Source organism: Lissotriton helveticus, chromosome 5_1 (assembly GCF_964261635.1).
Source record: "Lissotriton helveticus chromosome 5_1, aLisHel1.1, whole genome shotgun sequence".
Lineage (NCBI taxonomy): Eukaryota > Metazoa > Chordata > Amphibia > Caudata > Salamandridae > Lissotriton > Lissotriton helveticus.
In genome coordinates, this window is record NC_136065.1 from 1,919,654,525 (window position 1) to 1,919,798,703 (window position 144,179).

Consider the following 144,179-nt stretch of genomic DNA (forward strand, 5'->3'; position numbering starts at 1 on the left):
AACAAGAGAACACTAACGCTCGCACTCAGGACTCTATGTCCCAGCATACACCTAAGACTTTTGCATTGAGTACACGCCCACTGGGGGCAAGCTGAATAAAGTTGCACAGTAAAGGAGTGCGAGGCTCAATGTGTTTTTCATTACTGGCAGCCCGAGAAGAAGGGGTTGTTCCCCGAAACGCGTTGGCAATTGAATTAATGAATGAGCAGGGAAGCAGACTGCATTAAGGAGCCGCTTGGCGAGGCTCCGTCGCGTGACCTTCTAAAGCTTCAGGGCACTTTTGGACTACAAAAATTAAAACGGCAGCCTGGCCGTTTGGAGGAGCACCATCACCGAGAAAGCTGGAGGAAAATTCCGGATACCGGCAGGGTGAGGCTGTGTTTTGCACTAACCAAAACAATATCAGCACGGAGTCCAAATATGCTTAATTTTCTGCCAAAATGCTCGCAACCTACTATAGGACTAAAATATGCCTGGATAATGTTTTGAAAACAATTGAATTGACAACAAGAGAACACTAACGCTCGCACTCAGGACTCTATGTCCCAGCATACACCTAAGACTTTTGCATTGAGTACACGCCCACTGGGGGCAAGCTGAATAAAGTTGCACAGTAAAGGAGTGCGAGGCTCAATGTGTTTTTCATTACTGGCAGCCCGAGAAGAAGGGGTTGTTCCCCGAAACGCGTTGGCAATTGAATTAATGAATGAGCAGGGAAGCAGACTGCATTAAGGAGCCGCTTGGCGAGGCTCCGTCGCGTGACCTTCTAAAGCTTCAGGGCACTTTTGGACTACAAAAATTAAAACGGCAGCCTGGCCGTTTGGAGGAGCACCATCACCGAGAAAGCTGGAGGAAAATTCCGGATACCGGCAGGGTGAGGCTGTGTTTTGCACTAACCAAAACAATATCAGCACGGAGTCCAAATATGCTTAATTTTCTGCCAAAATGCTCGCAACCTACTATAGGACTAAAATATGCCTGGATAATGTTTTGAAAACAATTGAATTGACAACAAGAGAACACTAACGCTCGCACTCAGGACTCTATGTCCCAGCATACACCTAAGACTTTTGCATTGAGTACACGCCCACTGGGGGCAAGCTGAATAAAGTTGCACAGTAAAGGAGTGCGAGGCTCAATGTGTTTTTCATTACTGGCAGCCCGAGAAGAAGGGGTTGTTCCCCGAAACGCGTTGGCAATTGAATTAATGAATGAGCAGGGAAGCAGACTGCATTAAGGAGCCGCTTGGCGAGGCTCCGTCGCGTGACCTTCTAAAGCTTCAGGGCACTTTTGGACTATATATATATATATATATATATATATATATATATATATATATATATATATATATATATATATATATATATATATATATATATATAGGTAGATATATATATATGAAATCCACAATCCTGAATCTGATCAATGCCTCGACCATCCCACAGGTACGGACCACAAACGTCGAGTTATTTTCAAATCTTCTTTATTTGATGCAGTTTTAAAAGTGCAAGTGTGATGTCATATTGTAGCAAGTGCCCAGCCTGATGCGTTTCGACTGCCCCAGCAACTGCGACCCAGAGTCTGGAGAACCGCAGCCCCTGGGTTCACCTGCCTTATCAAATACAGAGACACGGACTCTTCGTCTGGCGTAGAAGATGGTATTTATTAGCTGCAGCTAGTACAGTGGTCTTAGAAGTCGTCATTGCAACGAGGTTCAAAAGAGACTGCCACTTAACTCCGTAGCGCACAGGTTTATATACAGTACAACACAATGCAAAAAAGCTGTTTCACAAGAGCATGAGCTATAGGCAAACGTTAGAAACAATGTTTTAAGACTAAGGCAACTCAAATTCCCGGTCTCGTTTGTTACTCGACCTCTTAAGTAAATTACAAATAAATCCACATTATTCAGTTTACGAACAAAGAACACACACAAGTGTGTGTCGCAGGAGGACAGTCGTGAAACAGGAGAATGCAGGAGACATGTAGCGAACGACAGCAGATAAGATAAACCAAAGGAAACAATGGTGTGAACCAACATGTAGTCCGGACGGGGATTAATCAGCTCAGACAGGAATTAGTGTACTCGGCCAGACCCTGACACTCACTAGTAAACATTAGCAGAGAAGCCACCTGACACGCAAAGGCAGAAACGACAAAAACATCGCATTCGCCGTGCTGCCTGAGTGAGGGCAACAAAAATGGCGGTGACTACAAAATGGAGGCTGAGTACGAACAAATTCGTAATTTTCAGAACCTCAGACCCTCCTTTTGCCATTACTCAGGCAAAGACAAAACAACTCATGCTAATCTGAGTCAGAGTCAACACTGATGTTCATAAGGTCCTCAAGTTGTTGCTGCACCATCATTCGAATATTCTCTGTCTTCTGAGTAGCAGATTGTGGAACACATAAAGTAGCCAACAGGCCACAGACTGCAGGACCACATTGCATACACACACAACAAGAGAATATGACGGCTAAGATTGCTCCAAGGAACGTTAAGATCTTCCATCCCCAAGTTGACAATATTCCCCAAATCCATTCCATAAAAGACCAATCTACTTCGTCTTGATGAATCGACTCGGAGATCGTGTGCAATTTGAAAATGGCTTGGTATACTGCCGGAGCGTCGTCTGGAATATAAATGCAGCAACTAGATCCGATCAATCTACAGACACCACCTCGATCTGCTAGGATGACATCTAGAGCAATTCTATTCTGTAATGTCATAAGACGGTCAGCCAGAAGCTCTGCTGTAATGTTACCTATCGCACCTGCAGTAATATTAATAGTGGTCTGAACCACCCGAACCAGTTGCCTAATATGCCTACTGTTAATCATCAGACCCCAAAAGGGAAGGAATCCTTTAAGGAAGTCTCCTCCCTCTTGCTCTGCCGTGTCTTTAACATCAATTACACCTCTGGTATGTCTAGTTTTGTGATGGTCTGACGGAGCCGTATATGTAGGGGGAAGGAGAAAAGCTATGTAGCAAGTTCCAGAAAAATTGGAAAGAAGCCAAGTATGGGCTCGGTCATTGCAGACAAAATACGTTCCTTGTGACGGGACCAACGGAGGAAAATCAAGGGATGAAAAGAAATATGTATATGTACATTTCTGCTGTATGTCAGTTTTCTTGCTATTTATTTGGAGACAAAAATTACCTTGATGGGGCACAGTCCATACTGGGGAAGACTCACCCTTCTTAGTCTTGTCCCCAAGAATAGAGCCATTGGGCTCGATTCCGATCCGTCAAAAATCACCGTCCGTACGACTCGCATCCGGAGCCATTTCCGTACAACTCGTACGGACGCCGTACGACTGGACGATTCCGATCCCGATCGGGCGACCCGGACGCGATTCGTACGGTCCACGTCGATTCGTACCATCACCTACACACCGTACGGCGGGTACCCCCCATGATCGCAGGGGTACGCGCCGTACCCCTGCGATCATGGGAGTACGCGTCGTACACCCAGCGTACATGGGGGGTACGTGCCGTACACCCAGCATACATGGGGTACGGCACGTACCCCATGTACGCTGGGTGTATGGCACGTACCCCCATGATCGCAGGGGTACGCGCCGTACCCCTGCGATCATGGGGTGTACGCGCCGTACCCGGGGGGCCATTCCGTACCTGTTTCGGGGCGAACTCTGACTGTACGACAGTTTCCAGCTCCCGTAGAAAAAGGGTCGTACAGAGCGTACACAACACGGATCGTACATGCCGGGTCGTAAAAAGCAGCCGCGACCCGTATAAACGTCGTGTACAGCGGCTTCCGAGGGCGATTCGTACGGAAATTTCATTCGTACGGTCCCTGGTACGATTCGTACGGATAGCTGCATCAGGTGTGAATCATACTACGTCGTTCGTACGGGGACGGTTACGGGTACGATTCGTACGGAAAAAAATGCTCCGTACGACGATTCGGAGCGCTTTTTACGGGATCGGAATCAACCCCATAGTGTGTAACATTCCATTCTCATCTAATGGAATCTTACTCTTCTCTACGATTTTAGCCATTATTACTATGCCTTTTATCAGGGAACTAAGACTAAAATCTAGTCTAATCCCAGAAGTTCTTACAGGGCTTCTAAGTCTGTTGTGGTATGCGGCTGAAAACATTGTCAAATAAAACCTCTGGATTTGTAGTATCTATCCAACAATGCAAAGGCACAGCAGCTTGAAGAATGTCATCATCCGCTTTTTCTGACTGAGTCCCATAGATTTGAGCGTCACTGAAGGGAACGAAACGAGGAATAGCTGCAGTGTCCGATTCTCTCACACCACTACGAATCCACTGGTCAAAGGGCAACGGCAGTGGCACTTTTTTACAGTGCACGCCGTGAACCCAATTGCGCTTTCCCACCACTTTGACAGCTGTGCGGGTGACGAGCAGGACTTGCGTAGGCGTTGACCAGCGAGGCTCCAGATTCTTTGTCCGTTGAAAATTCTTCACACAGACCCAGTCTCCAGGTCAAATTGTATGACCTGGGTCTGTGGAGGCCTCCGGCAAAACACTTTGCACCTGTTGACGAATAACACTCAATTTAGTAGTCAAATCGTGCAGATAGTCAATTAACAAAGGATATGGTATGTCAGAATATCTTTTGGGATGAGGGACACCCCAAACATTTGCCGGTCGTCCGAATACCACATCATAGGGGCTAAGTCACATACGAGAGTGTACAGTAGTTCTGGTCGATAAAAGAGCTAGGGGCAAAGCATCAGGCCAAGCAAGACCAGTGCTAGCTTGAATCTTAGCCAACTTCAGTTTGAGTGTGCCATTGTAACACTCAACCAAACCTGCTGATTGTGGATGGTTTGCCGCATGGAATTTTTGCCATATACCGAGACCAGAACAGACTTTCTGCATAATCTGGCCCACAAATTCACTTCCATAGTCACTCCAGACAATGCGCGGCAAACCAAATCTAGGGAAGAATTCCTTTATTAGCACCTTAGCAGTCGACAAAGCAGTATTATCTTTCAAGGGGTAGGCCTCTATCCACCGGGAAAAGGCACATACCACCACCAGAACATACTTGAGGTTGTTGCAGCGATCCATATGAATGTAATCAATCTGCAACACCTCAAAAGGATATGACGGAGGAGCAAAATGACCTGCTGGAGTTGGGGTACCCTTTCCTGGATTATGCATTAGACAAACAATGCAATGTTTAACCACATTTTCTGCACATTTCGGAATTCCTTCATTCTGCCATACCGTGGCCAAAAGCTTACATATGCCCTTCGCACTAATATGAGCTGGACCTTAAGCCATAGTCACAACCGGTAACACATAAGCGTCCGGTAATAACCATCGCTGATGTTCTAACAATTCTGTCCAGCAGCCCATCTGGTCTAACATTCCGGTACTTTCTTTCCACGTACTCAATTCCTTCTCAGTAGCCTCTCCCTGAATCGTTTTCACACTCTCAATCGTGTCTTCACACATTCCAACTTCCCTAACCCAATTTGCAGGGCCTGCCACATACATTCGACTAGCAATGTTTCTAGCTGTTGCTTTTGCTACCTCATCTGCAAATGCATTTCCACGACCCACATCATCTGTAACTTTCTTATGTGCACTGCACTTTCGCTATTTGGGTAGGTAAGGTAAGTGACTCGAGAAGATCCGTCACTAACTGGCCATGTTGAATCTTTGTTCCATGGGAAGTGAAAAATCCTTTCTCCCTCCACAACTTGCCAAAACTATGTGCAACGCCAAACGCGTACTGACTATTTGTGTACACATTCACTCTCTTTCCCTTTGACAACACACATGCTCTAGTCAGGGCTATTAATTCAGCTGCTTGGGCTGAATTATGTTCAATACGTGCTGTCTCAACAATAGTGCATAAGGTAGTGACAGCATAGGCAGAAGTGGTTTCTCCATTCGGGAGCTTAAAACAAGAACCGTCCACCCAAAGGGTCCCATCCGGGTCCTTGAGCTGAGTGTCCTTTAAATCAATTCTACCCTTCGTTTCTTCTTCCGTTCGGAGAAAACAATCATGTTTCTCCCGATCATCTTTCTCATCTGGAAGAGGCAACAACGTAGCTGGATTTAATGTGTTACATCTTTTAATGTGTACATGACTCGCTAGAAGTGTCAGCTCGTAACCAGACAAACGAGCACTCGTAAGATGCTGCGTCTTAGTTCTGTTCAGCAAGGTGTCCACTGCATGTGGAACCATAACAATGAGTGTATTATCCAATACTAATCTAGCAGACTGTCTAATAGAGATTGCGGCAGCTGCTGTAGCTCTTAGACAACTGGGCAAAGCTTTAGCTACTGGGTCTAATGTAGCGGAGAAATAGGCGCACGGCCTTCGTTTATCTCCGAATTGCTGTGTCAAGACTGACAATGCGCAACCCTCTCTCTCGTGAACGTATAATGTGAAGGACTTGTTGTAATCTGGGGTCCCTAACACCGGAGCAGAACACAGGGCGGTACGTAAATCAACCAAACTTTGCTGACATTCATCCGTCCAAGGGAGCGGATGGGGCGTATCTTTCAACGTTAGTGCCAGCAATGGTTTCGCCAGGAGGGAAACATTAGGAAACCATTGTCTACAATAAGAAGTGATACCCAAAAAGGCACGCACTTCTCTCTGTGTGGTAGGTACAGACATCTGTGAAATAGCATGAATACGTTCTGGAGTCAATCGCCTTCCCTCCTTCGACAAGAGATGACCTAAATAGGTCACTTCTTGGCGGGCATATTGCAGCTTAGAGGGTAACACCTTATGATTCAAAGCAGACAAATGATGCAACAAAGCAACAGTCGCACTCTTACACACATCTTCCGTATCAGCAGCCACCAGTAAGTCATCCACATACTGAATAAGTGTAGCACCTGGAGGCAAAGAAAAAGCATCAAGCTAGGACTTAAGAGCTTTACTGTAAATAGAAGGACTTTCACAATAGCCTTGAGGAGCTCTCTTAAAGCAGAAGCTTCGGCCAACTAAAGAGAAACCAAAGATGTCCCTACTTTCCTCAGCTATAGGAATGCTAAAGAAAGCATTCTTAAGATCGATCACTGAAAACCAAGCCGCCGAAGCAGGGATCATCGTTAACAAGGCTGTAATGTCCGGAACAACAGGAAACTGCGGTACCACTATTTTATTGACCTCTCTCAGGTCAATAACAAATCGATAGACAGGAGGGTGTGAGGGATCTTTTAAGAATCGGAAGAACAGGACTGTTACAAACATTGCCTCTCGTTTCTTCAACCACGCCTTTCCGAATAAAATCATTGTGATGTGGCGCCATCCCGAGCCACCCTGGGACCGCGTTTCCTCAGACCTAGTCGCGGCAGGGAAAACGGAATCGGAGCGTCCTTAGCAACGACGTTGCCAAACGGACACCCACACCTTTGTCCTCTGTTCCAGGGGCCAATCAGGAGCGGACTTGGACAGGAAGCACTTGGAGACGACCCCGGAAAAACCTCCCCCTATCAGGATCCGGACGCCGGAAAAGCCGGAAGCGAGACACACACAGTTGTCGGATCAAGCTCGTGGCAGGAGACCCGGACCAGAGAGGCGACGGAGAAGGCGACCGAGGAAGAAGACGAGTGGAGCGAGGACTGGTGGTGTCCGCAGGAGGTGGCTGGGGAGCGGCCGCAACTCAACCTGGAGAGTTGCGGCAGAGCGCGTGAGTAACTGAGAACCGCCCCTGTTGCACCTTAAGTGCTGTGTTTATAGCCCCCTTGTTGTGTAGATATTCACCCGAAAGACACGGTACCTCTAGTCCACTGTAAAATATTGTATAGCACAATAGAGCCCTGTATAGCACCTGTGTGTTGCCCATACACGTCCCTCTCACCGGACACGGTCTGTTTCTCTGCCCCGTTCTGCTTCTATCCCGACCCGACCCTTCCTTCCCTTCCTCACGGTCACTTCCTTCCCTCTCACCGAAACCTAGGTGTTGGTAGCGGTTCAAACCTCAATAGTCCAGTGAGACTAACGGCTCCTTTTCTTTTTTGTTTATTTCTCCCGGAACCTCCGAGGACTAACCCAGACCGACCCCGGAAGAAACCACTCATCAGGCGACCCGGACCAGCCCCTCCATATCGTCGAAAGTGGAACTGTTTTCTTGTTTTCATTTTCTCCACCCTTTATGCACTTTATTCATCCAGTGGCAAGAATAAACGACCATTGCCCACTATCTCAGGCCTCCACGCTTGTTATTCCGGCCCGCCAGTCCCACACGTTTACAATCATCAACAATATCCAATAGTGCTCTTTCTCCATCACTTAAGATACGATATTGGGGAATACGTGGCATCCTAACATTCTCTCTAACTGTAACAACATACGGCGGGATCGCAAGACGGCCCACGTCATTTGGACCCGTGGCCCAAAGACTTTCCGGGAGAGAAAGCAACTCAGGTGGAAACTGATCTCGAGACAAACACATGGGAGACATCAGTTTCTTTCCCAATGTAAGATGCACACCAGAAGGAGAACAATACAGTGTTGCATGTAGTCTTTTTAACAAATCCAAACCCAGCAAATTCTCCCCACAACCAGTTGTCAAGATAAGGGAAGTTTCAAAATCATAAGGGCCAATCGAGACAGGCAAAGGGCAAGAAACCGGATTACAGACTGGGGCGCCAGAAAATCCCACGGATGTATTCACAAAGCCAGACAAAGGTGCCCCAGGGAGTTTAGAATGCATAATAGAACTTCTCATCGCACCAGTATCCAAAAGAAACTGTTCTAAAACGCCCATAGTATTGACAGTAACATATGGCCCATTTTGATCTACTGGAATCGATACAACTCCCTCACTTTGTCCATGGCTGTCCTATTCAATCTGAAAATCGTCGACTCCATTTTCAACATAATATTGTGTGGACGGAACTGCCTGTTGATCAAAATATTTCGAAGTAGATGAAGGAAAAGATCGCTGCTCCTTAGAGGACGCACCCCGTCCTCTACCTCTAGATCCTGTCTGAAAATTACCACGACCACGGGGAGCAGACATCCCATTATTACGCTGTAATAGAACCAGACAATTATTCTTAAAATGCCCTTCTTCCCTACAATATGCACATTGATTTGCGCCTAACGAAGGTCGCGGCGCATAATACTCAGGCTTTTGTAACAATCTCTGAAACTGTGGGGGCTGTTGGAACTGGGAAGACTGTTGATTCGGATTCGAGCGAGGCGGATACGCCTGCTGCAAGAGCACCTTTGTTTTCAGAGCTCTATTTTTCTTCTCTTGTTTCTCCTTTTCCTCTTTATCTCTGTTCTCATAATACTGTGCAGTAGCCAATATTTTGGCAGGGGAAGAGACAGCCCATGCACTTTCAGAACTCTTTAATTTGTTCAACAACTCAGGAAGCAAATTATATACAAACTTATCCATAAATAATCGCTGACCACCCTCTACACTCAAATCCTGACCACTGTGGTCTATAAACGTCTCTTCGAAACGAGTGAAGAAATCCGAGACACTTTCGTCTTTCTTTTGCGTGCACGCGGCCAGCTTTTCCCAATTTACTCGCACTGCAGGCATCATTGTCTTCATCAATATAATTATTCTACCTGGAAGAGCCGTAATCAAATCCTCAGGCTTTGCACTGCCTACCTGATTCGCATCTGCGGCTCTAATAGCAGCCCAATCGCCACCTAATTCAGCCAGGTGATTTTCCTTGCGAATCCTTGCCCATATACCCTGCTGAACCACATTTCCGAACAACATATCGATATCGGCCAAATTCATAATGCAAGCGTCGACTGTTTGGGACAATTCTTTATAGTATCCAGCAGGATTCTTATGAGGGTCCGGAAGAGTGCCCTTAAGCGCTAAGACTTCAGACCTCTTCCAAGGCTCATGGACCCATATACGCTGGAAATGAGCAGGGACAGGAGGTGGACCAACCACCGCTTCTCACCATACGGGAGGAACCTCACGCATCGGATAATTCTTACTACCTTGTTTGTTGGCGGTGTTAACCTCAGAAACAGACAAGGACAAGAACATAGCTCGAAATGCAATGAGTTTATTCACTGCCTCTTCAACCCCGTTTCCTACAATAACACCTTTATTGAAGTCTGCCTGTAACTTCAATAACTCCAAGGGAACTGTATCTGACTCCATATCATCCCAACCGCTAATAAGAGTTTGACACATAACATTAAAAACATATCTCTGCGTAGGTTCTGACCACTGATAGAAGTTACTCATAATATCTGCAGTACTGTATTCTAATCCCTGCTCAATCCACCTACGAGCGAGAGAACCCAAAACCTCTTTCTCGTTTGTAGGAGGAAGCTGACAACGAGATTTTCGTCTAGAAAAGGCTGGAGACAAATTGAAAGACCCGATAAGAGGAGAAAGGAAACTTGAAACAGCATCCGCTATCCTCCTCTGCGAGGTAGGAGAATCCTTCAAAAGAATAGGGGGCATAACAGATGTAGAAGGCAGCGTAGACTGCAACGTAGCAGGCTGAGGAGTAGGAGCAGAAGAAGGCGGAGTCTTAATCACAGACTGCAAGGATCGAGCAGAAGCAGGAAAAGAAATATTGACAGGCTGAGCCTGTTGCTGAACAATTGGCAACTGAGCAACCACTTGCTGAGCAACAGGAAGGGGTAACGGAGGTGCGGTAGCATTTTGCACATAGGGCGGAGGGGAACTCAGCAGACAAGACATTAAGGCATCTTCTTCTAATTCCTTATGTTTATCTGAAGAAGAAGTAGGCAACATTGGATAGCATCTATCTATCGCCATACGATGTTGTCTTTCTGACACCTCCTTCGCACCATCTTCTTCATTATCTTTAAGCTGTTGTGCAGCCTGTAAAATCGACATATCTTGTGCTTTCTTATCCTTTTTCGCTTTCTTAATTTCTTTCTGTTTGGCTTCTTTACGCCAAAGGCGAAAGGAGTCAAACATAGCCGGCCGGGCTTTTCTTTTGAACAAAATCGTTTCTAAATTATCTAGTATAGTGGGGTCAAAGCTACCATTTTGGGGCCATCTGAAAACTCCACTATTTTTCGTATATCGGACCCATGTCTCGTTAAAGGTAATGGGACCAATACCATGTTTCGAATAGAGCTCATAAGTGGGAGTTCCAACTGGAGGGATCGGGCATGATTCCTCCAACTGGGAATCCCTCGTACAACCTAAGCAACAAACTCTCTTAAACTTACTCAGCCCAGGCATCGTTACTTCTCTAGACTGATCACAAACAACAAGGGGTGAAAAAAACAGTAAGACAGTACAATCGTACTCCCCCCTTGGCTTCAAGGATTGCAATACCTGAATATACCAAAGAACAAAGCAAAACAAAGGTCTGTGGGAGCGACCCACCAAATACTTAACTAAGAATCGTTCCACACCAGCGAAGGTCCGTCTATCGTCTCGCTCTACCAAGCGTCATCAGAAGGGTCCAAGGCAGGGCGACAGTCAGGGCAGCAGTCGTCAGCAGCTGTCCGAGAGGAGTAGCCGCGCTGTTAAAGACCTTCGGTCCACTTCCGACATACAGGGGTCGATCAGGTGGTGCGCCTCCTCCGGAATTTTCTTGCGGGGCTCCTCACGACCCTCGGGCTCAACCGCTACCGCTGAAGTCGCCCCGCGTTGGGCGCCAGTTGGAGAACCGCAGCCTTAGGGCCCGGCGGCGCAGGGTACGCCTAAATCCCCTGGGTTCACCTGCCTTATCAAATACAGAGACACGGACTCTTCGTCTGGCGTAGAAGATGGTATTTATTAGCTGCAGCTAGTACAGTGGTCTTAGAAGTCGTCAATGCAACGAGGTTCAAAAGAGACTGCCACTTAACTCCGTGGCGCACAGGTTTATATACAGTACAACACAATGCAAAAAAGCAATTTCACAAGAGCATGAGCTATAGGCAAACGTTAGAAACAATGTTTTAAGACTAAGGCAACTCAAATTCCCGGTCTCGTTTGATACTCGACCTCTTAAGTAAATTACAAATGAATCCACATTATTCAGTTTACGAACAAAGAACACACACAAGTGTGTGTCGCAGGAGGACAGTCGTGAAACAGGAGAATGCAGGAGACATGTAGCGAAGGACAGCAGATAAGATAAACCAAAGGAAACAATGGTGTGAACCAACATATAGTCCGGACGGGGATTAATCAGCTCAGACAGGAATTAGTGTACTCGGCCAGACCCTGACACTCACTAGTAAACATTAGCAGAGAAGCCACCTGACACGCAAAGGCAGAAACGACAAAAACATCGCATTCGCCGTGCTGCCTGAGTGAGGGCAACAAAAATGGCGGCGACTACAAAATGGAGGCTGAGTACGAACGAATTCGTAATTTTCAGAACCTCAAGTCTTGCTGGGAAATACTTATGAGGGTTTGTATTAAAACTGGACTTAGGGGCAATGTTCAGCACCTTAACCCACATGCACAAACATGGATCATCATCATTGAAAATATTACTTACATACAGACCAGGGCCCTCACTTATGAGGCCCCTTGCAGCACCGGAATGTCACTTTTTTCGCGTTCTGGTGGCTCAATGCACCACAGCACATTTACAAGGCTATCTAAAGCCACTGTACGTGGTTTTTCATGGCCTTGTAAATATGTGCCCCTTTTATGCAGAGCACTGAGTGAAAGGGGAGTTCCAGGGGTGTTGCTGTGGGTGTTCCCAGGCAACACTCATGGAATCTGACACATTCTCAGATTTACAAGATATTGTAAACCTGGGAATGTGTCTGAATCTAACGCCACCCTTGAACCATGGTGCAAAAGTGCCTCCATTGGGGCATGGCAGCCCATTGTGTGCCGGCGCAGGGGAAAAGGACAGGAATGCACCTTATGACATAGATACAGCCAACCCAGCCCTTTTGTTTTGAAGTAGGACAGAGCAGCAAGATTCCTTGCAACGCTGCCCTACGCCAAAACCTCATAAATGAGGCACCAGGACTTTTGTAACTCACCATAAATCGACTCGCGGCCCACCAATGGGTTCCCACCCACAATTTAGGAAATGCTGAATAGGGAGATGGATGAGAGATGAGGAGAAAGACAAATGTGTGATTGGAAGTGGGAGAGATGGCAAGATGAGGGTAGATGAGAGAAGAAGGATTAGTAGTAAAATAGGAAGGAGACAGGCACAAGAGTGTTGAAGGAAAAAGGGAGGAGGGGTGCAATATGAGAAGAGAGAAGGAAGTCTGGGGAGATTAGAGCAAGGGAGTGTTAGAAGAAGGGAGTGAAAATAGAAAGGATGAGAAAGATGACATGATAGACCTTAAAAGGAGAAACTGTCTTGTTCGCAGCCATTATGGTTGTGGATCCAAGGAGGGGGAATACATGTTTTCTGGCTACTCCCCTGAGTACAGGGCTTCTGACCTAAATGCTTGTAGTGTGGTATTTTAAACAGACATATATCCAGGAAGGAACAAGTTATGCACAAGGGTGGATAAATTATGCAGCACGAAAAGGCAAATTGTGTGGTGTAATGCAGCACATTCTCTTGCAGTAATATTTGACTGTGTTGTAATTTGATTTGATTTTCTTATGTTTATTATTTGGTATACCTTTATAGCACATGAGCACACATGGACATTTAAGTTCATTACAAAAAATAGAGGCGATACATTGAACATGTTATAAAGAAACACATTAATATTGGCTGTGCAAACCTTTCACTCCATTTGTACTAGTTGACTCCTGAATATAGCAAGGAGTCACTGAAAGGAGACCAGGTAACTTTTGAAATGATTCAGCCAGTGCGTGGCATTATATGTGGTGTTTAGTAACCTTTGATCCATTTGGGCTAGAAATAAATCATTTGTTGAAATCTGCACATTAAACAGTGTATGGTGTATATACGCTAGATCCATAATTATGTGGAAAATCCTGCAACATTGCATAATTCCTGTGGCCCTGGCTATGTGGAATGGATAAAACAGACTCTCTATACAGACATACAGCTGTATTGAGAACCCCTCCCCAAAAGGTTACAGAAAAATTAGTGCTTCCAGTCATCGTTGGTAAGTCATGAACATCACGACTCGCCTTCTTCAACATTGTGTGCTTCCAGAACTCTTCAGTGAGCTAAAAGGGTGTGTGTTGATACTTGCTGGCACCAGTGGGGTTATTTTTTTGTGTCACTATTACTTTTCATTTGTTTAGCTTGTTCCTACCACTAGTGTAGCCTCACAGTGCTATTGCTTTGATTGATTTGCTGCATGCTGGAGAGACCACGACTTGTTCATGTGGGTGCGTGCAGGGAACTCCTACCTTGTCTGGGATTGGATACTGGCCAGGACTTCCACGTGGCTTGAGTATGACCTTTCATGCAAGAGAAGTGCACGAGATTTTGAGGCATTCTCCGAATAAGTGGAATGCACAGTGCCCAAGTGTAGAGGCATCAAGACTCTAATTAAGGATGTAGAATTGTAAAGTTATACTTAGCATCTCGACTACTAAGGAGGTACATGGATAATGGGCTGATTATCAGCGCTGGGACGCCTCTTCGCTGGGGCAGCTGTGCACTTTATAAAACAGGATAACATAACATAACATAATTTTTAAAGCTGTGTTCCACTGAGTTGAGATGAGCTGAGTTGAGCTGAGCTGAGTTGAGTTGAGCTGAGCTGTGTTGAGCTGAGTTGAGTTGAGCTGAGTTGAGCTGAGTTGAGCTGAGTTGAGTTGAGCTGAGCTGTGTTGAGCTGAGTTGAGTTGAGCTGAGTTGAGCTGAGTTGAGCTGAGCTGTGTTGAGCTGAGTTGAGTTGAGTTGAGCTGAGTTGAGCTGAGCTGAGCTGTGTTGAGCTGAGTTGAGCTCCACTGTGACATGAGTGCAAAATGATCTAGAGAAGATGGAAGTTATAGTCTTATGTATATTCAATAAAAGTAGCAGAATGCACACAAAATGTTACCAAAGATTTAGGCTACTCAAAGGCTATGTGTTGTAGCGTGCGACCCTGTGGCACGCGCCGTCCGAGCTCGCGAAATAATTGTCAGAGCACATGTTGATTCGGTCCACAATCGAAGCACATGTTTACGTTTTATTTATTTATTTTATTTTTGCAAGAAAAAAACGTCAGGACACTGGTTGGTTTCGTTTTTGGTTGCATGAAAGTGGACGTGAGATTACACTTCTGGAGGTGTGTAACGAATAATAATTATCAACATGAGTCTGGGATGGGGATTGCTTATTGATATGTGATCTGCTTTATTGTAGTTTCCCCTGCCCAAGGGCAGTTGTTAATTATTCAAACTATTTCGCACTGTGAGAAATGGTGGACCCCCTTATGTTTGGAAGAAAAGCCTAGATAGGCCCTTGTTGAACTTGGATGAAATATATATTATCAAAAAGTTGGATTACCAATGGAGCACTGATTAAAATTGAGAAAATAAAAAAGAATAACAAGGGAAAAACTGTTGGGACTCTTCTGTACGTGAATTCTTTTATCGCTGTGCATCCTGTCGTGGGACCTGACGAGGCTCCACCAGAGATACAGGTATAGTCTTACACCATATGTTGGCATAAGATAGTACTATGAACTCCACATTTGATAAAAGAGGAAAAGTTGGATGGACAGAATGTTAGGCTGCAGCCTCGGCTCATCGATGGAGGGTATTATGTTATCTCCATTGCCGATCAAGTTTCTTTAAGCACTAGGGGCCATATGTAGGTGGCCAAATACCGGTCGGTAACGGCCGATTTCGGCCGTTACCGACCGGTATTTTGAGTTTCAGATGTAGGGGGCCAAAATATTACTGATTCTGTGAATTTACCGAATCGGTAAATTTACTGAATCTGTAAATTACCGAATCGGTAAATTTACAGAATCGGTAATATGGGATGTAGGTGGCATTGAAAACAGTGCCAAAGGCCCTTAAGAATTCGTTATTTACCATCAAATACTCTCTGATGGTAAATACCGAATTCCTGTGTACATGCACATCTGTGCATGTACACCTGTGCCATGTGGCACACATACATGCCCTGAGGGCATGTATGTGTGTCACATGGCACACAAGCCCGAATCAGGGGTGCAACAGGGTGTCAAAGTGACACCCTGTCTCCCTTGTAAAATCGGTAATTTTACCGAATCGGTATTTAATGATTCGGTAATTGCCATTGGTTCCTATGGGCCTCAAGGCCCATAGGAACCAATGGCAATTACCGAATCGGTAAATACCGATTCGGTAATTATCGAATGTTACCGATTCGGTAATTATTTCGGTAAATATACCTACATAGCATTTACCGATTTGTAAATACCGAATCGGTAAAATTCGGTATTTACGAATCGGTAAATACCATTTACCTACATGAGGCCCATAGCTCTGTATTCTCTAAGGCCCGTAGGCTTCAGTTTGGATGACTATCTGGCTGATGCCATCAGAGGCAAGCAGGAGGCAACCCATTAAGCATCATACTGGAGGCTTGCATTACCTTTGAGTGGCATATCCAGGGATCCAGGGATCCATGGAACAATTAACAAGCATTTGCAATGCAATAGGTCTCGCATTAGGCAAAGTTTGAGCTTTTAGTATTGTAAATGGCATTGGCTATTTTTTTTTGCAGTAGTTACGTTTTGTTTTTATAAAAAGGGACATATAAAATATGTTGCATATTGACATATAATGATGCAGCCCACCTATGACTTATGCAGCAGCAAAATGGAGCAGCATTGAGATCAGAGTGCAGCTCTGGAGGCCACATGTCCACCCACATAAGAAATGTTAGAGGTTGTCCACTGACAAGTTTCCGAAATGGCGCCACCTCCTCTTCGTAACTGAATAATAAACAGATACAGAAAATACACACCACAAGCACTGCAATTTGGCAGCTGCGGCGTCTTCTGCATGATTATAGCCCCTCCCCTCCACATAATTCATCACTTGCCAAATAATGTATCACTTGCCACATAATTCATCGCTTGCCACATAATTTATCACTTGCCACATAATTCATGACACATAATTTATCACTTGCCACATAATTTATCACTTGCCACATAATTCATCGCTTGCTACATAATGTATCACTTGCCACATAATTCATCGCTTGCCACATAATGTATCACTTGCCACATAATTCATGACACATAATTTATCACTTGCCACATAATTTATCACTAGCAAAATAATTTATCACTTGCCACATAATTCATCGCTTGCCACATAATGTATCACTTGCCACATAATTCATCGCTTGCCACATAATGTATCACTTGCCACATAATTCATGACACATAATTTATCACTTGCCACATAATTTATCACTTGCTCTACAATTTGCAGATTTTAGCAAAAGCAAACATTCCTTTGTATCTGGAAAGGATCAGAAGTTACATCCTTACGGTTCCCCTACTTTCACTTATTGTAATGCGGTATTTAAAGCACATGCATGCATGTTCCCGTCCATATAAATCCCATTAACGGTTTCACCCATCTTATAATATTCCGACTGCGCATTTTCTACCTGGTGCGCCATACTCTAAAATCAATCCTTTGTATAGTTGACACTCCCAATCCATATATCTTAATACAGACATAAACATGTCATATTGTCAGTTGCCCCAACTCACGTTATTGTTATCTACCTAGATATAAATGTACACGTTCTTTCTGTCACTGGTATTAACGGTTTTCCCCAACTCTCTTTTTACAAACTGCACATTTGTTTGCTCCCAATTGTCACTATTACCTTATGTAAGTAACTTCCGCGCTATATAAAAAAAATGGATAATTAAATAAAAAATAAATACCGCAAAACATCCTCGTTACTCTGCCGGCCTGCGACCAGGAAGTCAGGCAGGCCGGCGCGACAACAGGAAACAGGAAGTAGGAGGGCGGGAGCCTACCCCGCCTCCCACGGAAGAGCCGGAAGAGCCGCGATTGGTTGCAGCACCGGAGCAGGCAGGAGCCTACCCTGCGCCCCGGTGCCGAAGAATGGAGGAAGAGTCCTGCTGCCGGTGAGTGGGGCTTCGCTTTGTGGCTGGCCTGCGAGGGCGGGAGGGGGGCATGTGTGGGCGCGCGCGCGGCGGCGGCCTGTGTATGTGTGTGAGCGTGCGTGTGTCTTGGAGTCTGTGTGTATGCGTGTGTGACTGTGGGGGAGGAGGAGGAGGGGGTTGCCTGTCTGGGTGCCTGCGTGTCTGTGTAAGTGTAAGTGCGAGTGCGCGCGCGTGTGTGTGTGTGTGTATGTGTGTGTGTCTGTGTCTGTCTGTGTGCATGCATGCATGCGCGGTAGGCTGGGAGTATGGGAGGGCGGCGCAGGACGGAACGTGCGCGTTCGCGCACACCAATCCAGCCTGGACTGCGCTTGTGCACCTTCTCGTCCGTCCTTCCCTCGAGACAGCTAACTATACGTCTCCAACCCTGGAAGCATCCTTTGGATGCTAATTCCAGGGCGAGACCTAACAACCCTGGAAGCATCCTTTGGATGCTAATTCCAGGGCGAGACCTAAAAAGGTAGCTGAAATAGGTATACTTATAGGCTAGGTGAGAACATGCACTGCAGTTTGGATGCATTCAAGACCTGTGGTGAATGGATGAGACAGGATCAATGTTCATGTACTGTTCTTGTTGGGCGGAGGCTGGTTAAAGATCAGTAGTCCTGCTGGAAAGCAGAGGGCATTGATACCAGCCAATAGGACATCAGATTGTAGACTTGAGTGGCTAAAACGGTCTGAGACAGCTTTATGGTTTGTTCTTCAGTTCCCACCATGCGATGTATGTTATGGCTGCCTTGCTTCCAGGTCCTCTGTTTCATGGGGTTTGTTGAGAAAGGTGTCACCTGAAGTAAGAACTGTTCAGATAATGGTGGTCGAAATCTAGGTGCTTGTATATTCTCAGTCCTAGCTAGGATGGGAGATTAACAGGTTTGTGGGTGAAAACTAATTAAGTGTGGCATCTGGTGAATGATGCCACAATATGCCAAACGCAAGTTAACAGCATCAAACAAAGAAACATTCTAGAAAGAATGCCTATTGGTGATTGTTAGTAATTCCGGATTTGTGGACGTTTTTCACCGTGGGGCAAACACAGACTCACTCTCAACGCCAGTGTTTGCCCTGCAGTGATTGCTGCTTTCTTTTTTTATGGGGGTGCCCCCCATGTCCCGGCTCTCTATCCCACCCTGCAGACAGGCATTTTGTCACCTACACCTGCAGCTCTATTTGATTAGGTGCTGCAGTGTAAGCAGAGAAAGTCCCATCGGCAGGAATGACAGGGCACAAAGCGTGCATACCGTAATGCAGGACTGGGTAAAGAGAACTGTCTTTTTATTATATTGGATGGACCTTTGAGTCATGGTTAATGGTCCATCTGCGAAGGCCGCTCTAATTCCAACCACAAGGAGATCTGATGGCAGTCTATGTCTTCTGTAGCTCAAGGCAGATTCATGTTAGGGTTAGGGTGTTGGCTGGAAGAAGGCCAGTAGAGCTCTTGGCTGACGCGAAATGTGGTCAAAAGACGATACTGTTGAGTAGGCCTTTTGTTGGCGCTATTGTGTTTTTTTGTAGTTTTATTGTTATGTCATGACCTTATGCAAATTGTTGTTGCGTTTGCTTTGTGGAGTTTTTCTCTTGTATTGCTGTTACTGTACTTAGGGGTTGTGATTTTATGGTTTTGCTGTGTTGTATTAATGTAGTGATTGTATTGTCATTGCGTTTTGTTGATGCAGTGTTATGTAACTCCTTATACAGACTCAAGTAAATGTTTCCAGGCAAAAATTTCACATTCCATGCTGGCTACACTGCAAAACAAACAATTACCACTTTCAAAGAGGCTTAAATTCCAAGGTCTCCCAGACATACATCTTTAAATGATGCCAGGCATTCAGCCTAAAGCTATGTCACAAACGGGTACTGAAAATAGAACTACACAAGCTCACTTTATCTGATCTGGCCCAAAGTGCTTTTGTAAACACAAGAGGCCTGCTTCTCAAAAGGAATTTCATTGGATGATGGAGATCAGTGGCAGTGCTATAGACGGTGGGGGTAGGACTTCTAATTTTAAGATAATTGGGATGGTATGTCTTCCAAATGCAGTTCTTCCTGATGAAGTTTACGAATGTATCACGGTAAACCAGTGCATTTGTAACACACACTGCAGCCTGACTCTATGCACTGGTGTCAAACTAGGATTTTGGGTCTGTGCTCTTGGGATAAGGGTGGACTCATATTTTGAGAATCAGGCTAAACAGAAGATCACAAATAGTTGTATTTTCTAGCAAATGTAATATTTATTTTTCATGAGATTTTTTTTTTAAAGAATTGATATATTTATTATCAAACATTTTTTTTTACTAGTCACTGATTATCCTGAAAATCGAATAGGACACACCAGAACCAGCTCTAGACACCTGCTCTAAAACTTTTGCTATTTTCAGTTCTGTTACTGAGTGTGTCTGTGAGTCTTTTTTCATTGCACCCTGTGTTTCTGATGGCTGCACAGCACTCTGTCACATAATATGGCTGCCTGCTCTATAGAAAACTTACTGATACAACAAAATTAATTCAGACATGAACTATTGCATGAGAGTAGAGGCGACCAGGCAAGGAATTCTACAAAGATAACACTAGTCCAGGGCTGGCCCAGAGTCGCCCTACTGGAGTTGGAAAAGTAGATGTGAGTTCCCGAGGCAGCATCAATAGTTGGATCTTGGTTTCAGACGCTTCCTAGACAATCCTTTAGCTGTTGGCGGGTTCCGCCTGTTTGCAGCGTTTTGGCTCAATCTCTTCCCCGTGTCCGAGCTTGCTTTCTGTGGCTTAAGGCCATGCTGGTGTACCTCTGTGCCGCTTCTTACCTCAGAGTCATATGGCGGACGCTGTCTTCTTGCTCAGACATCTGGGGCCTCATTTGTGAGGCATTGAGTCACTTTTACGCCCCGCTGGTGCGTCACTTTTTGTGACGCACCAGCAGCGTAAAAAATGTACCTTGTTGCACCAAATTTACAAAGTGACGCATCTAGGTAGATGCGTCACTTTGTAAACCCCAGCGCTACATTATACCTGCGCCAGGTATAATGTATGCAGGAGGGCGTTCTGATGCAAGAAAAGGTCATAGAAGTGAAGCAGTGAAATCTATAAGATTTCACTGCGCCACTTCTAGGACGCAAATGCGTACATTTCTTACGCCTGCCTCACAGCAGACGTAAGACTGGCGCAGGCCCTTTCACATGGGGCTTGCCCCATGTGAAAGGACACATTGCTGGAGTTGCATCACTTTTGTGACACACTCCAGCAATGCGTCACTTTTGCGTCATGCAGATACGTCAGAAATACTGACGTATCTGTAACTCCTTGCGCAATGATGCGTCATATTGTAAATATGACGCATCATTGGTGTCGCAAGGAGGCCGCAATGAAAAGTGACGCATCGCTGTTTTGATGCAGCGATGCGTCACTTTTCATAAATGAGGCCCCTGGCCTCTTTTTCATCTCCATGACTCAGCTCATTTGTATGAGTACCAGGAGTCCTTTCTTGAGGCGTGGGGCAGCCCAGAGCTAGGGCGTCCATGTTGGATTGGGGCCACCACAGCCCTTTGTTTTAGAAAGACACCAGACCGTGATCTTCCAGGCTTGTACCTCTGGGTATGCCCATGCTTAGCAGCCAGCTGCCACGCCTTGTGAAGCGTCCTTGATGATGGCAAGCAAGAAGGTAACAGTAACCTGTTAAGTGGCGCTAGTTTGCAACATTTGAGGCAAATCTGTCTGTCTGTCATAAAGGACCAACCAGTGTCCTTTGATGCATCCTTGTAAATCTTCTTCATATGAAAGTTATAACCTGCTTTTGATTCAACTGGTGCCAATACACACTTTGTAATTTCACTGCAATATATTATGACAGGCGAGCCAAAAAGAACATCTGGCAGCAGGCAGCCAGAACAAGTTCTTCTCCCTCTCAAACATAAGATGTAAATTGTGCTACCCCCTCTATTTCTAGGCGTAGTCCGTAGCCACTGTGTCTGCAGCCGCCCTCCCAACCAGGAGCTCAACAGGGCGGAGATCCCTACTCCCAAAAACGTGGTCAAAGCGTCTTCACACAGAACAGGATCCACACCCTCTCTATGAATCTCGGCCCACGTAACTCCATTTCTTAGTCACCTTGACGTCAATCACAGGTGTTTAATGTAAGTGAATAATCTAAGGATGCTATGTTTGATTAATTTCGATACATTCTGGATGTTCCTGTTTCTAACACCTTGCTTCTGATAGCTTTAGTTGTCTGTTGCTGAGTGCTAATTCCACCCGTCAGCTGTACACACCGGCTACAGATTACACTATACTTGACACATGCATATCGCAGATGGTTACATGATTACACGCTGAACCATTCACATAACATTATGTCTTTCTCCTAACATAAAGGAGTTCCAAGAATTTATTGAATGCTCTTTTGGTGCAACCATGTGGTATATTCTATATATGACAGGCATATATTCAAAATACAAACCCGCCACATTGCATTTGCCATTGCTTGTTTTTTGTATGGGGTTTGATATTATGTACCCTACTGATAACAGATAGTGCACAATGTTGCAAACGGTAATAACATTATTTAACCTATTATTTTTAAAAGTATATTGTATAAAATTGTACTTCTGAATTACAGGGCCTTGCCCTTGTACCTCCCTTAACCTAACCTTACCTTTTCTTGTTTTGCTTTGATCCTAACCCTTCTATTATTTTACATTAAGAGTCGCAGGATGTATGCAGCTGTGGCACGGCAAATGATGTAGCAGATTAAGGATTGGTGGCAACTGCAGCAAATTAATTCATGTGCAGAAAATACAAGGACCACAAGATCGCTTTTGTCTAGTGGCCTTGGATTTATACCCTACCATCAACTCAACCCTTACACTGTGCCCTTTAATTCTACCTGGCCCTTCCCAGTTTTTATTCTCTTTGATAGTCTTGCTTTTTGTAATCCTAGGGTAGGATCCAAAAAAAGGCATGTCATCCACCACCTTCTAGAGTGTATGCCAAACAAGGCATCTCCAGTACTTATTAGGTTACCAAAGAATACCAGCCTCCCTCTACAACAAGGAAGCGGGCCACATGACACAGCCTCTCTCTGCGATGATATTATGCAGACGTGTCTGGGTATGCTGATTGCTGAAGTGTATTGTTTAATATTCAGGGTGGCCTTTTGAGACATCATACATTGCGGGCTAACAATTCCTGCAGTTTTTTGCGCTATTTTTCAGAAGCATACCATTATAAACTAATGGGGTGACCCAAGATACACCATAGGACCTGCATAACAATTAGTACAAATAACAATGTGTTCCACTGGCACATTACTAACAAAGCTAGGTATAGGGTAATGGATACGTTAGTATGGTCTTGGCGTGCGAGCAAAAATGAAGAGATCATACACAAAATTCTTCAATTGAATTACAGTTATATTTTCCGTCTTTTTTTTTTTCAAATATATTCAGGAAAAGGTTGCTCCGAGAGGAGCATAGAAGAAAGTGATTAAAGAAGTGCTCATGTATAAGGTGATGAAAAGGAAAGTAAAAACATTTCATTAGAATTAACTAAATCTTTCAAAGCAAAACAATGGCCACCGTATCTTCCCTGAGCCACTGTAGACAGCCTGTTTGAAAAAACACTGATGATGTATGATCCAGTGGTGATTAAATCCTTACACACAGCTCTTGAGGATCAACATAATCAAAACAAGCTAAAATGAAGCTGTTGACGTTTAGACCCGACTATTGCATAAGGTGATTTAACATCCTTGCATGCAATCAGGGTGTTAAAGTTCTGCCAGGATGGGTATCATTTAAGCTAGTGAGGGGGAAAGCTGCCAGGACTTCAGCATTTAACTCTAGCACATGCTATGAAACTAGTTCTAATTCGCTAGTGAGTCAGTTTAGGTTCCCCACAAACTCATTCAATGGGCAAACACATATAATGGGATTCAATCCTGCAACCACAAGATCACACACAGATCTCAACAATGGGATTTCAACTCACTGAGATCTCTTACTGGTGATGTATATGTCTGTTCTGAGTGCGTATTGCTTTTTCTGTATAATGAATACCTACCTGTAAGGAAACAAGTGCAATTAATCACATACACTATACTTGTGTGTTTTGTGCATGACACATACATTTCATATGTATTTAGAATTCAGGGTGTTCGATGAATTCTCCCAACCCACGGAAAAGTTTAGTTTCACCTCACCCACTTCTCTATAGTTGTTTTTGTTTCCTAAGATGGAAGGTGCACAGGCTACAGGAAATTGGGTGTTTAGTGGGAGTTTTACCTGCTGCCACTCAGGTCTGCCATGAGTGACTACGTAGAAACAGATAGGCCGGCCAGCAGATGTGTAGATCTCCTTTGTAACTGCTGTAAGTCTTGGGGGTAAGAGTTCTGACAGAGATGAACAGTTCTGGTTTACCAAATAGGCAAAGTAGGCACCGGCCTATGGGCCCCACTCCTTTTAGGGGCCCGCAACAACAGATCAAAATACAACTTAAAGTACATAAACCAGAGACATCAGATTCACATAACAGTTTATCTCTTAAAACCTCCTCTTCAGGCAGATGTCAGTTGCATTAGGTATTAAGAGATAATTTGCAAGGTGGGCCCCGAAATTTCGACTGCCAAGAGGCCTCCACAGGGTTTTATTGGCACTATAAAAGAATGGCAAAAGCAGCTCAGCTCGTCATAAGCACACGAGCACTGTGCTGCATGATGAGCTGAGCTCGTCATGAGCATGGAAGGGGTTAAGCCCCTCCACCGACTCTCCAGAGGAGCATAGAAGACGTAAACACTCAGGAGGAGGGGCCAGCAGCAGATCAGTGCATAAAGCCCCAGGAGTGCATAGGGCTAGTATGTGGCAGTTGGAGCAGGCACTCCCATTATAATTGGCGTGGCAACTCAAGCGGCCTGGTGAGAGACGTCCTGGGAGAGCAGGTTCCAAGTGCAGGCCATGATGGAAAGGGGTCTGAGGAGGCAGCCCCAGTGTGAAGAGGAGACCACTGATGGGGTGGCTCAGGCAACCTCCTCCCTCCCCCCGGGATAAATGAAGACAGCAGCTCCGGTTGCGGGGCAAATAAAACAAGGATAGTGAACTGGCACCCAGTTTATACAGGCAGGATACCCCAGGAAACAGAGAGCCTGCGTGGACGTAACACAAGGGGATGCTCTGAGTGCACAGGAGTTGGTGTTTTGAAATGGCGGGTCACCCTTGCACCATTGTACAAGCCTGATGAAGGGTAATCCACTGGCATAGACTCTGAGTCACCCTCTGGGAAGGCCTTGTAGTGAGATGAGGCCTTCACCCTTGCAAGCTGCTAAAGACGTCATGGAAAATGGTAAAAGACACACAGCACAGGGATTATTAAAACAAGAAATTGCAATCCTAGTTGACCTAGTTGTCTTAGTAAGGCCACAACATAAGAGAGAGGGAGAAGGGACACTGAGAAGAGATGCACCACTACTGATTACACGCTGGGTCACAACTGGCTAACAACATTTTGGGGACATTCGGAAAGTTTCCCTGGGAATACATTCCATCCATTGCTTACCATTTGCTTTGTGGTTTGTAACTCACCTTTGCTTGCTTTTTATTTGCTGACTTTATTGGTTTTAGGCTCACCAGCTTGCCAGTCCCTTCCCTTCCCAAATCCTATTTACTGTATTCTTCTACCAGTACTGAATTTCTGTAAACAGGTCTTTAGATCATGATCTTATCTTGTCACATTTACTGTGCATTCACAGACAGGGATCAAATGTCAGGCTATGTCTTCCAGGGAACTTGGTGTTTACTTTTCTTTCTCTGACTTCAAAGTGAGAGGATTTATGTGACAATCATGCTGGCTACTACGATGTTATTTTTTTTCCAGCATAAAACAACATTTAAATGTTTGTAAATGAGCATAAAACAACATTTACATGTTTGTAAATGAACTGTATAGATATTTCAGAGTATGGAAAGTAAACACGAAGTACAATTTTGGCAATTTTGAAGTGTGGTGGATACAAATATTTTACTATGATTAAAGAAATCTCTATGTCTAGGTGATGACATTTCCACACATTGTCGTTTGTGTGCTGTATACTTGTATCCGTAAAACTGTATGCTTGTGCAAATGTACTGATCATTTTTATTGATCATGTGTTGTCTTTAATAGCAGGGTGCTCCTACACCATGCATACTCCACTTTACCCAACTCCACTCTGCTCCACTCCATGCCACTGCATTCTACTCTGCACAACTCCACACTATGCCACTCCACACTGCATCTCTGAATCCTATTGTGCACCACTCCACTCTATGCCACTTCACTCAACACCTCTCTACTCTACACCACTCTAAGCCACTTCACTCAACCTCACACTACTCTACTATGCACCACAGCACTCTATGCCAATCCACTGTAAGCCTCTTGAATCTACTCTGCCCTACTGTACTCTACAATGCTCTACTCTATACCACTGCATTGTGCGCCACTTCACTCTACTCTGAAACAATCTACTGAATGCCACTGCACTCTATGCCACTTTATTCCAGGCTGCTGCACTCTGCGCCCCTGCACTCTACATCACTTTACTCAAAACAAATACACTCTACACCACGGCACTCCAAGCAAGTCTACTCTATGCCATTATACTCTATGCCACTCTACTCTACACCACTGCAGTCTATGTCACTTTACTCTGCACCACTCTACGCGACTGCACTCTGTACTAATGCACTCAACACAACTACACTCTACGGCAGTCTCCTCTGCAACAATGCACTCCCTGCAACACTATTCTAAGCTGCTGAACTCTATACCACTCTATTCCAAACCACTGCACTCTACGCCACTGCATTCTACGCAAATGCACTCTACACTCGAAAACAACGCCCACAGTAGCAAGGAACTATTCGGTATCGTCAGGGAACTCTCTAACCCCGATGCTGAAAACAACGCCATCCCCCCCTCTCAGGATCTCTGCGACTCCCTCGCGGTTTTCTTTCACCACAAGGTCACCGATATCTACAACAGCCTCTCCACACCCAACACAAACCCACCACCGGAATACAACACTGACAACACCACCATCCACACCTGGAACCCAACCACCACCGAGGAAACCACCCGCATCATGAACTCCATCCACTCAGGATCCCCGTCCGACCCATGCCCGCACCACATATTCAATAAAGCCAACAACATCATTGCACCCCACCTACGAGACGTCATCAACGCATCACTCACCACCGCCACTTTCCCCGAAAACTGGAAAAACGCCGAACTCAACGCCCTCCTAAAGAAACCTACAGCAGACCCCACCGAACTCAAAAACTTCCGACCCATCTCGCTCCTCCCATTCCCTGCCAAAGTGATTGAGAAGATCATCAACACTCAACTCACCACCGCCCTAGAATCCAACAACTCACTCGACCCCACACAGTTCGGTTTCAGAGCTAACCACAGCACCGAGACCGCCCTCATCGCAGCCACAGACGACATCAGATCCCTGACAGACAAGGGAGAGACCGTGGCCATCATACTCCTGGACCTCTCCGCAGCCTTCGACACGGTATGCCACCGTACTCTAATACGGCGCCTCATCAACGCCGGCATCCGAGGCAAGGCCCTGGAATGGATCACCTCCTTCCTCTCCGGAAGAACACAGAGAGTCCGACTCCCCCCCTTCAGATCTACAGCTACCGAAGTCATCTGCGGCGTCCCACAAGGATCCTCCCTCAGCCCCACCCTCTTCAACATTTACATGACCCCTCTGGCGAACATCGCACGCAAACACGGACTCAACATCATATCCTACACCGACGACACTCAGCTCATCCACTCCCTCACCAACAACCCCACCTCAGCAAGAACCAGACTACATGAAGGCATGAAGGAAGTAGCGGACTGGATGACAAACAGCCGGCTTAAACTCAACACCGATAAGACGGAGGTCCTAATCCTCGGCCCTACTCCCACCGCCTGGGACGACTCCTGGTGGCCCCCCGCCCTGGGCAGCACCCCCCAACCCACCGACCACGCCCGCATCCTCGGCTTCATCCTGGACTCGTCCCTCTCCATGAACAGACAGGTCAACGCGGTGACATCGGCATGCTTCAACACCCTCCGCATGCTCCGAAAAATCTTCCGCTGGATCCCCACCGACACCAGAAAGACCGTCACCCACGCCCTCGTCACCAGCCGCATGGACTATGGGAATACTCTGTACGCCGGCATCACTACCAAGCTACAGAAGAAACTTCAACGAATCCAGAACGCAGCCGCACGACTCATCCTGAACATCCCCCGCCACCACCACATCTCCGGACACCTGAAGAAACTTCACTGGCTCCCAGTCAGCAAAAGGATCATCTTCAGGCTCCTCACCCACGCACACAAAGCCCTTCACAACCTCGGACCAAAACTCCTCAACCACCGCCTCTCCTTTCACTGTCCTCCTCGCACACTACGCTCGACAGGACAAGCCCTGGCAGCCGTGCCCCGCATCCGCAGGGCCACCGCCGGGGGCAGGTCCTTCTCCTACCTGGCAGCGAAGACCTGGAACTCTCTTCCCAGCCACCTACGCGCCACACAGGACCACCTCTCCTTCAGAAGGCAGCTCAAGACCTGGCTTTTTGAGCACTGTCCCCCCCCGCCCCCCTCAGCGCCTTGAGACCCCCACGGGTGAGTAGCGCGCTTTATAAATGCAAATGATTGATTGACTTTACTTAAAACCAATACACTCTATGCCACTGCACTCTACACCAATGTACTCTGCAACACTCTATGCCACTCTACTCTACACCATTGCATTCTACGTCACTTTACTCTGCACCACTCTACACTAATGCACTCTATGCCACTCTACACCACTCCACTCTATGACAGTCTACTCTGCAACACTGCACTCTCTGCCACTAAAATATATATGCCACTCTCCTCTGTGCCACTGCACACTTTTCTGTACCACTCTACTCTCTATAACTCTACTGCACTCTACACCAATGCACTCTGCCGCACTCTAATCTACTGTACACCACTGCTCTATATGCCACTGCACTTTATGCCTCTCTACTCTACTCTCTACCACTCTACTCTATGCCAGTGCAATATGCCCCTCTCTACTATGCACTACTGCACTCTTTACTACTGCTCCTCTGTACTCTGCACCACTGTACCCTACATCAATGCATTCTACTCCACTTCACTCTCCGCCACCTAACTCAATGCCACTGAACTCAATGCTACTACACTCTATGCCACTGCACTCTATTCTGCACCACTCAACTCTACTGCACTCTAATCCAATGCAGTCTGTGCCACTATACTCTACATCACTCTAATCTATTCTGTACCACTGCACTCCATGCCATTGCACTCTGCACCACTTTACTCTATGCCACTGCATACTACGCCACTCTACTCTACACCTCTGCACTCTAACATTCACCACTCAACTCTACGCATCTTCATTCTACTGTTATGTTATGTTATATTATTTTGATTTATAACGCACAATGCTACTCATGAATGTCCCGGCACGATGTCTTAAGGGGAGCAAGGAGACTAGCAAACAAAAAGATACGTTTTCATATTTTTCTTAAAAGCTGACAGGTCTTCAATATTGCGTAATGCCAGGGGAAGTGCATTCCTACTCTGTAACAATATACTCTACACCACTGCATTTTACGCCACTGCAATCTACTCAGCACCACTCTACTCTACGCCACTGCACTCTATGCCAATGAACACTACACCACTTTACTCAAAACCAATGTACTCTTCGCCAATCTACTCTGCACCACTGTACTTTAGGCCAATTCAGGGTAGTCCACTCTATGACACTCCACTCCATGATACTCCACTCTATGATGCTCTACTCCTTTAAACTCTACTCCACTCAATGATACTATACTCCACTCTAAAACACTCTACTCCACTTTGTCACTCTACAGCACTACTCCATGATGTTCTACGTAACTCCCTCTATGGCACTCCATGCCACTTTACTCCACTTCATTCTACAACACTCTACTCCACTCTGTCACTCCACTCTGACAATCCACTCTGCTCTATGTCACTCTACTCCACTCTACACAACACCCTCCACACCACTCAACAAAACTATGCCACTCTACTCCACAATTTGCCATTCCACTCTATGCCCTTCCACTCTATGACATTCTACTCCCTCTGTGACACTGCACAACACTCGACACCACTTCACTCTATGACACTCCACTCAACTGTACTCAATGTCACTCCACAACTTTCTACGCCACTCCATAAGACTCTACTTTACTCGACTTTATGACACTCCACTCTTCTCTCTTTTACCCCACTACCTTTTAGCCATGCTGAACAGCAGCCACGCTGAAATATAACATGGTTAAAGACATTGGCAAAGCCAATAACTCTTGCATAGGCAAAACCTATTGGGTTTGACAATGCTTGCCTTTTCTAAGCTCAGCTCAGGCTGGAGCTTAAACAACAGAGACCCAGTTCTTTACAGCTGCTGCTTCGTGACAGCTGTGCGGACCCCCTCCAGCACCTCAGGCAGGGCGCGGCACAATGGGTGCCTTCACCCTTTCAAGCTGTCTGCGTTCCTCAGCCCTTTTGTAAAAAAAAGTTCCTTGAATTCTTAGAATCCAATTTCTGGTTTATGGCCAAAGGCTGCATAAAATTGCACATGAAAAAATATATATAATTTGCTGTCGTTTTTGGGCACTGTTCAAAAACAACGAGGAAGAAAAATGTTAAAAAACAGCCTACAAGAAGAATGTGTGGGATGCTCACGTCTTAGAGGATGTCTGAGCAAATAATGACGACCAGTACAGGGGGGAAACTGGTCCGCTCCTAAATGTCCTTCCTCTGCTTCCAATTGGGATTTTTTTTAACAGATGCGCCGCAAATGAGTGCCCCGCGCATCCGTCAGATGCCATCAATGCTCCGGCTCCGGTCGCTATGAATGGACAGAAGCCCTTCACAGACACTTTCAGGGCTCGAGTTTCCACCGAGGTCTGTACATCAGGTATAATGACATCAGCACAAGGGTTGGCCTATGCAATCAACATATTTTGACAGATCGTTAGCAGATGCCGATAGACATAGAGGGCCAGATTCACTAACATGCAATGCAACGCATCGCAAAGTTGCTTGAAATTTACAAAAAATGGCACATTTCTGCTGCCTCCTTGCGCTGGCACTCTGTTGCACCATACTGCAGGGGTACTTGCGTTGCAGGCAGGATTGTTTTTGTGCAGGAAGGAACAACCTTCATGAACAAAAACAATCCTCAAAGGCATTCTCCTTTATCTATGTGTGCTGCATAATGCATCACACATAGATAAAAGAAGAACGAGGAGAAATAAAGATATTTCTCCTCCTTACGCCTGGGTCTGGGAGGCATAGCATATTGACACATTCCCAGGTTTACAACTCTGTATTTCTGGGAATGCCATAAAATTCATGGGAACGCCTCCCTGCCGCCAGATAATGCAATGCTGCGTAATGCGCTGCCTTGTTTTACCTTAGATTTGCTAACCCACTCAGAGCCATGCAAGGTGGCTTAGTAAATCTTACTTAAGGGCCTGCGTTGCCTGGCGTAGCATTGCGTGATGCAAGGGCAACTCAACCCCTTAGTAACTCTGGCCCGGAGTGCCCAAGAGACATTCCCTGGTGCAGTCTTGAAGGGGATAGGGAAGTTTCAATAGATCCAGCAGTAGCTTAATTGTCTTTATTGGCTAAAATGCTCTCTTAAAATTAGGTGGACTGGCTGCCATATTGGCGGTGTGGTGTACGAGTCACCTTCACATCAGCAGTGGTCAGGCTTCCTGATTTCAAGATGTCCATTCTCCTTGCAGATACCTTACCTAAGAATTTTCTCCCACACTGTTAGGATGGAGCTTTGCATGGGAAACAGGTGTGTAAACCCACGCTTAGTTAGCCAACTGCATGGGAACTGGTACACTGATTTTTCTTCGACCCAACTAACATGGTAATCTCATGTGCGTTCTTAGGGCAAGGTCTGGCCATAATGACTCTAAGGTCCAGAACTTGTTCTGTGACCTGGAGTAGCATACCGAGCAAGTACTCTGTCTTGACTTAGGACTACTCAGGTTTTTGTGGTTTAAAAGGAATGTGATGCCTACTGCCCTCACTCTTGTAAAGTGCCACTTATTTGTGACACCTAGGGGCTTATTTAAAAGCCCCTTTCGGCACCGGTGCAACATACCATAGTTTAAAGCATTCAACAGGTTTGTGCCACAAAAAAACTATGTGATAGTTTGGAGGAGAGCCCTCAAAGGAGACAGACGATGAATGTCTATGCATTTTGGAAAATTAAAGACTGTGATGAAAGAACAGAGAAACACTTTACTCAACAAAACATGTTAACTGAGGATAAAGGGGAAGGGGGTGTGGGGAAGGGCCCAGAAGTGCTGCATCATGTGGCCTGAGAAGCTAGTGTGAGGGGTATGGCGAGAGACCTATGAGTTGAGGCAATAGGATAGGAGGGGGAAAGGACAGACAGGGGGAGGTTCACATGCTGTGAGGTAGAGCACTTCACATTGGGAGTGCAGCCCCACCATGTAGGAATGCGTCTTCAACGAGCTGAAGGGCGCGGAGCCGGGAGGGAGTAAATCCGGAGTATTTTAGCCTGGAAAAATGCTCAAACAGCGATTCCCAAGTCTGTGTGAATTTGGGTTGGGAGTTTGAGATGCATCATTTTAAGATTTCCATAGAAATAACGTGCCAGAGACGTGTGACCCACAAGGAGGTAGATGGTGCCAAGGGTTTCTTTCAATGGAGGGCATGGATCTGTTTAGCTGCCCCCAATATTTCCGCAATAAGGCGCCAGTCAGAGAGTGTCATGGCTACAAGGTGTTGTGGTCAGATACCCAGGAGGACCACTGTGAGTGAGTCTGGTATGGGAAAGCCAACGGTATCTTTGATGTGACTCAGGACTTCCTTCTAAAACAGCTAGAAGTGGGCAAAACCCCCAGATATGAATAAAATGTCCTGTTGCAGAGTTACAACGCCAACAAAGATGTGAGGAGGTGGGAATCAGTTTCTGTCAGCGTGCTTGCGTGCAATACCAGCGGGACATGATTTTATACACCATTTCACATTGTTGGGTGCTTTCATATATCCTAGGGATGTCACGCCACAGTTGTTTTCATTGTTCTCAGGAGATGTCTTCTGTGTGGCATTGCGTTTGATAGTTGTGAGTGGATATGGGGGTAGAATGCTGTAAAACCTGATGTGTATGGGAGACCAGTCCCCACATGCCATTGAAGGAGCGTGTCAGCGTCTCAAAGGGGGTGAGTGGTCGTGTTGCCCCATGTGTGTTAGTTGGCGTAAGTGGCCAGTGTCGGAATGTGTAGTATTACAGTCTTGTCATGTCAGGGAGGTGAAAGTCCTTCTTGCATTTGTTAAATGTCTTAAATACCTCTCCCTGAAAGAGATCCCGCATCGTGCAACTCTCTCCTTCGCCCCAGGCTGAAAAGGAATGAGGTTGTAAGGCCAGAGGGAAGTTAGGGTTACAGGCCAGTGGAGTTTGGGTGAAGGAAAGGTTGTGAGGCCATTGAGATCGCAATTGTATCCTAGATGTCTAGGACCGTTTTTGTAGAGGTAGCTATGTACGTTCTGCGAGTTCGCTTCTGTTTTCGAGAGCCACACCAAGTCCCAGAGAGGACTATACGCCACCGCCCAGTCCATGTGAAACCAATGTTTTTCACTTTCGCGAACCACCCGCTTTTGAGATACAGCGGAGATGTGATGCTCAGTAGTATACCAACACGTTAGGGCAGGCAAGTCCCCCCCCCCCCGATCCCTGGGCAGCATGAGAAACTTACTGGAGAACCTGGGGCCTACCTTTCCCCAGATAAAATAATTCACATCCCTCTGAAGGCGCAGAATGTCTGTTTGGGGAATAGGCGCGGGAAGAGTTTGGAATAGATACAGAATTTTTTGGCAATATGGAAAACTTGACAGTATTAAGGTGGCGAAGCCACGACATAGGAAGCGGTTTCCAGAGCCTCAAGTTCTCCAAGACAGAGCACCTACACTCTGGCCAGTTGGCTTGGGACTTCGAGGTCAGGGTAGGAGTCACATTTGGTCCCAGATAACGGATCGAGTGAGAAGCCCATTGGAACGGGGTATGTGATTGTAGTTCAAGGCATGCCTGTGGGGGGGGGAGCGATAGAATCAACGCCTGTGAATTGGCTATGTTGATTTTGAGCCCTGGTATCTGTCTCGAAGATGTAGATGAGTGAGTCCAATGCGGGCAGGGAGTCCCTAGGTTCAGTCAGGGTAAGTAGAAGATCATCTGCAAAGAGCGTATCCTTATGTTCTTCACCGTCAAAAGGGATACCCTTGATGGTGGCCGCCCGGCATAAGGCTATAGTCAGCAGTTCCGCTGTCAGGGTGATAAGCAAAGGTGAAAGCGGGCAGCTTTGCCAGGTTCCTCTTCGAATGTGTACGGAGGGGAGAGGAGCCCATTAACGCGGATCTGCGCAGTGGGAGAGACGTAGGGTGACATTATCCAGGAAGTCATAGCCGGGTCCAACTCGATCTTCTGTAGAACCACTTGCATGAAGGCCCAATCAAAACTGTTGAACGCTTTCTCCACACCAAGGGAGAGGAGGCATGCCAGGACATCTTGCTGTTGGACTTTCTCTACCAGGTGTGCTATTCGACAGATATTATCCGCCCCTTGACTCTGGCATATAAATCTAACCTGGTCCGGTTCTACCAAGCCAGGTAGGTATGGCTCCAGGCGGTGTGCCAAAATCTTGGTGTAGATCATGACATTCATATTAAGTAAGGCGCTAGGGGGATAGGACGTGAAGAGGGAGGGATCCTTCCCTGGCTTAAGTATGAGAGCTATCTTGGCCATAAACATCGTAGGGGGGAGGCTAGTATCTTCAGAAAAGGAGTTGAAAGGACCAAGTATATCATCTTGTAATTGAGGTAGGAATATGCAATAAAAGGAGACCGTAAGGCCATCTGGCCAGGGGATTTGCCCACTGGTAGGTCCTTCAGTGCCTGCTGTATTTTGGCTAGTATGATTGGGGCCTCCAGAAGTTGCCTGTGAATGGGGTCACGAGGCACCCATGGGAAAAAAAGTGAGAAATGGGCCGACTCCCTCCTGAGTAAGGACACCCTGACTGTATAGAGCAGAGTAAAATCAGTGGAATGCCTGTTGTTTGTAATTTTTAGAGGTGGCCAACACTGTCCTCGTTCTTGATTTTAGAGATGTGGGCTCGGGTGACCTGAGTGAGGAGCCAGCAGGCCTAGGGCGAACCCATCTTGTCTCCTCCCTCATAGTACTTTAGCTTTAACACAAGAAGCAAGCGTTACGCCTTATTCACCTGAAGGACCCTCAGTTGGCCCCGAAGCAGAGCCAACTGCTTCTTACGCCATCGTGAAGGTGCAGGTTGGTCCAAGCGCTCCAAGGCTTTAATGTCTTTAGTCAAGCCGGCCTCCACTAGCCGGGCCTCCCGTGTGCCGGCGATTACAATTGAGGTGATGGTGCCATTGATATTCGCCTTGAAGGCCTCCCACAGAGTGTGGTGTGCAGTCAGGCAAGGCATTTGCCTCAAAGTAGGCTAAGAATTCTTGCCAAATCTCTTCTACATTGATCGAGTCGCGTAGGATATAGGGAGGGAGTCGCCATCGAGTCGGAGAGCAGGTCGCTGCATTTGTTCTCCTCAAGGTCACCTCGAGCTGGGTGTGATCCTAGATCAGAGTTCTTCAATCTGTAGGGGGGCGCAACACCGTCTCAGGGGGGGCGCCCACTCCACCCGAAAATCTCACCTTTGTCCTCTTGAAGCAAACGGCAGAGTGGAGCTAGGGGCCCTAGGAAGGGGTGAAAACCATCAAAGCCTCATTAACAAGTAAAAGGTATTTTAAAGACCTGTGAAGTGCTCGCGTGCGGCTGTGTTGACGCCCGGGAAGCATCTCATCCCGGGCTGACACACGCGACGGGCAGGGGGGTGCGGGGCGGGGGGCAGCTTGAAGCCCTTTGAGTCCAATGGGCGTTGCACGCCTGAATACATACATATATATATCTCACACAAGCATAACCAAAGAGTTACACAATATTTACTTTTTAATTCACCCCAACAATCGGTAGTCCAAGATGTGTCTTTGAACAGAGGCGTCATATTTAACCTTTCAAAAAGCAGTGTAATGTCCCACTGTTTCCTTATATATTCAGGGTATGCCGGGATGCACCACTCACTTCCCCAGATGCATTGCCACTGATCACAGATCACTGCCGAAATGATTTTACTAAAACAATTTAGATGTGGCATTCGCACAATGAGGCTTTTGTGCGGCTGCAATTAAACATAAAGAAAATACATGTAATAGATACTGCGTCACGATGGTGAGTATTCAGTTTAACTCTTCTACGAGATGGTTCTTGCCGGAGAAATAACCACCAAGCAGGTGACTCGCACAAGATGTTAAAGAAAATTTAACGTTGAGGCTAGAGAGTCCACTGGGACGTGACGGAAAAGCATTTACAAATTAATGTCTTAATAACATTGCTTTTCTACTGAAATCCTGAATCTGTGACGCACGGTTAGAAATTTACTAATTGCATTAATTTTTTTGTGAACCTAAATTCAACCTAGGCGAACAAAAAAAGATAGTGAATCAGTCATCAGATCTAAATATGGGTTATAAATAAAGAAGTATGTATTCATTTATGATGTGACTTTTCTGTCTTTGTTCCCTTTTATTATCAGTCATATCATTCAGGCAGCCCCGAAACACAATTGAAAGTGCTTTCTATTTATATTTGCTGTTCAGAGTATGCACTGATAAGTGCTGAAAATAGAGCTTTAGGGGACTGCTTATTTTTGTACCACCTGGGACATCAAAATAATGAGCTGGCAACCCTAATCATAAAACTAGAAGTTTGTTGCAAGATCATCCCAGTATTCATTTCTTCCACCCTCGATCCCTGGTTAATGCCATAATAGCAATAGCAATAGTTTAACATATCTGAAACCCTGCGCTGCCGTCAATAGCATGCTGAGTTACTGCAAGTGTCTGGAAATGCACCCTGCATTCAGACAACTTGCTCCTCATTCTCGCCCTTCACTTTCATGCTCATCATGCACTCACAGCGATCACAATTTCCTCAGACTGACCCCCATGCACTCACACCATTCACCCTGCACTCAGTGATCACTCCTCTCTCACAATGCACTTGCACGGTTTTTCCTGTACCTCAATCTGCAGCCACACAAGCACACTACCCACCCTGCACTCATGTGACACTCACTCACCTGTCCCCCTCATCTGCAATCTCACTTAAACAAGCCCATCACTAACCATGCATTCATTAGTCCCACTCTGCACTAACATGCACACCCAAATTCATATGGTCACCTCACTCACCCTGCAGTCACTCCACTTACCTTACTCTCACTCTTAGGGGCATATGTTCAAGGAAGTTTCGGAGTGAGGCGTTAGCAGTCATGGGTTAAGGCATCGCTCCGCCACTTCAGAAACGGAATGCTGCACCATATTTACAACAATATAGTGCAGCCTTGCGTTTCCCCTGAGCTGACGCTACACTTAGCAGTGTAGGGCCAACGCAGACACAATTGCACTATAGTGCAAGGGTGTCTGCGTGCAGGGGAAAGATTGTTTATGTACAGATGGGGGACCTTCCTGTACATAAACAATCTTTAAATGCCATTTGTCACAATTCCATGTGTGCTGGTTAATGCAGCGCACACGGAAAACACAATTTTTTTTTTTTTTTTTTAAAGATTACAAATACAAGGCTTTTTGCTTTTTTCATGTGTGCTGCACAAGGCAGCACACATTGATGAAGCAAACATGAGGAGAAATAATGCATTTCTCCTAGGTTCGCCAGCTTAAGACCAGGTTTTCCCTGTTCTTAATTTTAACGCTGCCTCCCTTTTACTCTGCCCTTGTAAATAGGGCGCAGCATCAAAATCAGTGCCTGTTGAGGTGGAAAGCCCACCGCAACACCCACTGCCCACCCTTTCACGCTAATTATAGCATGAAAGGGGGCCTTATTTACAAGGGAGCTTTAAGCCAAGTTAAGTGGCTTAACTCTGCTTTGTAAGTACGGCAATGCCCCTATCGCCACCACAACGTCGTAAAAAGTGACGGTGTGGTTTCTATAGGGGTTTGTACATATGCCCCTAAGTATTATGAAACTATGAGTAGCGCTATAACAAAATGATATGCTTGCCAGAAAGGTGCTATAGAGAGATGAGGTGCATTGTTGGTGAGTGGTAGTGAGGGAATTCATGGAGAAGTAGGAAACACTCATTGTTTTGAACATTATTTTCCTGATATGGCCCAGGATATGCGGGTGGTGGTCGATTATGTAGTGTACCAGATTCCAGAAATTTCTGTCAGGGGGTGGGGGGCCCGACATCTAAAAAAATTCAGCTGGGGGGGCTCATCCTTCAAAAGTTTGAGAGAAAGAACTAATCGATGCGTGGGTACGAGCGATGAACATGGGGAAAAAAGGTTTAGTCTTGGACGCCCGGCCATTTATACCGCCAAACGCCCACCAGGCTCAAATTTGTGATATCTCTTTTCAATACAGCGGACATCGTCCCTGCACCCTGAAAGGAGGCTATGCAGATATCCAGCTCAGGATCCCAGACTAATTTAAAATCCCCAGCAATGAGTAGATGCCCTTCCTCCTGTGTAACTAGTTTTTTAGGAGGGTCCTGAGATGTGTGTCCTGTGACTGGTTGGAGATGTAGACGTTAATCAAAGTAAAGAGTTGGGCTTCCAGTTGGGTTATAATTTTAAGATGGCGACCCTTTCGGTCCCACACCTCCCGAGCCCCATTCAGGCAGAGACTCGCCTTACAAAGTATTGCAACTCAAGCTGTCTTAGATGTAGAGGACAGCCAGTAGTGGGTTGGATATTTAGGGTGGGCCTGCGATATGTGTCTGAGCATAAGAAGAGCGTATCTTGTAAGAAACTGACATCCGGGTCGTGTAGAAGAAGATATCGCCAAAGCTGGCGTTGCTTTTTGGGGGCGTTGAGGCCCTTCACATTAAGTAAGAGAAATAAAATGTGTGATATGTTTGCCAGTGTAGGAAATAGTGCAGGGAATCGCCACAGCATGTTTAATATGTAGGGGTGGCTTTCCAAGGCAGGGATGGCCTGTCGTGAATTACTCGCACAGAGGGTATCCCTACTGCAAGAAGGTGAGGGATTGGATGGTGGATAGCGCAGCGATTAGAGTGGTGTTTCAAGCTACATGATAAATGACGTTTCCCCCTTTGAGAGCGAGAGAGAGTGGCAAAAAGAAGCTCCAGTGGCCCCGTCCCTGGCCCAGGAATCCCCAGGAAAGAAAGGGATGGGAAAAGGACAAGGGACCAACTGCAAAACTACTAAAAGGACAACAGGACTGAAAAATTTCATTCAAATCCTGGAACGGCCCATCAGTCGGAACAAAGGTCATTTTGAGGCAGTCACTCCCCAAAGGGACAAACTGAACGTGAGGAGTGCGGGAGAAGGCCTTGTGTTTCTCGTGGTCTACGGACTCCGCAACCAGTGTACCAGAGAGTGGGAGGGAGTCCCTTCAGGGGACCCAGTTAAGCAACGAGGTAGTCTCACAGGCAAGCCACTCCATAGTTGGAGGAGGGAGGCCATAGGTGGGACCAGTGGTGCACAAAGTCCGTGCTAAAGTCTACTATGTCTGGGCAGATGAATCTTCCACTCAGCTCCAGTCTGTGCATGTCAGGGTGGAGAGTTCGTTGTGCCAGTAATCTGGGGCGAGTGGAGTCATTGTGTTAAATAACAGCTCTATGATGGGTAAGCGTGCTAACGCTTATTCAGAAGCCGGGGGGATTGGGCTGTAGACTGGGTCTCATCCATGGAGCAGAGGTATTGAATAATGTCTTGTTTGGCTTGAAAAGATGATTTCCCCTTGGTGTGTAGTCTATGCTTGGGGGTGACACCGTAGACTTTCCGGGTGTATAGAGCATCTGGGCGAAGCATCTGACGGGACCAGGCTGGCCTCTCTGGAGGTTGCTGGGATATGGAAGAGTTGTTGTGCATCCCATAGGGAGCAGAGTACTTAGCGTTTGCCCTCCCAGGTGAAGATCAGGACAAAGGTATGGCCCCACTTGTATTTGCTGCTGAGGTTGCGCAGCTTATTAGTAACAGGCTTAAAGTCCCGGCAGCACCACAGCATCACAGGGGAGAGGCTCTGAAAGATTTGGATGTGGTGGCCATTAAAGATTAGCTCCACTTTGCCTCTTGCTGCCTGCCCGATGGCCTCCTTTTCCGTGAAGAAATGTACCTGTGTGAGGATGTCAGGTACAAAGTCTGGGCAGCTGCGCTATGCAGCAACTCAGTGGGCTCTATCCAGGGCCGGCGGGGAGGCATCGTCGTCACCTCTGATAGTCCGGAGAAGGCCTGCCGTAAATGCCATGATACCTGCCTAATCTGCACCTTTGGGGATCCCCCTGATGCGGAGGTTGTTCCTCCTGCTCTCCAAATCTTTCTGCTTTAGTTGGAGGTCAATATGTTGCTCCACTACAATTGTCATCTTACGCCACAAGTTCTCCTGGTCTTTCATGTATTTTTCTAGTGTACGTTCCAAGTCGTTTGACCCTGCCCCCAATTTCCGCAACATCAAGCCTAAGATCTTGTAGGCTGAATTGAAATCGGATTTGAAGGAGCTGATCTCTGTTTTTATCTCTTGTGGGAAGTTAGTCATAAAGGCCTGTGTGAGGAGGCTTGTTGCAGGCCTGCCAGGGGTCAATGCCTCCAAGGGGACCAAAGTTCAGGAGCTTTACTTGAGCCACATGGAGGGAACCGTGGTATCTCTGGATGGAGAGACTGACGCCTCTTTGCCAGGGTTGATACGGTTCATGGTCTGTAAGGGGCCCCATGAGTAAGATCCTCCAGTGAAAATCACGGATTTGCCATAGCAAAGGAGGAGAGTCAGGGCAGGTGCAGCTACGGTATGGGTTGGACCACTCATGACAAAGGCCTTGGTGACAAAGGCCTTTTAGGAGACGGGGCCTCGCTTACGTACTAATTCGCACTCCGCAAATTGCAGTAGCAGTTAAATCAACAACATCCGCAGATGCTTTGATAAAGCAATTTTACATGCTAAAAAGAATATAACCAATGCACAAAAGTGAACTTTTTGACTGAAAATATTAGGCAATGAGAGAGGGACCCCCCTAACCTAGGGGGAGGACCACGGAGATGCCTTAAACACAAAGAGCATAAACAAAAAGCACATCTTGTTGAACTTCGGTGGTGGTCCAATCCTCTTAGGACCACCCCAAGCACAGTTATTGGCAAAAAAACAATCCCAACCAAAGGCCCTGCAAAGCATTATGGGACGAGATTAGCAGTGGGCAGTGAATATTATAGTATCCAATATCAAAATAATTCTACAAAGAGCTGCAGTTCAACTGGTCGTTACTAGATGTCCCTCACAAGTCAAATGAAAAAGCATTGAAATTATTCTTACATCAAGCTGCATTTCCACTAGTCGTTACTAGGTGTCCCTCACGAGTCAAATGCAAAATCATTGAAACCCTTTCATCAAGCATTTGCATTTGACTCGTGAGGGACATATAGTAACCACCAGTTGAACTGCAGCTCTTTGTAGAATTATTGGATACTATAATATTCACTGCCCACTGCTAATCTTATCCCATAATGCTTTGCAGGGCCTTTGGTTGGGATTGTTTTTTTGCCCATAATAGCTGTGCTTGGGTGGTCCTAAGAGGATGGGACCACCACCAAATTGTTCAACAAGATGTGCTTTTTGTTTTCAAGGCATCTGCTTGGTTCTCTCCCTAGGTTAGGGAGGATCCAAAAATCATCACCTCTCTCACTGCTTGCTAATTTTTCAGTTTCACTTTTGAGAAAGTACTATATGCACTTTAGCATATAAAGATCTGATTCTTGAAGGGCTGGGCCTGTCACTCTGGCTTGACCAGAGCCAGGCTGCATCAATAAGGGTGAAGGTTGATTGGAGACAGAGCCTCTCCTTGTTTTGCCTATCCTAAGGGGTTGGGCCTGCATTCCCTGGCTTGCCCAGGGCAAGGCTGATATCTCTGAGTGTGGTAGACAGGTCAGAGCGTTCTACCTGGGGGCCACTGGGTTTTCTTAAAAGCGGTAGGGCTGGGCCTGCGACTCCTGGCTTGCCTGGGACCTGACTGATGCTCTGAAGCTGGTGGGGTCTCAGCAAGGCTTTCCCTGCTGTTTGAGCTGCGTGGAGCCTGCCTGGCTTTCCTTTTTGTCTGGGAGCTGGCTGTCCATCCTGCTGGAGAGCTGAGCTGTGGATACATCATTGCAGCTGAGAAGTCTTCTGCCTGGAGAACTGCAGCTGAGGAGTGTTCTGCCTGGAGAGCAGACTTTGAGGATACTTTGTTGCCTTTGGAGAATCATTCTTGCTGGAGAGCATAGTGGCCAGGCTTTCTTTTCATTCTTGCTCGTGTGAGGCTGCTTTCTGTGCTGCTGGCAGTGAATACATTGCATAAGAGGCAGGGGGGGCAGCCCTCCTGTCAGTGCCTGCTCCAGAGCAGCTGGGGGCTATGGAACGAGGTGCACACAGGCGGCTGCCTTTGCGAGTGTGTCTGACTTGCATTGTGACACCTGACAGCTGCCTTAGTGTGTGAACATTTTTCCCTACCCATGGAGGTAAGGCAGAGACCTTTTTTGTTTCGTTTTGCTTGTGACTGCTGCTTACATTATAGAATTGAAGTGGCAGCTGCCTCGTCCTTAAGACATAACGCAGCGACTTGCCTCTATTTTCTTTTTGACTAACACAGATGTACCTTTAACTAGGGGCTATGACAACCTTTTCCTGGATGTCGGAGGCCTCTATGGCATTTGATGTTATCCCTAACTCAGTTCGAATTGGGGTTGCAGAAGTGCATAGAAAGGTAAAAAATGTGTTGTTTATTATTGAGGATGTCATTAAGAAGAAATGTGATATTGCAGAACGTGCCATAGAATGTGTGCAAGACTTTTAAAATAGAGGAATTTTTGACATTACATTTGCTAGTGATTCCATTTGCAAAAGTTTTTTGCATAATGCACAGGCACGCCGTGATAGTGGGACTTTGCAGGGACTCATGTTTACGCCTATGTTTGCGCCCAAGGAAGTTACGCTAGTAGTGCACATGTATAATCCCTACACTTACCCTCGCCTCATTTAAGTGTTTTTGCAGAGATATTGTACAACTATCAAAGGGGGTCAGAAAATTAAAATTATCTACGGCATTTGGAATGGCAAAAGAAAATATGTAGTGACTTTTAAAGAAGATGTTACTAGAGTGCGAGGCTTGGCTCACCCTCCACAGACTTTTGCACTAGGTGCTAACAAGGGCTTCCTGGTTTATTCTGGTCAACCCTTATTTTGCAGATTGTGTCAGCAATTTGGGCACGCAAAAGAACAGTGCTCAGGCTTGGTTTGTAGAAACTGTGGGGGTATGGATCACAAGGCGCAGGAGTGTCGTGTGCCCAAAAAATGCAATCTGTGTGGTAGCATTGATCATCTCTTTAAAGCATGTCCCAAAAGTAAGTTTTCATATGCGTCAGCTGCTGGTTCTCATGGACAATCGTCCCATACCGCACCTCCCGGTCCCTTTGCCCCTGCTCCATCCTCCACTGAGCCATCAAAATCGGCACAGGCTGAAGTCACTGATTCAGACATTTTGGGTATATTTGAAGGTATTGAGAACTGCAAGTGTAGTGTGCCTGAGGGGGAGGAGGAGGAGGACTGTGAGATTGCGGCTGTTCCTTCTTCCCAACCTGAAGAGCCTAACCCTGAGCAAATCCAGAAAGAATTAGAACAAACAGAAAAAGATAGACTTGAGGCAGAGCAAATGAAACAGATTATCCTGGAAAAACGTGCGCGCCGTGAGGAGGCAGTTACGTGACTCATCTACTCCTTGTGCTAATGTTCCAAATCTGAGCCTACCTGTTGAGCCTTCCTCCAGTGATTCTACGAATCTATCTAACTCCATTATTCCTCCTACAGGTCATGAATCCAGTGTGGCTGGCGAAGTCAGGGATTTGCGCAAAGTAGCAGAAGACACAGCAGCCTCTTTAGCCTAAGCTGTGGTGGTCTCTAGTGCAGAGGCTGACATGGAACATAGTGGGTGGGCCACTTATAACTCAAAAAAGCGTAAAGGTTTAAAACAAGCAGTGGGCCCGATTCACAAAGTAAATACAAGGCGGCGCACATCCTCTTTGGACCACCAAACAAGAAGGGGGAGGGTTTGACCCCCTACTTAACCTCTCGGACGCCGAGGAGGGTATCGACAATGTTGCTCAGGTTATAGAAGTGCAAGATAGTCTGGTTATTGATTTGGAGGGATGTACGACATTACAACGCATGCTTTTACATCGCATGCTTTTACAACGTGAGTTTTACAACGCATACCATTACAACGCATAGTGCTTTGGGGTGCTGGATAGTGATTTATTTAATTTACTATTCCAACTCCAGTCCCCGTGGATAGTAGGGAAGGTGTTGGATAGTAAATTAAATATATTCCCTATCCTAGAGCGCCCCCCAGCGCAATGCGTTGTAATGGTTTGCGTTGTAAAAGCTACGATGTAAAAGCACTGCGTGGTAAAAGTTGCGTTGTAAGTGATGTTCCCCGATTTGGAGGCTTCACCTAACTTAGAGGCTTTGCTCTCACAGGCTTCATTTGAAGGTATCGACCAAGACACAGCTTCACAGTTTGCATGTGCTCCTCCTGTTGTAGTGCCTGAATCACAAGACTTGTAACATGGCTGTTGTTTTACTTACTATACTCATGGCAGTAACAATTGCCACTTGCAACGTTAGAGGTATGAGTGGGAATTTACGGCAACATATGATCCTTCATTATTGTAAAAATGTCCAAGCTGATGTAATTTGCTTACAAGAATGTCACCTTGGTTTTAAACCCAACTATTTTTCTTACCAATCATTGTGGCAAAAAGGACCCTCTGCATGGTCAGGCGGGGGCAATAAGAATGACGGGGTTGTTAGTGTTTTTCAAAATAAGCATTGGCAGATAATGGAAGAGAAAATTCTATCTCCAGGGAGAGCAGTTCTGCTGTCTGTACATATGGATGGAATCCCTTTAAAGATATGTGTAGTTTATGCTCCAGCCTAAAAAAACAGAACGTGAGAATTTGTTTTCACTAATCAAGCCTTTTTTAACAGGTTCAAAACCATTACTGTTGGTTGGAGACTTTAATTGTATCACCCATGGTAAAGACAGGCAAGGGGTACACACTGAGTACACTATGGATGTAACCTCAAAACTTTTAAAAGCACTCATTTATGACCTAGGCCTATATGATACCCACAGGAAATTTTCCCCACCAGGGACAGGTTTTACATGGGTAGCAGACCATGGAGGAGTCAAATCGCGCATTGATTGTATATTTGAATCTAAGGTACTGTGTGCACAACATGGCACCGTCACTCCTGTTTCCTTTTCAGATCATCACTTGGTGTCCACGTCGCTCTCTGTTCCTGCCAGGCCTTAAAGGAGTCCAGGCAAATGGAAACTTAATTGTGCATTATTGGAACAAAAAGAGATTTGTGATAAATACGCCAAATGTTATGGTAAATTGGACTTTTTACCCCTTCCAATTTGTGACCACTGGCTCAAACAGTTCCTCCTTTCTATGTGGCCTTACAGACATTTCTGCGCACAATAGACTTAACTGATCTTACAAGAGACATGAGTAAAGACTCTAAACGCTTGAAAAATGCTTTATTTTGTAGAGAAAAACAGTCATTATAGGGTTCCTTTCGGAAAAGAAATAATGTGCGGTTTGGCGTATAGTGGGACACAGAGATCTTGGCCACAGCCACAAGGACATCGCCTGGATGAGTGCCCATGGATGCCTCCCGGGTGAAGACATTTCAGCATCGTAGAGGCCTCGCTCCCTTCGCAAAGTGCCCAAGACCAACTTGTGCCAATGAAGAGATGGTGTATCATTTGCTTTGGGGTTGCCAGTATGCACAAGACTTCTGGGCATTGCTTCAGCCTTTCTTGCTTCACATTGCGAACATTTCCACTCTGACTTTTGAGACTATCTTTTATGGCTGGACATTGCCTACTTCCCGCTATCCGACAGCCTGGAGACTCATTAACTGTGGGAAAGAATCCCTTTGGGAAGCAAGGAACCTTCTGTTCTATTTGCATAAGCCTTTTGATCTGAAAACGTGCAGAACTCTTTGCCTCGCAAAATTAAACACTTATGTGACTGCAGATTGTGAACTTTTGGGGGATGAACAGGCTGTGGCCCCATGGCACGTGCCTAAATGGAAAGATTGGGTTACTTGAAATTCTTGATGGTTTCTCTGTTGTACATGACCCCTGCCACCGGGGAATAAGGATTGGCACTTATATAGTATTTTTAGTACAACATAATCTAGGAGCAATGTACTTCTGAACTTTGATCTGTAACTCATGATCATATTGTAAAAAAATGTCTTTTTCCTGTATATGTGCCTTTATAAAACACAATAAAGGTTTTCAAAACATATAAAGATAGAGATACTTATTTTATCATAACTTGCACCCACTGTGCAAGATGCCATTTGCAATTATTTCACAGTGCAGAGAAGTACACAGTGCCATCAGTTACGCTACGCAGTACTGCTACGTGAAGTTCAAAGTATACTATGTGCAGCTATGTGTAGTGCTGCTAAGCAAACTACGCCCAGAGTTAATCTAAAGTAGTCTCTCCCCAGTTGGACGTAGGTTTGGAAGGCCCCTGGAATGAGTAGAGGTGCCCCCACAGCACCCGCAGAGGGTCAAGTTGCGCTGAGGAGCCAGGGGTCACCAGCCACCCAGGAAGGCCAAGGGGCACCCTCCTCCCCAACGAGATCACAGAGTCAAGGCACACAAAGAGGCCCTCAGCGCTGACCGGTGAGCTGAGGCACAGATAGGGCAGGTAAGAGGCCTCAGAGAAAGATCCAGGCCAGGAAGGCCCGCTGGGTCGGTATGTGTCAGGGTGTCCCAAGGGAGCAGCTGGGCAGTGGACCCAGTAGCACACAGGAAAAGGGAGATCCCAGGGGGGCCACCAGGTGGTCAGGAGCCAGGCCAAAGAAGACAGAGGCTGCAGTGAGGGTGCAAGAACAAGGGTAGGCCCTATTCCAGGTGCAGGGGCTGGGGTAGGATGCCCACTGCTCGATGGCGTAGCTGGTCACCCTCTACCTTAGCGGCAAGGCTCCCACTCCAGTTGACGTCCACCAGCATAGACCAGCGCTCCGAGTCGGGCAACTTGCTCCCCAGGTGTGGGGCAGAAGACCTCGGGCGCAGCACATCTAGGCACCCCACAAAGAGGCCGGGGGCCACCCAAGACTGGGCTCAATGAGGAGGTCCCCATGCACACCACGGCTGCAGCAGGAGGCAGGCATCCAAGTGCACCAAGTGCCACACAGAAGGTCCAGGGTCAAGAGACAGGCAGATCAGGCCTCTCACATCCAACTCGGCATGTTGCAAGAGCAGTGCGGATGTGCCGTCTCAGTAGTCCCATGGTCGGAAGGCAGCTAGTGCCAGCCCCTCGTCTTATCCCTCCACGGGCCACGCAGTACTGTGATGCGGCTGGTCCCTCTTCGCTCCTCTGGATACAGGGGGGGTCACATTATGCTTAGCAGTGCCCCGGCGTAATCCCGCATGCGGCCCACGGGAAGAGTGCAGGTTCAGGTTCCCAGCCGCGCCACCTGGCCCGGTCACAGCAAGATGGCGGCATGAAGCTCCGCAGATAGGCCGTCCCGGGGAGCACAAAGGAGGTGGTGGAGGCGAGAACAGTTCACATACCCTCAACCACAACCAGATTCCAGGCACTCCACAGGGTCTATGGAGCGGAGAGTAAACTTCTGGGGAGCGGCAGGCCATCACTCCTCGGCCCTCAAGATAGCGGCCCCAGCCGCAACCGTTCTTCAGATAGTGGCCAGCCAGTCTGTTGCTCTGTCTCAGTGACCCCCCTGGCACCATCATAATGTGGCAGGCAGCAACAGGAAGGTTAGGGCAGTCTCAATGGGTATTTCCCGGGTCCCGATGCCATAGTATTAGCCGGCTTCGGGGGAGCGGAGACACCGCAAGGTACGTATTACTCCATTGGCAGCGCGGCCATGCCCCCAACGCTTTTAATATGGTAAAAGTGACATACCTGTCGCATAAGGGCTTGTAAATGAGCCCTCTAGACTGCTATGCTGACAACTCATCTGTGTTGAATGCATGTGGGGAAGATTTGGATGTAAGTAAGGCTCAGTGTTGTGGTGAAGGCATGCTTGCTCAGACTGGCGGGATCCATTTTGGATTGCTCTAGTCTTGACGAGGCATAATATGCAGGGTGAAGTACAGCTTTGCCCAGCAGTGGAAGTGTATTGTCTGCATTACTGCAGCCAAAGGGAGGAGTCCCAGACACCAAAGTGGGGAAGGATGAAGACAGGGCTAAATATTAAATATAAATAAGAACCTTTTACGAGAGAATTGCTAATAAGTTCTTTTTTACACCGCCATTTTGTTGATGGTAGGAGAATTGAAATGAATTAACAGATTCTGTTGTTATGGGTAGTGAGGTTTCCAGGCAAGGCAAGCCCTTTCGTCTTTGCCTGAGGAATACTTCAGGAAGACACTCATGTTTTGGATACTCCTACTTGCAGCCACCATCATTGCCACCTGGTTTGCGACCCATCACCTTGCACAAAGACGATCTGCACTGCAACCCTTCTTGTGCAGGGGTAGAGATTCTAAAGTGTAAGTACTTCTATAGATACCATTGTAGAAGTACTTGTGTATATATAGGGCTGGATACCATTGTTGAAATACTTGTGTATATCTAGGGCTGGATACCATTGTAGAAGTACCAGTGTATATCTAGGGGTAGAGATTCTAAAGCATAGGTAGTCCTATAAATACCATTGTAGAAGTACTTGTGTATATCTAGGGCTAGTGTTAGGGTTTGTACGAGGAACATAGCTTAGCCTCACACTGTGTCATAAGAACATCTTATAGTCATGCTATGGTTGTGTACTTTGTGGAATAGTTGTTACAGTTGCCTTTGTTAAATTATTAATATGCAGAATATCAGTAAGGCTCCATTGTTTGTACTAAAAGCTTTGCGGATCAATGTATTTACTTATGCTTGTTTTATGTTGCCCCAGTCATCTGCACTAAAGTCTGGTTACAAACATTGCACTTGCCTGTGCTTGTTTCTAATATGAGAATTCAGGATGCATTTGTTTAAAGGTCACGCTGTCAAGCCAAGAACTAATTTTCATAAACTGCACTTGTCTGGTTAAGCAGTTAAAACATGTGAGCCACGTTTCTCTTCCCTCTCCAACTGAAGAACCCTCACCCTTCAAGAACTCTATAAAAGGCCTTGAAACCCAATCACTTGTGCTTGCGCTCGTTAGCCCTCTTCCTCACCTGGATTCCAGTCTCGTCTCAGCGTCCTTCCTGCAGCGAGAGGATCTCTTCTTCGGTGCTTCCATTCCTGTTTGGGTCTCCATGGCTACGCCAATGCGGTGATTCCTCTTTCCGCTCCCAATTCCTTTCTGCTCCGACCTGAAACACAAAACAAAAGAGAAGATCATGTAAGGTTATCACGTGCATTACCATTGCGATACCATTGTAGACGTAATTGTGTACATCTAGGGGTAGGACTCTAAAGCGTAGGTAGTCCTTTAGATTCTATTCTAGAAGCACTTGTGTGTATCTAGGGCTATATACTATTGTAGGCGTACTTATGTATATCTAGTGGTAGAGATTCTAATGCTTAGGTAGCCCTATAGATACCATTGTAGAAGTACTTGTGTGTATCTTGGGATAGACACCATTGTATGTGGTCCTTGTGTATATCTAGGGGCAGATATTCTAAAGCGTAGGTAGCCCTATAGATACTATTGTAGATGTACTTGTGTGTATCTTGGGATAGACACCATTGAAGGTGTACTTGTGTATGTCTAGTGGTAGAGATTCTAAAGTGTAGGTAGTGCTATAGATACCATTGTAGAAATCCTTGTGAATATCTTGTGTTAGCTACCATTGTAGGTGTACTTATGTATATCTAGGGGTAGAGATTCTAAAGCATAGGTAGTCCTATAAATACCACTGTAGAAGTACTTGTGTATATCTAGTGCTAGTGTTAGGGTTTGTACGAGGAACATAGCTCAGCCTCACACTGTGTCATAAGAACATCTTATAGTCATGCTATGGTTGTGTGCTTAGTGGAATAGTTGGTACAATTGCCTTTATTTAATTATTAATATGCATAATATCAGTAAGGCTCCATTGTTTGTACTAAAAGCTTTGCGGATCAATGTATTTACTTATGCTTGTTTTATGTTGCCCCAGTCATCTGCACTAAAGTCTGGTTACAAACATTGCACTTGCCTGTGCTTGTTTCTAATATGGGAATTCAGGATGCATTTGTTTAAAGGTCACGCTGTCAAGCCAAGAACTAATTTTCATAAACTGCACCGGTCTGGTTAAGCAGTTAAAACATGTGAGCCATGTTTCTCTTCACTCCAACTGAAGAACCCTTACCCTTCAAGAACTCTATAAAAGCCCTTGAAACCCAATCACTTGTGCTTGCGCTCGTTAGCCCTCTTCCTCACCTGGGTTCCAGTCTCGTCTCAGCGTCCTTCCTGCAGCGAGATGATCTCTTCTTCGGTGCTTCCATTCCTGTTTGGGTCTCCATGGCTACGCCAAGGCAGTGATTCCTCTTTCCGGTCCCGATTCCTTTCTGCTCCGACCTGAAACACAAAACAAAAGAGAAGTTCATGTAAGGTTATCGCGTGCATTACCATTGCGATACCATTGTAGACGTACTTGTGTATATCTAGGGGTAGGACTCTAAAGCGTAGGTAGTCCTTTAGATTCTATTCTAGAAGCACTTGTGTGTATCTAGGGCTAGATACTATTGTAGGCGTACTTATGTATATCTAGTGGTAGAGATTCTAATGCTTAGGTAGCCCTATAGATACCATTGTAGAAGTACTTGTGTGTATCTTGGGATAGACACCATTGTATGTGGTCCTTGTGTATATCTAGGGGCAGATATTCTAAAGCGTAGGTAGCCCTATAGATACTATTGTAGATGTACTTGTGTGTATCTTGGGATAGACACCATTGAAGGTGTACTTGTGTATGTCTAGTGGTAGAGATTCTAAAGTGTAGGTAGTGCTATAGATACCATTGTAGAAATCCTTGTGAATATCTTGGGTTAGCTACCATTGTAGGTGTACTTATGTATATCTAGGGGTAGAGATTCTAAAGCATAGGTAGTCCTATAAATACCATTGTAGAAGTACTTGTGTATATCTAGTGCTAGTGTTAGGGTTTGTACGAGGAACATAGCTCAGCCTCACACTGTGTCATAAGAACATCTTATAGTCATGCTATGGTTGTGTGCTTTGTGGAATAGTTGTTACAATTGCCTTTATTTAATTATTAATATGCATAATATCAGTAAGGCTCCATTGTTTGTACTAAAAGCTTTGCGGATCAATGTATTTACTTATACTTGTTTTATGTTGCCCCAGTCTTCTGCACTAAAGTCTGGTTACAAACATTGCACTTGCCTGTGCTTGTTTCTAATATGGGAATTCAGGATGCATTTGTTTAAAGGTCACGCTGTCAAGCCAAGAACTAATTTTCATAAACTGCACCGGTCTGGTTAAGCAGTTAAAACATGTGAGCCACGTTTCTCTTCACTCCAACTGAAGAACCCTTACCCTTCAAGAACTCTATAAAAGCCCTTGAAACCCAATCACTTGTGCTTGCGCTCGTTAGCCCTCTTCCTCACCTGGGTTCCAGTCTCGTCTCAGCGTCCTTCCTGCAGCGAGAGGATCTCTTCTTTGGTGCTTCCATTCCTGTTTGGGTCTCCATGGCTACGCCAATGCGGTGATTCCTCTTTCCGCTCCCAATTCCTTTCTGCTCCGACCTGAAACACAAAACAAAAGAGAAGTTCATGTAAGGTTATCGCGTGCATTACAATTGCGATACCATTGTAGACGTACTTGTGTATATCTAGGGGTAGGACTCTAAAGCGTAGGTAGTCCTTTAGATTCTATTCTAGAAGCACTTGTGTGTATCTAGGGCTAGATACTATTGTAGGCGTACTTGTGTGAATATAGTGGTAGAGATTCTAATGCTTAGGTAGCCCTATAGATACTATTGTAGAAGTACTTGTGTGTATCTTGGGATAAACACCATTGTATGTGGTCCTTGTGTATATCTAGGGGCAGATATTCTAAAGCGTAGGTAGAGCTATAGATACTATTGTAGATGTACTTGTGTGTATCTTGGGATAGACACCATTGAAGGTGTACTTGTGTATGTCTAGTGGTAGAGATTCTAAAGTGTAGGTAGTGCTATAGATACCATTGTAGAAATCGTTGTGAATATCTTTGGTCAGCTACCATTGTAGGTGTACTTATGTATATCTAGGGGTAGAGATTCTAAAGCATAGGTAGTCCTATAAATACCATTGTAGAAGTACTTGTGTATATCTAGGGCTAGTGTTAGGGTTTGTACGAGGAACATAGCTCAGCCTCACACTGTGTCATAAGAACATCTTATAGTCATGCTATGGTTGTGTGCTTTGTGGAATAGTTGTTACAATTGCCTTTGTTTAATTATTAATATGCAGAATATCAGTAAGGCTCCATTGGCTGTACTAAAAGCTTTGCGGATCAATGTATTTACTTATGCTTGTTTTATGTTGCCCCAGTCATCTGCACTAAAGTCTGGTTACAAACATTGCACTTGCCTGTGCTTGTTTCTAATATGGGAATTCAGGATGCATTTGTTTAAAGGTCACGCTGTCAAGCCAAGAACTAATTTTCATAAACTGCACCTGTCTGGTTAAGCAGTTAAAACATGTGAGCCACGTTTCTCTTCACTCCAACTGAAGAACCCTTACCCTTCAAGAACTCTATAAAAGCCCTTGAAACCCAATCACTTGTGCTTGCGCTCGTTAGCCCTCTTCCTCACCTGGGTTCCAGTCTCGTCTCAGCGTCCTTCCTGCAGCGAGAGGATCTCTTCTTCGGTGCTTCCATTCCTGTTTGGGTCTCCATGGCTACGCCAAGGCGGTGATTCCTCTTTCCGGTCCCGATTCCTTTCTGCTCCGACCTGAAACACAAAACAAAAGAGAAGTTCATGTAAGGTTATCGCGTGCATTACCATTGCGATAACATTGTAGACGTACTTGTGTATATCTAGGGGTAGGACTCTAAAGCGTAGGTAGTCCTTTAGATTCTATTCTAGAAGCACTTGTGTGTATCTAGGGCTAGATACTATTGTAGGCGTGCTTGTGTGAATATAGTGGTAGAGATTCTAATGCTTAGGTAGCCCTATAGATACTATTGTAGAAGTACTTGTGTGTATCTTGGGATATACACCATTGTATGTGGTCCTTGTGTATATCTAGGGGAAGATATTCTAAAGCATAGGTAGCCCTATAGATACAATTGTAGAAGTACTTGTGTGTATCTTGGGATAGACACCATTGAAGGTGTACTTGTGTATGTCTAGTGGTAGAGATTCTAAAGTGTAGGTAGTGCTATAGATACCATTGTAGAAATCCTTGTGAATATCTCGGGCTAGCTACCATTGTAGGTGTACTTATGTATATCTAGGGGTAGAGATTCTAAAGCGTAGGTAGTGCTATAGATACCCTTGTAGAAGCAGGGGTAGACACAATTCCATAGGTAAAGGGAAAAACTCTAGTGTATAAGCAGTGGTAGATGCATGGGAAACGTATCATGGAGTACGGAGTGGTGTGTTTTTGGGAGAAGGGGGAAGGTACCCACTTGGCTATATTAAGAGAGATGGAGAAAAAAGAGAGAACAGTGTTATGTCTCTGTTCCAAAACACATACAGTGTGGGACCTTCGCTCACCAACTGAACTTTGTGATTATTGGAAAAAAGGACTTTAGGATGTTTCTTCCACGTGAAGGTCAACCTCCAGAGTGGATTCCATCCATTTGTAAAAATTCGTGGAAATAGATTCACGTTGGAAGATTCTCCTGACAAAAGTGTGTTTTTTCCTAAACCACGCACAGTCCATGAGGTACCCAGGAACCACAACAGTAACTAGAGAACCCCAGTGCTTCGCGAAACCAGAAGACAGTCGGTATACGTACATGGCACATCAGATGCAGCAGTCGGTTTGCTCTGGTCTCCAGGGCACTAACTAGGAGCACTACCCTGTCCCAGGCCAGGTGGATCGATTCGAAAGCATTTTGGCTGCAGTTCATAAAGTAACCACAGGAGGGCAGCCCAACACCTCGCAGCGGTCCCACCCCATGAGATGAAACTTCCGAGCCTCACTCCTTCCAGCCTGCAGCAGAAAGGATGCACCTGGGACCATATTTTAGAAACCTACAAGAAAACTCAAATTGCAAAGTTTCTGCAGCTTATTTAATAGGGAGTGGAACAAACGGTGGTTGAACCAATACAATAATTACATAAACTCATTTCGCCTTTCCTGCCTGTTTACATAACCAGAAGTCTAGAAAGTACATTTTCTACACTTCTAAATCTTGAAAGATGGCGGGGACTATGCTTGTGGTAAAATCACTTTGTTCATTTTTTGTACCATAGGAAGCACAACGTGCAAATCAGTATGCTTTGATTTTTTAAGGATTACAGTTTTGTTACTGGGTTCTATACTACATGTGTAAAATGATTTAGAACCAGAAAGGTTGTGAACAGAATTTGATAGGTCCATTCCATATTACAAAGGCAGCAAAATATTAAAAAGTCTCTATTTCTGGACTGGCTCAAACTATCCGCAACACAGCCCTACGTCTGGATTACATACACTGTGCATGGCATGCACCAAATTTCACCTTGTGTATTGTATTGCCCTCAATTATATATTGCGTTTTATATCCTTTTATTTTCATGGTGGGTTGTCTGTATGACGTGTTATCGTCCTCCCACTGAAGTTGTAGTGTGTGTCTTTCAAATTAGAATAATGATCTGCAATATGAATGGATTGAATTTGCATAGCAGTGCCCTAGTCCAACCTCATTGGAGGCCAAAAATGTCATCACACAAGTGATTGAGTACTTTGCACCAATTGCACTGTCTAAATTAGCACAGAGCACACCCCATGACTGCAACAATTTCCATAATCTGGCCTATCATCACCTACATACTGGAGTGCCCTTCTCAAACTTTAATTTAGTAATTTTACCAGTGGCGGCTGGTGACCTTTAAAAGTGGAAGGGTGTAAACCTTGGCTCAAATTTCAGAGAGCTTCCCCGACTTCTGCTCTGAGGGTTCAAGGACTTTTTTCACATTTTGCTTGCAAACAAGTTTACTCTCTCACGCATTCCCTCTCAGTCTCATTCAGAGCCGGCATTAGCGCTGGTGGTGCCCGGTGCGACAATGTTTGTTGGCACCCCCAATGGCCACCTCCACCATGGATTACCTCATTACCACCCTTTAACAGTGCCCGTCAATTCGCCATAACGGCTCTCTCTCACATGTTTTTTATTAGTTTTATAGCGCTGCCGCTACTCATACCAGTGTAGGGTGTCAGAGCACTTTACATCACACACTACACCAGGGGTGCTTAATTTGTAAAATAATAAGTGCCTGGGCCCTGACCAGGAGGCCACTACAGCTTGCACCACCCATCGCCCCTGTCAGCGCTGCCAAACTACTATCCATCTCCCTCGCCTCCAAGTGCAACAGTTGGATTATTCTAGGTCCCCTAAACTGAAGGAATGGTTGGGGAGGAAGGTATTAGCAATTTGAAATGTCTATTGTATTCATAAACAACCGTTGTTCTGCTCGTCTCTAAATTAGATAAGCAGCGCCACCATGTAGCAGCTTGTCCCAAGTGCGGTGTTAACAATTAAGTGCCGGTGCCGAGCACTGGAAACCAATGAAGTGCTGGTGTTGAGCAAGGGAAACCACCTGCTAAAATTAAGCACTGCACTAAACAGAGACAATCAATCATAGTTGAGTAAATCAGTGTTTAAGTAATTTTACATAAGACTGAGGACTACAAGGTGATGGAGTCACATGTCATACATCCAGGTAGGCAGTAGAGTTTAAGAGTTCTTGGGGAAGCACAAACTAAGAATTTAAAACGTAACACCATGGTTTTGGGTTCTCTTTAATATTCAGACTTGATTTCTATCCAAATGAACCCTTTTTTCAACATTAGGATAACAAAAGACTGGGGGAAAAAATCATAACGCTCTAATCTATACCTTGCAGTTTGCAAGCAGCTCTTTGATGACAGTTAATAGCTCACTGTTCTATGTTATGAGTACAACCAATAAACTGCTAGTAACAAAGGTTTCCTTGAGACAAAAGCTGTAATGCACTGACCTATTTACATTATATGCACTTTGTGATCTGAATGGTACACGTTCTTTGCAGCAGGCATAGCAACCCTCTGCACTATCTTACCATGGGGCAAAACTTGCACTAGACAAACCTCCGATGTCTCTCTAGGAAGAACAGTAATCACTGGAGTTACCTTGACATTTTTATTGTTGCCGGAAAATTGCTGGAGGCCAGGAATGCGGCAGAAGGTGCTTTTAAAACCATAATATACTTCATAGTAACCCCCTAAGTCAGCACCCGGTGCGGTCACATCGCCCTAGAGCCCCCAGTCTCATTCATTTACATTCCTTTGCTCTCGTTTGTGTCTCCTGTGACTTTTCTCTCACACTTGCTTGCAATCAGTCTTACGACAGTTTACTACTGTTAATTTTGTTCTGCATGTTAATTTATCTCAAGTGCATTTCTCCGTTAAATGTAAGTTTTTTTTTCCACTACGCCTAAAGTGACCTTCAGTATTACAAAGTTAGTAGTGCTTAATTTTTAACTCGACTGTTCGTGTGGAATTAATATTCATGCACAATTTATTGCAGTCGGTAACGTTTGTGATATTTTTTAGTCACGTACTTGAAGTCTGTAATTTTGCAAATTTCATGCAATCTACAAATGTTTAACTGGATTTCACAAAATGAGTAAGTGAAGTTCCTCAATTTTACACATCCAGCAGTGCTTCATTTTTAGCCCTGCTGTTTAAAGTTAATATCCAAGCCAAAGTTATTCCAGTCAATACCATTGACCATTCTTAAGATTAGGGGCCAGATGTAGGTAATTCATATTTACCGACTCTTAAATACCGAATTTTACCGATTCGGTATTTAAGAGTCGGTAAATATGAAGGGGGGAGATGTAGGTATTACAGATTCTGTAAATACCGAATCGTTAAGATTCGGTATTTACCGAATCTGTAAATACCAAATCGGTATTGCCCATTGATTCCTATGGGCCTTGAAGCCCATAGGAATCAATGGGCAATACCGATTCTGTAATTACAGAATCGGTAAATACCGAATTTGGCAAGGGTGCAGGGGGTGTCACTTTGACACCCTCTGGCACCCCAAAAATAGGCATGTGTGCCATGTGGCACACAGACATGCCCTAAGGGCATGTCTGTCTGTCACATGGCTAGGTGTGCATGCACACATGTGCATGCACACCTGAATTCGGTATTTTAACACCCAATTGGATTGGGTGGTAAAATACCGAATTTGTAGGGCCTTTGAGACTCAGAAGAGTCCCACCTACATCTGGAAGGTACCGAATCGGTAAAAATAACGATTCGGTATTTTACAGATTCTGTAAATTTACCGATTCGGTAAATTTACAGAATCTGTAAAATCTGGCCCCCTACATCTCAAGATGCCAAATACCAGTCGGAAACGGCCGAATTCGGCCGTTTCCGACCGGTATTTGCCACCTACATCGGGCCCTAAGTTATTAACAAACTATGGTGTTTCGAAAATTGTAATTTTGTAGAACTAATGAGATTTACAAAGTTTTAAGGGGGATTTCACAAGGCAAGATAAGACGAAGTCCCTCAAATTCACACTTTCATCACGTAAACAATCTTCTAGCAGAGAGCAATCTGTCAATTAACAAAGAAGGTTTATGTATCTAGCTAATAGTAATCGTTTTTAATAAACAAGGATTATTTATATTATGTGTGAGAATAGACTACAATAGAAAGGAGTAGGTAGTAGGTAAGCCAAAGTAGACAGAGTAAAGAGGACCACAGAACATTCGTTTGTTTACAGCGCATCCAAGACAAACTAAAAACATTTTTGTGTGGGTCTATTCCCAATGCATTTAAAAAAAGCCTTCGTTCTGGAGATTTCTTACAAATTGGTGTCACCGAGAGGGTGTGCCACAAGGCTGCCTTACTTTGCCTAATCGAAACAGCCGTCCTAAGAGCATCAAACTGCGGGTAATGATATGCCATGTGTCGCAAAATAGATGCCCAAGATGTTTACATTTTTACAGATTGTTTTCCATTTTAAAGGATCTCTTTCGGGGGCGTGGCCAAGATGGCGGGCTGAGAGGACGCTCTCTCTGTGAGCTCCCGTGGTCCCGAAGTCCTTGCACCGCTCTGTGGCGCTGATCTCCCCCGGATCCAGCGGTAACGGCGCCTGGTGCGGTCAGGCACACAGTGGCACTGCTTGAAGCCCCTTGTAGCCCCGCAATTCCGGCGACGCAGCACCGGTAAGGCCCCGGAGCGAGAGCCGATTGAGGCGCCGTCGGAGACCCGGAGGGCGTGCGGCCGCCACCCGCCGGGACGTCAGAGACCGGCACCGGCGAAGCAGCGGAGACCTGCGAGGCCTGGAGTCGGAGGCATCGAGCGTAGCGAGCGGAGCTCCGGCCGGAGTGAGCCGGGGGCTAGGAGCCGACGGAAGGCCGCCACGCCGGTCCGGGGATCGGGCAGGCCTGCAGGCCGGTGTCTGTGTGCCGACCCCCGGCCTCCCTGTCAACAGCCCCGCTAGGAGGGTGAGGACGAGTTTGTGCCGAGGAGTGCCTGTAGATACCTTGACTGCAGGGGGCGCGACTAACGACCCCACCTTGGCCTGGTTCCCGAGGGGATTTCTCCGCCAGGCCTGTGACGCAGTATCATCACGCGGGCCCGCAGGCCCGAACGGAAGTAGGCCTCTGCTTGCTAGCCTTCCCTTTGCGGAGCCGAAGCCCGGCAGTTGAAGCGGGGGTTCCCCCGGTGCACCCCTCCAGGCCCCCCTGAACTCCGCGCAGCCAGGCACGGTGCCCGAGGTGGCAGACGGACGCCGAGAGGGGGACTGTCTCGACATACCTCTCGCTATTGCACTGTGGAGAGCGACCCTGACTCCAGGGGAGGTGACGCTGCCTGTATGTCGGACTAGAGGAGAGGTTAGTGCCCTGAACACTCTGCCGCCAGCGACACGAGCCCTCTACTCCTGCTCCACGACGCAGCTGAGGCGACCTGCTGCGGAGAACGGACCACTATTGCCCCCCGCGTCGGCGCTGTCGCTGCTCTGTGGGCGCGCTGGGTGGGGTGAGACGGAGAAGCAACACCCGTGGGAGCGCCGCAGTGCAAGGCACCTCGACTCCTGGCACCGCCACACCACGCAGATCTTGGTGAGGGTCATCTCGCCTGCCGCGCATCCCCACCACCACGATGTCAGGCAACAGAGGGGGTAAGAAAGGAGACCGCATGCTAGGCAGGGGCGCCCCAAGACAAGATAGGGGCCAGCCTGCCCCGAGCCCTTCGAACACCTCTCGAGGCGCGGAGGGGGGGAACCTCCGGTGACCAGATCTTTCCTGGAGTCACTGTTTAGCTCCCTCAGAGAGGACTTTCAAACGCTGAAGCAGGAGGTGGCCGGAGAGGTCCGCGAGGTGCGGAGGGAGGTCGACTCCCTTGGAGAAAGAGTGTCCACTGTGGAGGAAGCCAGCCACTCCCGAGATGAGGAGATCGCGCATCTGCAGCAGGAGGTCCTGCGGCTCAGAGATCAACAGATCGATCTCCAGGCCCACGCAGAGGATCTAGAGAACAGGTCAGACGCAAAAACATTCGGGTCCGGGGCGTGCCGTCTCAAGAAGAAGGTGAAGACACGGCCGCCTACCTGCGGGACCTGTTTAGCGAAATATTGGGCGAACCCGGAGACTTCCCTGTGAGAATTGATAGAGCGCACAGAGTGGGCCTACCAAGGAGGGCCTCGGCGCCACCCCCAGATATCCTGGCCTTCCTACCGGATTTCCCTTTGAAGGAGCGGATTGTCCGTGAAGCGCGGCAACAGCAGCCCCTGCGGTTCCAGGGTCACCCAGTGGCCCTGTTTCAGGACTTATCGACGATCACACTGCAGAAGCGCAAGTCATTTAAAATAGCCACGGATTTCCTGCGAGAACATGACACCCAGTACTCCTGGGGCCACCCTTTCCGGCTCATTTTGCGTTGGAACGGGACTCTCCACCAGCTTCGGTCTCTCCAAGATGGTTGCGGAGTACTGGGAATTACCGCGACAGATGATGAAGCTCCCACGCCTCGCCGCCGCCGCAGCACCAGGGACGGCTGGCAGACGCTTCGGAGGCGGCGATCCCCGCCTCCATCCCAGCGACCAGATTTGCCTACTGCCCGTGCGGAAAGAGACAGTGCGATACAGGAGGTGATCAGGGACACTTCGTCTGGTGATATAGCCTTGACGGCCTGAGCATACTCCGGGGGGAGATCGTTTTGGCCTCATCATCATAGCATGTGCGGGGGTTCCGGGGCTGAGGGGCGGTGGGAGGGCATGGGTTGTGGCTGGACGTCCACTTTACTAACTTTCCACAGACTTGTCCATTGCGGACCAGACTGGGACAATGGTGTTCTTTGAATGGTTGGGTGTGAGGGTGGAGGGAGAGGGGGGGATTGGGGGGGGTTTTGGGTTCGAGGGGGCGCAAGGAAGAGAGGGGGGTGGAGTGGAGTTGGGAAGTTGGAGGGTAGTTCCTAGGAAGGGGGAGGGGGGGGTTCGGGGACTGTACTGTACTGTTGTTGCATTTGTTTTGATCTCACGCCACTTTTACATGGACCCGGGACCCATGCTGTACTGTTGTAGCACTTGCTTTCACTTCACACTATCTTTCATACTGTTGACACTGGCGACGGCCCCCCGGGACCGCGATAGGCTCATAAGCACTACCCTTACAAGTGTCATTGATGGCCCTTGAGATAGTTACTCTTAATGTGAAAGGGCTGAACAACCCGGTCAAGCGGAGGGCAGTGCTATCCCTACTTGAACACACTCAGGCTGACATTTGTATCTTGCAAGAGACCCACCTCCTAGCCAAAGACTACCACAGGTTGCGATCACCGAAATTCCCAGTACAGTTCTTTTCCTCCGGGGCTACCAAAACAGCGGGGGTTGCAATCTTAATGTCTAGGAAGTTTAAGGGGGAGGTCTTGCACAAAGTGACCGAGCAAAGAGGGAGACTTCTGGTTTACAGGGTCAGGATGGGAGGTCTGGTGTTTACTATTGGCTCGATATACAGTCCCAACGACCATCAGGACCGCTTTCTACAAGCGGCCCTAGAAGACGTAGCGTCCACCCCTGATAGGCACATAATTATTGGAGGGGACCTGAATATCGTCTTTGACTCATCCCTAGATAGATCGGCGCAGCGTCGCCCACAAACAGGGGAGATCTCGCAACTGAGTAAATCACGCTTGGGAGATCTCGATTTGCATGACCTGTGGCGACGCCTCCACCCTACAGCCCGAGCCTACTCCTACTATTCACATGCCCACAGGTCCTACGAGAGATTAGATCATCTTCTTGTGACGGGGCCGCTTTGCGACCTAGCGACGACCTCCGAAATGGGGGTTCTTACACTGTCGGATCATGCCCCGGTAACGGGTACTTTCCAGCTACCACGGTTTCTCCCACACGAGGGGTTTGGCGCCTCAGAGACACCCCACTGCATAGGCAATCTGTAGTGCAACATATCCGAAACTCGATTGGCGAATACCGGCGGCACAATGATAATGATGATACCACCCGATCAACCCAGTGGGCCGCCTTGAAGGCGGTACTCCGTGGTGAGTTTATCGCCGTTTCCTCAGCGGAGAATAGGGAACGACAACAAAAGAGAGACGAACTTACGAGCAAGGTGAGGGAGTTGGAACAGGTGCATCAGAGAACGGGAGCCCCTAGAGTCTGGAGGCAACTTAAAGCTGCACGTAAACTCCTATCTGCACTAGACATAGAGCGGAATACGCGGCGTTGCGCCTGAAACACGCGTACTACACCGGCGGTGACAGGTGCGGCCGGCTCCTGGCGAATAAATTCCGTGTGAAACACCAAAACCATCGGGTGAAGGAGCTCTTGGTTGCAAATGGGGCGACGGCCATGGAGGATGACCAGATAGCGGACGGTTTCCGTCGCTACTATGCCGATTTATACACGGGCGAGCCTTCCTCGGCGCAAGCCGAGGCCGACTACTTGGCTTCAGTCGACCTTCCCGCCCTTGCCCCGGAACAGGCAGAACACTTGGAGCGGGACATTAGGATCGAGGAAGTGTTCGCGGCCATTTCCCGACTCAAACATGGGAAAGCCCCGGGACCCGATGGTTACACCCCACTTTTCTATAAGACGTTCTGCCCAGAACTGGCGCCACTGCTGACGCGACTCTTCAACTCCTTTTCTGAACCGGGGGCTATCCCCCCGGACCTGCTCCAGGCGACGGTGTCGGTTATCCACAAACCGGGGAAAGACCGGACTGAGTGCGGCTCCTACAGGCCGATCTCACTTCTGAATGTGGACCTCAAGCTGTACACGGGGATTCTAGCGGCGCGTCTAGCACCTCATCTGCCGGGTCTGGTAGATCCGGACCAAGCGGGGTTCGTCCCCGGTAGACAAACAGTTGACAACACCAAAAGAGTGGTCCATATCCTGGAAAAGGCCTCCCGTATTCCTGGGGAACGAATGCTTCTTTCGGTTGACGCGGAGAAGGTGTTCGACCGAGTGCATTGGCCATACCTGGAGAAGGTGCTCTGTAAATTGGGTATAGGTGAGAAATTTCGCACTTTGATATTCAATTGTTATAGATTCCCATCCGCAGTGATACGGGTGAATGGTTGCAGCTCCCAAAGATTTGCGATAGAGCATGGCACCAGGCAGGGGTGCCCTTTGTCGCCGCTACTTTTCGCTCTTTATATGGAGCCATTTACTCAGAGGATTCGTCAGAATCCTGACGCATCAGGCGTTGGGATGGGGAGGTATATTCACACCGTTAGCTTATACGCGGATGACGTGATCCTGACACTTGATGACCCGCGAAAGGCGCTCCCTGCTTGCATCGCTGAGTTGGAAGCCTTCGCCGCAGTGGCGGGTTTTAAAATGAATATGGGGAAATCGGCGGCCCTCGACATCTCGCTGACCGCTGCTACGAGAACTGAGTTGCAGAGCCTCTTCCCCATGCGCTGGTCCAAGGACCTAGTGCCCTATTTAGGCTTACTACTGGCGCCTTCTTTACCTGCCATGGTGACAGCCAACTACACAGCCTTAGGCAACAAGATAAAGGAGGAATTGGCCCGTTGGAACAAAGGTACATTGTCGTTGCTGGGCAGAATAGCGGCGGTGAAGATGACTCTCTTACCGCAGGTACTGTATCTATTTAGTGCCCTGCCGCTTCAGCCCCCGAAAGGATGGATCAGGCAGGCTCAGGCGGACATCGCGCGCTTTGTCTGGCAAGGCCGCAAGCCCAGACTCAAGAGGGCCTTGTCCACGCTAGCACACGAGTCCGGGGGACTTGGCATACCGGATCTGCACAAGTACTTCCAAGCGGCGCAATTGCGGTATTTAGTGGAGTGGAGCAAATGGGAATCTGATAAGCACTGGCTGTTCCAAGACCAGGCGGTGGCGGGTAGGACTCTGCAGGATGTACCTTTCTTACGCAGAGCTCACCGCCCTCCCAACCTCTATGCGTCCTTTATCATGCGAGTCCCGCTACGGGTTTGGGACGCCGTGAATGCTAAGCATGAACTCACCACCTTCCCGTCACCGTTTACGCCTCTGGTTGGAAACCCAGACTTCCATCCTGGGATGGAACCGGGAGCCTTTGCGCACTGGAGGGCGGCTAGGTGCAGTGCGCTGTTTCATATGTATGGCCCGGATGGTGCCATATCGTTTCAGGATCTCAGACGAGAATACCACCTGCCGGAGACCGAACGAATGCGATATCTGCAGTTGCGTCACTGGGCGCTTCAGCCACAGGTGCGTGATCTAGCTGACCGAAAGCTCACACCATATGAGACGTGGCTGGCGACACGCTCCTCGGACTCCAAACTTATTTCAGACCTATACAAGCTCTTGCAACCCCCCCTTTCCACATTTACAACCACGGGCGGGAACGCTGGGAGCGGGAGTTGGGAAGGGCACTGAGCCACACGGAATAAGACCACATTTCCTACCGGGCGCGCCATTCTGCGTATCACACAGGACTCACCGAAACATTCACCAAGATATCCACCTATTGGTACTATACACCTGAGAGGCTACATGACATGAACCGAAACATTGTAAACACCTGTTGGCGAGAATGTGGACAAGTTGGCACACTTACACACATCTTGTGGGATTGCCCTTTATTGAGTCCCTACTGGAAGGAGGTCCTAGATGAGATAGATCAGTGCTTTGACATTGAACTACCTCGCCTCCCAGCCTATGTCCTGCTCGGATTGCCCAATGGCCTGATGTATCCTCTGAGGTCCAGGAAGGGTAGGCAGATAGCGATCGCCTTGGGCTCAGCGATTCAGAACATACTCACTTACTGGCGCACCACCACGCTCCCTACCATTGTTGGCTGGTTACATAGGTTGTGGCACGTTCTGGGAATGGAGAAGCTGTCCCTCATGGTGGCGGGTGAGGTAGATAAATTTGAGGAGCTGTGGCTGCCTTTCCATACCTTACTACAGTCAGAATTTAGAGAAATTACCTGTCCCCGATATCTTCGGTTACTACGTCTAACGTCCCTGGCTAACCCATCCACTTAGAATGCCCGGGGGATAGTCTGACATGAGGGATGGACACATTGCGGAAGTGTTAGGGATGCGGGACATTCGCACAGCACGGGGGGGGGGACGGGGATATGGGGGGCGGGACGGGAGGGGGGGGAGTTGGGGAAGGGGTTGTTGGTTCCTAACATTGTCGTCACCGCACACACAACTGGCACTATGCCCGGAAGGAAGTTATATCTGAAGCCTATTGCACGCTGATGGCGCTCCTGTGGCGGGCACTTTGCACTACTTCTTTTGAGACGACTGTATTCATTTGTTTGTATTGTTTTCCATAATGCAATAAAATACTTTAAACCTAAAGGATCTCTTTCAAAGTTGACCGGATATTTGTCACCCTCAATCCATGCATCAAATAATGGCTTCCTGAACGTTTTACAGAAGTAACTACTGCTTAATACCTCCCGATAGATTACAGGTCATCATTTATATGGAAGCACTTGCTCCATGAAGTTGCAAAGCAGAGGTGTTTTATTTGACGTCAGATCTCAGCAGCTGGCAGATTCAGCAGTACACCACACATCATTAGGGACATGAACGTTTGTATTTAAGTCTGTCTGCTACAGGACTGCCATTGCTTCATTTTCTGTCAATACCTAATCCCCAAACTGTATTAACACCAAAGTGAACCTCTTTCAGTCAAGATGTATTTTTTATTCTTTATACTACTGTTGTTATAAATCAGTACTTGGTACCGGGCTTGCTTGAGTAATAGTCTGTCTACTTGAACCAGTGCTTAATTTGAGCCAGTGGTTTCCGGTGCTCAGCACCAGCACTTAATTGTCAACCCCGGCACTTATAACAACCTGCCACATGGTGGCGCTGTTGGTGTAATTTGGGGATGAGAACAACAACAGTTGTTTATTAGTTCAAAATACATAATAAATGACTAACACACAACCAAGTCGTTCGTATAGCTTTGGAGGCTTGGAATAGTCTGCATTGTCACACCTACAAGAGGGTGGTGGTTAGTTGTGTTGTTACTGGCACTGGTGGGGACAATTAGTGGTGCAAGCTGCAGTGCCCTCCTGATAAGAGCCCTAGCACCTACTTTTTTGACAAATTAGGCTCTGACTTGAACATACCAGGATATAGAAGAAAGCATGATGACATCACCTCTAAAGTACATTATTGTGTATCACAGTTGACCCCTTGCCCCTCGTATAAAGCTGTTACAGTCTCCTATTTGCTCTGTAAGGCCTAGAGGAAGAGCAAAGAGTAATGTAATGTAAACAGATTTATAAAGCGCATGGATACCCGGGAGCGTCCCAGCGCTAGAAAAAAAAAAAAAAAAAAGCCAAAGCTCACGAAGGGAAGTGGAGTCAGTAGGATCACTGGGGGAAGAGGAAAGTTTTGAGAAGCTTCCGGAACCGTAAATGGCATGATTCAGCCCGCAGCTTCCGGGGAGGAGCATTCCGCAGCGTTGCTGCATTCACAGCGAAACGGCAACCTCCAGTACGCGCTTTCTTTACTCTTGGAATTCTGGCCAAGCATTCGTGATCAGATCGAAGGGGCCTGTTGGCCTTATATGGCAAGACTAAACTCTTCAAAATAGAAGGTCCCTTACCTTGTAGAGATTTGTGAGCGATACACAAGGATTTGAACTTTATCCTTTCGCGAATTGGTAGCCAGTGCAGCGATCTGAGTGCCGGTTTAGCTGACACCCTGGCCGGGGTGCCCGTGAGCAACCTAGCTGCACCGTTCTGGATCTGTTGCAGTTTATTAATTGTGGCTTCAGGGGCGCCCAAAAAAAGGGCGTTGCTGTAATCCATCCTGGACAGGATCTGTCCTTGAATTAACATCTTCCTTGAGGGCAGAGGCAGAAGAGTGAGGACTTTCCGAGCCGAACGGAGTAAGCCAAAGCAGACTCCAGCCATTTTTTTGGCTTGAGTTTTGAAGGAAAGATCCTGTTCTAGCTAAACCCCTAAGCTTTTAATTTCATTTTTTGGGAGGGGGAGAGCTCCCATGCAGGTAGGCCAAATAGCATCGGATAGTGGTGTCAACTTATGCCCCAATAGCATAAGTTCCGTTTTGGACCCATTTGGTTTGAGGGAGGACTTACTCATCCAGGCATGTATTTTCGTCAGGCAGGAGCGAAGATTATCAGAACATTGGTCCAATTGGGAGAGAGAGACGACAAGTTGGGTGTCGTCTGCATAACTCACTATTTTGAACCCGAATGGAGCAACCACATCCTCCAGGGGGGACATGTACACTTTGAACAACGTAGGGCTCAAAGACGAGCCCTGCGGTACACCACACTGGCGGTGGATAAGTTTGGATCGTGAATTGCCTTCCCAGACTTGAAAAGTTCGATTATTTAGGAACGATGTTAACCAGTCCAGAGCTGTGCCTGAAACTCCCATATCAGATAGGCGATGAATTAAGACACGGTGATTGACCGTGTCAAAGGCTGCACTTAGATCCAGGAGGATCACTGCCACTGATCCTCCCGAATCCATGATGCACCTCGCCTCCTCGATAACAGATATAAGAGCAGTGTCTGTACCCTGGCCTGGGCGGAAGCCTGTTTGAGAACTCCGCAGTAACTCATTGGATTCCAGAAAATGGGAAAGTTGGTGATTGGCCATTTTTTCTGTAATCTTACTGAGTCCTGGAAGTAATGAAATCGGCCTAAAGTTGGCCAACTCCAAAGGATCACGCTGCGGTTTTTTCAAGAGGGCCTTCACAATAGCTCCCTTCCAACTAGGAGGGACAGTGCCTTGCCGAAGAGAGGCATTGATTAGCTCAGTGGCAGAAGGAGCAATGGTGGTGGCAATCCGTTTCAAAATCCGCGATGGAACCGGATCACTGGGGGAGCCACTTTTCATAGCGGCCAAGACTTTATGGAATTCTTCCACCGAGACTGGATCAAAAGCATCGAGCTGAAGGCCGAGCACAGACGACCGGCTGCAGGCAACTGCTGCAGAGTCAAGCTGAGGCAAAGTAATGAGAATATTTTGAATTTTAGAGTCAAAATAATTTGCCAGCTCATTGCATTTGGCTCCTGAAGTATCTGGAGCCAGTGGGGGGTCAGGCACCTTCAGTAGTTCTTTAACAATCTGAAAGGTTTCTCTGGTGGAATTGGAAGAGCTTCTAATCCTTTCTTCAAAAGATGCTGTCTTGGCGTCTCTAAGAGCGACTTTGTACGCTCTAATAGCTGCACGATATTCTTCTTTATTATGACTGTCCCAGTCTTTCCTCCAGATACACTCAAGTTTTTTGCAACCTTGCCTTAGGACTCTAAGCTCGGGCGTGTACCAGGAAGCTTTGTGACCTCTCTCCTTGTTTTCCATTCTTTTCTTTGGCAGAACTAGATCGAGTGAGCTAGTAAGCCAATTATTGAAATTTTTATCTGCTACCACGGGGTCCGGGTCGGGTGAAGGGGCGGATTGTTCTAGTTTATGCGTCCAATTTTCATAAGAGAGCTTGGACCAGGCCCTTTCCATAGTACGTGTGACAGAGGTTTGCAGCACGTTGGTCCCGACTTGCCAGACAAAGGGGACCAAAAAGTGATCAGACCAGGGGAGAGGAAGGGAGGGCTGGATTCAAGTGACACGATATTAAAAGAAATCTGGTCAAGCAGATGGCCTTTGTTATGAGTGGCACCCGTATTAACGAGTCCGAGCTCGTAGGATCTAAAATCAAGCTGGAGATCAGCCGCTACCTTGTCCTGGGGATCGTTAAAATGCAAATTGAGGTCTCCCAATATGGTAAAATTGGGTGCAGAAGAGGCCAAGACAGTCACTGTTTCCACAAGTGAACTAACAAAATGGCTAGGGCAGCCCGGGGGGCGATACACCAACAAGCCATGAATAGAAGTGGTGGACGATATTTGAAGGGAAAAATGGATGCTCTCGCAATCAGAAATGCCTCTGTCCTTCGCCCTACAGACAAAGTGATCTCTGTACAGTATGGCTAACCCACCCCCTCTGCCAATGGGCCTGTTCTGAAAATAGATAAGAAACCCCGGGGGAAGCGCCGTAACAATGTTGGCATCCGAATTCAATGATAACCATGTTTCCGTTAGGAACAAGATGTCCAATTTGTAGTCCTGTATCATATGATTGATCTCCAAAGAATGTTTAGGTAGGGACCTACAATTCAGTAGGGCCATACGTAAGTGGGTGGTGGCAGGAGAATCACATTTCTTTCCCTGCGGGATCAGGCTGCAGAGGCTGCAATAGGTATATGTGTCTTCAGGCCTATGCAAGTGATGACAGTTTGGGTTTTTTAGTGGTCTTACGGATAGGAGATCCCTACACGAATATTGGATGAGACGACTTGATGAAACGGGCATAAAGAAACAGTAGAAAGCACAGAAAATCCTCTTTACTTCCAGCTGCCGCCTTCATCACCCGAGGCCTGGGCATGCAAGGGCAGTACCAAACCGCAAGCCAGGGATAGCAGCTGCTACTCCTGGCTACCTCTATTTGTGGATAACAAAAATGTCTTTTCTTTCTTCTTGTGAAAATCAAAGCACTGCTCAGGGTCTGGCTTTTGGTCCATGGTGGTCACTTGAGTGTGCTTCCTGCAAGCTTAAGTGTCTTGAAGAGCTTGCTTTTACAGCATCACGGTGAGCAATGCAGTTTGTGCTGGTTCAGCCTATGAATGACCAGTATGAAAATGCACACTTAGGGGTTCATTAGGTGTTTGGAACATCTGCAGTGCTGGCGGTGGCGGAAAACGTCCATTTCCTCACTCCTGCGGTGGTCCTCGCTTCCGCCATATTACAATGGGCAAGGATAGCCCATTTCCAATCCACTGCAGAGTTTTGGGATCCGCCAGAATTTTCTTTCCACTACGGTGACGGAGGGAGCCAATAGAGAAAGACCGCCGTGCGGAATGACGTTACGACCACCGGACAAATCACGATGTCTCAAACAGCCCATCAGAACGCAGCGGAGAAACCAGCCACTCCGAGACGGCGGAAGCACAACTGCGGAGAATCAGGGGCACCCCCACACGTTTCTGACCGCCATGGATCCAGCTCTTCAAGCCATTCCGCTGGTGTACGTGATCCACTACCAACAGATAAGACGCCGCCGCAGTCAACACCACAGGTAAGCAAATAGCACATCTCTGCATAAAGCCACAACACACAACTGTTGTGCAGGAATACATTTCCTGTCTACATCAGACACCCTGGAGGAGACAGGAACATTTCCCCCAGTGTACTTACGCATGTCCTGCTTGCTAGAAATTGACACCTCAGCATCAAGGTCACCCATCAACATAGAAATCACTGCAAGGTCCCGGTCATGTCACCGCAGCAGTAAAGACGTGGGAAAACCTGCACTAAATGTAGTAGGCAGGGCCGGTGCCAAGCATGGGCAGTGTGGGCAGCTGCCCAGGGCCCCACCTTCACCCTACCCACATGGTGCCCCGCATCCGCTAAGATGGCGGATCCGTAAAGTGGAGAACCAGTATTATGTTTTCCCCGGCGACACGAACGCTGCTGCACTGAAGATTTTGAACTCTTGTACTGCCACTCTGCTCAAATTAGCGCCAAGTTCTGGACAAGGAGCCCGCTGATCGAGTGCTGCGCCTGCTGCACACCCTGGACCCTGGTGCCCCCGTGCCCCTCCTGTTGTGGAAGATGTGCAGCCTGGATCAGCTGGCTGGGGATAGTGGGGCCTGCTAGCTGGATCGCGAGACTCCCGTAACCTCCCAGATCTCTGATCCGGGGCTCGCCTCTTGCAGCTGCTGCCCTGGACCTTGCTCAGGATCCTCCAGGCGCGAGGCAAAATGGCAGCTCCTACCGCGCTGCCCTGCCAAGAGGAGAGATACGACACTGTGGGCTTCTAGGGACTGCATGGCCCCAGATCGCCCGTGGACGCCTGAGACCTCTTGTGACCTCTCTCGATCAGTTCCTTTGAGCCGGGAGCTGTATGTGGAAAGCAGCATCCAGCCGCATTGGTGCTTGATGGATGAGTCGCACTGCCTACAGAGGTGTTGGAGAGCCCCCTACGAGGCGGGGGCCATCATCTGACTGACTCGCTTTGTCCTCCAGGTACAGGGAAGGGGGGGGGGCTCCTCGTACAGCGGTGGAGCCTGCAGAATCAATCCTGATCAAGCAGAGCCTGACCGTAAAATGTCAGCGATCAGGCACCTGCATTGCAGTCTCGTGAAGGGGCGCCCGTCTTAAGGCTTTTGCTCGTTGAGGGGTGGCAATGCCATTAGACCCTTTTACAGAGAGTGCCTTTCTCTACCAGCTTGGCTCCCTTCCTTAAATGGCCCCATAACTATGCCCTTGTCCAAACCACTCCTACTCCCCTTGTTGGGGATGGATCCAGCATCTTTGCCCTGGAGTCTCAGAGGCCCCCAGAGAGAGTCTACAGTGTCAAGGGTGACACACTTAGTGGTGGACTGGGACTGATCCCTTTACCACTGGGAGCTGTCTCCTACCCTGCCTGATGTCGGCCACTGTGGTCCTGCTGGGTTTCCTCCCCCTCCCCCACCTCTTTCGTCTTTCACTCCTCTGAGTGTGCATGTGACCAAAGCTCTCCTCTCCCTTTGTTGGGGAGGGTCCCAGCATCTTATGCCCTGGAGTCTCAGCGACCCCGCTGAGAGAGTCCACCGTGAAAATGGGAATCACACATAACTGAGGACTGAGAATGATCCTTGTCCCACCCAGCCGGAAGTCAGGCCCAATTACTTCCCCATCTCAAAGCTGTGTCCCCTACCCCCTCCACCTCCGCTTCCCTCCTTCATTCTTTGGCTTCCTTCCCTTTTCCTTTCCTCTCTCCCCTGCCTGCTTTGTCTATCCTTATGCCTATGTTCTGCTTAATTCTCCCTCCACTCCCCCTTTTATATTACCCCTTACCCCCTACACACCATTAACCTAAGAATGTAACTTGCAACTGTTGTACCTTCTGTAACAATGTGTAATTTGTAACCTATGTAACTCTCCTCATGTAAAGCACGCTGATACCTCCTGGTCTAGCCAGCGCTATATAAAACTCAAGCAAATAAATAAATCAGTTGGTCACAGCCCACAGCGCGCTTCCCTCATCCATTTCTGCCCACGCTGTGTGCTCCTCATGTGCCCCCCACCATCCATGCACTATTTAGGAGCCAGGTGTGGCTCGACCTCGCACCTCACACTTCAAAGGGCAAGGTAGATTGACTGGAAAGGTGAGGGAAAGATTAACACCTGCACAGACGGTCAGGGATGGGACAACCCTCCTCCTCACACCTGCCCTCCACTCCTGTGAATCAAAGTGAGTAAATTAAGAAATGAAGAGTCACTCTGCAGATTAACCATGGAACTGTTCACACTGCATGCCAAGTCCCTCAGATAGATCACACACTGAAACTCTCCACATAAACATACCATAAGTCAGCAGCAATGTATGACAATAAATAGACTAGCTCAAAGTGTAGTGCACAGTGCAGGAAAACCATGTAGCAAGCCACATAGCATTTGTACATGACATGCAAGAGGAGGAACATTTCAGACTACCCGAAGGCCATGAAATCAGACATGGGTGGCACAGAGATTGAAATTAAAATACAGTAACATCTGTGCAATATCTCTGGGATACAGGAATGCAAGCTATGCATTGGCCCAGGAATGATAGGAAGAGTCAGCCCCACATCTGTGTCAACTACCTTGACATGTGTATGCCACCAGCACAACACACATGGCTCATTGTCACACTCCCTGACTGTCAAACCCAAGCATGACCTTCACACATACTCCTCATCTACCCATCTCACACCTGCACTACGAAACATCTGTGAGAAACACAGATAAAGGTGCAAATATTGTCCTGTGAGTTTCCTGATAACCAATTACATACCCTGGTGTGTATCTACAACTGTTAGAATCCCACTCAGGGATGTCTGAACCAATGCTGATCAAAAACCAATAGCCAAACACAACATCCAAAGAAGTCCAACAAGCTCAGCCATGTACAGGCAAATAGTGGATAGGCAATGTGATCCTAGACAGTACAGGAATACACAACATTTTCACTCTGGCCAAATGCCCAGACACCATACCGCAACCCAATCAAAAATTGCCTTATCAAATTCCAATCATGAACGCTGTGTACAGCCTTATGTACACAGCGCCAGGATGCCCGTAGGGTTGCAGAGCGCTTTACAAATACCATAAATAAATAAATAAATAAATAAATAATCAATAGGAAAATTCTGCTAACACAGACATAGACACTACACCAGTTATCAAGTGAGCATGTTGTCAATGTGTAGCACAAGCACACTCCTGACAAGTGACAGGTCAAATATAGGAGGACATAGAACATATGCGCACCCAAAAGAAGTTCATGAACAAGAATCCACATTGCTGCATGTGGCATTCACACAAGAAATACACACTACAAATTCAACACACATCTGAATGTATTACAATTCACAAACTACTCACACACAATGTCATGCAAATAGAACATCACACACACATGCACCTGTCAGTAGAAAGAGCCAATACAGGCCAAACACTGCATCCATCAACAACAAATACACAACATATGCACATACCAATTCCTCACATAGCAAACTCAGCTGGACATCAGGGGGATGCACACCAGGCAAGTACAAGGCAACATACACTGACAGCAGTGCGTGCACAGTAAGCAGTGTGTGAACACCAACAAAACCAGTTTCACACATATCTGAGTGCTCCACCATGAACTTCCACACCACAAATCATCCCAGGCCACAGATGACATCACACTCAGGAAAGGAAGCAGTACCTTAGCAAACAGACATACACCTTAGCCATCACCCACAGCTGCACAACTCAGGAAAACCCAGATGCATCCAACATGACTAGAGGACTGTGCTGGTCAAACATATGCACTGCACATGAGCAGCCATGACTACAATCAAGAAGAAGAAAATACAACATACCAAATTGTGAAAATTTCCTGAATGGCACATTGGTCCTGTACACAGATCATCCTCCCACAATATAGTGTCATACTATGAAGTGGTGGGGAGGGTCACACACTGGCACGAAATGGGATGGACGACATGAGACTGAAGTGGTATGTACATAAGTATTGGACAGGTGAGTAGTGTACAGTGCAAAAACACATAGAGGAGTAACTCACAATGGGTAGGCTTCAAAAGCACCTAGAGCGGATAGTATGACTCTTCATACCACATACTATACTTGTCCCAAAAATGTGTCAAGTGACAGCAATGTATGAGAAAAGTCACATATAATGTAAGTGTGGCTGAACAGATCAGCACAGTGAGAACAAACTAATCAAGACCCATGGCTGATCAACGAAACACAACACAGACATTGCAGTGACACACTCTGCATACTCACAACTGACAGCGACAACAAGTAGGTGTACCCCAGGATTGCAAGGTTACACCGACACACTGGACAGTGCTCAACCTACAATTCCTACACGTGCCCACAATCTGAAGCACATGTCTGATAATGTAAACAAACAGGCACTCATTACCTGGATCATACGTGTGTGTAGGTGTCATGTGCAGGTGGACATACACCTCAACACCTCTGACAATGACAGGCCTATCACAATGTATGACTACTCAAGTGCACATTCAAATATACCCATGTGACTATGAAGACAGGCCTACTACACACAATGACTACACATCTATACTGCTGTTCACACATCCAGAAAGATCCCACAGATATGACGGACCCTCACCACCCGGCAAGTTATCCTGTGGGTAGAAATCACTTCTGTTGTGGTATTGCATCCTAATATGACATGTCTACAAATTTGGAAACCTGACAATAGAATGATTAGGAATGATTAGGAACAATCATTGCACCCTCACACCTCAGAGTCAATAAGCACAAAAGTGCCTGTAACCTCTGACAACCTCTGAAAAAGTAAATCAAGTAATTGCCAATGTGAATGTGGCAAACAGAGCATGTGTCACATGAACATATACACATACATTAAACTTTTTATTTAGCAAGGGCAGCGACAAAGCAGACAACATGAGTAACAGTCTTTATTACATAATCTCCGGATAGGCATCAAAAGTGCAAAACATCAAGACCATTGGCCAGTCCAATTTTCTAGTCCGCACATGGGTGCATATGAACTTGCACATCAAATGGGTAACACAGTCCACTGCCATGGGAATCACCACAGCTCAGGGGCTTCAAATGGGCAGTCCAGGCACCGCTGTGGGAGAAATGGTGTGGGGAGGGGGACTCTGCTTCAAATTTGACTTTAAGTTGAACTGGGCGGGGGCTGATTGTCGGGACAGTTGGAGGACTGGACCTGGGAGGGAGAGAGCCGGCTGAGATAGAGGGATCCGTGGCTGTAGGAGCCTGAGGGCTTCTCGGACCGGGTGGAGTGGTGGCACAGGGAGGTGGAGACATGCTGCATGTAAGCACAGTGGTTGAGGGTGAATGTTGAGGGCTGGGTTTCAACTTTTTGGGGATCCGATAGCCCACAAGTGTCTTGGCCGGAGTGGGAAGTGAGGTGGGAAAAACAGCCTCACTCTTCCCCAAAGGTGTAGCAGGTGCAGGTGGCTCTCCCATTGGGGATTTGCTGGAGCTAGTGGTACGCTTGGGTTGGCCTTTCCTCTTTCCCTGCATCCCATGTTGTCAATGTAAACCCCCCACTTTGCTCTCCTCTCTCTGCTTCACAGAGGTGTGGGTGGGAGTCAACGTTTCGGGGGAATCTGCCTTCGGAATGTGTTTGGGCTTAGTTGTGGCAGGCACCAGGTTCACAGCAGACAGGGCAAGTGTTTGTGGGTCTTTGGAAACAGGTGTGGGGATGGGGGTGCCCTTGGATGGTGGTGATTTTGATGAATGTGATGTTGATGCCTGATTTTTGGCCTGATGCTCCTGAGTGTCATGTGATGGGCTTTTTGTTTTGTGCTCATATGTGCCCGTTTTGTGCTGTGGTGATGGTGTTTGTGGTCTGATACGCTTAGAGTGCTGCTGTTGTGTGCTGCGTGTGGATGACTGGGTGCCTGAGGGCTCTGGTGTGTGTGCATTCTCATCAAGTGGTGCCACTGGCAGGGTGGTTGCTGAAGGGACAGGAGCGGGACTGCCAGCTTGGGACTGCTGAATGGCTGCCGTCACTGTGGAGGACAAAGACTGGACAGTTCGGTGAAGGCCACCCACATCAGAATGAATGCCCTCCATGAACGCAACAACCTGTGCCAACTTCTTGTCATGATCCTGGAAGGCATTCAGGAGAGCAATCTGACCCAAAGAACAATGAGCATGCTCCCATGTGGCCTATCTATCACTTATATTTAGAGACTTAATCTCTCCTGGGTTAGTTACTACCTTTAATAACAATAGTGACACTTGACATATTGACTTTCATTACTTTTATTATTTCATTTCTTTGTATACTTTATAAAATTTCATTTTTGCTTTCTTTCTTTTTTCCACACACAGCTGTCGTAAAATGTCTTCCCCCTCCACACTGAAGACAGCAGGGAGGACAGGGGCAGAGGCAGCGTTGTGTGGTGGGAAGGAGACTCTACCCTTCCTAGGGCTGCGTGCACATACCGCACTTGGGGGAGCATACAGGAGGGTGGACACTGGAAAAGGTGTGGCAGAAGAAGATGCAGATCTTGAACTTCCTGTGCCTGCCAACACTGAGGAGTCACTGCTGGAGTATGAAGATGTGGAAGTTAGTGTTTCCAGGCAGGAATCATCCAGGGCACTCTTGTCCCCCTCCGAGGCTCTGGTCCCCTCAGTGTCACTGAACTCCTGTGTAGCAGTTGTGCCAGTAGCTTCCCCACCGGTGTTGGTCCCCCGTCCTTCCCTGCCCCCGGTAGCTGCCGCAAGAGACGGAGACATAGGTTCAGTATAGTGTCATACTCACAAACATCATATGCAAGCAAAGCACCGAACTTTAAAATGATACTCCCATGTTGAACTCCTCCATGTACATTCAGCATATGCTACATTTATGCAATCAGCTGATGCATGCAAACATGCATAGTTGATAGTAATGCTCCATGCGGTGTTGACATAGCCAATAGCTGTACCTGTACCTCCCTGTAACCACACATACTAGTGTCTGTAATCATACCTACGTGCCTGTAGGTGATATAGCTATACATCAAAACATGTTGCCTCTGTCACATATGGAGTCTCTTTAACGGAACACCACAGATGCAAACTCAAATATGTCCTTTTGCAAGGGCTACAAGCTCCTGATACCCACCATGTTGGGCTTCGAGCACAACTACAGTTGTCCATTGGTGTCAGCTGTGTAGATGTTACAATTTATCTGGTGTGCACAACACACATCTATGAATACACACTAGCATGATGCTCACTGCTGTTCACTGCCAGTTGATGTCTATGACACTAATACTGCAGCATATGTCAAAAGGCCACATCTTATCCGTCAATGAAGTGCCAATGAGCACCATTGCACAATGTAGTCACAAACACAAAGCACTTAAGTATGAGAATGTGAAGTTAATGCAAGGCCTTCACAGGTTGTGACATGTCACATACCAACATGTCTATAAGTCCCTCACAGTCCCTCGTTGTTCCAAGGCAGGATTGTGTCTGCTGTTGATGAAGTTGGTAGACTCCATAAGGACAGTTAATGTGTGACAACACTTAGGGTCTGGCATATGACATCCATATGTTGTGCTGACTTATGACATTGAGGACACATCAATGTGCCAATAAGTCACACACTGATTAAAAGCATTAGCCACAATTTAATCATGCACTGATGCACAAGGACACCCCTCCAAAATGCACACATACTGAGGACTGACACTCCATAGTGCCTAAACTATTTCGCAGTAGCCTGGTTCAGCTACACTGCATTTGAAACACAGAGTCTAACCATCCCAGTCAAGTTGCCATGTGCACAAATGGCAAAGGTAAATTAGCCAATGCATCACTGCAATCATCACCTGTGTACACTTGCTGTCACTATGGCTGGTAATTTCATCCTGTAATGCCATGCAGCTGATATTGGGATAATATACTTTTAAATGGTGCTATCCTCTTTATCATTGTGGAACCAGTGACCCATGAGACAGGTGTGAACCCTTACCAACTCACTGCTCCCTGAATCCACATATGTGCATGTCTGTAGCCACTGACACAACATTACATGAGCACACTATTGAGCTAGCCACACAGCGCACACAAGCACGACAATTGTCCTGGGCTACCCACTTCACACAATGAATAATCCTGTGTAGCGGGGCCTCAGTGCAGACGACATTCATGCAATGTGACTTTTAAATATTTTAAGATGCTTAAATGTGACAAGGTTCATGGGTTGTTAACACATGAGAAACAAAATGTTGTACAGATGCAGAACAGCTCCACACAACACAGAGGCCACTCAGAAGCCATTGCATCAGACTAGAGACATCACAGAGCTCCGTACTAGCTCAGGGTTGAGATTCATTCAGTCACTCGCAGCACAGAAGGTAAGTACTCACAGTGCATAAGGATGGTGCTCACAGTGCAGAAGGTAAGTGCTCACAGAGCAGAAGGTAGGTGCTCATAGCACAGAAGGTAAGTACTCAAAGTGCAGAAGGTATGTGCGCATAGCGCAGAAGGTAAGTACTCACAGTGCAGAAGGTATGTGCTCACAGTGCATATGGTAAGTGTTCACAGTGCAGACGGTGGGTGCTCACAGAGCAGAAGGTAGGTGCTTACAGCGCAGAAGGTAGGTGCTCACAGTGCAGAAGGTAGGTGCTCACAGTACAGAAGGCGAGTACTCACAGTGCAAAAGGTAGGTGCACACAACGCAGAAGGCATGTACTCACAGTGCAGAAGGTAGGTGCTTAGAATGTAGAAAGTAAGTGCTTACAGTGCAGAAGGTAGGTGCTCACAGCGCAGAAGGTAGGTGCTCACAGAGCAGAAGGTAGATGCTTACAGCGCAGAAGGTACCTACCAACTGAGGTACGAGTGCTGCTGCGCTGCTACCAGTGACTTTCATTTGCGCTTTGTTTTTACTGCAGGGGGCACGAGTTCGGTGCCCGCACTGCGCTGTTTGTGAAACTTTTAGCTGCCATTGCAGGGGGCACGATTAAGGTGCTCGCACTGCGGGTTTATTTTTATAATTGTTCTCTTAGCGCATTATTGTTCTTGACATTGGCGCTGCTGCTGTGAGAGAGCAGGGGGGCACGATATCAGGCGCAGCGCTATATGCGTTTTAAATATCACGTTCACCTTCACTTCCCACTCCCCGGTCCACCCCGAGCCTAGCTCGTTGTTGTGGAGGGAGTTTCTTGCTTTCTCTCACTCACTTCCGGCGGAAGGGGGGAGCGGTCTAGTTTCCTACCGCCGCCTCCCCTCTTAAACGCCGGATGATGGCTGGATGCAGACCTACCAACTGAGGTACGAGTGCTGCTGCGCTGCTACCAGTGACTTTCATTTGCGCTTTGTTTTTACTGCAGGGGGCACGAGTTCGGTGCCCACACTGCGCTGTTTGTGAAACTTTTAGCTGCCATTGCAGGGGGCACGATTAAGGTGCTCGCACTGCGGGTTTATTTTTATAATTGTTCTCCTAGCGCATTATTGTTCTTGACATTGGTGCTGCTGTGAGAGAGCAGGGTGGCACGATATCAGGCGCAGCGCTATATGCGTTTTAAATATCATGTTCACCTTCACTTCCCACTCCCCGGTCCACCCCGAGCCTAGCTTGTTGTTGTGGAGGAAGTTTCTTGCTTTCTCTCACTCACTACCGGCAGAAGGGGGGAGCGGTCTAGTTTCCTACCGCCGCCTCCCCTCTTAAACCGATGTGCTGGCCGACGCGCAGCGGACACGCGCAGCGGCGCGACGATGGCGCGACGATGGCGCGACGAAGTCGCGCCAAAGTCCAGCCCGTCTGCGCCCGTCCGCGACGGGCCGGGACCAGGGGCCACGTCCCTTGTCACTAAACTTCCCGGACTACCTCTTACCTACCCTAGAGAGGTCCTCCATAGCCTCAGGTCATCGCACTGTTTACACTGCATCACTCTGAACTGTCATCAGGCCCCTATAACCTGCCCAGGCTGTAATCTTTCCCTCACATCCTTTCCCTCTCTAACTAATACAGCTATATGCAATTTCCCGTCATCTCGATCAAGGACTAAATCTACAGACTCTCCTCAGGTTCGCACGTTGATTAGTTTAAATTGTAGGTCATTAGTCAAACACAAGAGAGAGATTTTCGATCTTCTCACTTCCTTGGAACCAGCAGCCCTATTCCTTACTGAGACTTGGCTAAAAGACTACTCCGGACCGGACATTGCATCTGCCCTCCCTGATAACTACACGTATATAGGAAAAAATAGAGCAGTGAAAGAAGGTGGTGGGATAGCTATAATTTTTAATAGATTGTATTCTTGCAAATGGGAGGACCTTGATCTACCCAACAGTGAAGCTGGCCTTTTTAAACTTTCGTTATCTCCCAACTTTACCCTCTCTGGGATGCTTATTTATCGTCCCCCCGGCCCAGCGAGTTCCTGGGCTTCCGCCTTTCCTGAGCACATAGCACCTCTACTCCAGAACTCCACTAATTTTTCAATTATTGGTGACCTGAATTTACATTTGAACGACCCATCTTGTTCTATTAGTGCCAACCTTTTACAGGACCTTGCTGCTCTCAATATCACCCTACATAACTCTGGCCCTACTCATAAGGCAGGGAACCTCCTGGATCCCATCTTGTCGAACTTAGAAACCATTACGTGTAGGCCGCCCCTACCTATCCTATGGTCTGACCATTTTATGGTAACTTTCTCCGTTACTATTGGTTGTTTGCCCAACACCCCTTCTACCTCTACTGAATTAAGGACAACCAGAAACTGGAAAAATCTGGATTCCAAGAAACTTGATTCTTGTCTTGAGAACTCAAGACCTTTCACTGAAGCCACCAGCATTAAAGCAGCGGCTGCTATTCATACCTGGCTTACCCTTGCTGCTAATGCATGCGTACCTCAGCGTAAGCAAAAGCACAATCTACACCATCCGCCTGCGCCCTGGTTCACAGCTGCATTGAAACAAGAAAAAACCATCTACAAAAACCTCGAGCGCAAGTGGCGCATACAGTATGATTTGTGTTCCAAGCAAACTTAGAAAACCGCTCTAACTTAATATCATTTACTCTGCAAAACTGCAAAAATGGAATATGTCCATTTAACTATTCTTGAGGCACAAAATCGCCCTAAGGCGCTTTTTAAGGTTGTACAAAAACTTTTGGGCGCATTATGTCAGCCCAATACACCTTGTCTAGACGCCACACAATGCAATTCCCTGGCGGAATTTTTTATCGCCAAAATTGACACCATTTACACCGACTTTGAAAAATCTATCTTTTCCCACCTCCCCCCCAAATTATCTACTCAGTTACTCTTTTTGATCCTGCGACTTCAGAGGATAGGCACTCTACACCCTCACAGCAGATCTGCCCCCCTAAAGCACCTAACCCTACGATCTCCCGTGAACCTGTGGTCCCAGAGGAGACCAGTCTTCCATCTTCACGGCTGATCGATACTTGGGATCCCCTTAGTATCACCACACTTCATGATATTATCAGTAACATCAAATCTGGGTCCCCATTGGACCCATTTCCCCCTCAAATTTTAAAAACGTTGGACAATTCCTCCCTTAAACTCATTTTGGACTTACTTAACACCTCCCTTAGAGAAGCCAAAGTACCTTCTGCATGGAAACATGCAATGATAGTGCCTCTGCTAAAAAGGCAAATGCTGATCCGAATAATCCATCTCACTCCTCACGGTTTTTTCAAAAATTTTGGAAAAACATATTAACACACAACTCACCCTACATGTTGAATCTAGGAACATTCTACATCCATCTCAATCAGGTTTTAGGTCCGGCTTCACGACGGAATCTACTCTGTTGGGGGTTTCAGAAACCATCCGATGCCGAGTGGATAGGGGGGAAACCGTGGCACTCATTTTGCTTGATTTGAGTGCCGCATTTGACACGGTTTCCCATCCCATCCTCATTAATGCCCTTAAATCATCTGGCATCACCGGCTCAGCCCTCAACTGGCTTTCTAGTTTTCTTTCAGACCGTACCTTTCAAGTCTTATCCTCTTCATCAGCTTCTCAAATCTATAAATCGGCTTATGGTGTCCCGCAGGGCTCCATCTTGAGCCCCTTACTTTTTAATTTGTATGTCAGATCTTTGGCTACTATTGCGGAGCAAGCTGGGCTCACTATTTACTCATACGCCCATGATACCCAGATCATCTATTCTCTTTCGATGGGACCTCACTCTTCCTCCTCCTCCCTCTGTGTAGGACTTAGTAAGATCGCTATGTGGATGCACGAAAATAAATTGAAATTGAACGGGGGGAAAACAGAGCTTCTTCTGTTTGGCCATAATACTACTCTGTGGGGGCCCCAACACTGGCCCTCGCAAATTGGCACCCTTCCCGCTCCTTCTAGAACAGCACGTAACCTTGGCGTCATTTTTGATGACCAGTTATCCATGAAGCACCACGTGGTCAAAACTTCTTCTACTTGTATCACCATCATCAAATGGTTGAGAAAGATCATTTGGATGCTCCCCCAGGAAACACAGAAAACCGTAGTCCAGGCCTTTATCACCTCTAGACTAGACTACGGTAATATTCTTCTCCTGGGGGCCTGTAAAGAGGTGATCCGTAAATTACAGACAGTCCAGAACATGGCGGTTCGGCTACTCTGTAAACTTCCTAATAAATCCTCCACCTCTAATTCTTTACGTAACCTGCATTGGCTTTGTATTGAAAGCCGCACGAAATTCAAGGCCCTCTGCTTTATGCACAGAACTAATGCTGGCCGGGCCCCACCCTACCTTAATACCTTGGTTCAGCAGTACTGTCCTCCCCGTACTCTTCGCTCATCCAATCAGCATAGGTTTCTGGTTCCCAGAATCAAAAGAGCCAGAATGGGTGGCCGCTCATTCTCTTGGCTCGCTCCCTCCCTCTGGAACGCCCTTCCCCTATCACTGCGCACTGAACCTTGTTATCTCAAGTTCCGCAGAGAGGTGAAAACTTGGTTATTTAACCTATAACTGCCTTCCTTTCCTTTTAGTTTGCTCTCTCCCTCATTTGCTTCTAGCGCTGGGAAACCTCCGGGTAGCTGCGCGCTTTATAAACTTAAATATAATAATAATAATAATAATAATAAAAAGGTAGGTGCTCACAGTGCAGAAAGTGTTTACAGTGCAGAAGGTAGATGCTCACAGGGCACAAGGTTGGTGCTCAGAGTGCAGAAGGTAGGTGCTCACAGCGCAAAAGGTAAGTACTCACAGTAAAGAAAATAGGTGCTCACAGCGCAGAGAGTAGGTGCTCACATTGCAGAAGGTAAGTACTCGCAGTGTGTAAGGCAGGTGCTCACAGTGCCGAAGGTAGGTTCTCACAGTGCAGTAGGTAGGTGCTCGCAGCGTAGAAGGTAGGTGCTCACAGTGCAGAAGGTTTAAGTGCTCATAGTGCAGAAGGTAAGTATTCACGGTTTAGAAGGTATGTGCTCACAGCACAGATGGTAAGTGTTCACAGTGCAGAAGGTAGGTGCTCACAGTGCAGAAGGTAAGTACTCACAGTGCAGAAGGTATGTGCTCAAAGTACAGTAGGTAGGTGCTCACAGCGCAGAAGGTTAGTACTCACAGTGCAGAAGGTAGGTGCTCACAGTGCAGAAGGTAAGTGCTCACATTGCAGAAGGTAGGTGCTCACAGTACAGTAGGTAGGTGCTCACAGCGCAGAAGGTAAGTGTTCACAGTGTAGAAGGTAAGTACTCACAGTGTAGAAGGTATATGCTCACAGCACAAATGGTAAGTGTTCACAGTGCAGAAGGTAGGTGCTCACAGCACAGATGGTAAGTGTTCACAGTGCAGAAGGTAGGGGCTCACAGCGCAGAAGGTAAGTACTCACAGTGCAGAAGGTATGTGCTCACAGCACAGATGGTAAGTGTTCACAGTGCAGAAGGTAGGTGCTCACAGCGCAGAGGGTAAGTACTCACAGTGCAGAAGGTATGTGCTCACAGCGCAGATGGTAAGTGTTCACAGTGCAGAAGGTAGGTGCTCACAGCTCAGTAGGTATGGGCGCACAGCGCAGAAGGTAGGTGCTCACAGCACAGATGGTAAGTGTTCACAGTTAAGAAGGTAGGAGCTCACAGCGCAGAAGGTAAGTACTCACAGTGCAGAAGGTATGTGCTCACAGCGCAGATAGTAAGTGTTCACAGTGCAGAAGGTAAGTGCTCACAGCTCAGTAGGTATGGGCGCACAGTGCAGAAGGTAAGTGCTCACAGCTCAGTAGGTATGGGCGCACAGTGCAGAAGGTAAGTGCTCACAGCTCAGTAGGTATGGGCGCACAGTGCAGAAGGTAGGTGCTCACAGCGCAGAAGGTAAGTGCTCACAGTGAAGAAGGTAGGTGCTCACAGTGCAGACAGTAAGTGCTCACAGTGCAGAAGGTAGGTGCTGACAGTGCAGACAGTAAGTGCTCACTGTGCAGAAGGTAAGTGCTCACAGTGCTGAAGGAATGTACTCACAGTGAAGAAGGTGGGTGCTCACTTTCAATTGCTAAGGACGGTACTTGAACGCCAAAGAGGTAAGAATCTCTTTCTATTGATGATAACATTCCTCATCGACTCTTATTCCCAATGTATGCGAGGTAGTATTTGTGTATTTGGCCTTCCGCAGAAAACGAGAAACACAAAGATTTAGGTATACCTCAATAGCATGGAAAGAAAGCTTAATGTACTCTTATGAAAATGCTTTGAAAAAATATTGTAAAATGGTTGCAATGGCAAACTTTAACCTATAAAATACAACTAACAATTTAAAGGACATTTGCTTCTCATGGTTTGTGTCACTAGTGACACCAGATCACGTTTACGTCACCGTGTTCTAAAAGCAGTATTTTCTTTTTCTGGAGGGTAGCCAAAATGTGGAACAAGACCATCTATCTTCCAAGCCTTTAACAGTCTGGTATCTTAATTATTAAAGTCTCCTCTAGTGAGATACGTTTCTTGAAGAACCAAAGTATATTCCAGAAAGGGGTGAACACAGAGACAAGGACTCCTTGCGGCAAATTTAATAGGCAGGGGCTGAGAGAACATTGTTAATATAATAGTGTACATGTGCCTGGAAGGAACAAAGGGGTATATTATCAAGGGGTTTTATCTCCGCTTTTTTGGCTTTAAAAGCCAAGAAAGCGGAGATAAAATTATCTCCCTATTACCAAGCTGTCGCTAACACCAGTTAGCGACAGCTAATAGGAGATAGCGACCATCATGGGCCCCACTTTGCATGTCAGTGATATTTATCACTAATGATATGCAAAGTGGGCGTGCCAAGATGTTAGCGACTGGAAACAGTCGCTAACATCGCTATCTCCTATTACCAACTTTTGGAGATATTTGCGCTAAGCGCGAATATCTCCAAAAGCTAACACCTGCCCTGAGCAGTTCTTAGCCATGTTATCCAATGGGAGGTGGATAACATGGCTAAGAGCATTTGCTCGATAATGCATGAATATCGCTGACTTTTCAGCGATATTCATGCATTGCGGGCGTTTTTTATCGCATTTGCGATAAACCTTGCTAATAGCAAGGTTTATCTGCGATAAAAATCGCCGATGTGCGGCGATAATTTTTGTCTCTAAACAAGTTAGAGACAAAAATTATCGCTAGTTGTTGGTAATATGCCCCAAAATTACCAATCTATGAGGAGTAATATTTTTCTGGTATTTGCGGAACGTAACACAAAAACAAGAAATAATGAGAAGTAGTAACATTTTGTACGGGTTTCGCTGAATTTGTCAGTTTTTTAAAAGTATATTTTTTTCTCTAAAATACTAAAAAGACTTGGGGGTATATTATCAAGGGGTTTTATCTCCGCTTTTTTGGCTTTAAAAGCCAAGAAAGCGGAGATAAAATTATCTCCCTATTACCAAGCTGTCGCTAACACCAGTTAGCAACAGCTAATAGGAGATAGCGACCATCATGGGCCCCACTTTGCATGTCAGTGATATTTATCACTAATGATATGCAAAGTGGGCGTGCCAAGATGTTAGCGACTGGAAACAGTCGCTAACATCGCTATCTCCTATTACCAACTTTTGGAGATATTTGCGCTAAGCGCGAATATCTCCAAAAGCTAGCACCTGCCCTGAGCAGTTCTTAGCCATGTTATCCAATGGGAGGTGGATAACATGGCTAAGAGCATTTGCTCGATAATGCATGAATATCGCTGACTTTTCAGCGATATTCATGCATTGCGGGAGTTTTTTATCGCATTTGCGATAAACCTTGCTAATAGCAAGGTTTATCTGCGATAAAAATCGCCGATGTGCGGCGATAATTTTTGTCTCTAAACAAGTTAGAGACAAAAATTATCGCTAGTTGTTGGTAATATGCCCCTTTATTTCTAAACATATACTTGTTAAAAGTTCACAAAAGATAGACCATATTCCCGTAGAATGTGCCGGAAATATGTCTTTAAACGCATGAAATGCCACATTATTTGTCCGATCCTTGCCATAAAATTCAACCAACCCTGCAACATCGTTCGGCCATGCTTTGCCGCATATTTCCCTGTGCGTTGTCATTCTGTAACCAAAAAAGAGAGCTGTCGCTTCGCAAAGTATCAACAGCTTGCTCGAATCGCTTTCCTGAAAAGTTGGCAATCCTACGGAGAGGAGGGCAGAAGTCGAGCAGTATTTTTTTAGGGTCTTTTTTCTGTGTTTGCTGTTTTGATTACTCTTGAGCCTTGGGACGCCTCTTGGCTTTTAACTACGAAGACATCTTCTCAAATGAACACAAAAGTAAACACATTATAGCTGTTTTCCCTCTGAAAATACCAGTGTGTTCCTTGGGAATTGCTCCTCGGGCAGTGTTGCCACCAGAGTTTGTAAACACAATGATTGAGAGCAGGCCAGCTGAAAAGCTTGCAGCTTAAGTAAGATAGGGGGTGAGAGCTCAAGTTTGAACTCTGAAAGTGTAAATCTGGAGGAGATGAATAGTGAGCTTTTGATCATTTTCATATTCAATATTCTGATTGGTAATTTGGAAACTTCCTCTGGAGGAGCCCCTGGGCTGGGTGAGATTGTCACACCTGCGCACCAACAATCTAAGTCCACACCAACAGAACAAATGACCATAGTACTGCTTAGGAGTACGTGAACTCTGACCCAAAACGTATTTTTTTATTTTCTTTACCTCCCCATGTTCAGCAAAGAATATGAGTCTTCACTGATCGAAAGAGAGTGAGTGTGTGATGTTCACCCTAAAGCTTACAGCCAGCTGAGCTGCAGTAGCCAAAAAGTGTATAAAAGTCCCTTGTCTTTATGTATGCGCATGTTAAGTGTTTTCTGTATTTGTGTGTTGTGTGTGTTTCGTGGTGGCATTAGCTCTCACTAGACAGCTAAAGAAAGATCTAAAAGGCAGAGTTGACAAGTTGTGGGACAGGAATGTCCCCTACATGGTAAACAGGCATGTAGTCCTCCCTTGGGTGCATGGAAACTGGTTTCCTACCATCTCTTTGGTCCAGCAAAAAAAATCTTTCATACATACTAAGGCCTAGGCCTGGAAATGATGATTCTGAGGTCCAGAACATGTTCTGTGATCTGGAGGGGCACACCAAGTGTACCTTCTAGCTCGAAACATGCGCCGACTGTTTTTAGGAGAGATCCCAGCTCACGAAACAACGGCTGAAATTGAACATCTCTTCCTGTTGTTTGTGTAGTGGATGGTATGATAGGTGGTGTCTTTTAGTGTATGTATGAGTGAGTGGAGATAGGATGGGGGAATAAATAATTTTATATGTACAAGAGTGTGTTACAATGTGTCCAGCTAGAGTTGTTTATGGAAAAATATATGTCAAATAACTCGGAAAAAATGCAATTGTGGACATGGGATAAATGTATTGATGCAAATAAGTAGTTGAAAAAATAAAAAATAATAAAAAATCTAATACAAAAGTATGCACATTTTGTAAAGTTGCTTTTGGGTCAAAACATAATTAAGGCTCCCTGTTTTCCGTTTTTACTGATTTTTACAGATAAATACAGACAGAAAACATTCATATTCTTGTCTGTATTTATTTTTAAATGTGGATAAAAACGGAAATTGGGTTGCTTTTTGAGTAATTCTAAATTCTGTCTGCCATGACTGCCAGGCCAATAGATGTGTGGAATGATGGATAAGGGGGGCTAAAAAAAAATAATTTGGAAAGAGGCTTTAAAAGGATGTAGCCTTACGGCTACAGCGGTCGACATTGAAGCTGGGGAACCGGGTTTGAGTCTCAGCAATGACGCTCAACATCCTGTGATTCGAGTCAAATCCCTTAATCTCCCTGTGCCTAACAAAAAAATGAATGTGTCCATCTGTAACGAAAATGGTGCTCATGTAAAGCGCTCTGATACCTGATGTCTCGGGTCTAGATTACGCTATATAAAACTCTAATAACGAAATAAAAAAATATGCAAAAGGTTGATACTGAAATTTGCTTATTGTCATATAAGTGCACTGATTTATCTTCTGCAGGTGTTCACTGCACCGAAACCTGGCAGACATTCAAGCATGAGTGCATATTTACTGGTTAAATAAATGTGGAAATATACTAATTTCAGCTCAATTTTTTCCAGAAAACCTCAAATAAATCTGGATAAATACAGAAAAAAATTGCAAAAAATAAATATGGATAAATACAGACGGAAATGGTAAAAAAAAGAAAAAAATACATAAAACCGGGAGCCCTAAACATAATGCACTTTCAGGAGCAGTAGAAGAAATACAGGTCATGTGTGTTCTGTTTGTAGTATAAGCACTACCTACTGTGGGAGCGATCAACTTAAAAAAAAAATCTGTGTCTGCACTGCAGTCAGAAAATTACATTTGAAAAGGACTCACCAGAACGGGTTCCTGAACTTCTGACAATGGTTTGACATCCCTTGTCTGTAAAATCATAAAGGTGGGACCCAAACCATTCCACATTATTTCCAGTTCCCATTTCTCTTGACCAAGGAAGGCAGTGCTCCAGAGAGTATTCATAGATCCAGGGCTGGACTCTGTCCGACACTCCATCTCTCAGAGATGAGGGGACATCACCTGAAAAGTGCACAACTTGCTGGAGAGTAATAAGATGGAACAAAGCAAGTAGAGTAGTTTTGAATAAGCTTTATTCAGTAGACTCACACCCAGGACAGCAGAGGAAAGCCGGCCCACCAGTCTGCTCCAGTTCCTTCTCCAAAGACCCACTCCCCCACATTCCAACCCCGAGCTCAACCCAACTCTAGAATCCCCACAACACTCACCCCTTCCCACAAAAGAAACAGTAGAAGAATTACAACAAAAGAAGTGAAAGCAAAAAAACAAAACAACTAAGCACCAACACAACAGAGAGCAAGGGGTCTGACAAGCATTTAGAAATCTGCCTGCTTACTCAGAGAGGGGAGGAGTGTTCCTAACCCGGCAGGATGGAAAGCCTAGCCATGTTCTTGGACTGTGTGGCATCCAGAAGAGCAGATTTGCCAACAGCAGCTTAACAAGTGCTTACCCGAGCTACAAGTGGTCTCCAGACTTCCTTGCCCGGTTAATATGCAAACCATATGAAGCATCATCAACATCAAGTGACAGTGTACCATCTGGCATCACCATCATGTGACTAGAGGACCGGTGTTGCTGCTGTCCTCAACGTGCAGCGAGTCCTGCAAGGATAGTTGAGGACCTCCATTGTCATGGAGGCAGCCACTGATGAAGATGAGCGACCACCGTCGAGGCCTGCTATGCCATTCTCAAACTTCATCAACATATGAGAGGCGGGCACACTGCCAGCATCCCCACACCACTGCCTGTGGTGCTTATTGTGCAACAGAGAAGGGTGCGCAACCAAACCCGGTGCAGACCACATCCAATTGAGCGGATCATGAGAGACTTGAATCCAGAAACTGAGAGACTGGGTCTTTAACTCTGAAAGATACTCTGCATGTTAGGAAGATTACTGATTACGTGTGAAAGTATGAGGTGTGGGCGCACTGACGTTCCTTTAAAAGTTTATCTTTTTAGTTCCACTTTCGTCAAATTCAGACCGTGCTAGACAGAGTGGCGCCTCTTGTCGTAGGCGTCTTCGTGATAAATACAAAGTCGTGCTTCCCTTCAAGGCGTGAGAGCATCCCCTGGTGCACAGCTCATTTGTACTTCTGGTTCTCCCAGAATTCATCCAACGTTCACTCAACAAATAAATTTAAACTTATTTTTGAATTTATTTCATTCACGGGTTTTCGAAAAGTTCATTAATTATCTATGCTGATTTTCTTCACAAATATCATCATTTTATGTCCAATGCATTTCGGTCATTCTAGACCTTCATCAGGGACCATCAGCTGAAACAAGGCATAGTGATATGTATATCAATTCACAGTCATATCTCAAATCATATCTCAATAAATATCAAATCATGAAAGACATAATACATAATATAATACAAAACTTAATCATTCTACAGTTTCAGGAACCTTATAGTCCAACATGTTGTGCAAGCTTGTAATCATGCATGCTGTCCCCAGTGCACAAAAGTGTTCCGTGGCAAAAATATCACCCAAAATAATCGTAATGCTGCCAATTCGGCACTCACATGTGTTTATGTTCAAGCATTTCTCCAACAATGTCTCGGCTAGTGAAGTACGCTAAGGACAAAATGATACATTTAACGCCCGGCTCTTTGAGTATTAATAGTTGGAAAACGATATATTCGCAATGTTAGTCACTTACATGTTCGACGCGCGAACGCCTTTCACAATCTTCATATCGCCATTATCACTGTTGCCAGCATTAGCAAACCCATTTGCCCAATGGTATCGCTTTTATCAACATTATCATAAACAAGAATACAAATCGTGAACTCTGATTGGCTTGCTTTCCGATCTCGTGATAGGACGACTAGCCAATGAGAGGGCTGTTCTACTCGCGCTGGAAGCTTAAAAAACATTGCTTGCACAATAAAGAATTCTACATTTGAAATCCTAGAATCAAGATTAAAGATTATTTGACACGCTAAAAGTTCATTAAGCACAAGAACAATATATATAAATGAAACAATATGAATGAATGTGGATACCACTATAAAAAATCAAAAGTATGAATTTTACCACTAAAAAATTCTAAATCAAAAAGATTGCATCCTGACCCAGAAGGATGCTCACAAACATCCAAAAAACGTAAATAAGGCTGGAAGCATCCATGTGCTTTCGCATGTTCCAAAAAGAATGTCTGTACAATATAATCAATGACATTAGTCTTAAAGATAGCATGTAAATTCAGTGCGATCGTTAAGCCCGAATGGCTTGTGGGAATTCAACAAATACATCCAGTTATTTTCCCTTTGGAGGAGAAAACAGTTATTGTCACGTCCTTCTATCTTGTCAATAGTTTCCAAAATTAGAAATTGTAATTGCGACACGTTATGTTGCTATTCTTTAAAGTGCATAGCCACTGAAGATTTGACATTGCCAGTCCTGATGTTGGACTTATGTTCATTGAGTCTTATTTTTATCTTGCGTGTGGTCTTGCCCACATATACTTTGCCACAAGGGCATTTTAACATCTAAATAGTGTTCGCTGTGTCACAAGTAGCATTCACGTGTAACTTGATTGTGGACCAGGGGAAGATTACTGGTTGCCATGAGGAGCTATGCTTGATCATGATAAGATTTAATTTGAACTAATGCTGACTGAACACGGTAGATGCTAGCACAGCCCAATTAAGAGCTCTGGTAGTCTTGATTCCTGCCTATGATCTCCCTCGTTGGTGATAGAACTCAATAGTTTGGTGTGAGACCTTTGCTAGAGCCCCAAATCGTTTTGTAGACCCCTGTAGCAGATTTCCCTTTAATGCGAGTAGTATTTCGTTTTGCTGTAATTTTAAAGTATTACTTATTTTCATAACATAAGCACTGGGCTGTATGGTGAATTATTGAGTCTGTTGCTTGACTGCTTCAGTTCTAAGACTTCACTCTACCTCAATGGGAAGCCTTTCACTGCTCGTCCATGCTAGCCTGACAGGCAAGTGCGGAAGGGGTACTTGTTCCAGTTTGCAGAGCTATAGAGGGGTAGGGGGACAGAACACTGGTAACCAACTACCTCCGCCACCATGATTGTGGACTAGTAGCCACTGTCTGCCCTGTATAAACGGGGTCTGTCAACAAGTAAAACTTACATTTCTCTAAAGCACACATTATATGGACTTAAAGCAGTGTTATGAGTATCCATCGTATCACACTTATTTTTGTAGATTACCAAGAAATAGTTTGAAGTTTATTTTACAATACAGTGCAGGTATTTAATTTTAGCTTGCATGCTGCCCATACTCAGTAGTGATGGAACTGGTAACAAGAGGGACACTTTTCCTCTGAAACAATCTCTTGACTTGCCAGCCCTGTTTGCTGCCAGTTGCATTTACAGCCAAGATTTAATTAGGGGATTGATTTAATATGGGGCTGATACCCCCTCCCACCTTGGATATGGCAGTGGAGAGGGGTGCTTCCAATTGGGATCGTTTAGGGTTTTGCAGGAGCAGGTATTGCTACCATCCATAATTTTCTGGTTGCAAACCCTGGGATCCAATACACCACTCTGCTTATCTTTTAACCTATTCGCCGAGGCGGGCATTATGCCGGGGTGCGGCCGAATCTTACGCGTGCGCAGATCGGAAGACCCTTGGCCGTTCGACGCACACGCCCACCGTGACGTGGGACGGCCTGGGGCCATCCGACACATCGAAAAGGTTAAAAGTGACATGTTGCCAGTTTCAGTGAACCCACGCCGGTGACTGTTATCAGGCACTGCTTATTGACTTGCTGCAGTGATACGTTTTTAAAAGAGATTGCTTAAGAAAACATGAAATGGGCAGTTATAAGTTAAAGATTCTAAACTGCCACTTCCTGTAATGCCATTCTGTGTCAACGATCATGTGATGTCGCTTCCTGCAATGCCATAGTGGTTTCGGATATCATGCGATAGCACTTTGAACCTCTGTGGTTTTGGTGAAATTATACCACTGGTGGTTCACTGTCATCTGAAGTTCTTTCTATGATCCACGTGCTACATATGCTTTTTTGAAGATGGGGTAGGTACTGAGGGGCTGCATAGTTCGTGAAGCCGCTTAAATTTGGCATCTTCTTCAATTATAATCCTTTTTTTTGTTAACGAAATCAGCATTGTTATGATAAATAAAACTAATGTACCCAGTGCCACCTCACAATTTTGAAGCATTGTATATAAAACCCAAAACTAGTTCCACCGACATGGTTGTACAGTGTCTCAGAACCCCACAGATGTGGAGAAATGGCAATCATAGGGGTGGCACCTGATGTCAAGGTCATTATGGACACTCTTTCACTTATGGGTGATAAACTAACTCATTATGGTGTTGTAGTCATGTTTAGTTTCTCTTGAACTAATAAGACAAGCACATATTAAATACATGATTTGTAGGAAAAAATTGACTGGAGACAGTGTTCATAATGACCTGGAGCAGGCGTGCACAGCCCATTGGTCTGAGAGGGCTTGAGCCCCCTAAATTCCTCTCTACCTGATGTGTAGGAAATTATAATGTTTTGCGTAGTGTACCCCCAGAATTGTATCCTGTTTTTGCTGACTGTAGAACTCTGTGTCCTTTACCCATGCTAACAGGGATAAAGGGCCTGTGCTTATCTTTTCAGCATGATGAAAATGGTGCACTCCTAACTGGCATTTTTAACTTGTCTACAAGCACCTAGTATAAGGTACACAGTGTACCCAGGGCCGGTACATTAAATGTCACTAATGGACTGCAGCACCTATTGTGCCATCCATTAAAGAAAAAAACATTAAGTTAGTCCTACCAATTTTGCGTGACTAAAGCAGATTTTAAGCTGTAATTCAACTTGTCAAAATAAACCCTTTGGACAAGTATACTCTTTCCTATTAAGTATTAATAAGTCACTCGTAAGGGGGCCCTATTGCCCATAAGGCAAGGTGTATGATAATTAAAAGTAGGACATGTACAAATGTAATGTTAAACGCTTCATTATACTAAATAATAAAAGCCCCAAAAGCCATTTTCACTGTAGCAAGAATGGTTTTTCCATAGCAAAACACTGGGCTGCAATATAAAATGTAATAAAGTTCTCTCCAGCTAGGAAACAGATAGACATGTCATTCTTGGACTCTTTGTAATACTTATTAAACTAACTATTCACTGCTTTGAAGTGACCACAGGGCAGAGGTTGCTCATTTCCCTAGCCACACCTCTAGGAAGGACTCACAGGCTCTACTCAAGGGAAGAAGTGTTTCACCATCTTGTATTTAAGCAGAGAGGAGCGCTGTGGGATTGTTTGTCATAGAGCACAGAGTAAATCCTGCAAAAGAGGGTTGGGTTACCCTCTGAGCTTTTTCCCTATTGTTTACGAGGGGTCTAGAAGGCACCCCTACCTACAAGCTAGTGCCAGACATAAATATGTAATACCCATATATACGTACACAAAATATAGAGTGCTCTCCTCAAAACACTACTGGACCTGTGGAAAATCAGATGAGGGCTGAACTTGCTATCTGAGAGCTGGGAAGAGCCCTGCGTGACTTGACCTGTGTACCTTGTGTACCCTAGAAAAAGAAGTGGACTCCAAAGGATATAAGGCTGAACTCCTGTTCAAGCTACAGGGACACAACAAATTACAAGCTATAAGAGGTCTTTGCTGCTACTGGCCAGCTGACCAGAGCCGGTCCAGTTTCAACTGGACCTGCTCTGGACCCTGCTGGTTGCTACTGCTGGAGTAAGTCTGGAGCCCCAAGTGCTGTTCCTGAGATCATGGAATCTTGGGCTGTGACAAAGTGATCTCCTCCTAACATCCTGAGAAATCTGGGACTTGGAAACATTTTGACTCCAAAGGTCAACATTTTCACCAGGACCTCATCCAACAAGTAGGCAACCTCAAGGCTCCTCCTTCTGCCACAGCCAGCTGCTTGGACCTGCTCAAGAGTTAGGACTTCCATTTTAGAGATCGAAGGTAAAGCTTCTGACCGTGCCTTACCTGGATTCTGTAGCCAACCTACGCTCATCGCTATTGGCCTCAAATCGCACTGAGGTCCCGGTCTACCCCGACCCGTTGACCAAAGTTGCCACTTAACACTTTTTTCCGATATGTTAAGACTTTAAAAAATCATTTCCCTTGTTCCCCTTATTGGATTTTTGTCATTTTGGTGTCATTATATTTCTTAAAATGTACTCTCTTGTTCTAAATTAATTTATGATTTTCTTTACTTTTTAATTTAGTACTGTTTTGGTACTGCATAAATACTTTACACATTGCCTTTAAAGTAATCCTGTCTGCTTTCTGCCATAGCTACTAGGGACTTGAGCTCCGGTTTCTTTAATAACTTTAGTGTGTCACACTGACAAATATTGTGATTAATACTTGTAGTGCGTAGTTACCCCCCTCAACTAATACTCCAATTTCTTAAAAGAGGAAAACCAAGAATAGTGTAGAGACCAGTAATGGTGATGAACTGATTGGACTGGGAAGTCATACATCCAAATAGAGAGTTTCCAGTTTCTGTAACCTGAATTTAATTACTGCTGCTGCCTAGACTGCCCCAGAAGTGGTGGGCTCAACCTTCAAGTGAGTAAATGATCAAGTTTGTGGTCAAGTTCTTACTCCCAACTTCCAGCCGCCATTTTTTACCACTTCCAGGCTACTTTAAAGCCTCTAATTCTGGTACTTGCATCTCAGAACTGTAGTCTGACCTGCCTCTTACCTGCGTCGTCTGCTGTCTTCGTTTATGGCTCTTATTATCCCATCAAGTGATGTTAACCTGACCCTACTTTGCATTCCTGAAACCTGCAAAGTTCTTTCTATGGGTATTTTGCTTTGGGGCTCCAAAGGGAGGGGTACCCTTTTGTATTTTTTCATGGTCAATTTGCAGACCTTGGTGTAACACTGGAATCAGAGCTTGTCACTGCAGTCCTTTCGCTTCTTCCATTGATGTCTTTACCATCGGAGGAGTCATATAGCCTTCTCTTCTTTTATGCAACTGAGATATCGAGGAAGCAGGAAGGTGATAGCTGAATGTGAAACAACAAAAAAAGAGAGAGGTCTGAACTGGTCAAGCCCACGGCTACCAGAAACGTGGAGCAAAAAGATAAGCGAGATATTATTGATCACAGTCACTCTAGTTGAGTGGGATCACAGTCACTCTATTTGAGTAGGAAAGCCCTCACACACCGACCTAGTCAGTGTCATGCTTCATCATCGGGCCCCACCGAAGAGACCGAGTGTCTCTTCGGTGTGCTGCGACGCCAGAAAGACTGCGGAGCTGGTTGTGTGGGGAGGATGTGTTGTGAAGATTCTCAAATTAAAAGTGACTAACAGGGTATCAAAAAAACTTTAATAAGTGATCCCTAAGACACGTGTAAGTGGTATATGTGTCTGAATTTAATAGCCAAGGTTATTAGGATCTAGTTTAAATTCAGCTAAATACCACAAATTTATTAAAATCAGTCAACATGTTTCTGCCTTCAATGTGGTATATATTCACCATGGCATTCTTCAGGACTATAACCCCGGCGGTATGGACACTCTAATAGTCCACCCTGACCTGGGGGCGTGAAAGTGAAAAGGAAAAGTGAAAAAAGTGCTTAAAATGGGAGAGCAATTTGCTCAATCCAAAAAACCCCAAAATTAGGGGTGTATCAGCACCTGTAGGAAAAGATATACAGACAAACACATAAAGACATACATACAATTAGTATATGCCAGCGTAGACTTATCGTAGTGCTCCTAAGATGGTGGCAAACCTTTGTGTGCACACAATAATAGATAACTTATGCACCATCCAAGTAGCCCTTTGGGAATAATCGTATTTGCTAGGAGGTGAAGTGCTAGAGGTGGTTTAAAAACTACTATTGTAGTGAAGGAGATAAAAACGCGATGTGAACTCTCCATGAGAAGGGATCAATTTGACCAAATGGTCAGTGACCCCCACGAGATGGTGGAATATGGAGAACATCTCACTTTAAAAATGGGCGCTACTTGCACCATGGGTCTCGGGAGGGGGGTTGGAGCGCGATTGGCACATCCTAAGAAAAAGTACAGAGTCGAAATGTCAGCATAACCCATACAACACACAGGCACTTAGCTTTGTTAGTCGTAGTAATCGTTCCGCTGTGGATGTAGACTCACGCCCTCAGCGCTCACAGCCCGCTTTTAAACCTGTTGCGACCCTCTAGACCGGACCCCGACGATGGGAAGCGGGGCCGGTGAATGCGTATAAGAGCGCTTTGTTTACGCGCTCGATTCCGGGTTTGGGCGTGCCTCGCTGTTCTCGCGATGGGCGTGTCTCAGTGGAAGCGAGGCTTGGGGCGCACACGCCCACTAAGGCGGATGTGCGTTACTGATCGGACCGAGGCTTGAATTAAGGAGCCTATCCCTACGCTAAGCCTCAGGGAGGTGTGTACACGCTGATAGTTGTTATGACGACCAAGGGAAAACATTGTCTCTCGGAAAAGGGAGCGAGGGATTAGCTATTTCGGTCGGCAAGATTTACTTTGCAATCAGGAACTTGGAACTGCTATAAACCAGTGGGTTCATAAATAGGGAAGGACAGTGTGAAAGAGCACATAAAGGATTGTGATTTTGTACACATAGATTGAACTGTGGACTGGGATGTTAAAGTACACAGAGTTTTTTCTGAAAAATAAATCGAATATTGCATGTTTTTAAACAGATCAGTTCTGTGTAGTATTTGACAGCCAGCTGGAGTTAAAGAGTTCATGTTAGGACTGTGTTCCAGGGGATATCGTCGTTGAGCCCATTGACATTTGTCCCCAGACGGTATACCCAACGCTGTTCCTTTTCGAACAGTCTATTTTGTATATTCCTTGCACCATCAATTGCTTCAATGACAGTCCACGTCATGTCATTAGTGGTATGGTTCTTTTCTAGGAAATGGCGGCTCAGCTTAGTGGTTACTTTCTTGCACCTTATGTTACTCCGGTGTTCGCAGATCCTTTGTTTCACTTTTCTAGTGGTCATGCCAACGTACCGAAGGTTACAGGAACATGTGATCAGATAGACCACATTGCATGAGTTGCAATTAGTATGAACACGTTGCGTCCACACTTTCCCTTCTTCCAATGTCAATGTTTTTGTAGGTTGTGTTAAATGGCAAACACTACAATCCGAGCAGGGATAATGCCCGGTGATTTTAGGGAGTCCCCACGATGTTGTTACTGATGGTGTGATATTCAGTGGATTCTCTTTTGGGCGTGTGTGGACCAGCGTATCTTTTAGACTGCGTCCCTTTTTAAAGGAAAAAAGGGGTTTTTCCCAATCCTTTTTAAAGGTTCTTACAATACTCCAGTGTTTATTTATACTCTTTTTCATGGTGTTGGAGAGGCTGCTGTATGTCGTGACACAGGTGAGTGGAATCTGATCTGAATTATTAGTTCTTTCTTCAAGGAGAGCTTCCCTTGGCTGATTTTTAGCTCTTTTGAATCCCTTGCTTAGTGTGGAGTTAGGATAGCCTCTATTTCTCAATTTTTCGGTCAGATCAGCTGATTGACTTTTGAAGTCTGTGGTTGTGCTGCAATTCCTCCGCAGCCTGAGAAATTGCCCGTAAGGTAGATTTTCTTTTAACGGGCGCGGGTGAAAGCTGTTAAATTGCAGTAGATTGTTTTTTGCAGTAGGTTTATTGTAGGTTTTTGTAGCCAGTGTCGTTCCGCTGATTGAAATAACCACATCTAAGAATACGATTTCTTTTCTGTTTGTGGTGTTGGTAAATCTTAGGTTAGGGTCTAAGGTATTGATCCATGAAAGGAAATCTTTCAAGTCATTATCACTACCATTCCAAATGAGTAGGATGTCGTCAATGTAGCGTTTCCACAGAAGCATTGACGAAGAAAAGTTAGCAGTTGGTGGTAGGATATGTTTAGCCTCAAAATCTGCCACATACAGCCCCGCCACGGGGCTGTATGTGGCAGCCTACCATATCCTACCACCAACTGCTAACTTTTCTTCGTCAATGCTTCTGTGGAAACGCTACATTGACGACATCCTACTCATTTGGAATGGTAGTGATAATGACTTGAAAGATTTCCTTTCATGGATCAATACCTTAGACCCTAACCTAAGATTTACCAACACCACAAACAGAAAAGAAATCGTATTCTTAGATGTGGTTATTTCAATCAGCGGAACGACACTGGCTACAAAAACCTACAATAAACCTACTGCAAAAAACAATCTACTGCAATTTAACAGCTTTCACCCGCGCCCGTTAAAAGAAAATCTACCTTACGGGCAATTTCTCAGGCTGCGGAGGAATTGCAGCACAACCACAGACTTCAAAAGTCAATCAGCTGATCTGACCGAAAAATTGAGAAATAGAGGCTATCCTAACTCCACACTAAGCAAGGGATTCAAAAGAGCTAAAAATCAGCCAAGGGAAGCTCTCCTTGAAGAAAGAACTAATAATTCAGATCAGATTCCACTCACCTGTGTCACGACATACAGCAGCCTCTCCAACACCATGAAAAAGAGTATAAATAAACACTGGAGTATTGTAAGAACCTTTAAAAAGGATTGGGAAAAACCCCTTTTTTCCTTTAAAAAGGGACGCAGTCTAAAAGATACGCTGGTCCACACACGCCCAAAAGAGAATCCACTGAATATCACACCATCAGTAACAACATCGTGGGGACTCCCTAAAATCACCGGGCATTATCCCTGCTCGGATTGTAGTGTTTGCCATTTAACACAACCTACAAAAACATTGACATTGGAAGAAGGGAAAGTGTGGACGCAACGTGTTCATACTAATTGCAACTCATGCAATGTGGTCTATCTGATCACATGTTCCTGTAACCTTCGGTACGTTGGCATGACCACTAGAAAAGTGAAACAAAGGATCTGCGAACACCGGAGTAACATAAGGTGCAAGAAAGTAACCACTAAGCTGAGCCGCCATTTCCTAGAAAAGAACCATACCACTAATGACATGACGTGGACTGTCATTGAAGCAATTGATGGTGCAAGGAATATACAAAATAGACTGTTCGAAAAGGAACAGCGTTGGGTATACCGTCTGGGGACAAATGTCAATGGGCTCAACGACGATATCCCCTGGAACACAGTCCTAACATGAACTCTTTAACTCCAGCTGGCTGTCAAATACTACACAGAACTGATCTGTTTAAAAACATGCAATATTCGATTTATTTTTCAGAAAAAACTCTGTGTACTTTAACATCCCAGTCCACAGTTCAATCTATGTGTACAAAATCACAATCCTTTATGTGCTCTTTCACACTGTCCTTCCCTATTTATGAACCCACTGGTTTATAGCAGTTCCAAGTTCCTGATTGCAAAGTAAATCTTGCCGACCGAAATAGCTAATCCCTCGCTCCCTTTTCCGAGAGACAATGTTTTCCCTTGGTCGTCATAACAACTATCAGCGTGTACACACCTCCCTGAGGCTTAGCGTAGGGATAGGCTCCTTAATTCAAGCCTCGGTCCGATCAGTAACGCACATCCGCCTTAGTGGGCGTGTGCGCCCCAAGCCTCGCTTCCACTGAGACACGCCCATCGCGAGAACAGCGAGGCACGCCCAAACCCGGAATCGAGCGCGTAAACAAAGCGCTCTTATACGCATTCACCGGCCCCGCTTCCCATCGTCGGGGTCCGGTCTAGAGGGTCGCAACAGGTTTAAAAGCGGGCTGTGAGCGCTGAGGGCGTGAGTCTACATCCACAGCGGAACGATTACTACGACTAACAAAGCTAAGTGCCTGTGTGTTGTATGGGTTATGCTGACATTTCGACTCTGTACTTTTTCTTAGGATGTGCCAATCGCGCTCCAACCCCCCTCCCGAGACCCATGGTGCAAGTAGCGCCCATTTTTAAAGTGAGATGTTCTCCATATTCCACCATCTCGTGGGGGTCACTGACCATTTGGTCAAATTGATCCCTTCTCATGGAGAGTTCACATCGCGTTTTTATCTCCTTCACTACAATAGTAGTTTTTAAACCACCTCTAGCACTTCACCTCCTAGCAAATACGATTATTCCCAAAGGGCTACTTGGATGGTGCATAAGTTATCTATTATTGTGTGCACACAAAGGTTTGCCACCATCTTAGGAGCACTACGATAAGTCTACGCTGGCATATACTAATTGTATGTATGTCTTTATGTGTTTGTCTGTATATCTTTTCCTACAGGTGCTGATACACCCCTAATTTTGGGGTTTTTTGGATTGAGCAAATTGCTCTCCCATTTTAAGCACTTTTTTCACTTTTCCTTTTCACTTTCACGCCCCCAGGTCAGGGTGGACTATTAGAGTGTCCATACCGCCGGGGTTATAGTCCTGAAGAATGCCATGGTGAATATATACCACATTGAAGGCAGAAACATGTTGACTGATTTTAATAAATTTGTGGTATTTAGCTGAATTTAAACTAGATCCTAATAACCTTGGCTATTAAATTCAGACACATATACCACTTACACGTGTCTTAGGGATCACTTATTAAAGTTTTTTTGATACCCTGTTAGTCACTTTTAATTTGAGAATCTTCACAACACATCCTCCCCACACAACCAGCTCCGCAGTCTTTCTGGCGTCGCAGCACACCGAAGAGACACTCGGTCTCTTCGGTGGGGCCCGATGATGAAGCATGACACTGACTAGGTCGGTGTGTGAGGGCTTTCCTACTCAAATAGAGTGACTGTGATCCCACTCAACTAGAGTGACTGTGATCAATAATATCTCGCTTATCTTTTTGCTCCACGTTTCTGGTAGCCGTGGGCTTGACCAGTTCAGACCTCTCTCTTTTTTTGTTGTTTGACATTTAACCGGGGACTAAGAGAGTGTCTTTGAAATCTCCCTACCTCTCTCTTTGTTGATACATATGATAGCTGAATGTGATCAAGCGGAATATGTTTGAATGTCTGTGTAGTGTATTGCTGGTCTGTAATATTGTAAAACTGGTAATGGTGGGCAGGTTAACATTGAAAGAGCTGTGGTCTCTCTGGATGACAGTAAGATTTACTTTCCAGTCACCATGTAAAGTCCTGGTGGGGAAATTATTGCATCCAGAGTGTGCCAAGCTGATGGCAGAAGTTGAGGTTCTTCGGTTTCGAAGGGTGGTTCGTGTTTGGGTGAGTTCTGATTGGTCAAATTAGATGTTAAAGGTTACCAGGGTGCAGAAGTTCTTGTGGGATTTGGTTACGTTGACGAGGACTGAGCGAAGGAGGAAGAAGCCTTGTAGATAGAGTGAGTGTTCCCCACAGTGCTGTATCGAAAGTTGAGGGGGCCCCACTGCAAAGAACATGAAGGGGCCCCCTTCTGATGCAGTCAGGAGCTCTCAGGTGGCCAATGCTGAGCGGGCCCAGTGGAGCTCGGGCCTCCCTGCACAGAGAGGCTGTGGGAGGCCTATGTTACGCCACTACTTCCCCAACACATTGTTATTTTAACAAGCACAGCATGCAGCTGGCCATAGGCCTCTTGCCAAAAGGTAGAGAGCAATGGAAAAATAATAAACGAAGAGTGCAGGACGGAGTGGGAGAAGAAAAGAGGTGGATTTCATGATGAAGGGTGACAGTGAGACAATTGGCGAGAGCAGAGAGAGAGAGAGAGAGAGAGAGAAAGAGTGAGTGAGTGAGTGAGAGAGACAGAGATTTAGAAATAAGGGCAGACATATTCGAGAAGGCCATGAGATCCCCTGGGAAGCCTGAACTGACCACACACTCCATAGAATCTAATAGCAGACCTCTCCTAATAGTTATGTTTGGTTGAAGAGTAACCAGGAGGAAACGTGGGAGGGAGAGGCTGGCTTCTTTGGGGACAGAGGCCAATAGAGTTAGAAATGCATTCTGTGACTACTGTTTAAGAAGGTGGTAGTCGCAAGGCTGGGCTTGCAGGAGAGGACATGCTTTCAGAATACTAAATCTAGGTATTTTCTATCTTGGAGTCATTGCTTCCTTCTCAGATAAGCATCTACCATAACTTTGAAAATGAAATGAGGCATTAGATGTGCATGCATTATTGCTTGATCTATTAATGAAAGGTATTGCTACCTAACAATTTGATCCTTCAAGTATTTAGGAGAGTGTTCCAAGTTTGTGTGTCAGTTCTATATTTCAATGGGTATTCATTCAATAAAATGCCGAAAGTAGTTGAAGCGACTTCACCCACTTTCATCGCAGGGTTGGATTGGGATTAGAAATCGGCCTGGGCACGCTAAAAAAGAGGCCCACATTTGCATATTGCCTTTCCTCAAAACACTGCTTTGGCAAAGTTTTATAAACACCTGAAAACAAGTGAGGCCACTTCTGCTCAGGCTCCTCCTACCCTGCACAGTATGCACACATTAATGGGCCGGCCCAGCGAAAGAAAGGGAGTGACACATCTGCCCGTTGATAAAAGGGAGGTAATGGATGCCCATCTGCCTCCAGAAAAGCCATTCAGGGCGCCACTGGGTCGCTGGCGACATCTGAACACACCAGACACAGCCCAATCGGCCCCCCAGTCTGCTAAAAAAGCAGCCCACAACTGGAACTTCGATACTGGCCCCTCTGCTATTGCCCGAGTGCCTGCCTTACCAATTGGACCCTGTTCATGGCCATTGGCAGCACAGGGTGACCGTTTGACACATACGTAGCTCTTCAACATCTAGGTATTTGCTGCCCAGCCTCTAGGTGGAGAGAAAAGCTTGTGAACTTAATAACATAAAGAAACAAGGCTTTTAGAGTGCTGTTTACTTTCTGATCCTGCCACTGTTGTCATGACTCCTGAGACAATTTGTAGGAAGAGCAGTGCCATGGGTACCAAATGGTAAACTAGGACAGTAATTGCTACACCAGGTAAACCCTAATGGGATTCCATGTATGAAGTGGGGGCAGAATGGCTAATCCTTCAGGCATGCTATAACAGCAAATATTTACAAACATTGGTTGCATCTCAGTCTATATTCCTACCAAACATTTCAAACCGTGAAAATTTGATGCAAGTTATATCAGTACCAATAAATACATTTTGAAAATGCTATGTGTTACAGAGCTTGAACATGGGGCATTCCCCACCAAACAATAAGAGCAGGGTTTATTATACTAACATCCAGTATTCTGCCAATAACATAAAAGTATTGTATGCAGGTAAATGCGACATTAATATGACAATAACTCAAATGTGCTTAAACGCACGATTTCTACCACTTTTCCAAAGCTTGCTTTGGGGAAGGAGGCTCAAACATCTTGTTAAACCAGTGTGTTTAGGTACTATTAGATTTGATCCGAGTGGTCCAGTGTGCTTGGAAAGTTCATTTGTCATAGACTGACGTTTATAGTGGAACCAGCCATTCTACATTGTACAACGTCTAATATACAAATATGTAACAAATTAGACTATGCGCCATTCATTGTGCTACAAATCATTGGAAACCCGTGAAATGGTATTAAACTGTTATACTGGTAATTTTGACATGGCTATAATGGTGTCTCCGCCCCCACTGCTTAACGTGTTAGCCCCCTCCCCCAAGTTTGAATATAGCTGCGCCTCTGACCTGGAGTACATTGTTCACACTACCTCATTATCTCAATTTTCGTGACAAATAAACATGTCATCAGGGATAAACTAATGTTGCACGTGGGGCGCGGTGGAGAATAGGCAGGACACGCTCCCACCTTCAGAATCCATCCTTTCATTGTTCAACATATCCACCTCTCACACGGACACGGTTCACAAAACGCCCCTGCCTCCTACCTCACCCCCTGCGCATCCTCCTCGAGCCGCCATCTGCAGGACTCTGATATTATTTCAGCGCTCACTGCGGTCGCTCCATCTATGTGTTTCCTAGTCTGTGCTTCCTGCATCCTTGGCACGTGGCTGTCAAGCTCCCAGGACTCTCGACGCATAAGCTGACCTCACTTCCGGCCTCTGGCGCAAGGAGACCTCTCGTGCTGCTCCGCTAGCGGCTTGCTGACTGCTCGCCTCTCAGGGGGTAGTTTATGGAAGGGTTTCAAAGGGAACTTTCGGTGGATGGAGACAAAGAGATTCTGTTTTTATTTATTTATGTCCAGCTTCTATTGGACCAGAAAACCTAGAAAGGCCCGACTGATCTGGTCTGGCCAAAATAAGCAAACATTTCAAACAGAGAAAGCAACAGTGTGGAGATGAGTCTTAAGTATGCCCTGAAACATACAATAGTGAATTGTTTCAGCTAATAGTGAATCACTGACTAGGTCGCAAGGTTGAGGGGTTTTGGGAAAGCAGCCAAAAAGATATTTTCTTTATCAAGTCCTGTTATCGTTTTTTGCAATTTATCTCGAGTTCAAGGCAGATTTTAAAACAAATGTTTAAACACTGGGGATAAAATGCCTGGATAGATATGGCCAGGGACTGCCGGAGAACCCCTTCCTTTAACAAACATTATTAACATGACATAAGAGGGATTTCTTTTGAGGTACTGGGTTTTTCAGAACCGGTACCGAACCGGTAACCCAGTGGTGTCAGGGTACACACCCAAAGACCTCGAGTACTTTCCTGATTTAGACCACAGAAACTCAGAGTCTTCTAGGTGAAGTCAAGGATCGATTTTATTGGCTGCAACCAAGTAACAGATCCTAGAAGTACAACAACACGGGATGTATATTCTCAGGAGACTGCTCAATCTTACAAAGCCAGGCTTCTCTTTTTATACAAAATATTGTGCTTCAGGCAAACATTCTCCACATTTCAGTATACTATTCACATGTTTCCACTACAAAGAAAAAGCAGAGTCATGATGACAAGCCCACATTTCAGTTTGTCCAGCCCACAACAAATTACCCGGCAAGGCCCAACATTTCCATCAGATATCGGTGTACCCCCAATAAAAACGGGCACCTCCTCCTCGTAAAGCAAGTCAGAGAGAAAGGGACAGGGACAGGTGGGAGCAAGATTAGGCAGGGTGTGTGTGCGATGAAAAGGGTTTATGACATGTTGTGCCTTGATGCTATCTCGTTCGGCCACTGGGAGAGGAACTGACCAAACAGGTTCGGCCTGAGGCAAAGGTTTCAGCTTGCCCAGGTCAGAGAAAAGTCAATCAAGTTGTACGTGTCCTTTGATATCGAATTTAGCTGTATTATAAGCCTATGTCAGGGCAATCCACAAAATGGCTGCCGTACACAAAATGTAAGCCAAGGGTTCAAGACGAAAATGACGATTTCGAGGTGAAATCGTCACTCGAATATGACGAAAATGCTTGTACATAGTGTACTAGCCATTTTCGGTCTTTTGATATAAAAATCGTCATGCTACGACGAAGTTTTATTCACGAGTTCAGAATTTTCAGAACTACAAACCCTCCTTTTTCCCTTACATAGGCAATTAACCTATCCTCATGCTAATCTGAGTCCAGGTCTATATTCCTAAAGTCATTGAGATGTTGCTGTAACATCATTCTATTACTTAGTTCCTCTTTTGATACAGGCTTCCTTACACATGATGTAACACAGAGGCCACATATTGCAGGAGCACACTGCACGCACAGACAGAACAGGAAAAGAATGGCTAAGACCATCCCAATGACCATCAGAATTTTCCATCCCCAGGCGGATATCAGTTCCCAGAACCATCCCATTAATGACCAATCTCCTTTATCCACATGAATAGATTCGGAAATCTTATGCAGTTTAGAGATGGCCTGGTACACTGTTGGAGCGTTATCTGGAATGAAAACACAGCAACTCGATTGGATCAATCTACATACCCCACCTCGGTCTGCAAGTATGACATCTAATGCGACCCTGTTCTGAAGGGTCATAAGACGATCCGACTGGAGCTCAGCAGTCAAGTTACTAAGGGCACCAGCAGTTTCAATTACGGTGGACTCAACCACCCTTGTCAATTGCCTTATGTTCCTGCTGTTAACCATGGGTCCCCAGAACGGCAGAAAACCCTTTACGAAGTCCCCAAATTCTTGTCCTGCAGTGTCTTCTTCGCTGAAGACACCTCTAACTATCCTTGTCTTGTGGTAATCTGCCGCCGCTGTGTAGGTGGGAGGCAGCAGGAACGAAACAAAACATGTGCCCGAAAAGTCAGGGGGCAACCATGTATAGGCTCTATCATGGCAGATGAAATAGGTACCCTTAGCTGCTAAGAACGGAGGGGAAGTCTGAGATGCAAAAACATATGTTTCAGTGCAGATGCTTTTCCCTAGCTGAGTTCTGGGATTTCTGCCAGTACCTTGCAGACACAGGTGACCCTGATGGGGTACAATCCAAATCGGGGAAGATCTCTTAGCTTGCTGTTTCTCACTCAGAGTAGCTCCATATCCGGTTACGTTCCATCCTATGTACACTAGTGTCTCATCTCTAGGGATAGTCTCGTAGGAAATATCTTCCTTAATCATGTCTACTATACCCTTAACTAGAGCACTATTCTTAGGATTGTCTTCCTCAGAACGTAGGGGGTAGACTTCATGTGCATATATGAACATTGTTCTGTATGCCCACACAGAACCATTGTGGCTGAAAGGCAGGACCAGATAAGGGATACCTTTATCCGTTGTGTGAGGCATAAGACCACACACCCAACAGTTACTTGTGTTCATTACTAGTTGGTGTTGGTGCAAAAGCTGAACAGTTATTAATAAACTCTAATCTCCTAGCGGATACGTGTTCAGGAAGGGGTTGAAAAGAGTGTGGGGAAACAGTAGAAGGAGGAGGTATAGGCGATGTAGTGGGTGCAAATGTTACTCGAAAAGAGAATAAAACATAACTTATTAAAAATATCATCACACTGAATAATATGAAAATGCACAATATCAAAAAGCTTTTCTTTGTCATAATTTTACATATTCGGTTTTTAAAATTCACAGTTTTGGCAGATCTCTCCATCTCGAAAAACTCCATCCTCTCTGAAATGCTGACCGCGATGGGAGGTTGTTTCTGCTAAGGAATGCTTCTGTCAGTCCAGGGCAACTCCCTTAGACCAACCAGAACTGTCGACCTAACGTCGTCAGCTGCACCCCAAAGACTTTGGGCAATCGCGGCCCTAGCAGCGGAACCCGGATGGCGGTTCGAAAAACAAAAATAAGCAAGTTTCTCAGATGGGAGAGCTGCGCTTTCAAAAATAGTACTTGGAGGAGAAAAAAGAATTTTATTTGTCCATAGGTCTCGGCCTCAAATTGTATCTTTGCTTTCCAGGTATGGTATGATCTCGGAAAAGGAGTTCAGGCTCTGTAGTGTCCAATGGAACTGACGGCGATACAGCTGGTTGCAAAATTTTATCACTCTCTTGTTCAGTAAGTGTTCCTTTTACTCGTGCATCACTGAAAGGCAGAAAACGTGGCACTGTTTCAGTCTCTGAGTCGGCGACACCCTTCTGGACCCACTGGTCGTACGGCAGAGGTAAAGGTACCCTCTTGCAGTGGACTCCGTGGATCCAGTGCTTCTTCCCTTCCACTCGAACAGCTGATCTCGGGGAAAGAAGGACGAGGTGCGGTCCGGTCCACCTGGGCTGGTCGTTCTTGGTTCGCTGGAAATTCTTCACGAGAACCCAGGTTCCAGGGTCGATGGGGTGACCTGGAGTCTCAGAGACCGGAGGCAGGGTGTCATGGACCTGTTGGTGTAAAACACGCAATTTAGCCGTCAATTCGTACAAATAATCAAGCAAAACAGGGTGTTCTATTTCACTGAACTTAGTGGGCCTTGGCACTCCCCATATGTTGGCCGGGCGGCCAAAAACAATTTCATAGGGACTAAGTTTCACTCGCGAATGCACAGTCATTCTGGTTGATAGGAGTGCTAAGGGTAGAGCATCAGGCCATTTAAGACCAGTGCTCGCTTGGATTTTGGCTAGTTTTAACTTAAGCGTGCCATTATAACATTCTACTAATCCAGCTGATTGGGGGTGATTTGCAGCGTGGAACTTTTGTTGAATGCCTAGCCCTTCACATACTTTCTTCATCACTCGACCCACAAATTCACTCCCATTGTTACTCCAGACCATTCTAGGCATTCCGAACCTGGGGAAGAACTCTTTCACAAGGGCTTTAGCTGTGGATAAGGCAGTGTTGTCTTTTAGGGGATATGCTTCTACCCATCTTGAGAAGGCACAAACAACAACGAGTACGTATTTTAAATTGTTGCACCTCTCCATGTGGATGAAATCTAGCTGCAAAACCTCGAACGGATACGTAGGAGGTGCAAAATGACCAGCTGGAGTTGGGGTTCCCCTACCAGGATTGTGTTTCAGACACACCATGCAATTCTTGATGACATTCTCTGCACACTTGGGAATTCCTGAATGTTGCCATACTGGAGCCAACAACTTGCAAATCCCTTTCTCGCTGATATGAGCCATTCCATGAGCCATTGTAACCACTGCAAGCACATATGCATCGGGTAACAACCATCTCTGATGCTCTGACAATTCAACCCAACAACCATTTGCATCCATTCTACCCGTACTTTCTCTCCACATGTTCAACTCTTTCTCTGTAGCCTCAGCTTGAATAGATTTCACACTCTCTATCGTGTCTTCACATATTCCAACATCACCAACCCATCTTGCAGGGCCTGCAACATACATTCGGCTCATCACATTCCTTGCAGTTTCTTTCGCGATTTCGTCAGCAAATGCATTTCCACGACCAACATCATCAGTCACCTTCTTGTGAGCACTACATTTCACAATCGCCACTTGCAGAGGCAAGGTCAGTGATTCAAGAAGCTCATTCACCAACTGACCATGCTAAATCTTAGCTCCATGCGAAGTCAGGAACCCACGTTCTTTCCACAATCGTCCAAAACTATGAGCCACACCAAATGCATACTGACTATCGGTGTAGATGGTCACTTTCATTCCTTTTGACAACACACATGCTCTTGTAAGTGCAATCAATTCTGCTGCTTGAGCTGAATTATGTGGAATACGTGCAGCTTCAACAATTGTATGCAAAGTCGTGACAGCATATGCTGCAGTCGTGTCACCATTCGGAAGCTTGAAGCATGAACCATCCACCCATAAGGTACCATCACACTTTGCAAGAGGAGTGTCCCTAAGATCTATTCTCCCTTTCGTTTCTTCTTCTGTTCTAAGAAAACAATCATGCTGTTCTGAATCATCTAACTCCTCTACACTTGGCAACAACATAGCTGGGTTGAGAGTGTTGCATCTTATTATGTGCACATGACTTGCTAACAAGGTTAATTCGTAAACTGACAATCGAGCACTAGTTAAGTGCTGTGTCTTGGTTCTGTTTAACAATGTGTCCACTGCATTTGGGACCATCACAACTAGCGTGTTATTCATTAATAAACCAACAGACTGTCGAATAGAAACAGCTGCTGCCGCTGTTGCTCTTAAACAACTCGGCAATGCTTTAGCTACCGGATCCAAAGTCGACGAAAAATATGCACATGGACTTGTCTCCAAACAACTGAGTCAAAACTGACAATGCACAACCTTGTTTCTCATGGACATACAATGTAAAGGGCTTACTGTAGTTGGGGGTACCCAACACAGGAGCCGAACATAATGCTGTGCGCAATTCAAAAAAACTTTTCTGACACTCTTCAGACCAAGGAACGGGATTGGGTGTATCTTTACACGTTAATGCCACCAAAGGTTTGGCTGAAAACGAAAAATTTGGTATCCATTGCCTGCAATATGATGTAATGCCCAAGAAGGCACGCACTTCTCTCTGTGTTCTTGGCACACTCAATTTCGCTATTGCCTGAATTCTTTCTGGGGTCAGTTTCCTTCCCTCCTTCGATGAGAGATGACCTAAGTAGGTCACTTCTTGTCGACAATATTGCAATTTTGAGAGAGACACTTTGTGGTGCAAATCACACAAATGACGCAACAATGACAATGTGGCTTCTTTACAGATTTTCTCAGTATCTGCAGCAACAAGCAAATCATCAACATACTGAATGAGGGTAGCACCTTCAGGTAAAACAATTGTATCAAGCTGTGTCTTTAGAGCTTGACTATATATTGATGGACTTATACAGTAGCCCTGGGGAGCGCGTTTAAAGCGGAAGCTGCGACCTCCTAAACTGAAGCCAAAAATATCCCTACTCTCCTCAGCAATCGGGATGCTGAAGAAAGCCTTCTTCAAGTCTATCACCGAAAACCAGGTGGCAGAAGCTGGAATCATAGTCAATGGGGCAGTAATGTCAGGAACAACTGGAAACTGTGGCACAACTATTTTATTCACCTCTCTAAGATCGATCACGAATCTGTAAACAGGTGGCTGGGAAGGGTCAGTTCGTTTCAAAACAGGCAGAACAGGACTATTGCAAACGTTGCCTCTTGTCTCTTCAATTACATCTTTTTCAATCAGATCATAAATGATCGCTAGTAAAGCTTTTTCACCTTCACTAGAGATTTTGTATTGGGGAATTCGTGGCATCTTAACATTGGCTTTCAATGTTACAACATATGGTGGTATTTCCAAAAGGCCTACATCATTAGGACCAGTAGCCCAAAGAATATTTGGGAGAGATGACAATTCTGTTGGAAGTTTATCCCTTGACAAATACATTGGAGAAACCACTTTCTTACCCAGTGTAAGTTGTACTCCAGAAGGAGAACAGTACAAAGTCGCATACAATCTTTTCAGCAAATCTAATCCTAGCAAGTTTTCACCACAACCTGTTGTCAGAATAAGGGGTGCTTCGAATTCACAAGGTCCAACAGAAAGGGACAAAGGGTCAGAAATTGGATTTCTAACTGGGGCGCCAGAAGAACCTACAGAAACATTCATTTCGCCAGACAAAGGTGCGCCAGGGAGTTTTGAGTGCATAATAGAACTCTTTGTAGCACCAGTATCCAACAGAAAAGGCTCTGACACACCTGATGTAATCACCTCAACGTATGGTCCACTCTGATCTACTGGAACTGAAACAACTCCCTCTCTTTGTCTATGGCTGTCCTAGCAATAATTACCTTCCATATGCTCATCTTCTGCATAGTAATCATCCGCATAGTACTGAGCTGTCCTACCAGATGCGTTATTCTGCTGATCAAACCTATTCATCGAATTTTGAGGTGGAAGAGACTGTGTGTTCTGGGGGAAATTTCCACGTCCTCTACCTCTAGACGCTTGTTGAACACCTCGACCTCTTACACCCGAAGCACCATTTGCATGCTGTAATAAAATAGGACAACTATACTTGAAATTACCCTCTTCCTTACAATATGAACACTGATTGGGGCCTACAGGGACACGTGGTTGAGTATACTCGACTCTTTGCGAGTTCCTCTGATACTGTTGAGGCTGCTGATAATTATTCTGATAGTTACTCTGAGCACCACTATTTTGACCACCACGTGGCGGATATGCTTGTTGTAACAAAACCTTCGTTTTCAACTCTTTAGTTTTCTTCTCTGCTCTATCTTTCTCATCTTTGTCTCGATTTTCGTAATATTGTGCAGTAGCCAATATCTATGCTGAAGAGGAAACTGCCCAAGAACTCTCTGAATCTTTTAACTTTTTACACAACTCGGGAAGCAGATTATGCACAAATGTATCGACGAACAATCGCTGGCCACCTTCTGTGCTCATATCTTGACCACTGTGGTCGACAAACGTTTCTTCAAACCTGGTGAAGAAATCAGACACCGTTTCATCTTTCTTCTGCTTACACGCAGACAACTTATCACAATTTACACGCATTGCAGGCATTATCGTTTTCATGTAATCAATTATCCTACCAGGGAGATCTGCTACTAAAGGCTCAGGCTTAGCACCACCAATTTGTAGGGCATCTGCAGCAGCAATATTAGCCCATGAGTCACCTAACTCCTGATCATGATCTGTATGCCGAATCTTTCCCCATAAAGGCTGTGGAACAACGTTCCCAAACAACATGTCTATATCTGCTAAATTCATGATACATGACCCAGCAGTCTGTGACAACTCTTTGTAATACCCTGCGGGATTTTTACGGGGATCAGGCAATGTCTGTTTAAGGGCCAAAACTTCAGCTCGCTTCCATGGGACATGTACCCACACACGCGGAAAGTGTGGCAGAATAGGTGGGACAGCATTCGCGTTCCCTTCCCTCCATTGTGGGGGAACTTCTCTCATGGGATACTGTCTTCCCTTCTTTTTCACCGAGGAATCAGACTCAAACAATGACCTAGAAACACCTTCAGTCCTAAGCGACAACAACGTCGCAACTGCTTTCTTAACATCTGAACCCACAATTGCGCCTTTTGAAAACTCGAACCGTACATGGCTCAACTCAGGAGGATTAGAGTCCAAATCATTTTCCTCTAAATCTTCACACAGGAAAACACACATTTTCTCAAAAACCTATCTCTGCTTTGATGTTTCCCACTGGGTGAAGACATCCATAACACAGTCTAAATCATATTTTTCCGGGTCAGCGACCCATTTATGTGCCAAACAATTCAACGTTTCCTTCTCCCTAGAATCAGGCAGTTGACTACGCAATTGCTTGCGCTCTGTGTCAGGAGTTACACTCGTTGCACCAAAGAGAGGATGCAAAAAACTAGCGACAGTACTAGCCACTCTCTGACGAACAGAAGGAGAAGTCGATGAAAAGACAAGAGGGAAAGCAGGGTGAGGCGAGGCAGATGCAGAGGCAGTGTCAGGAGAAGTACCAGGAGTGGTAGTCGATATAGTAGTCAAAGTTGTAGGAAGTATAGGAGGAGCAGATGTAAAAGTCGGTGGCCCTTGAGGAGGCTGCACCGGAGGAGCAGGAGCCAAATGAAGAACAGCTGGTGGGTGCTGTAGAGGAGCAGGAGGCAATGCAACCACGGGTTGCGCAACTAAAGGTTGCAGAGGTGCTGTAGCATTCTGCGCATAAGGGGGTGGCGAACTTAACAAATGCGCCATTAACAGATCTTTTTCAAGCTCTTTTGCTGCATCTTGCTGAAGAGGCGGCCAAACTGGATAACATTTATCAATCACCATTTTACGTTGCCTGTGCAACTGCTCACTCATCTGTGCTTCTTCATTGTCTTTAAACTGCATAGCAGCTTGCATTATTGAAATACCCCTTTCTCTCTTATTTTTCTTCGCTAATTTAATTTCCTTCTGTTTGGCTTCCTTACGCCATAGGCGGAAAGAGTCAAACATCGCCGGCCGGGCTTTCTTCTTAAAAAGTTTAACTTCGAGGTTATCTAAGATTTCTGTATCAAAGCTACCATATTGGGGCCATTTTAAAACACCATCTTTTCTGGTGTATTTGATCCTCACTTCATTATATGTGATGGGGCCTACTCCATGTTTCACATATAATTCATAAGTTGGAGTTCCAATCGGAGGAACCGGACACGAGTCCTCCAATCGGGAATCCCTATTACTACAACTAAGACAAAACAAATTTCCAAGTCTGCTAAGACCAGGCATCTTCGCTCTCTAGTCTAGCTTCAAACTTCAAAGGATTATCGATTACGATATTCTCGTGAATACACGAGTCCTTTGGCTTTGGCACTTGCAAGTTCCAAACAAAGTGATCCCAAGGGGATACCCAAACTAAGACCAACTAAGGACTGGGAGACGCTCCACTTATACTTAACTGAGATATTGATGACGTCACCAGAAGACTCGTCTTATCGTTTTGCTCTACCAAACTTCAAGGGTCCAAATCAGGGCGATAGCCAGGGCAGCAGTCCTTTGTAGCCGTCGGGAAGCGGGGAACCTCGCAGCAAAGACTTTCGGACCACGTCGACATGCAGGGGTCGATGAAGTGGTTGGCCTTCCTCCAGAATTTTCAAACGAAGCTCCTCACGAACCTCTGGCTTGGACCGGTACCGCTGGTATCCCCCCACGTTGGGCGCCAACTGAGGTACTGGGTTTTTCAGAACCGGTACCGTACCGGTAACCCAGTGGTGTCAGGGTACACACCCAAAGACCTCGAGTACTTTCCTGATTTAGACCACAGAAACTCAGAGTCTTCTAGGTGAAGTCAAGGATCGATTTTATTGGCTGCAACCAAGTAACAGGTCCTAGAAGTACAACAACACGGGATGTATATTCTCAGGAGACTGCTCAATCAAATATTGTGCTTCAGGCAAACATTCTCCACATTTCAGTATACTATTCACATGTTTCCACTACAATGAAAAAGCAGAGTCATGATAACAAGCCCACATTTCAGTTTGTCCAGCCCACAACAAATTACCCAGCAAGGCCCAACATTTCCATCAGATATCGGTGTACCCCCAATAAAAACGGGCACCTCCTCCTCGTAAAGCAAGTCAGAGAGAAAGGGACAGGGACAGGTGGGAGCAAGATTAGGCAGGGTGTGTGTGCGATGAAAAGGGTTTATGACATGTTGTGCCTTGATGCTATCTCGTTCGGCCACTGGGAGAGGAACTGACCAAACAGGTTCGGCCTGAGGCAAAGGTTTCAGCTTGCCCAGGTCAGAGAAAAGTCAATCAAGGTGTACGTGTCCTTTGATATCGAATTTAGCTGTATTATAAGCCTATGTCAGGGCAAACCACAAAATGGCTGCCGTACACAAAATGGAAGCCAAGGGTTCAAGACGAAAATTATGATTTCAAGGTGAAATCGTCACTCGAATATGACGAAAATACTTGTACATAGTGTACTAGCCATTTTCGGTCTTTTGATATAAAAATCGTCATGCTACGACGAAGTTTTATTCACGAGTTCAGAATTTTCAGAACTACACTTTGGAGGCGGGGGTCGTACTATTTATTTATTTGAAAGGTTTTATATAGCGCTACTGGACCCAAGAGTATCAGAGCGCTTTACAAGGATGGTGAACATAATGAGATAAATTAACAATAAAGCGAAAAAGAGTTACAGTATGATAATGCATTCAACAGGGCTAAGGGGGCAAAGAAAACAGAGAGATAAATTTAAGTGGAAAATGAAAATTAAAAGTTAGGAGAGAGAGGGGGGTGAAGAGGGGGGAGTGAGAAAATGAAGGGGTTGAGAGGGGGTGGGAAGAGGAGTGGATAAGGGAAGAGAAAGGAGTGAACATGTTCAGAGTCATTAACATTAGATACCCCAATACTTGTTTAGAAGAAGTACTTTGAGTTCCTTTTTAAAGAGAGGGTAAGAGGGGTTGCAGCGAAGATCCTTAGGGAGAGAGTTCCAAATTGTAGGAGCGTTATCAGAGAACGCACAGGATTGGGTCTTTTGACATTTGAGTCTGGGTGGGATCAAGACAAGGGAGTTTGTGCTCCTCAGGGACCTGGAGCAACCAGCTTTGTGTAGTTTTGTTGTAAGGTAAGAAGGGGTGTTTTGGTGAAGAGCTTTGAGAGTGATGCAGGCAATCTTGTAGGTGGATCTTCCTTCTATTGGGAGCCAATTGAGATTTTTGAGGACGGGGGAGATGTGATAAAAAAATTTACAATCAGAGATGAGTCTCGCAGCTAGATTGAGGACAGATTTAATCGGTGCAAGATGACTTTTAGGGGTGCCAGCCAAAGTGGCGTTGCCATAGTCAATCCTGGAAAGGACAAGCGATTGGACAACAAGTTTGAAATCGTCTGCTGGAATAAATGGTTTAAGTTTCTTGAGGTGGAGAAGGGTGAAAAGCGCACCTTTGGATGCATTTTTAATGTGGGGGATGAGATTTAGATTCTGGTCGATACTGATGCTTAGGGATTTGACAGAATTAGAGGTGGAGAGTGTGCAGTTAAGAGCTTTAATGTCATTTATCCAGAGTTGAATGGGAAGGGAGTTGTTTTTAGGGGAGAAAAGGATGATTTCAGTTTTTTTCGGGTTCAGTTTGAGATGGTTCCTATGGAACCAGGTTTGAATTCTGGTCAGGGTTTTATTGAGGGGGAGAATGTCTTTGTGGGATTTGATCTTGTAGTATACTCGGGTGTCATCGGCATAGAGGTGGTAATTGATATTAGCTTGTTTGAGGATGAGGGTGAGTGGTTCCATGAACAGATTGAATAGGGTTGGGGAGCGGATGGATCCTTGAGGGACGCCGAGTGATACAGGTTGAGGTTTAGAGAGAAAGTGGCTGAGCTTGATTTGCTGTGATCTGTTTTGAAGGAATGAGGAGAACCATTTGAATACGTTGCCATCTAATCCGAACCGGTCTTTGAGAGTGTAGAGAAGGGTGGGGTGGTGGACGGTATCAAATGCAGCTGAGAGGTCGAGGAGGATTAGTATTGAGGATTCCCCTTTGTCTGGGGAGCGATGAATGTCGTCAGTGATATTTAGCATAGCAGTTTCTGTACTGCTTCCCTTTCTAAAGCCGGATTGGAAAACATCAAGGAGGTTGAAGGAGGCGATATGTTTCTCTAATTGCAATAGGACACATTTTTCGAGGGCTTTAGAGAGGAATGGAAGGTTAGAGATAGGGCAAAGGTTGCTAAGGTCATTGGGGTCAGCAGTGGTGTTTTTGAGAATGGGTGAGATTTGACCAAGCTGAAGGGAGGTGGGGACACATAGCAACAATGATGGGACCCCCTCAAGACTCAATCAGGCCAGGGAAGGGAGGGGAATGAAATATCACAAAAAACAATTTTCCCTCTATGGCCTCACAAATCTAGTGTACATATATCTCTAATTAATAGCAAGATAATGGTGACAAAGACACAACAATACATTTCATTTACTTCACAAAGTGTAAAGTTTATTTTATTTTCTCTGAGTTTTTCATAACTTATTTGTGTAGAGATGTCTCTTCTTATTTTTTTCACATGTAGAAAATTACTATTTTTTAGAAAAAGAATTTAGAATATATACAAAACATAGTTATACACAAGAAAAAACTTCTTATACAAAAACACCTAAATCTATACGCCCCTGGTAATGAACATTCTATCACACCATTCTTACACATTCACACCCTAACTGCATACATCACCATACTATCTGAAATAAAGAGACTGGATCTTCAGTGGCAGAAACTCTCTGCCAATATGTAGGTCTCAAAGCTGAATATGAGACCCCGCACTTGGTCGACGCGCGTTTCGGCGGCTCAAGGCCACCTTCTTCAGGACCTCTTCCAGATAAAACAACCCAAATATCCAGGGGACCTATAATGTATATAATAAAAATTGTCACCAAAAACACAAAGGTAGCACCTTAACATTACATTGTTGAAGCCAACACATCATATCCTGGCGTGACCAACCAATATGTGAACTCAAGAGGAACAGAAAAGAAAACACATACATATATATATAAAGCATGACAATCATTTAAAGAAGCCGGAAAAAGAAAACAAAGAGACATATGATGTTATCATAACAACTCTCCTCAACATATCTCCTGTTTGATATGACTAGTTAGTTCAAGAGATGGACCTAACAACTAAATCTATTCTATGTTATAAACAAAATATATACTTACGTAAATGGGGTATATATATATATTCAGGAAAGGATCTTATGATTAAATCCTGTACTTATTTTGAGTTTCCTGAATTATGCATCTTGCAATGTAACATTCTGAGGATAGAGATATCAGATAGTAAGGCTATGTTCTATGAGTTGCTTATTTTTTCATAATTAATTACTCAACTTCCAAATATCTCTTTCCCCTAAGGAAGATGCTGAAACATCGAATAGGGACTCTTCACCAAGTAGAGTTAATATATTCCCTTCAACTAAAAATAAATTAAAGAAGGAAATGAAAAATAGAAGTGACTACAGCATTGTGTCTCCTATCTAGCTGTATCCAATCGCTCATGTCCACCTGTTTAAGACGGCTAGTATTCCTATAATTGTAATATCTTCGGTATATGGCTTCTTTATCCAATTATTTGTAAGAATATCCGAGCGTCGATATCTGAGCATCCGAGCATCCTATCATAATAGAAATCAAGGTCTTAGCTTTAGAGTATATTAAGTGAGTCATGGGCAAAGGTGGAAAAACTGTCTTCTAAACATGGCCCCATCTTAATAATCGAAAAATAAGGAATGGTTAAGCTCAAAAGATCTTACTCGTATTTACAATATACCGCAATGTTGTTGCATATGAGCACTCAGCAAATGTTATTATGGGGTTACCGATGACATTTAGATGATAGTGGCAATACCCGACAGTTAAAAAACCGTACCGAAAATAATCAAACACAAGCATTCGAATATGCTGTTTGTGGATGGAACATAACCCTTCAACTAACTCGGATTCTAAGTAACCGCTACACTTTTAACTAGCCAAAAACCTATAATAAATAGAATTCTTGTATGGGAGCATACGTTCCTAGCCGGATTGGAAAACATCAAGGAGGTTGAAGGAGGCGATATGTTTCTCTAATTGCAATAGGACACATTTTTCGAGGGCTTTAGAGAGGAATGGAAGGTTAGAGATAGGGCAAAGGTTGCTATGGTCATTGGGGTCAGCAGTGGTGTTTTTGAGAATGGGTGAGATTTGACCAAGCTGTTGGGAGGTGGGGACACAGCCAGTGGAAAGAGAGGAGTTGATGATTTTGGTCCATATAGGGGCAATGATAAATTTAAGTTATTTAACCAAAAGGGCGGGAAGAGGATCTTTGGAGTGGAAGGAAGGTTTTAGTTTGGCAATGATATTAATGATTGTAGATTCTGATACTGGACTAAAATCACTCCATGAGGCATTGTTTTTAGCAGGGGGGCTTATTTTCTGAAAGGAATCTTGTTGGGGGAGAGCAGGGAGGGGATGAGAAGGATCGAGAGGTGCGGAAAAAGTGGGCGGAGGAGAGTTAGGAGTGTTGGGGAGGGTGTATAGGATGGGGGTGGGTTGTAGTGAGAGTGGTAGGGAAGAGAAGGATAGTTCGATCTTGTTGATTTTGTTCGTAAAGAAACTGGCAATTTCTTCGCATCTGTCAATAGAGGCTAATATTTTAGGAGGGCCAGTGGAGGTTTGTTTTTTAACAATGTTAAAGAGTTCTCTAGGGCGGTTTCTGGCCTGATCAAGTTGTGATCGTAGAAAGGAGGCTTTCTCATTAAAGATATGTTTTTTGTACTGAACTCTTGCAGTTCTAAGGAGAGCCATATTGTCAACGGTTGGATGATTCCTCCAAACCCGTTCAGAATGTCTAAGGGTCCGTCTTTCGTTATTAAATTCAGAATTGAACCAAGACTTAGGAGGGTTGCTTTTTTGTTGTTTGAGTTTGATTGGAGCAATTTGGTCGAGGGCTTCAAGAATAGAATTGTTATAATGGTTAGTTAGGTCGGTGGTGCTGTCAGAGAGAGGGGGGAGAAGTAAGTGCCTTAATTGTGGATTCCAATTCGCCAGGAGGAATAAGGTGAAGGTTGCGTGTGGATTTCTTAGGTAAAGAGCTGATGGGGGCGGGCGAGTCATGGATCTATTCATGGTAAAGAGGATAAGGTAGTGGTCAGACCAGTCTACCGGAAGTATATTTGAGAGGGAGGCCAGATCGTTGCTAGTCATAATAGCATCAAGGGTGGCACCTTTGTTATGGGTGGGAGAATGGCAGAGTTGGGTCATATTGGTGATGTCCATGGTATCATTAAATAGGATGACAGCAGGATCATCACATTTGTTCCAATGGATGTTGTAGTCACCGAGGAAGAGATTTTTAGAATGTGAGAGCGATGATTGTATAATGAGATCAGTCAACTCTTCCGTAAAGGAGTGAAATAAACAATATTTACACAATTACGCAGAAAAACGTTCCATGACATTTGATTATAATTGACATATACAGATTTCAGATGGCTAACCTTAACATAATTCTAGTACAAGGTATTTCCTATCTGAATCTAACATATGAACCATAGTCATACAGTAATTATTTTCTGCGTATCCTATTTGGGCCTACGGCAAGGTCACTACCTGGTGTCAGATCCTTATCGATTAACCACGCCCTCCAGTCTGAGTGCACATGCGCAGAGGGCCCTTTACTGTGAGGGTACTTCCCCCACCCCGGTTCCCCCGTACGCTCTATTAACCACGCCCTCCCGTCAGAGTTTGCATGCGCAGAGGGCCCGTTTACCGTGAGGGTACTTCCCCCCCCCCCCGGTTACCCCCATACGCTCTATTAACTCCATTAAATGGGGCCCTTGCATCTATGTGCCATTTACTGGCATAATTGTGCACGTGCGGGGTGGCCAACCAGCCTAGAGAAAGCGTGACTCCCCCCTCCCCAGCACCCATCTAGCCAACAGGCTGTAACTGCCCTTGGAGTTCTAGGAGAGACCACTTGTACCTCCCCTTGGGCGACCCCATGCAGGAATGGCGCCGCCCTCTAAGGACCTTAAATTTACTGCTCACCATTCATGACCTTACCGCCACAGGCCAGCGTAGTTGACCGACTATCTGGCCCCCCCACCCTCCTACATTGAAAGGTCATGCCCTGTCCTTAAAATTCACTAGCCAAGCCATTATATTTTGTAGCCCGACTATCAGGCCCCCCCAAAAAACTCACTGAAAGGTCATGCTCTGTCCCTATACACAATCAACTAGGCCAGCAGATTCTCTGCGACGATTTCCTTCCCTGATTTGGACATATGGACGCTGTCTTTTTAAGAAGCACGACTCCCCCAGATGCACCCCTGTGCTATAGTTTGTAGGTGTAACGCCCTAGATAGCCTCACCAGTTAGTCATTAGTTATTTGTCTGAGTGGCTCAACGCCCTCACAGACTCGCTGGAGTCTGTGCCCAGGTGTTCCCTGGGCACAGACACGTCGAGCCACCCTTCTACCCAGGCGTACCCAGTCATTCCCTCACCCCCCCTCCCAAGTGCGGGGTAGAGATGATAGGGCTGTCTGACTCAGGGAAGGTGGACAGAGTATCTTGGGGCCACTAAATGGGCTCAATTGGTGGCAGCACGATGTGCCTGATAGACACGTCTCCCCAGAGACCGACACTCATTGCTGGTGCGATTGGAAGGATACCCAGTTGACCACAGGCCCCAAGAACTCCCATAAGCATATCATTAAATCTGTGAACTACCTACACCTGACCACTATGCTCAGGGATATGCTCTGTGTATGCCTACCCCGTACTACGGAATATCCCAACCACGCAGTGTCCGCTACGATGGCACCCGCGAGCACATGCGCCGTAACGGCAGAATACTGTTCCCCGACAAGGGGTGTTGAGGTTTTGCATATGCCCATTACCCCAGAGTTTGGTAAAGCTGGCAAGGCATACCCCTGTGAACAGCGTACTGCAAAATTATTACGGCCGGTACAACGAATGGTTAACACACCTACACACAACCAATATAGTGCTGGCACCTCTTGAGCCCTTGACTGATTGCCCATCACACTTGATGCCGTCGCTTGCCACTCACGTTCCGGGTCTACCGGTCCCCCTTGGCTGTTCACCTCTTGCAGTTGTTGTGGCGTGAAGCACTTCCCAGGCATCAGCCATGGATCCAGTCATACATAAAATGAAAATCAAACACAAATGATTAGTGTTTATTGGCTTTCAGAAGAAAGATACAGTTCACATACCAGCCCTACCTCGTGAGACTGTACCACCCCTGTCTTCCACACCCCCAGCCTAGGGTGCTTAGGTACTGTTGTGACACAACTCAGACATCTAATGTGCCGGCCTACGGATGCATCGACACTGCGTGATATAACACCTGTACCTTTTTTCAAATTGTACGTGCCCAATGGTTCACAGGTACTGTCTGACAACATAGGCATCAAAATTCCCCAATTTGCACACGCCCCAAGGTAATATGTACAGTGTGACACAACACAAAAGTAGGATGCTTAGTTGTACAGGCCCAAGGACATCCGTAGTGTGTGACCCCACGCGGGCTTCTCACTATATAAGTGTTGAAGTACAGGGTGCAGCAATACCGCGTGACAAACCACATGCATTTAATGCTTCCTTGTTCAAGCAAAGGGGGTTCAACGCCACCGTGTGACCCACACGGCCTTTCACTGCACCAGGTGCACAAACATGGGTGCAGAGGTACTGTGTGGCACAATACATTATTGTGCATACGTGTCCCTGGCCTGCACTGGTTGAAATCAGATGTTTTATTGTGACAGCCTAGCACAGTATTTGTCGCATTGAATGGGGAACATTGAAAGCGAACCTCCAATGAGAACCCCTTGCATAGCACCAGTTTCATTACATGGTGACCACTTCATATTTTGCACGGGAGATTAAATGATCCGCCCAGGGTTACCTATGTTCCATGTAATTGCTGGAGATATTCCGTTCGCCAACTTCATGTCTGGATACATGAAAAAGTTTAGAAAAGGAAAGTACCGGTGATATCTCCCCCATGGCTACCCCACTGTGTCCAACGAGTGTGGAATGCAACCTTCTAATTCAATTACCGAACAGGCTTATATGTGACAGCATATCATGTACTCTTCTCCCGCGAAGGTGTACGCCCAATTCGCGCGCCCAACTACTTAAACAGTAGCGCATACATGGTTACTTGAGGAATGCCGAGGCCCAGTTAATGGCATGACCGGCACATGCCTTGTTAAGAACGAGCTATTGGCATTTGGGAATGAACTGGTCATGCCAAGCTCATGAACTGTATGCTCTGTGCCCCCTTTTTCTAGCCACTAGCCATTATCCTTGCCCCTATGCATCTGTTTAACCATGCTGCCGGCAATTCTGTTCCCTCGTGTGTAGAGTAAAGACCACCTGGGATACTTGGGTACACTCTTACTAAGGGCTATGATAAAACACTTTGTAAACCAGGGGAAAACCCTCCCTTGAATGTGATGACGTTATCCAATGACAATGTGCCCATGTAGGAATGAGGTGTAGGTAAATAACTATATACGACTCAAAGCTTCTCTTACCCCTCCCAGTTGCAGCTCTTCCAACGCGTGTTAAATTATTAACATTGAGGTTATATTGTATTATAATATTTAGTTACTTTTCAAAATTACTTTAAAAAACAGACGAATTAAGCAATCAAACGGCTGCCTCTGCAAAATACGATCCCAGTACAGCAGCTTCACCCATGTGCAAGTATATTCGATACACTTACTGGTGTGCAGCACATTACGTTATGATTTTTAACTATAATATACCATCCGTTTACACATAACGCTAATTGAAGCCAGTACTACCATGCAAAGAGCTGATGATTGTTTCAGAAAAATTATTTCTAAACAAAAGAAAAGCATTTTTTAGATGCCATCGCTCAAAAGCGACTACGAAATGGTGTACTCAAACCCATTTCTCATAATGTTTAAAGGCATTAAATACAGAGTGTACACATACAGATATAGAGGTCTGTCCTAACAAAGTATTTATTTTCCTCATCTCTCAGTGAAGTTGTGCTCTCACAAACCACTTAAAGGGGACTGGTGATACACCCTGTAGAACAAATTAATTGTCAGGGTGCCTCGCTGGCAACCTTACCGTGAAACGTAAAGAGTTCGTGGGAAGGGGGGCATCACGGTATGAATCAGTGCAAAGATAGGCAACTACCGTCCCTCTAATGTACATACACAGTGTGTTCTCAGGAGATATAAATCAAAGAACAGGCCGGCATGGGTGCATAGATCAGGGTTATATGCAGAACGCCCATAATAGCAGTTCCACCCTATGGTGCGGCCAAAGGCCGGCCTCTACCCATGCAGCCCTTCAATGAAATGTGGAAAGCGTATTTCAAGGGAGGTTTCTAAATATAGAGCTGTTGGCCACCACATACTGCTCACTGCGCATACTGCTCATTTCAATTTGGTGCAAAGTAACGGAATTGGGAAATGGATGCTTTGCAACACTGAGCTGTTTATAAACCACTGTGCCTCTCACCACCTCTCCCAACTGGATGTAAACCAAAGAGCAGACCTCCACACATGTAATGAGTGCTTCAGGGAGCAGAGCTAAATGAGGGCTTCCAGATATGGAGCTGTTTGCAAATAAACACAGCACACCTCACATCCACTGTGAGTTCGCCAAGCCACTTCACTTGAGAGTAACCCAGGGATCAATGCAAGCCTACTACAAACCGTGCTGACCCCAGTTCTGCATAATTAAATTTCTTCAATATTAATAAAAAACACCCGCAGACGTCTTCTCCGAGTAAGGACTGGAGTCTGTGTACAGTGCGTGACTGACTGACCCACCATGTCAGGGAGCCAGGCACTGATGTATAGCCAAGATAATATATTTTAAACACGTGTAAAATTGGGCCAACCGATTAGCACACGATGGGCCTACTGACTCCCCAGCACAGTGTCCTGCTATGCTCAGTAACAAATAGTAAGTAAGTAATACATCATGGGCCTTATTTATGAAGGCCTTGCGCCGCCGGTGCGTCACTTTTTCCCATTTTAAAAGTGGCGCACCGGCGGCGCAAGGCCTTCATAAATAAGGCCCCATGCTTTTAAGTCTCTCCAGTTTTGACCTCCCAGAAAGGAATAACAAATGGAGTCTGTACCGTGCGTGACTGTCTGAACCCCCATCTCGAATCAGAGAGCCAGTCTCCGATGTATGTCCAAATAATGTATTTAAAAACCCCTGCTATTACCTTATGGATTTAAACATCGCCAGTTTCAGACGCCCCTTATTTTATTGAAAGGCGTAACACGTAGAACTTTATTTTTGGTAGGCGCAGGGAGATTACGTGATTTTCTCAGAATTACCAAGAAGCTGAGCCAAGGCTCTAACCTGGTATCCCAACTCCAAAGTCGGCAGCTCTGGCCATAAGGCCACAAACTTTCCCCTGAGAGACGGACAGAATTGGAGAGCCAAAACGCGCAACATGCCCGGGAAACTCTATGCTGCCCGCTGCGTCCCCTACGAAGATCTTCGACTGGGTATTGAAAATTACTTTTTTTACAGTGTGAACTGTGACCCCCAACAGCTGCTGCCTACAATTGCTTTCTGTGTCATGATGCACTCGGCTCTCTGTCGCCCATTGGACCACTCTCCAGTCCTAAAAGACTTTTAAATAAGCAATAACATTTTGACATTAACGGTTCGACTATATCCCTAGAGGGAAAGTGGCATGTCCATTAGAACCATTCTAGAGCTCTTGGCCCCGGGAGGGGCTAATTTGCACTGAGCCGTTATTTAACACCATATTATATATTTGATTCTATTGGGGATACAGAATAAATAGCGCTGTAGTACTGACAAAAAACAATAGAACAGTGCTTAGAAACCCCGAAGACGGGCGCGGGCTGCTCTCTGCCGGCCCCCGTCAGTTCCAATCCTCAATGAGGCCGCTTGGTGGGTAAGAAAAGAAGACGTTAGCAGGTCCGCTTCTCTCTATTCACAGTTCTAGGTTGCTAACAGTCTCATGTCATGAAGTGTGGCTCAATGGTTAGAACAGCAGACCCTGATGCAGAGGTCTAGCACGGGACTAGGGTTCAATTGCCCGCCTCGGCGGGTCTTGGGCTCAAAATTCCACAGACCTGATCATTCTCGCCTCGGTGCCTATTCCAATCATTGAGTCCCACTCTGCAACTCTGGGCAATAGCTTGCTTAATCTCCACAACGGCCCCCACAACGCTAAGGATGCCTGGACTCCACCTTTTGGGTGCCCAGGAGTGGACACCTCACAGGGAAAGCAAGGATGGGTTCCACAGCGGTATTCGTACAAGTGCCTTGAGACCCTTGCGGGTGAGTAGTGTGCTATACAAGTATCAATTTACATTTACATGCTATGAATGCGCTCCTTCTAATCATGATATAGCGCTAGCAGGTTTCCCAACTGCGTGAATCCTTCCCAAGAGCATGCCACAAGCAGGGAGGAGGATGAGCGCAGTGCCCGCCACCGCCTCCCCCTACCCATACCGCACCTATTACAGGGGAACACAGCACACGCGGCCCCCCGCTCACCTTGACTGAGAAGGCCATCGCCCTCAAACTTTGTGGCAGAATCCACGTAGCTCCCCCGCTCATTTTGATGGTTCGCCATCTCCGCTCATACCCGGGCTCCTTCTGAATTCCTCTGCTGCTCCTGGTGATGTGGTCCCTTGGCTCACTCGCACACCGCTGACTCCGTGAAACACACACCGATCGCCTCAGCTACCCCCGCAGCTGCCGGCTTCCGAAGTGGTCGGCGGTCCTTGTTGTTCGCGGCGCCCCTCCTCGCTTAACAGCTCCCGATGCCGAATACCCTTCAGAGGAGAGAAAACACAGAGATTCCTCCACAGGGATTTCTCAGCGGTTTTCGGACTGCTCCTCCTGACGCGTTGGCCCCTAGACGTCAATTCTTCCCTGCACCAAAAACGCACACTTGCAAGAGGAGAAAAAACAAGAAAAAGAATTACAGCCTCCTAGAGGCTGGAGGGGCAGGCCGTGGAATGCGCAGTTAAAGAGGCAGTCTCCCGCGCTCCCGGGCCTTTTAACCCTTTGCTTGCCAGGCCGTTCTAACCTGCCTGGCCTTTTTGCTCCTCGGTGACTCGGAAGTGATTCAATCACTTCCGGGTCACTAGGAGACCCGGGGTCCAAAACAGGGTTAAGGCATGCCCGCCGCGTCATTGTGACGCGGGTGGGGGCCGGTGCGCCTGCCATACTAGACATAATGCCGGCCCCGCCTTTCTCAGACTGCAGTTTGGAGGCAGCGTGAGGAGAGGACAGGGCTTTAAGTGGGAGAAAAAAATTAGGGGGTCTCTCACGGGGCGTGGCCAATGTAATTAGGGGCAAGGCTTAAAAACACGTAAGCTAAAAGATTGTGTTTAGCATAGTGTGCCGCCCATTTTGTTGTTCCTGTCATTGCATCCAGATATATGATACAACAAGTAACATCATACTTACAACAAGTCAGGACTATTGGCTTTGTCAGTGGTTGTTAGTTGCATAAGATAAATAAGTAGCAACTGTGGCTTGTATATAATATTGAAAAAGCTTCCACAGAAAGCCCTGGTGACACCACCACAATGTTGCTGCACCTTAGTTCCAAAAAGAGAAGAGAAATCCAGAGCGAAAATGACTCTCTTTCAAGGATTTCCCGTCCACTATAACGCTCGGAAAAAAAACGGACCTCCTGTGCCACGGCACAAAACAGACCCCGATAGAAACCCGTTTTGAGGCCTCCTTAAAAAAAATGCCGGGTGCTCAGACCCGGTGAGACCCGGCCCACTTAAAGCCCTGGGAGAGGAGTTTATTTCAAGCCATAAAGGCTACCGCGATGCACTGGTCTTGCTTTTATAGCATCAAAGAATTATCACCAAAAAAGCTCAATAGAACATCACTAGAATCCGAAAAAAAGCAGCGCTCCTACTTGCCAAAATAGCAGCTAACATTTCCTTCTTTTTTGCTGCTTCTTTTCTCAAACGTATATACTGCAGGGTATTTGTGGTATCAAGTGCATCCTTCCGTGCGAAGGTTCCGATACTGGTGTGCAGTGTTTCCCCTTGGTAGGTAATTACTCAGCATCAGCGGGTCCTCCACTAAGGCTGAGTAGCGTCGCTCCACAGGAAAAATAAATTGATAACTCCACATTATCGTTATATTTTTCAGAAGGCTCTGAAAGTGAGGGGAGGGGCTGCCCGCAGAGCAATGGGAGGAGTGGTGAGCACTTTCTAAGTGTGCATGACAGTTTGGCCAGCCGTCTTGGTATGTATATATATATATATATATATATATATATATATATATATATATATATATATATATATATATATATATATACATATATATATATATATAAGATATATATTTATATATATAGTTTACAGGTACATATATTTCTTTTACAAAGTTACATATATATTGCACAGCTATATATATATAAATATATATGCCATTGTGTTATATATATAGAACACAGTGGCATTCACCACTGTCTAGATATAGTTAATTCAAAGTATTCCTATGAAAAATGTTTTTTGTTCTGCTTTGCTCATAATTTTGGCATATGGAATGATTTGTCAAGCAGGGCCAAAGAAAAAGAGGAGAGACCCATAATGCTTTTTTCCCATGCAAATTTCTTTTGGGAATTTTAAACAGCGCTACAGCTAAATTGGCTGAACAGAATTAACCAAGTTTGACAGAAAGCTAGATCCTTACCCAGAAAGCGTGCATTTTGTGTTTTGTTGTAAATCTGCTCAGTTGCTTTTTGAGAAATTAAGGCTCGTAATTTATAGCTATATTTACAGTTTATCCTGCCGAACTCGTGGGAGCCCTGCGGGACCACAAATTCAAAGAATAGCACATATCCTATTGTCCAAGAGAGCTTTTTATTCCCAAAAGCCTCTTGCTCCTTCAGGAGCGAAACATACCAGCAGGAGCTCGGGCTCTGATTGACAGCCACGGTTCGTGCAGGGCGTTACACCGGGCGGTGACGTCAGGCAGAGGAGGGGCAGGGTGGGGGGTTGTTAAATGCGGGATATAGACAATGTCAGGTAAGTACCAAAAAAAAAAAAAAACGAATATTGTTGCGCGCGCTGCATCACATTTGGCGATGCAGCGCGGGTAGCGAAATTCGTTTTTTTTTCCGGTACTTACCTGACATCGTCTATATTCCGCATTTTACAACCCCCCACCCTGCCCCTCCTCTGCCTGACGTCACCGCCCGGTGTAACACCCTGCACGAGCCATAGCTGCTGATTGACTGGCTGCATCAGTTTCAGAAACGTTGCAGCCGCCATTACAGCACCAAAGTTATTAGCAAAACAAAAACCCACTTCCTATGGAAACTTTAAACTAACTACAACTACATAGTGATGACTGCCACTGTGTAAATACACACACACATATATATATATACATATATATATATATATATATATACATATTTATATAAATAAATATATATTTATATTCCAACTGACAAAGCTCCCACAATTGAAGATACCACTCGCAATATATATGTATATATATATATATTTATCTATATATGTATATATGTGATCAAGGTTACTTGTTAACCGAAACGCGTCATGCCAGAAGAAAGCCATGAGAAGAGTTAATAAATCTTCCTAAAATACTTACCTGCTGCTTGGTGGTCCGTCATTCTGTGGTCCGAAAACGCCGTTTTTCAGAATGTGCTAGGATGTATATATATATATGTGTGTGTGTGTGTAAGTGTGTGTGTGTGTACACACACACGTACAGGCATGTGGGTGTGTGTGACCATTACTTTCTCAACTTTATTCTGAAATGTGTTTTGGGACTTCCAGGAGTCTCTGGATACCTGCGTTGCTCAGGTGTATGATGTTCTACATCCTACAGTACAAATATGGATCTGGAGCTGTGGATTAAGACAGTGCCCTCCTCATGGAACAAGAATATCTTCCACTGTGGGTGTAAGCAAACATACTAGACAGGGTCACTGTTCAAGGGTATGCAACGGTTACCACGCATTTTTTACAACGCGGTACCGTTACCACGCTACTTTTACCACGCAAGTCGTTACCACGACTTGCGCTGGGGGGCGCTCCAGGATAGTAAATTGTTTAATTTACTATCCAACTCCTTCCCTAGAGTCCACGGGGACTGGAGTTGGAATAGTAAATAAAAAAATTTACTATCCAGCGCCCCTCCACGCAAGTCGTGGTAACGACTTGCGTGGTAAAAGTAGCGTTGTAACGGTACGCGTTGTAAAAGAACGCGTGGTACCGTCATACATCCCTGTTCAAGAGATGGCAAGCCTATATTTCCTAAACTCTTTAATGAGATTGTCTGGTGATCTCTAAATCTGCTTTTTCCACTGTTGCTTGTATTTCACTCACAGCATTGGCCATCTGTGTGTTGTTGGCAGGGTAGGATTGGGATCACAATTCGGCCCGGGCACTCACCAAAAAAGTGGCCCACATTCTCGGATCGTCCCTTTCATCAATTACCGTCTGGTTAGACTCATTAGACTAATTTTTTTGAAAAATATTTGCTATATTAAATATTTTAAAGCTTCTAGAGGCACACTGGTCCAGGAATCCCTTTCTATGCTGCACAACATCTTTCCTGTCTGACAGGATAGGAGCCTCTGATCATTAGATCTACGAAGCTTGTCTTTTTGCTCACGGCTTTCAGGTGACGTTTAGTTCATGATATAATTCAGCTTTACTCAGTTACCCCAATCAGGGGCCCGTCTGGTTTTGGTACACGAGTGCCCTTACTTTGGGCCTCGCTGACATCTTCATGTACTTTACTGTTCATTTATTTTAAGTATTGTTGGAAATGCTCGTTTACAGCACTGACATTGGTCCACTCAGTGCTTTCTGTACTTTTGCAGGCACACACTTTGTGCAGCGCTTCAGAACTGACCTTAATGCCAACTCCAATTATTTAGGCCCAGCACTCCCAACAAGGCCTAAAAGATGCTGGGGCTGTGGTGACAACACCTGGCTGCTTCTCCTACCCCTTACCAGCCCACCAGAGCCTGAGGTGAGAATGGCACTGCGGCCACAAAATCACCTTCCCCCTCGGCCCCCCATGGAGGCCCCTGCATATTCACACCCTCCCCATAACATGAAGATCATGGCCCGGTAGGGGATGACACTGCTTCTTGCCAGGCAGGCTCCACGAGGCAGGGGACCGAGTCGAGAATGCCCTAAACGCTAGAGCAACACCAGGCCCCCAGTCTGAAATTACAGCAGGTCAGGAGAGAGCCCCTGATGCTCACACCTCATTACAGAGGCCTGGCAGGGACTGGGGAAGACAGTAAGTCTCTCGGTCCAGCCAACAGGAGCCCCTGAAGCACCAGACTACCGGCCAATGCCCGACTGCCCACATTCCCAATCCAACCCTGGTTGTTGGGCTTGTTGCATTTCTCTGGCTCTTCATGCTGGGATTACCTTTCTTCCTATAGGCTGTATTTGAACAGAAATTAAAGCAGACAGGTAGTCCATCTCAGACCTTTACTAGAGACTGGTCCCGGCTGAACAGACAATCGCCAATATTTGTTCTACATCATAAGGTGCCCCACAGCTTGAGGAGTCCCACCACTGAGACCTGCAGGGAAAATAGAGGTTACACAATTCTTGAAATACTGGGTCAGGAGGTTCAGTATATATTGAGTATTGAACTAGAGCCTGAGCTGCATTATACATTTCTGTTTGGATCCAGCCAGCAGGAACCCAGAATTTGTGCCTTTTCTCTGGGCTGAACTACCAGAAGACGCAAGGTTAGTTACCACATTGAGCCACCCATCAATAAAACAGCTTTTCCTGAGGCAGGGTGTGGGTGAATGACACAGGGGCACTAGACCAAAAGAGGCATACCCAGTGTTTAATGATGAAGGTCACATATAGCAGTGACTCTGCGTGGAGGAACCGTGGCAACTGAGCCATTGCATATGGATACATACTAAGAGTTGTACTTGTAGTAGTGTAATCACTGTCTCGTGCATCTCTCTCTGGTATCAGAGATCTCAGCAATACAGGAGAATCAATTACCCAACGCACAGACATACAGATCCCTTGAAAGGAAAATGTTGAGGTATGGATGATCACATCTAATTTGTAAAGATGATCAGCCTCACTCCATGGGCACAGAAAGAGGCTGTAACCCACTAGTAACCAACAAAACTGTAGTAGCTGAAACCAGCCGGTCAGACGCCTATAGCCTGCTTAGGAGGTAAGGGATCCAGGCAGAGATCAATGATACCTTGTAACTCCCAACTACTGGCACTTGGGTGGTTCCTAGATCGGCTCCTGCCATGTTCAAATCCTCACGAACAGGGGAATTTAAAGACAAAGGGCAAAACGTTGCAGGATGCTACAACTTTGTCAGGGAGTGATGGAGCTTCATCTTTTCTTACATGTGTGAATTGAATGGGTTGCAACACTGAGTGGGTTATTCTATATGAGGAGGGAAGCTACCTATGTGCAGATGGTGTATATCATAGTAGGTGAGGGGCATGCTAGCTTCTCTGGTTTGGTTATATGATTGTGAGGAGAGGGCCCTAACATTTTGCTGTGTGTGTGTCTGTGTGCATATGTGTGTGATTGTTGGAATGGCTCACTAGTGAAGGAAATACATTCTTTTGGAGATAAGGGTTAAATGTGTGTTAGGAGTAGTGAATTTTATTTTGATTTATCTTTCTGGTAAGTGGAATGAATGAGTGTGGTGGATAATGTTGCTATCAGGAAGTGATGTTAAGTGGATATTGTCCTTGTGTGTGGTAAAGGTTCAGAAATGCAGATGGAGTGAAGTGGTTTCTGCAAGGAAGGAATGTGGAACATTTTCTAGAAGTTCCCTGTGTGGAAAGTTCGCCTTTTGGTGTGAGGGGTTGAATATATGGACAGATTTGTGATATGCACAGAGGTTTTGGGGGTTTCTGGTAGAAAATGGATGAAGACTCTGGGACATGGCTATGTGTCAAGATAGATAAGGTGTTGTTAACTCAGTGAGCTGTCAGACACTGATGGATAAGAGGCAGTGGGTTCTGTTTAGGAGGTGTATGGTGTATGTGTTCTGGTGTGGGTGTCAGTGGTTGATTCCATGTGTGAAGGTGTGGAATGGGTGGTGGAGCATGCCTGTTTTGTTAGTGTGGTGGCACTGTGTAATGGTAGGAGGTGCACAAGGCTTCATGTGTTCAATGGTACATTGTCTGTAGAGAGGAATTATTGCATTAATTTCTGGGGCATATATACAGTTTACGGTATTTCTGGTTGGAGATGGTATTGGTAGAATAAAAGCGTTGATGAATGTGGTGACTGGATACGATATGGTAATCAGTGGGAAAAGGACCTAGTGTGCACATTGTGTGTGTGTGTCATAGTAGGTGAATTGTGGTTTACTATTGCCAGAACTGTTTACCTGTGCAGAGGGAGTGGAATGCCTGCTAGGAGATGTGTGCAATGGCAGGGGTGGCTCTAGGCTCATGGAGGCCCTGGGCAGGGAGCGTAGGTAGGGATGCCCGGAAGAGAGGGTCCGAGCGGGGCGGAGCGCGGAGGCCAGTGAAGAGGGGGGGTGGGTCAGGGTGTTCGGAAGTGGAACAGAGCCATAGACCGCCAAATCCCTGCCAGGGGCCGCCACGCAAATATGTATCCATCCTCAGAGGATTATTATATTAAGGATATATATTGGCGTGGTGGCCCCTGGGGTTTGGTGGCCCTGTGCAGGTGCACAGCTTGCATATGTCTAAGGCCGCCTCTGGCAATGGGTAGTATGAATGAACATACATACAAGGGGAATTAGGTGATGTGTCTAGAGCGTGGGTGTTACAGGGTCAGAAATGAAGAAAGCGTACTTGCTTGATGATTTAGGTGTGGTGTAAAGGGCTGGCTGAAAGGTGCGATTTCTGTGATGTGGTGATTGATGATGACAAAGCTGCGAGAAGATCTCACAATATTTGTTTAAGATACTGGGAATGGTGTGTACCTAGTGACTAGAGATCTGCAAGGTGGGCAGGATAAAGTGAAGTTTAAGTGTTGCAAAGAAGTGCAGAGTCAGATGGTCAGACTGTCAGGCCCTAGTGTCTTACTTTGGCACAGATAAACGTAGGCCCCCGTTGGCACACTGGTGGCACTTCAGGCCATAGCTTTGTTAGTACTTCCCACTGTAACCTTCTCATGTCCACCTGGCCATTTCTAGCCAAAATGCACAATGCAACAACCCCGCCCTTCTTATGATAGAAGATTCAAGCACACAAAAAGCCAGATCTGCTATTATTCCATTCGCAAAAAGTGGTGGCAAATTGTGCACAAAATATTTGCCAATGGAATGGTATTTTGTGAACTGACCTGAATATCGAATCGCAGGGGGTAGCAGCGACCTGCCAAAATAATATTCATTAGGCAGGTCACAATTTGCAAACCCCTGTGACTGGTTGCAATAATAGGGATGTGTACCATGTCTATGACTGCCTTCCCGCACAGAACGTTTTTTTTTTTTTTTCAAACCTGCCCTTGTTCTTTAAAGGAATCAGTGATGCATTTTTGAACAACAACAAAAAACGTTTTCAGTTTTGGAAAACTTCAGGTGGAGCAGACATTCCCCAAAGAATGCCAAAACGATTCCCAAAGGGGGTGTGGTCCTAAAAGAACCACTTTGAAAATCAGTTACCAACCCTATACCAGGGTCGGAAATTCATCAGTGGTTTGTAACCACAATTGCGGCCATCAAGCTATGACATTTCTCTGTAAATTGAAAATACGTAGTGCCCCTCTCCTATTTACAACTTATTTGGAAGGATTGCAAAAGTTGTTATAGTCAGAACGAATTTTCAGCCTCGGTGCCTACTCTAACCAGGGAACACACTCGGCAACTCTGGGCATTAAGCTTGCTTCATCTCTAAAACAGCCCCCCACAGACGCCGGGGATGCCTGGTTTCACCTTGGAGATACCCAGAAAGGGACCATCTCACAGGGAAAACCAGGACGGGTTCCCCAGCGGTCTTCAGCGCCAGGATACTCCATGGAGTCGCAGTGCGCTTTACAAGTACACACACTTGTAAAAGTGCTTTTGAACATAAGTAAGAGCCCTTTTTGCGGTCGCAAACCCTGTGGTTTTGTGGATCGCAGAGTTTGTTATCCCAAAAGGGCTTCTAAATAGGGTACCATCTCAGAGAGGGCTTCTACATCAAAATTCGAATAAGGACCGCCCTAAATAAATAGCTCCCTCCTGAGTCTCTCATCACAGACGGACCGGGCAGATGTCAGTGCAGGCAGCAGACATGCCCCTCGGCTGCGGAGAGTGGTATGCAAAATCCGGTGGCATGCCTGGACGGTCGCCAAGAAACCTTTATACCACCTGCTTCTACCAGCAGCTCTAATCTGCATTCCCAGCAGGAGAACAAGTCCTGGGACCACTTCTGTAGCCCCCTCCCCCTCTCTCTCGATAATTCAGGCAAAGAAGTACTCTCAGAGCATTCAAACTGTTTACATGAAAAGTAAAAAAAAAAAGAATCCTGAAGAAATAAAATCGCGTGTTGGGGAGCAGCGCCGTATGGTTTGAATCAGCCGAGTGGCTCCGACATGCAGACCGTATTAAAGTTCCTTCCAAGATAATGGAGCGAGATTAAAATGCCGACTACTCGGGGCAGCATCAGCGCAGGAGAGACCTGCCTTATGAAGATGCCTGGTGGGGGCTTTGGGATAATGAGCTTTGATGCCCCACATGCCACCAATTTAGGAGCAATTGAGCCAAGCCCATCGTTCATCAACCCCTCCACCTCAACCCTCGAGGCAGCAATGCCAGCCCGGATATAACCTCCCCCCCCCCAAACATTGCCAGTTGTCAGAGAACGTTGGCATGCACCTTGAGTTTTCAGAATTCCTCTGAAGTTCGGAAGGAAATGAGCATTTTGCGTTTCAAAAATCCCCTCTGGACTAATCCATCCAGCCATTCATTTCACATGTCATGCTTTTCCCTGCTCCAACATGGCCGCCAACAAGCCGGCTCTAACACAGCAGGGCCCTGCACACCTACAAGTGAATTATATTTATGATTTTATGTTGTGCCATGAAATGGCTTGTGTAGTCTTATATAGAGTCCTGCTTCGGAGCAAGCAAAATGTTTTTATCAGCACAGTTTCCATTTGTGGCTTTTGCTAGCATGCAGCGCATATAGGGCATATTTCCCCAAAAATGTCGGAGTGCGGTGCTAAGCCAAATTTGGCAACACAGCGCTCCGTCATTTTTTAAATGCAGGGATGCGCCGTATTCACAAGAATACGGCACACCCCAGAGTTTGCCCTAGCGTGGCACAAAAAAAGCTGACTAGTGCCAGTGCAGGCCCCCTGCCGCCATGTTGCAAGGGAGTCCCTTCCTGCACATAAACAATCAGAGTGCAGAGGTGATTGTTTATGTGCAGGAAGGGACATCTTCCTACACATAAAAAATCAATTATGGAGACTTGCTCCATATGTGCTGCAGAATGCAGCAGACATAGAAAGAGAAAACGAAGAGGGCTAAGCGAAATAATGGATCGGCACGGGTGGCATAGGATCGGCTGGTTAAAAGATGTCAAAAAACCTTTATCCGATCTTGACCTTAGAGAGGCATGGGAAAAGAAAACCTCCCCACCCAAGGCAGAATTCAAGAAGGCATACTGGTTGTGGGTTAGTAAGAATGACTTCCATAATCCTAAAATAGGCAGATTGACAGAGGAGTTCATGCAGCCAACGCATTCCACTTGTCTAGAACCCTATCTAGATATCATACAGAAACCATATGAGAGGGCTCTTTATTTTCAGTTCAGGGTAGGTTCACTGCCCACACGTGAACAAACTGCGAAATGGAGGCCTCCTTATCAGACACTTGCTTCCTGCCCAAGCTGTGAGGCTATTCTTGAGACAATTCCAATATCATGTTTGTATGCCCAGCTTACAAAGTACCGAGAGAACGATGGCTAAAACCAATTTGTAACCAACTGGGCACTCGTAGCCATCAAGCTGCTTTGCGCATTTTGAGAACTGATGCACAGGAACTTTATGTTTGTGGATTGGCTAAATTCTTTAGATGGGCGTGGACTATTAGACTAAGAAATCTGAATATCAATTCTTAATCTGCACTGTTGTTATGTGTCTGCTGATTTTAAAGTTTGTAGGGTTTTTATATCAAAATAGCTATTTTTATCTATTTACTTTTAAACGAACTATTGAGATCGTTGATTATGATATCCCTTTTATGATAACTTGCATTTTATTCTATTTGTATAATTTTATGTGAAATTTGCAACTTTTTAGAAATGTATTATCGAAATAAAGCTATCTTGACTAACTGACAACGAAGAGGAGAAATGAATAATTTCTCCCCGTATCACCATGTTAAGACCAGATATTCCCTGGCATCAGTTTTTGGGGCTGCCTCAGCCTTGTAAATCTGGGGCAGCGTCAAAAAGCAATAGGTGTTGCGGTGGAACGCTCACTGCAACACCTACTGCACGCCCCTTTGCCGCAGAGGACTGCAGCAGAAAGGGGAATATTTAAAAGGTGGCGTTAAGCCACGCTAAGTGGCTTCGCACCACCTTGCAAATATGGGAAATGGCGCTACGCCACCAGAGCGTCAAAAAAAGTGACGTTCCGGTGGAGAATGGTGCTTGTAAATATGCCCCTTAACCTTTGTTGGAGTTGCCAAGTACTTGATCAATATAGCCATGTGATGGGATATTGAAATGACTATGCTGGAACACTGTTCCATTACATACATGTTGTATTTGGAACTGGGTTTACATGAGACCCGGAGAAGCTGCACGTAATTAGCTTTGAAAACAGTGCTGCCTACTAAATTAAACTATCACTGGAAACTGTGAGCTAAATTATACTTGCCATAAATGAGAACATCAGAGAAAGTGCAGTTACTGTTTATTGAAGCACTACTAATTATGATTTTGGTGCCTCATAATTTTGGTGCCTCAGAGAACACATAGGGACCATTTCACAAAATTATTTACAAGTACATCAAGTCATCCTACGACTACTACTTCCATTACTGATAAATTCCTGTGTGAATTGAATTGACCATTAAACACATGAAATGTGACTATATTTTTTTAATTTTTTTTATTGTTTTATGCTGAACATAACAAAAATTTGGCAGCGTTCGATTGTGTCTCACACTCCAAATTCTGGAGAATTATGAAGGGAATTGGTGTAGATAAGGCCATCATATTTGTACAACAACTGTATTCCCAATCATCGGCGTGTGTACGATATGGTAGCCGGGGGGATTGCACAAGATGGTTCCCCATCCTTAGGGGAGTCAGGTAGGGTTATGTCCTGGCTCCCTTTTTGTTCTCTGTTTACACGAATGGGGTTGAATCCACAGTGGTAAATTCTACAACAGATGTCCCTATGGTAAATAGAATGTGCATACCTATACTCTTTTACGCAGATGAGGCAGTATTGATAGCCAGGACAGGGGTAGCACTACTAAAGCTTATCCATGAGTATGTACTCTATATGGCTTCATTGGACCTTTTGGTCAAGGAAACAAAAACCTATATTCTGATTATGGGGAAACAGCCCAGAAGATCTCCCTCTTTTCATATTGCTGGTCGTAGAGTGGAAATTATTCGAACTTTTTTATATTTGGGTGTTTTATTCAATAGCTTTACCTCATGGACAAATATGGTAGCTAAAGATGCACTACGCCAGAAAGAAGTATTATGGTCATATTTTCTTTTATGAAAATACTAGGGGCCTCATTTATGAGGCCGTGCGTCACTTTTACGCTGCCGGTGCGTCACTTTTTGTGACGCACCAGCAGCCTAAATAATGTGCCTTGTTGCACCATATTTACAAATTGACGCATCTAGGTAGATGCGTCACTTTGTAAACCCCTGCGCCGCATTATACCTGCGCCAGGTATAATGTATGCAAGGGGGGCGTATTGACGCAAGGAAGGGTCGTAGAAGTGACGCAGTGAAATCTATGACATTTCACTGCGTCACTTTTAGGACCCCGTTGCGTCAAAATCTTGCACCTGCCTCACAGCAGGCGTAAGACTGACGCAGGCCCTTTCACATGGGGCTTGCCCCATGTGAAAGGGAGCATTGCTGGAGTTGCGTCACTTTTGTGACACACTCCAGCAATGCGTCACTTTTGCGCTTACAGATACATCAGAAATACTGACGTATCTGTAACTCCTTGCGACATGATGCGTCATACATTAAATATGGCGCATCATTGGTGTCGCAAGGAGTGCGCAGTGAAAAGTGACGCATCTCTGTTTTCACGCAGCGATGCGTCACTTTTCATAAATGAGGCCCTAGGCTTAGCCACTGAAGGTAATTCAAAAGATCTATTCAGCAAAAGCAATCTCAGCAGCTACTTACGGGGCGGGGATTTGGGGAATGGCAAATGTTAACACTCTACAAAATATAGAAGATTGCTTTTACAAAAAACTTTTAGCACTACCAAAAAGCTGTTATAATTTTAATCTGCATAAAGAGTTGAACGCACCGTATATATATCAGATTTTATCTGTTTAGCTCTAGTTTTAATATGGCATTCAATTTGGAAAAGGGAAGCTGTGGCCCTAACACAAAATATTATTAGGGACTGCTTAACCCTTGATCAGGCACAGAGTGTACCCGACAGAGTGTACCCGAGATCTAATATGTAAAAGAAACATTAACTGCTCTGGGACTGCAATGCATTTATATGGATCCAGCTAATTGCCTAAAGATTTTCAAAGCCAAAATTAAAAATCTTTTCCTAACCAACAGATGGAACAATAGGCATTAAAGAAATCGTAACAAAACTATGTTAATATTACACTCAGGGTTACCTTTTATCCCTTTTGATTCAAACTCCTATTTAGCTTTTGTCACTAATATGCGCCACTGTTTTAGATTGGTGAGATTCCGATTAAATCTCATTCCGTGTATGATGGGTTTACCCATGGGATTTTACTCTCCAAATGAATTGCCAGTTTGCCCGTGTGATGGAATCTCCTAACAACCCAATTTGCACTTTTTTTTGTGTAAATTTTACTCGATACATTGTAAAAAGTTCATTGTTCCACTTATGCAGAAATATACATTTACACAATTTGGCTCTGCTCTGTACTTTTGCCCAATGCTGTCTGGTCTCTTTGTGTGCTATTGCCTTGCATCTTATCTCTGTCTGGCGATTGTGACCAGGAGATCTATTATTTTTTTAATAGTAATCAATTGATTACATTTTTAAATATTATATTAAGCTGTTTTATATGGAACCATGTACATAACATTATGAATTGGATTATTTGTAGACCAGTCAAGGAGGTTTTTATCTTTTGTATAACTGTGTTTTTATCCTTTTTATAATTGTTATCTGTGTATAACTTCTATTATGTGAGCTTTGAGATTATATGTTTCGCAAAATATGATTGAATGCCACGATAATTGTAAGATTCTACTGGTGGATGTACTGTACTATACTTTTATGAACTTATTTTAATATCAAATAAAGTTATTTGACTGACTGAATGGACAATGTACTATTCGAGCTCCTTCTGTGTCATTAGACACAGTCTCCATGCAAGCAACAGACAAAAAAATGCAGTGCACATCTCGGAATACTTGTCATACAGTTTGTGAAAACAAGTTTTGGAAGCAGACCAGCCCCTCGCCCCATATCTTTTGGTGTTTCCGTGGGCAGCAAGGTTTTAGAGACCATGGCCTCTGCCAAAGCACAGAGGTCAATGCCGCCAAGCCATTCTGTCTCTGTGGGGGATGCTAGAGCACGCCAGAGCCTTGCAATGTCTCTCTTGGCCACTAAGTAGCCTATATTTACAATATTCTGTCCCCATTCGTCTCATCCCATCACTGGTGGAGATCCAGCAGCGCCCTGCAGGACGCCGACTTCACTGGGAAGCCCATGACGCGTTGCAAAAGAGCATGGACCTATGACCAGAATAGACAAATCATTTGTTTTGGTCCTGATGAAATGCCATGAACCTCCTGGACAGTAACAGGCATGAAACATGTTGACCCTCGACTCACACTAACTGTAGCTAAGATAGACCATTATATCAATTGTATGATCAATCCACGTTTTTAACCATGACAAAGGGACACAAAAAGCAAAATAGTCTTTGGATCCCTTTTCCCATTCTACTCACACCTAGTCATCCAACCTCACACCTAACATCGGCAAAAAAGTAAAGAACTCCAGCAAAAATTCCCCTTGAGGGGCCCCTTGGCCATTGCAGCACCGGCCCTAAGAGGAGCTGAGCTGCCTATGATGAAGCATGACACCCCCCGGGGTGAGGGAGGGCCCTTGCTCCCAAATGGAGCACTCCCCTTGATTCACCATATCAGGAGGCCTAGATCACCACATAGGAACTGCACACTCTTTTTTCTCATAGCTGATTTAGGGGTGCATGTGCTGGACCTTAGATAAGCCCTAGTCCCTCCACCTTTGGATTAACAGATATCTAAGCCATGTAGGGGCACTTACAAAACATTCTTTCACTATTCTCACTCATTTTGTGTGTGCATATTATAAACTGTTTGTTGGACCTGCGATGGGCAAGCCCAGCACAAAGGGGGTAGCTTGGCTCAAGTGACGAGGCAAGTGAAGGCTGTAGTGTTAAGCCGGCTCTGACCCAATAATAACTCCCTGCACACCACACAAAAAGAAGGACACCACACCACTGTTATAGAAAAATAAGTTTCGTTTATGTAAAAGTTCTCTGGGTTTGAAGGAAGTTCACTTAGGTAATCACATTCACATTTCTTACATGGGTTTGATTAGCTGTGTACTGGTTTCTCAGGAATAAATAGTTGGACTCTAATAAATAAATATACTGGATAAATATCAGGATTCAATACATTAGAATAAATATCAGCAATGACTGGAATAAATATCAGCAATGACTGGAATAAATATCAGCAATGACTGGAATAAATATCAGCAATGACTGAAATAAATATCAGCAATGACTGGAATAAATATCAGCAATGACTGGAATAAATATCACATGGTCATTCTGGTATCGCTGCCACCAATTAATCACTTTCAGGATAAACACATTACGTTTGGCATTCAATGCGGAATGCGTGCTCTTACAGTTTTTGAAGTGTTCACGGGTTCGGGCTCTCTGGGCACAAGATACGCGTGATAATCCCTTAGTTGCACTCACAACTCATTGCGCGTATATCTGGAAGATAAAGGCATAAAATGACTACGGCAATTACACTCCGCGGTCAGCCGGTTCAGTGCTACTGCTGCCGGAGGAGTCTGTGCGCTTCTGTCAGCGCAGGCGGGGTTTCCGAAGGCGGCTCCAGTTCACAAGTCTTGGGACCGTCGAACGGGCTGCCAGAGGGGCCAAAACACCTGCGCGCACAGTTCAAAATGAGACCGCATCACAGTTCCACAACAACGCGGCAACTTCAGGGGTAGAGACGGCCCACCTCACTTCGGCGGCGCCGGTAAGCGCTCCAGTCAGTATGGCACTTCTCCCAAGGGCGAAGGGGGGTTCCAGGGGCTCCGCGATCCTCCCTCCGAGCTCACTCACGGGGAGGTTCCCGCCCACACACCAGCTCCCAAGTCACTCGGGCAGGGCAGAGACAGTAATCTCGCCCCAATGAAGGCCAGCCTTTCCCCGCCCCAGCGCAGCACCTCACCTTCTATCCACAAACAGCGCGTCGACGGCGGTGGGTTCGGAGACGTCCGAACGCCCGCCAGGAGGCACTTAAGTTGAAGGTGGCACTTTAAGAGTTGCGGTTGTGATCTCACCACTGGGGGGCGGGGAGGCTCTAACTATGGCCAAAGTCTCTGAGGGGCAATTGGGCACTCGCTGACCAGGCGCTAAAGGCTAGAGGACACTGCTCACGCTTCTGACTGGAACGCCAGTCAGGGTCCACGCCAGCAACCTCTGCTGCTCTTCTGCCTGAACTATCAGCTGCCTCAGGGGGTTAACAGGGCAGGTGTCAATCTGGGGTCAAGTCCTCTTCTTCTGGTGTTCTTTGATCATTCTTCTCCAACATGGCCGCCAGGGACTGGGCCTTTTATAGCCAGTGCCCTAGGATGCCAGCACGAGCCAGAAGGTTCTAGAACCTTCCCTGGCTATGTCAATGACATGGCCCTTTCAAGGTATCTTTTTGGTCATTAGGAGCCACCGTACTGGGCTTCCTAAGGCAGCCATTGTGTGTACTTGTAACTCCTGAGGGGATTCCTGTCAGGTTTGCAGGTTACACAAAGTGCGCCAAAACCTTCAAACGGTCAGAGGTCAGAGGGGCTCCAATGGGAGTCACTCTCATAGGGGACAATGGTGTCCACCATTTTAGGGTTGACAACCCCAGTTGGTTATGCCACCGGTTCCGTCAGGCGCCTTGTACATAGGTGCCAGGAACTTGGTGAGCAACTGGGCATCAAAGAGCATCTAGCCCCATGGGACAACACACAAAAAGGTCCTGGTAGACAAAGAAAAAGCGATAAATTTTAGGAGGCACGGGGGAACAAAATAAATCATAGTGTGAGGGGACTCTCAGAAGCAGACAGGTCTAACACTGTTGTTAAACTTATTTTGTACAATTTGATTTATCTTTTGTCTCATGTGCCGTGTCCGGGTTCCGCAGCAACCACAGCACCAAAACTGCCCTCATCGTGGCCACCAATGACATCAGGACCCTGCTAGACAACGGAGGAACCGCGGCCCTCATCCTCCTGGACCTGTCAGCCGCCTTCGACACTGTCTGCCACCGCACACTACGAACACACCTCTACGACGCCGGAATCCAAGAGAAGGTCCTGGACTGGACCACCTCCTTCCTCTCCGGCCGAACACAGAGCGTCCGACTACCCCCTTCTGCTCCGAAGCCACCGAGATCATCTGCGGCGTTCCCCAGGGCTCTTCCCTCAGCTGTTCAACATCTACATGGCACCGCTCGCCCACGTCGCCCGACTGCACGACCTCAACATCGTCTCCTACGCCGACGACACCCAGCTGATCCTCTCCCTCACCAAGGACCCCCACCCCGCCACAACCAACCTCCACGAAGGAATGAAGGCGGTCGCTGACTGGAGTTGGAACAACCGACTGAAGCTGAACTCGGACAAGACGGAGGTCCTCATCCTCGGAGCCACCGCCTCAGCCTGGGATGACTCCGGGTGGCCAACTACACTAGGAACAGCCCAACACCCACCGACCATGCAGGCAAACTAGGGGTCATCCTCGGCTCCACCCCCTCCATGATGAAGCAGATCAACGCCATCTCTTCCTCCTGCTTCAACAA

At 45.8% G+C, this 144,179-nt stretch overlaps 1 protein-coding gene across 1 annotated transcript; it reads right to left on the reverse strand.

The window, feature by feature from the left end:
- Positions 1–11,707: 11,707 nt before the first annotated feature.
- LOC144753882 (uncharacterized) lies at positions 11,708–53,080 on the reverse strand. The gene is made up of 5 exons (XM_078641423.1): positions 52,946–53,080; positions 51,756–51,893; positions 50,566–50,703; positions 49,376–49,513; positions 11,708–14,807 (listed from the first exon to the last, which is right to left on the reverse strand). Exons 1-5 carry the CDS (start codon positions 53,026–53,028, stop codon positions 14,495–14,497), a joined length of 810 nt encoding a protein of 269 aa, XP_078497549.1. The 5' UTR covers positions 53,029–53,080; the 3' UTR covers positions 11,708–14,494.
- Positions 53,081–144,179: the final 91,099 nt, after the last annotated feature.

Excerpts from the sequence above, each read along its gene's own strand:
- LOC144753882 (XM_078641423.1), bottom strand. The coding sequence starts at position 53,028 with ATGGAGACCCAAACAGGAATGGAAGCACCGAAGAAGAGATCCTCTCGC. Across the intron at positions 50,704-51,755 it reads GAGACGAGACTGGAACCCAG|GTCGGAGCAGAAAGGAATCG; the intron begins GTGAGGAAGAGG and ends TTTGTGTTTCAG. Across the intron at positions 49,514-50,565 it reads GAGACGAGACTGGAACCCAG|GTCGGAGCAGAAAGGAATTG; the intron begins GTGAGGAAGAGG and ends TTTGTGTTTCAG.